The sequence below is a fragment of the Haemorhous mexicanus genome, chromosome 27 (genome assembly GCF_027477595.1).
Source record: "Haemorhous mexicanus isolate bHaeMex1 chromosome 27, bHaeMex1.pri, whole genome shotgun sequence".
NCBI classification, from domain to species: Eukaryota; Metazoa; Chordata; class Aves; order Passeriformes; family Fringillidae; genus Haemorhous; species Haemorhous mexicanus.
In genome coordinates, this window is record NC_082367.1 from 5,970,208 (window position 1) to 6,077,371 (window position 107,164).

The following is a 107,164-nucleotide window of genomic DNA, read 5'->3' on the forward strand; positions in this document are numbered from 1 at the left end:
GTCCAACCATCCATCCATCCTCCATCCATCCCTCCCTCCATCCATTCCTCATCCATCCATCCATCCATCCATCCATCCATCCCTCATCCATCCATCATCCATCCATCCATCCGTCCATCCCTCATCCATCCATCCATCCATCCATCCATCCATCCATCCATCCATCATCCATCCCTCCCTCCATCCATCCATCCCTCATCCATCCATCCATCATCTGTCCAACCATCCATCCATCCTCCCTCCATCCATCATCCATCCTCCATCCATCCATCCCTCATCCATCCATCCATCCATCCATCCATCCCTCATCCATCCATCCATCATCCATCCATCCAAATTTAGGAGTGGACACAGCACTTGGTGGCACCTTTGGACACCTCCAGATCCTGGAGGGGCTTGGGGACAGAGGTGTGAGCAGAGCAGGAGGAAGGTCCAGCCCTGGGCAGGGGTGGGATGGCAGCAGAGCAGCAAGGAGCTCCTGGGAGCAGCCCAGAGCCCTGCAGGGCTGTGAGGGGTGGCCCAGATCTGCCCCAGGAGGGGAGAGCCAGGCTGGGATGGGGGTCAGAGCCAGGATGGGGTGGGATGGGGGTCAGAGCCAGGATGGGATGGGATGGGGGTCAGAGCCAGGCTGGGGTGGGATTGGGGTCAGAGCCAGGATGGGGTGGGGGTCAGAGCCAGGATGGGGTGGGATGGGGGTCAGAGCCAGGCTTGGGTGGGATAGGGGTCAGAGCCAGGCTGGGGTGGGATGGGGGTCAGAACCAGGCTGGGGTGGGATTGGGGTCAGAGCCAGGCTGGGATTGGGGTCAGAGCCAGGCTGGGATGGGGGTCAGAGCCAGGCTGGGGTGGGATGGGGGTCAGAGCCAGGCTGGGGTGGGATTGGGGTCAGAGCCAGGCTGGGGTGGGATGGGGGTCAGAACCAGGCTGGGATGGGATGGGGGTCAGAGCCAGGATGGGGTGGGATGGGGGTCAGAGCCAGGCTGGGATGGGATGGGGGTCAGAACCAGGCTGGGATGGGATGGGGGTCAGAGCCAGGCTGGGGTGGGATTGGGGTCAGAGCCAGGCTGGGGTGGGGGTCAGAGCCAGGCTGGGATGGGGGTCAGAGCCAGGCTGAGGTGGGGGTCAGAGCCAGGCTGGGGTGGGATGGGGGTCAGAGCCAGGCTGGGGTGGGATTGGGGTCAGAGCCAGGCTGGGATTGGGGTCAGAGCCAGGATGGGGTGGGATGGGGGTCAGAGCCAGGATGGGATGGGATTGGGGTCAGAGCCAGGATGGGGTGGGATGGGGGTCAGAGCCAGGATGGGGTGGGATGGGGGTCAGAGCCAGGCTGGGATGGGATTGGGGTCAGAGCCAGGCTGGGGTGGGATTGGGGTCAGAGCCAGGCTGGGATGGGGGTCAGAGCCAGGCTGGGGTGGGATGGGGGTCAGAGCCAGGCTGGGGTGGGATTGGGGTCAGAGCCAGGCTGGGATGGGGGTCAGAGCCAGGCTGGGATGGGGGTCAGAGCCAGGCTGGGGTGGGATGGGGGTCAGAGCCAGGCTGGGGTGGGATGGGGGTCAGAGCCAGGCTGGGATGAGGGTCAGAGCCAGGCTGGGGTGGGATGGGGGTCAGAGCCAGGATGGGATTGGGGTCAGAGCCAGGCTGGGGTGGGATTGGGGTCAGAGCCAGGCTGGGATTGGGGTCAGAGCCAGGCTGGGATGGGGGTCAGAGCCAGGCCAGGCCGTTTCAGCCCCAGGGAGAAGCCCCAGGCCGGGTCACACCGCAGTCACACGGGCAGGGAGGGCAGGCAGGGCAGGGCAGGGGTCACAGCCGTGCCCTCTGCCTGACCCCAGACCCACGGGCACTGCCGTGACCAAGGTGCCAGCCCTGCCCCGGTGTCCCCCGGGCTTGGGCAGCTCTGGGACATTTCCCATCCAAGCAGGGCCAGGAGGTGCCCACGGGGCCGAAGCCACTTCCAGCCCCACGGAGGGAAAGGCTGAAATCCCCCAGGGCTCGGTTCGGCCCCGGAGCAGCAGGAAATTCTCTTCCCTTTTTGGGGTTAAAGCGTCGGAACCACCGGCACCGTCCAGCCGTGCCCCCCCCGGCTCAGCCGCCGCTCTCGAGCAAAAACAAACAACAATTTAGGGCAAAAAGGGGAATTTCTGTGTCTGGGCTGAGGTCTGGGAGTGGGCACGGTCCCAGCAGAGCTTCCTGCAGAAGCTGGGATGTCCCTGGTGGTGGCACTTCGAGGGGCACCTGCCAGGCAGGAGGGCAGGGCTGAACTTGGGCATCCCAGCAAGGTCAAAATCCCAAATTTTCCCCCAAAAAGGGGGGGAAAAGTGAGGCAGGAAGAAAATCCTGCCCCCCTTCCCTTGGCAGGGTGAGTTCAGAGACATCAGAGCTCAGCCCAGGAGGGCCAAAACCCCTCCCTCACACCCTGGAGAGAGCGGGGTTTGTGTAAAACACTGAAATAACCAGCCTGGATTGCAGGGAAAAGTGGGAATTGCACCTCGGACCAGGAATTTCTCACCCCACGCTCCTGCTTTAAGGGTCTGATCCATGGGGCTCATTGTCCTTTGCAATTTTAAAATCCACGTCAGAAAAATGGGAAAATTTTTGGTGTGTGCTCACAAAATAGCAGAAAAAATTATAATTAAAAATATATTAAATCCATTAAATAATAATATAGTAAAAATTATAATTAAATAATCATTATTATTATTTAATGATAATAATAAGTATTATAATCAGTATTTTTATTATTATTTAATGATAATGATAAGTATTATAATCAGTATTTTTAAAATTATTATTATTGTCATGGAATTATGGAAGGGATACCTTGAGTGACCCAGAGCCTTCCTCTTGTGCTTGAATATATAAATACACGCATGCATGGGCATATATATAAATATATTTATTTGAATTTTCTTTTATTTCTATTGAATTCTTACCTGCCCTTCACAGAGCATCTCACTCATCTCAATCGAGAAGATTCACATCTTTTTCCATCAAAAACCTTTAGCTTAAACCAGCTCATTTTTGACAAAAACAAAGCTTAAGCTGGAGCTTGGCTGAGATTCAGCTTTTTTTCCACAAAAACCTCATTTTTCCCATCCATTTCTTTCGCTTTTAAATACAAAGATTCCCCTCCATCCTTCGACTGAAAACTGGGGTTGGTTTTGTCTGTGAGGCGCCCAGGGGAAGGGCTGGGGGTCCCCAAAAAGGGCTGGGGGTCCCCCTGAAGGTCGGGGTGTCCCCTCTGGTTGGTGGCTCTGGGGTCACGCCCCACTTTTACCCTTCAGACCCCCAGGAGCAGCGCTGGGGACAGGGGGGACAGGTCTGTCCCCCAGCTCTTGTCCCTGTCTGTCCCCTCCCTGTCCTTGTCCCCTCCCTGTCACTCCTGTCTCCCCTGTCCCTCCTGTCCCCCCCTGTCCCTCCTGTCCCCTCTCTGTCACTCCTGTCCCCTCTCTGTCACTCCTGTCCCCTCTCTGTCCCTCCTGTCCCCTCTCTGTCACTCCTGTCCCCTCCCCGTCCCTCCTGTCCCCTCTCTGTCACTCCTGTCCCCCCCTGTCCCTCCTGTCCCCTCTCTGTCACTCCTGTCCCCTCTCTGTCACTCCTGTCCCCTCTCTGTCACTCCTGTCCCCTCTCTGTCACTCCTGTCCCTCCCTGTCATTTCTGTCCCCCCTGTCCCCCCCTCTCTCTGGAAGGTTCTGCCTCTCTCTTTCCTTTCTCACTGCGCGTTTTCTGAGCCTCGTTTCTATTTTTATTTTTAATTTTTTTCCCCCTTTTTTTCCGAGTTCTGGTGACACTTTCCCAGCAAGAGCTCGGCGGAAGCAGCGCTTGTCCCCAAGGCGGTGCTGGCAGGTGCCACCAGCCGGGGCTGGGCCACCAAACCCCGCCTTGGGCCAGGAAACCTCGGGGCAGCAGCGGGGAAAAATCCCCGGGGGGATTTGAATGTCGGGGGGTCGGGGAAGGGGAGGAAGAGGAGGGTGGGGAGAGGAGGAGGAGGGTGGGGAGAAGAAGAGGAGGATGGGGAGAGGAAGAGGAGCACGGAGAGAGGAAGAGGAGGATGAGGAGAGGAGGAGGAGGATGGGGAGAGGAAGAGGAGGGTGGGGAGAGGAGGAGGAGGATGGGGAGAGGAAGAGGAGGGTGGGGAGAGGAGGAGGAGGATGGGGAGAGGAGGAGAAGGATGGGGAGAGGAGGAGGAGGACAGGGAGAGGAAGAGGAGGACGGGGAGAGGAGGAGGAGGATGGGGAGAGGAAGAGGAGGCTGGGGAGAGGAGGAGGAGGCTGGGGAGGAAGCGCTGCTGGCCCCGGGCTCCGTTTAAAGGCGGAGCGTGGGAACCTCCTGCAGACGTGCGGTTTGTGTCCCCGGGCGCGGGGACTCGCTCGTGTCTGCGCTGCCGCCGGGTGAGTCACAGGCACGGCAAGGCGAGGGAGGAAAGAAAAAAAAAAAAAGAAACCAGACCAAAAAAAAAAAATTAAAAATAAAATAATTTTTTTTAAAAAAGTGCCTCACGCCAGCCCCCGCAGCGGGAGTTGGTGCTGCTGCCGCCCCGGCCCCGGATCTTTGCACAGGATAAAGCTCCAAAAATGGCTTTTTTTCTTCTTTTTTTTTTTTTTTTCTTTTTTTTCTCCTCTTCAAACGGAAAAAAAAGTCCCCTGTATGTAAAAAAAAAAACCCTCAAAGCAAGTCCAAAGCTCTTCCCCGCAATGGGCTCCCCTGGGGGGCTGCAGGGCACCTCTGCCCCCGAGGGGACCCTCCCCACCCCCACGGAGGGACCCTGCAGGGCCCAGTCCCTCCCAGTGACCCCGAGGGAGCAAAACTGTCCCTGACCCCATGGGCTGGACGGGGGGGAAGGCACATCCCGGCTGTCCAAAACCCTTTTTCCTTTTTCCTTCAGGATTCCCACATTTCCCTGCAGAGGGACCCAGCAGTGAGGGAAACTGAGGCACAGCCCGCAGGGTCCTCCCAGTCACCCCCCAGGCGGCCCTAAGGCTGAGGTGGAACCACTCAGGCTGTCGGGGTGGCGTTTTTGGGGTGAAAATGCCCATTTCTGGCTGCTCACACTTCCCTCCAGGGCTCCCACTGGAACTCTGAGAGATGGAAATGTTCAATTCTTGTCATTTGCCCTGAATCACCTGGAAGGGCCCCGTTTGCAGGTGACTCAAGCTGAGAGGGGGGAAAACCCAAAAGTTAATTCACATTCCACTCGTTTTTTGGGGACACCAGGGCAGGCTGGGCCCACAGGTGACAGTGGTGGTGGCTGTGGGTGACAGGGCCAGGGCAGCCAGCTCTGGAAGGAAAAATCCACCCCAAATCCAGCTTCTCCCAGTTCCTGAGCGATTTCGAGAACTGCGAGAGAGCCCGTCAAGGATCCAAACCTAAAAAGCAGATCAGAAAGGGAGAAAAAAATGTCAGCGAGGTTTGGGCTGGGAGGAAACGCTTCGTTTCAGGCGCCGACTTTTCTAAGGTTTCAGGGTAAAAGTCGCAGCTTGGGAGCGCTGAAATTCCTTGTCCCCAGCCGTCCCCGAAGCCTGGAGGGAAATGCAAAAATGCAAACTCTGCCCGCGGCCCTTGGGGCTGGAGCTGCGCATCCCGCCCGGCCGGGCCACCCCGGGGACCCTGGGGACAGCGAGCAGCGGGGACAGGGCTGGCGGCTCCGCTGGGAAGGACTCGAAACCCGGCGGGCCCGGCGCTGCCGAGCTCGGCAGGAACTCGGTGTCACCCCTGCGGTGTCACCCCTGCGGTGTCACCCCTGCGGTGTCACCGGCGGGGCTGCGTGTCCCTTATCAGTGCCCCAGATAAGAGATGTGACACCCGGCCGGGACACGGCCCCGGCCCCCTCGGGGTGCCCCGGGCTGGAGGCGCCTTTGCACCCCCCGAAACCCCCGGGGAGGGCTCAGCTCGGGTCCCGGGGCCCGGAGGGAGCCCAGAAGGGCCATTTCCCCCCAGAACTCGAGCAGACCGAGCCGCAGCGCGATCCCATCCCGTGCTGGATGCCGAGCTCCCGTTTGTCCCGCGGCGCTCCAGGCACTGCCCCGGCAGGGTCTGAGCCCTCCTGGGGGGGACATGGGGCTCCCAGGACCCCCACCCCACCTGCAGCGCTCCGGGGCTCCAACACAAGCCAAACAAAACCCCTTGGCACTGCCGGCCCCGCCGGGGGTTTCCTCTCGGGAGAGGATTTGGGTAAAATCGCCGAACTCGGAGCCCGGAGGGGCCAAGGGGTGGCAGCCGCAGCTTTTCCCGCATTTCCCAGGTGGACACGGAGCTGGAATCCCTTGGATGCAGCCCCAGGCCCCCGGAGCACTTGGAGACCCCCATGGCAGAGCCCCAAAACGCCGGTGTCCCCCAGCCCATCCCACTGCCAGGGAAACAGGCACGGGCAGGGAATCGCCCCAGGTCACCCCCGGCGTCACCTGCACCTGGGAAAGCACAAAAAGCTGGGGAAACACACCAAAAAGGGGGAAAGTGGGGCTGCTCCTGGAGAAAAGCAAACATTGAACAGCCCAAGAGGTCCCTCCAAAGCACAGGTGAAGCAGGAAAAGCCCCTTCAGAGCTGGGAAAGAGGGGATGGAATAATTTTGGAGCCCCAGACCCCCGGGCCCAGCAGGGGCTGCAGGGAGCCGTCCCCACGGAGCTTCCTCGGGGCTGGTTTTGCTTTAACCAAGCCCATCCCTCCGCTGCTCTGAGCTGTTTCTCTTCCTAAATCCTGCATTGCATCGAGAGTCTTTTAAAGCGTCTGCAGGGGAGGCCTGGCTGCGGTTTCAGGGCATTTTCTGTTTAACTTGCATTAAAGTGTAGCAGAGTTACAAGTGCATTAGCGGTCCTGCTCCCAAATTGCTGCTGTGACCTCTGCCCCCGGCCAATCCATCTTGCTGACACCCATTAAAATGAGCTCATGGTGCCGTTTTTATGGCCGGATTAAGTGGGGGATCTGCAGCCCGGGCGGTTGGGCGAGGGCGTCGCGCTGCTAATGATCCCTTCATTGATCTTTAATGATTTCCTACATTAGCACAAGCAGCATTAGCCCCGGCAGCTCCAGGACAGCCGCTGGGTGATTCACTGCGGCAAGCTGCGATCCCGCAGCTGCACCTTCCTCCTTTGTGCAGGAACGGGCAGAATTCCCGGAGAAATTCCATTCCCCGGGAAAGGACGGGCGGCTCTTCCCCCCCTCGGGGTTCCCACGCGGGGCTGGGACCTGCCCCAAAGCCGCCGGAGGAAATGCAGCGGCACCAGGGCTCGCCCAGCTGGGCTACAAACCCCTCCCCGAGGTGGCCAGCAGCGCAGGAAAGGCTCCAGGGTGTCCCCTGAGGATGTCACCTGAGGATGTCACCTGAGGATGTCCCCTGAGGGTGTCCCCTGAGGATGTCCCCTGAGGGTGTCCCCTGAGGATGTCCCCTGAGGATGTCCCCTGAGGATGTCACCTGAGGATGTCACCTGAGGATGTCCCCTGAGGATGTCCCCTGAGGGTGTCCCCTGAGGATGTCACCTGAGGATGTCCCCTGAGGATGTCCCCTGAGGATGTCCCCTGAGGATGTCACTGGTGCTGGAGAACAGGGTTACAGGGCACAGGGGGCTCAAGGGGACCTCGATGAGATGCCCTAAAGATGCTCCTGTTCCACCACCCCACAGAGGTGCTGGGGCCTCCTGCAGGCACCTGGGGCTTCCCTGTGGCTTCCCTGAGTGTCCTAAAAGCTCTGCTGCCACCAGGACCCCGAGGAGCCACCACAGCCCCGAGGAGCTCTGCCCTCACTGGGTGATCTCAGGGCCGACCAGGAGTCCCAGAAAAACTCTTTGTTCAAGCCCTGGGACAGAGGAGCTGCCTCACCAAACGAGGCTGCTCGGAGGAGGCCGGGTTAGAAGCCAAAAAAAGACAAACGGTGGCTCTGAAGAAATAAACAAATAAAGCAGGAGCTCGTTTGCATCCCTCAGCCCTCAGCCCGACCACAGAGGATATTCTGGGCTGACAGCACAGCCAGTGTCTGACACCTGGCCCCAAACACCCAAATCCTCCCCAAAATCTTGCCCAGGCTCGTCCCCACCCCGATGCCGTGGCACAGAGGGTGCAATGGATGATTTAATGATTATTTGGCCAGGTTTGCCCCGTGCCAGGCTGAGCTGCTGACCCAGGGCTGCTCTGGGTGAGGGGTTTCACTGCCACCCCAAAAAGAGCATCTGAGACCTCAACAGAGCTTCAGCTTCTGTGGCCCAGGCAGAGGGGGAAAGGAGGGGAAAGCCTCAGCTGTGCTAGGGAGAGCAGCCTCTGCTTACTTCATTTATTTAATTCATTTATTTTATTTTTCAGACTGATTTCTGTTCTTCTTTCAGGCCACCTCTTGTGGCAGGGTGACAGTGAGGCCTCGGGGAGAGAAAATGGATTTTCTCCAGAGCAGAAACAGAGTAAAAGGTAAGAAAACAAACAAACCTCCCTGAAAAAGAGCACGGGACAGGCTCAGTGGGAATTGGGCACTGCCAGCAGGAACAGAGCCCTGAACCCCAAAGAGCTCCCATGGAGAGCTGGGGGCAGGGCTGTGACCCCAGCTCCATGGGGTGCAGCTCCAGCCCCCCACGCAGACACCCCCTGTCCCTCCATGAGCCTCTTCCAACTGGGACACCCCTATGGATCCAAGGAAGGGGCTCCCAGAGCCCTGTGCCCTCCCAGCACGGAACCCGGGCGAGGATCTGGGCAGAGACCCAGCCCCGGGGGCTCCCATTTCCATCCCGCTGGGTTCCCAATCCCATCCTACGAGATTCCCATTCCCCGGGGCTCCCATTCCCATCCCACGGGGATCCCGTTCCCACCCCGGGCACCCCTCCCCGTGCCCCCGGCCGAGCGTGGGGCTTTGTCTCCCTCTAGTGCACGGAGCTCCGGAGCCTCCGGCCAGCGGCCGTGCCGGACAGGGCACCCCGGGCACGGCCGGACAGGGCACCCCGGGCACGGCCGGAGCCTGTGCCCAGCGGGCACCCCGGGCACGGCCGGAGCCTGTGCCCAGCGGGCAGCCCGGGCACGGCCGGAACCTGTGCCCAGCGGGCAGTGCCGGGCACGGCCAGAGCCTGTGCCCAGCGGGCAGTGCCGGGCACGGCTGGAGCCTGTGCCCAGCGGGCACCCCGGGCACGGCCAGAGCCTGTGCCCAGCGGGCAGCCCGGGCACGGCCGGAGCCTGTGCCCAGCGGGCAGTGCCGGGCACGGCCGGAGCCTGTGCCCGGCGGGCACCCCGGGCACGGCCGGAGCCTGTGCCCAGCGGGCACCCCGGGCACGGCCGGAGCCTGTGCCCAGCGGGCAGTGCCGGGCACGGCTGGAGCCTGTGCCCAGCGGGCACCCCGGGCACGGCCAGAGCCTGTGCCCAGCGGGCAGCCCGGGCACGGCCGGAGCCTGTGCCCAGCGGGCACCCCGGGCACGGCCGGAGCCTGTGCCCAGCGGGCAGTGCCGGGCACGGCCGGAGCCTGTGCCCAGCGGGCACCCCGGGCACGGCCGGAGCCTGTGCCCAGCGGCGCTCGCCCACCCCGGGCACGGCCGGAGCCTGTGCCCAGCGGGCACCCCGGGCACGGCCGGAGCCTGTGCCCAGCGGGCACCCCGGGCACGGCCGGAGCCTGTGCCCAGCGGGCACCCCGGGCACGGCCGGAGCCTGTGCCCAGCGGGCACCCCGGGCACGGCCGGAGCCTGTGCCCAGCGGGCAGTGCCGGGCACGGCCGGAGCCTGTGCCCAGCGGGCACCCCGGGCACGGCCGGAGCCTGTGCCCAGCGGCGCTCGCCCACCCCGCACCCGCCGGTCCCGCCGTGCCCCGGCCGCCTCCCAGCCCCCGTGCCCAGCCCCGCTCGCCCCTCCCGCAGCGTGCTCGGTGTCCTGGCTCGGTGTCCTGGCACAGGGAAGGGTGTCCGAGCAGAGTCTGGCGCCTCTGAGGGGGGCACAGCACCCCGGGAACCCCCCGGAGCAGCAGCCCCGGTTTGTCACCTGCGGCGCCACAACCCCTCCCTTCCACCCTGTCCCTGGCTCTCCTGTGTCCTTCACACCAAAATCCTGGCACGGGGACTGGTTATCCCTGCCTGGCCATCCCCAGCCCACTGAAATATCCATTATTCATCTAATTGTCCATGATTCATTTATTCGCTGGGAATTTGGAGGCAATCACGGGGGCACTCCTGGTCATCCTGCTATAAAAGCATTTTTGAGCCTCCTCCCTGCCAGCACGAAGTTGTCTCCCGGTTTAAAACCATTAAAGAGCCATTACAGGGCCGGGCTCTGCTGCCCTGCGCGGCTCCGGGAGCGCCCTCGGAGATGCTGAGCTCGCCAGGAACGAGCGGGGCTCGGTGAGGCTGCGCCACTGCCGGCTCCCCGCGGCCTCGGCCACACCAGATGAGCGCCTAAAAACGAGTGACAGCCCAGAAGGGCCAGGAGGAGCCGCCAGAGCTGGGCCAAAGGACAGTCCTGGCCAGCCCAGGACAGAGAGAGCCCGCCTGGCACTGCCCCAGCCGTGCTGCCACCCCCCTGGCAGAGCCCAGACCTGAGCCCCTGGGGACAGAGACAGCAGGGACAGGGTCCTGGCAGCCTCCCAGCCCCGGTGGCCCCTCGCTGGGGTGACACTCGTGTTCCCAGCAGTGCCACCCCAGAGGTGGCCTGTCCCCAGGGCCCCTCTGCTCCTGGCTGGAGGTGACGCCAGCCCCGGCCCCGCAGGTGTCACCACAGGGAGGGGGGCACAGCTGGCACTCCCTGGCAGGGACAGGGAGTTGGGAGCTGTGCGAGGGGAGCACTCGGGCTGGGGGAGCAGGAGCAGCTGCTGGGCTCCAGCTGGAGCTCCTGCAGCAGCGCCCTGCATTCCAGCAGGCACAGAAATGCTGCAGAGATGGATTTTGCATCCATCCTTGTGGCTCCTAGAATATCTTCATAAGCCACAATGTGCCCTTAATCCCACAACAAAATCAAGTCAAAGAGCAATTAATATTCTGATACCTGTGGCTGGCTGAAGTGATATAGAGCTGAAGATTTCTTTTTCCATTTCACTCCAACTGTGGTTTTGTTTTTTTCCAGCCATTCTCTGGTCAGTGGTTTTAGGGGCACCAAGGTTCACTTTTGTGGGTAACCTCCACTGTTAGCTGTTGATTTAATTAACTCAGGCTCCTCTGCCTCCTTGACCATACCAACCCCAGCAGGGCTGGAGAGCAAACGCAGGATTAAGGTCGGGGGTGGGCGGTTGGAGCTTAAGCTTTAAAATAAAAGCGCTGAGAAATTAAAAGTGACGACGCTGAAGGACTGGGCTCGGCCACTGCAGGGTGGGTTGGTTAATCCTAAACTCGATTAGGAACAAACTTTTGTTGCCTTGAACCGGGAGTTAATGGATGAGCTCAGCGCCCAAAAGTGCAGCCATGGGAATGCTGAGAGGGGCAGCACCCAAGGGCAGCTCTGGATGTTTTGCTGAGATTTCTGATTGCATCCCCAGCACAAAAACTGGCAATATTGGAATTTCTGGGCAGGTCAGGCAGGGAGACACCCCCAGAGCCCGGGGAAGGGACCTGCTGTCCCCAGGAGCTGCAGGTCCGAGCCCAGGTGGGGTTGGGAGAAGAAAATTCCGAGTCCTCCGTGTCAGGATCAGGGAGAAAACACCCAAAGCAGGATTTACCGACACAGCCCCTCCTCTGGACCCCAAAATAAACCCAGCCCCAGCCCCAGGGACCCCCGGAGCACCCAGGGGTGCTCCCTGAGGAGCTCTGACCTTCAGCAGCAGCCCCAGCCCCGGGTGAGCCATTGGCCCCGGCAGAGCCTGCCTTGTTTTTAGCAACCTCGTTGAAATTTAAATTGATTTGTTATTTATCCAACTGACAACAAAGAGAGAAGAAAACAGTCCTAACTCAGTGCGCTGGGGAGATTGAATTCCTGTATCACTGTCAGCTGCATTAACTGACTTCCTGGAGCTAAATTCAATTAGGGCAGCATTCCCTAGCATTAATAAATCAATACCGATGCCATTTTGATATATTTTGAACGTCTTTCATTATACATTTCAGGGCAGGGATTAGGGCTGAACTGGAAGTTAATGGGACGTGACAGGGCGGGTCGGCTTTGGGAGGCAGAGCCTGGCAGCTGTAATTGCTTTGTGCTGCAAAAGGTGAAACAAAAGAGCTGCTGAAGTTCCCTGTCGGGAATGGTCCCGGCCAGGAGCTCTTCCGAGGAGCTCGAGGCCGGCAGAAAATCTCTGGGATGGAAATAAAGGCATGGAGCCCCTCCCGCAGCAATTTGGGGAGGTTCACACCTCGCCTTTGTCCCTCCCTGGGGCTGCCCGAAGGGAAGGGCTCGAGGCATCCTCGGTATTGGAGAAGAGAAGGACCTGGGGAGATTCCCCCGCAGCCTTGCGGGCCTTGGAGGGCTTGTGAAAATCAGGGAGGGTGAATTTCCACCGGCAGAGAGTGACTGGACAAGGGGGGTGGTTATAAATGCACGGAGGAGAATTTGAGGTGGGACATTGGGAAGAAATTAATCTCTCAGGGAGGGGTGAAGCCCTGGCACTGGTGCCCAGAGCAGCTGGGGCTGCCCCTGGGTCCCTGGCAGTGCCCAAGGCCGGGCTGGAACACCATGGAAGGTGTCCCTGCCATGGCAGGGGTGGCACTGGATGGGCTTTAAGGTCCCTTCCCACCCAAACCCTTCTGGGATCCCAGAACTCTGTGACATCGGCATCTTTAACCCTAAACCCAAAATTCCCGCGGCTCAGCTGGGCCCTCCCCAGCTCCCCCGGGGCTGCCTCGGGCAGCATCCCTGGGTGAGAGGAGAATTCCTGCATCTCCTGGGGGCTGGCTCCTGCCAGGGCTGCCTGCAGGGAGGGCTCAGCGCTCAGGGCTTGCCACCCCTGCTGCCAGCCCTGCTGCCATCCATGATGCCATCCCCGTTGTCATCCATGTGCCATCCCTGCTGCCACCTCTGCTGCCATCCCTGCCGCCATCCCTGTGCCATCCCTGCCAGCCCTGATGCCAGCCCTGCTGCCATCCCTGCCGCCATCCCTGCTGCCATCACTGCTGCCATCCCTGCTGCCATCCTGATGCCATCCTGATGCCATCCTGATGCCATCCCTGCCGCCATCCCTGCTGCCATCCTGATGCCATCCCTGCCATCCCTGTTGCCATCCTGCTGCCATCCCTGCTGCCATCCTGATGCCATCCCTGTTGCCATCCCTGTGCCATCACTGCTGCCATCCATTGATGCCATCCCTGCAGCCATCCCCGCTGCCATCCCTGCTGCTATCCCTGCTGCCATCACTGCTGCCATCCTGATGCCATCCCTGCTGCCATCCCTGCTATCCCTGCTGCCATCCTGATGCCATCCCTGCTGCCATCCCTGCTGCCATCCCTGCTATCCCTGCTGCCATCCCTGTGCCATCCCTGCCATCCCTGCTGCCATCCTGCTGCCATCCCCATTGCCATCCATGTGCCATCCCTGCTGCCAGCCCTGCTGCCATCCCTGCTGCCATCCTGCTGCCATCCCTGCTGCCATCCCTGCTGCCATCCCTGCTGCCATCCCTATGCCATCCTTGCTGCCATCCTGCTGCCATCCCTGCTGCCATCCCTGCTGCCATCCCTGCTGCCATCCCTATGCCATCCTTGCTGCCATCCTGCTGCCACCCCGATGCCACCCGGCCATCAATCACTCACCCCCAGCCCTGCCAAGCACCAGTGAAGCCTTTCCCTCCCCCAGGGCAAGCCTGCCATAAAACAGCGCCTTGCAAAGCGCAGCCTGCGCCTCTTCAAGGCTTAAAAGCATCTGAACGGCCTGGAGGGACCATTCCTGCTGCACCTGGGGATGGATAAAGATGGAAAATAAAGATGGAAAATAATCGGGTATCGACAGTGCTCAGCTTGGAGGAATTAGCACGGCTCATTCAGCCCTCGGGGACAGGAATGGTGTGGGGCTCCTCTGGGCTTCGGTGCAGGAAAATGGAAAATGAAAAGTCTGAGGTGACTCCCGGCTCCGTTCCCAGTGAGATTGTCACTGTTGTGTCCCCAAAAAGCCTCTACAGGAGTCAGGGACACCCAGAGGAGGGCCCCGACCCTCCACAGAAATCCTTCCCCTCCCACCCAAAAACTTTCTCCTCCGAGCTTCAAAGCCCCAGAAAATCCCAGTTTTTCCTCTGCCAAGCAAGCCAGCCCCCCCAGTCACATTATCCCACCCATAAAATCAAAATATGCCATTAAGGGCCAGGCAGAGTCAGGAGTGCCCTTTGAAAACCAGGTGTTTCCACTTTCAGGGGCACCGGGAGCTGCCAGGGTGCAGCGTTTATGGAGATTTTCCATGCTTGACTTGGAAAAACCAAATAAATCCATGGAAGGAGCCCTGAGAGGGCAGGGCCAGTCCCATCCTCTTGCAATTCATTAGATCCTTCCTCCTCCCGGGGCAGGTGCTGATCAAGGCAAGGGGCAGGAGGTGGAAAAAGCCGCCCCATTTTTGATCAAAACTGATTAAATCCCGACAAAAAACAAGTGGCTCTTTTTCCAAGTGGCTTCCAAAGCCTTATAAAAAGGGTAATGATCCTATAAAGCTCAGCCTTGGGTGATTTGGGGGCAGCTCAGCTCAGGCCCCAAAATGCTGAGGGCCCCCAAAGGAGCTGTGCCCTAAAAGGCAGCGCTTGGCACCCTCAGGGGATGCTAAAAGCCAAATCAGGATTAATCCCAGCAGGGACCCGGGTGTGGGGCAGGATCAGCTCCTTTTTACAGGATCATGGGGTTTTTTGGCCTGGAAGGGACCTTCAAGCCCACCCAGACACCTCCCACCATCCCAGGCTGCTGCCAGCCCCATCCCATCCAGCCTTTCTCAGTTCTCCCACCAGGGCTGGGCTCCCCTGAGGGGCTGTGGCTCTGAGGAAATCCAAAGGGAGCCGACCTGGCCCCAGCTGTGGCTCTGCCAAACGAGGCCTGGCATCTTCTGCCCACTCCTGGGGGATCTGAGGGGGTTTATGGCCCCTGCAGGGCTGGAAACTCGGCTGTTGTGGGGTTTTTACTTCACTTGGCCACCGAGACCAAAGCAAACAAACCAATGTCCAATTAACCCCAGGCTCAGGGAGGATTTTCCACCTCGGCCACAGGCAGCAAACCCTCCTGGCTGTGATGGCAGCAGCTGGATCTGGGCAAAACACCCCCAAAATCAGAGCCAGGCACCTCCAGCTCTGCCTGCCAGGCTGCCCAGCGAGGGGAGCGGGTGCTGCTGTCCCTTTGTCCCCCCTCAAGGACCACCCAAGGGTGCACCCAGGGGTTTTCCTGGCTTTTCCAGCCTCCCTAAAGGACATCCCTCCCTTTCCCAGGCAGCCAAACCCCAGGAGAGAGCCAAATCCCCACCAGCAGCTCCAGGCAGCCTCCCCCCAGCACACAAAGAGGATTTATTCCCTCTCCAAATTCCACTTTAATTTCACATCCCCAGCAGCCCCAGCCCCTCCACCTGCCTCCCCCCCACATTCGTGCCAGGTGAGACCCCAAAGCCAACCACCCCCAGGGCTGGCTCCCCCCAACTTCCCCAGCTGAACCCACTCTGGGGGAGAAGGAGAAGAAGAATCAGGAATGGCTTTGCCCAGATGTGTTGCACAACCTTTAAAAAAGCAGAAGCCTCACTTGCAGAGAAACCTGAGCTGGGCAGCTCTGAGGAGCCCCAGACCTCTCTGCCCACAGCCCTGATGAGCAAGAGCTCATCAGAGGGGAGAAATCCTCTCTCCCCACGCCAGGGGTGGCTCCAGGTTGGCTCCCTGCTGCCACCAGCCCAGGGAGGGGACACAAACCCAGGCCTGGAGAGCTGGGAGAGCCCCACGTCTGCCCAAGAGAGGTTGGATTTCTCCCGGTTTTAATTAATCAAAGATGTAAAGCTCGTGGTAAAGAGAGCTGGGGTTGTTGGGCACAAAATCCCGGGTATGGAGGTGAAAATCGGCCAAATCTTCGATGACCCAACAGGGAGAGCACTAAAAGACTGAGAATTGGCCAATTCCAGAAATAGCCCGGCAGTTCCTGAATTACCTGGTGTTAATGGAGCTGCTGTGCTGCTGGCAGGACACCCAGAGCTGCCAGGGAATCGATGCAGGAGAGCTCTGCTGGCCTCTCCTCCAGGGCAGCCCTGCCAGGACAGCCGGGGTGGGGATCCCACACCAACCCCAGAGCCCAGCCCCACAGCCATCCCCTAGAACCAACCCAGCCCAGCCCCACAGCCATCCCCTAAAACCAACCCCAGAGCCCAGAACCAACCCAGCCCAGCCCCACAGCCATCCCCTAAAACCAACCCCAGAGCCCAGAACCAGCTGGACAGAGCAGGAACAACTCCCCCACCCACAACCCAGCCCAAACCCCTCGTTTTTCACCCCAAACAAAGCTCTCCCTCCCCTCCCTGCAGCGATTTGTCGATGCTCCCAACACCAGACTCATCTCAGGGCCCAGCCCCTCTCCCTTTCCCTCCTTGCCTTCTCTTCAGACGTGACCTTTTGATTTCTCGGGTAGAGTGTAAATTACATGTCGCCAGCATAAAATATTAAATCCAATTTATATTTAATTATTGATGTTATTATGTATTCCATAGTAATGGCAGCAGGAAAAAAAAGAAGATCTCCACCCCACCATTAAAGAGCTCGGTTGCATTAGCAGCTTCTTGAGGTTAAGATTTCTTCCTCCGCTCCTTCTTAACCGTAAGATTGATGGGGATGGGGGGATTTTGTAAATAGTCTTCCAGAAATATTTTATCTGATTATTGTACCTATAAAAGGGAGCCGGGAGGGGGAGAAGGGGCCTTTTTAAACCGCTGATAATTTGCTCAGCTAAAGGGCAAAGAGCTCCCCAGCAACCCCAGTGCAGGCCCCACAGGCAGAGAGGGGCCGTGGAAACCAGGCTGGGTTTAAGGAAAAAAAAAAAAGCTGGTGGGGAACCACAGTGGTTTTTCCAGCTGAGATTTAACCAGTCTGTTAAACTCCAGCGTGAGGTTTTCACTAAAATATTAATCAATTCTGCTTAGACTTGATTAAGGTAATTTTCTCCCCATTTATATTTAATGTGGGAGCCACCCAAGGTGTGCAGGGCTCGGTTGGGTTGGGTTTGTGGACACCCAGCACGGACCGGGGGCTCACCAGGGCCAAGCTCATCCCACCACCCCCAAGTGCCACGAGGAAAGCCCCAAATCACCTTCACCCCCGGCCACAGCAGCCCCAGGTTCACCAAAACACGGCAATAATTCCGTTTATTCCGCAGCGCCCGCGCCCCCACCAGCTCCTCGCTCGCCACAATAAAAACAGCATTAAAACCAGCATTATCCCCTGGCTTTAAAATTCAAATCAATAGAGCAAATGGAGAGAATCCGACTCAAGAAAAGTCAGGGGAACGAATCCATCTGGGGCTGCCGGGAGGCCGCTAAGTGCTGCGGTGTCACCCGCTGGGTGACAGCCTCTGGGAGCAGCCAGGTTTGGGGGCAAAGCCTCTGCAGCCCCCGGGGGCTCTCCCTGACCGAACAAAGAAATGGTCAATCCCAAAGAAATGGTCAATCCCAAAGAAATGCTGCCCTGATGGGGCTCAGCACACCCCGGAGCTGCTGGGCAGGAGGAGCTGAGCAGGGACACCCAAAGGCTCTGCAGGGCTCTCTCCTTCCCCGAGCTCTTGCTCTAAAAACCAAACAAATCCATTTAAATGTGCGTTTGGAACGGAGCCTTCTCACCTTTAATTTGGGTTGGAAAGGCCCCTCAGCAGCCTGGCCCAGAAACCTCCAGCCAGTCCAAGGGATCCCCCAGGGGCAGCCTTTCCTCTCCTGCAGCTCCAGGGCTGGGCAGGTACCCCCAGGTGAGCTCAGCTGCTGCTCACCCACCTGTGCAGACACCCCAGAACCTGCTGGGCCAGGGATGCAGAGCCTCCTGCCATCCTGCCCCGCTCCCAGCACCCCAAATTCCCCCTTTCTGCTGCTCTGCTTTTCCCAGGGCTCCGTCACAGGAGGATTTGGGGAGTTTTTGAGCCGTTTCAGCATCACAGCAGCTCCGAGGAGCAGCAGCAGCTTCCCCAGCTGGTGTTGGCAGCAGCTCGGGAGCAGGGCCAGCCCTTCCGAGCTCCTCCGTGCCTCCATCGCCGCTCCTCGCTCTTTCTCTTCTTCCCTTTTTGGTTTTTTTTTTTGGTTTTTTGTCCCCCCAGCGGCAGGACCGGCAAATCCTCCGTGCTCCACGGCCAGGTCCGGCACATCCAGAGCCGAGCCCCTCCCATCCTCATCCTCTCCCATCCCGCTCCGTCCTGGTGTTAATTAACGCAAATTGTCGCGCTAATTATCCCCTTCAATTACGGTCCGTGGGTGCCCAAACCATTTCCAGCAGAATTCTCATCCCGGACCCCCGATCCAGCAGCGATTCCCGAATCCCATTTGCTCACGGCCCCATCTCCACCTTTATTTAAAGGACATTTCTGTGGATAAATGACAGCGCAGCCCGTGGTGCTTCAGAAACACCCAAAAAACCCAGAAAGTGACAAATCCCCACACCAGGACCCCCCCACGGCCATCAGGAACAGCCTGGATCGTCTTTAATCCCATTTTTATCCCTGCAGCCCCCAATCCGGGCGGCACCAGCACATTCCGCAGGTGACAAAACCCTGCTCTGCTGCGGCCACGGGGCTGGTGGCTGCCGTGGGGACACGGGGGGACGGCCGAGGTGACAAAGCCCGGCCGCGGTGACAAATCCTGGCCACGGTGACAAAGACAAAGCCCGGCCGCGGTGACAGACGCTGGAAGAGCCACCGCGCCGAGCTGACGCCTCTCTGCCGAGGCACGCTTGGAATAAAACTGGAATAAAACTGGAATAAAACTCTGGAATCAGTGCCCCGGGGGGAACGCGGTGTCCCGGCGGGGTGGGGGACAGCGAGAGGCCGCTCCCTCCTTTGTGACACCCAGCGTGGGACGGAGCCCCACTTTTGGGGGGAGCAGAAATGTCCCAGCTCGGGGAGGAGGCGGAGGACAAATCCCTGGGCTGGGTTTGAAGGGAGGAGGCAAAGGGAGCGGGGCTGAGCACGCAGAGGGGTGAATCCCAAACCCCGCTCGCTGCATCCGAGCCCATCTGGGTGCGAGGCTCCAGGATGGAGCCGTTTCCCCCTCTCCGCCCCCCGGGCTAATTTTACCCGGTCTGGCCGGAGCTCGCAGCCCCTGGTTCTCGTTACCCCCCCGCCGCGCTCCAGGCACGCAGCATTTTTGCAAAGTTAACAGGGTAGCAGAAATATCCTTGTTTTGTTTTTTGCCTTTGGCCACTCCAAAGTCGCGCTTCCAAAGTTGGGAAAAAGTTACGAAGTAGCAAGAGGCGGGGGGGAAATAAAATAAAATAAAGTAAAATAAAGTTAAAAAAAAAAAAGAACGGCCCAACCCAAAGCCAAGCGACGGAGATTAGACAAAAGCATAAATAACCTCTGGGCTCTGGGGGGTTGATCGTGCTCCAGGGCGAAAGAAAGGAAAAACTCAAAATGTAAAAAACCTGCAGTTTGTGTATTTAAAAAAAACCAAAACCAACCAAAACAAGGAAAATGTGCCCAGGCAGTGACGCCAGCCCAGCCCTGCAGAGGGACCCGGCGGCTGCAGCTCCCCAGCCGGGGGTCCTGTCCCACAGCAGGGCCTGGTTTGGGGCAAAATCCGCAATTTCCTTCTTGGCACTGCTGGCACGGCCCCACCTGGGGCACGGGGATGAGCTCAGGGGGGCCAGAGGCATCCGGGAAAACAAGGGAGAGCAGGGAGGGCAAGGACAGGGGAGGGGCTGGCCCCGAAAGGGACAAATGGCCCGCTCAGAGCGGCTCGAATGGCCCAGGACGTGGCGGGAGCTGGTGACAGCTCCGAGCAGCACCAGGAGCTGTCCCGGCCCCTGCCGGGGCGTGAAGAAACACATCCAGGAGCCCCCGGGCTCGCAGCAGCCCCGAATTTCTGCATTTTCTGTGTTTCACAGCCCGAGGGCCGAGCGGGAAGCTGGAGCAGAGGGAAGAGGGACGCTCGAGGTTTGCAGCTCAGCCCTGCCCGGAGGGACAAACCAGGGATGGAAGGCAAAGCTCCGCGTCCCCTGGAGCCATCCCGGCCCCGGGGACAGCCCGAGGTCCCGGCCGGGAGGAAACGGCCCCAGCGGAGGGTGAGGAAGCGGCGGAGCCCTGGTGAACACATGGCCGCGGAGCGAAAGCCAAATGCAGAAGGAAGCAGAAGGTGACAGCGGAGATACCGTGACTAACGGGATCTTCCAGGGCTGCGGGGGAACCGGCGCTGCCTTGAGGCGGCCGGGGATGTGCTGGGAGCTCGGCGCGGCCCCTGATAGCATCAAATGGCACCCAGGTGGTTCCGAGGATGACAGATAAAGGCGGCGAGCAGGAACACGATTGCAGAAGTGACACCCGCGCCAGTTCTCGGCCGGGCCCGGTGGTTTCTCACCTCAGGTCCCAGAGCACATTCCCCAAACCCAGCCCTGGATGAGCATCCTCAAAGATTTCCTCACCCCGAGGCCGGCAGAGTGTTGGTGCAGGGGTGGGCAGCATCCCCGCACCTCTAAACTCCCCCATTCCCAAAAAATCCCCTCTCAGCCCTGCCCTCGGGTGCCTTTTCCCCACACCCAACCACCCAAACGCTTTTCCATCGGGGAATTATTGCCTTCGGTGCCTTTCCCAGCTGCCACAAAGGAGGGCAGAGCTCGAGGGGCTCCCAAAACAAAACACGAACTTCCCAAAATCCCCTGCCCGGCACCCGGGGGGAGCTCTGGCTGAGGGATGCTCCGGGCAGGAGCATCTCCCGTGGAGCAGGCTCAGAGCAGAGCTCGAATTCCCCCTGGAACTGAGATCCCGGGCAGGAGCAGCAGCCCCAGCTTGCTCGCAGCCCTTCTCCGCTCCTTTCACCAAAGTCTCACCATATTAAGCAGCTGAACTGCATCATCCGAGGAGTGTCAAATTGGTTTTAGATGGTTCTAATTATAACCAGGAAGTTTTAAAGTGTGTGGGTGGAAAGGAATGCAGCAGATTAATTTAATAGCAGTTACCACGGCACAATGGTGCTTCAATTAAGAGTTCTTTCTGACTGGGATTTGTTGGGTTTTGTTTCTTTTTTTTTTTTTTTCCTTTTCCCTGTTAATAATAAATGTCACAAATGAGAATAGACATATTACTTCATCAGATGCTTTGGCATATCTCTTCGCAGAGAGCCTTTTGTGCAGAAATGGTAGCTGAAAGGGTAATTTTATGGGGCTTAGCACTCACTTAACACTTTAGGAGCCAAAATCGGGCCTCAGCAGAAACCCAGGAAGCTGCACCTGTTTCCATGCCGGCACGATCCCGCTGCAGAGCCACAAAGAGCCCTCCCCGTGCCGGGAAATGGTGTGTGAGGCACGAACCCGGGGCGAGCATCCTGCTCCGGCGGCTGGGGAGCGCATGGCGAGCGGGATCTGCGCTCCCGGGAGCCTCCTTCTGCTTCCCCAGCCTGTGAACCCCGAGCCCGCCCAGCTGGGGGGTGGCCCGGGGGCACGGAGGGAGCAGGACAGGGAAGAGGCTCCGTCCCTTTGAACAGCGTGGGGGTTCCCTGTCCCAGGTGTCCGGACGGGAAGCGCCGCTCCCGCCCTGCCAAGACAGAGGGGCCGCGTGTGGGGCGGGCTCGGGGTGTCCCGAGGGGTCGGAGCCTTCCCGGGGCTGGGATGTGCCCCACGGATCCGCCACCGTGTCCCTGGAAAAGGGACAGCGCAGCCCTGTCCCTCCCCCGTGAGCCGCTCTCATTAACGCCCGGCGCTAATTACCTCAGGCCCGGAGCGCAGCCGGGCTCGCCGAGCCCCGATTCCCTCCCGGGCTCGTTTCCCTCCGCTGCTGGAAGAGTTCCCCGGCTGAGGGGAACCCGCCCGGCCCGAAATCGCCTTGGTCGGGGTTATTCAGTCAGGGTTTATTTGGTCGGGGTTTATTTGGTCGGGGTTATTTTTCCCTTTGAGAGGTTGATTCTGGTGGGTTTCGAGGGGGAGCCCGCTGGGATGGGGGCAACCCACGGAGAGCCCGAGGCAGGCTGGAAATAACCTGAAATTCTGCTTCAAAGATCCTGTCCTATGGATCCCCTGTACCCCACACATCCTGTCTGAGGGAGGGAGACAAAACCGCCGGGAAATGGCAGCAAAAAGAGCTTTAAAAAGCAAACCTGTGGCTGGGAGGGGCCAGGGGACACCCCGACACCTCCGGGCCCCAGGGACAGCCCCGCTGCTGGCACGGACACCCCGTGGAGCCCCAGAATTCCCAGCAGGGTACCCAGGAGAGGGGCACTGGGAGCACTGGGGGCACTGAGAGGAGCCCCCCCAGTCACTCAACCCCAGTTTGGGGGTGCGGCCCTGCTGCTCTACCAGCACCAGCTTCATTTTAATCCTTTAATGATGCCTGAGGTGTGTTTCCCACGCCAGGAACATCCCAAACTGCCCCGCTGTGGGACAAGGACACATCCCCGGGAGCCACCTCAGCGCCCCCTCCCCCAGTGCCCCCCCGGCCCTGCCCAAGGAGCCCGGGGGAGCTTCCCTGGCCACGGCCGAGTGCTGGAAAACAGCAAAGCCTGACCGATATTCCCCAAAATCCGGCTCTGTCTCGGTGATTTGTGTCCGCTGCGATATCGAACCGCTGCCTGGAGGGACTCGGGTACTTAAAAACCCCGCGCAGGAGGCAAACAGGGAGATTTATTATTTTACTTTTGTGGTTTTCAGATAGTTTATGACACCGGGCTAATAACTCCTGAACCAAAATCTTCATTGATCCGGGGGAAATGTGACGTTATCCTCCCTCCCTGAGCCCCCGGAGGGGCTGCTGCCCTCCAGGGATGGCTCCATCCTGGGGGGGCTCCCGTCGGGTGTCCCACAGCAGGGACAGGAGCAAATCCTGAGCACCCGGGGCACCCTCCCGGCTCTCCCGAGGCGCTGGGACTCCTTCCAGGATCACCGCGATTGTCCCTTCCCCTCCCCCAGCTCCCTCCAGCATCCTCCTCCCTCCCAACAGCACCAGCAGGACCCCAGGTCCACCTCCCCGCGTTGGGGACAGTTAATGAATTGTCACTTGTCGCACCGCCACGCCCGGCTCGCCATCCCTGCAGGTTTGGGGCGCTCCCCCATCCCAGCGGGGCGAGGCACAGCCGGGCTGGCACCTCCCCACGGGGGACATCGGCCGGGCTGTCCCCGAGGGGACACGGGCACAGGGAGGTGGCGCAGCCCCGGCTTCGTGCGATAAAACACAAAATCTGCTTCATTTCCCATGCACGGTAACGACCGAGCCGCTCTCAGCCAGGAAACCCCGCCAGGTTCCGGCTTTTAGGGGAGAAGATGAGACCGGGCGGGAGCAGCCGGGAGCCGCCCCCTCCGCAGGCTCGGAGAGGCTCCGAAAGGAGCAGCCCTGCCTGGGGAGGATGGGCTTTATCAGCCCGGGGGGCTGTGGATCCCAAACTGTGCCATCCTGCTCCCCCAGCCCACTGTGGATCCCAAACCATCCCATTCCCGCAGCCCACTGTGGGTCCCAAACCATCCCACCCCACTGTGCCCAGCCCACTGCCCCAATTCCAGCTCTGATCCTGGACTGGAGCACGGGCAGGGAGGGCTTGGGCAAGGCAGCTCCTCATGAGGGCACCAGGGACACCCAGCAGGGCCCCCCCTGTGATTCCAGGGAAAGCAGGGAGGATTTCCCCCTTTGCCCATCCCAGGGACACCCAGCAGGGCCCTCCCTGTGATTCCAGGGGAAGCAGGGAGGATTTCCCCCTTTGCCCATCCCAGGGACACCCAGCAGGGCCCCCCCTGTGATTCCAGGGAAAGCAGGGAGGATTTCCCCCTTTGCCCATCCCAGGGACACCCAGCAGGGCCCTCCCTGTGATTCCAGGGAAAGCAGGGAGGATTTCCCCCTTTGCCCATCCCAGGGACACCCAGCAGGACCCCCCCCTATGATTCCAGGGAAAGCAGGGAGGATTTCCCCCTTTGCCCATCCCAGGGACACCCAGCAGGGCCCCCCCTGTGATTCCAGGGAAAGCAGGGAGGATTTCCCCCTTTGCCCATCCCAGGGACACCCAGCAGGGCCCTCCCTGTGATTCCAGGGGAAGCAGGGAGGATTTCCCCCTTTGCCCATCCCAGGGACACCCAGCAGGGCCCTCCCTGTGATTCCAGGGAAAGCAGGGAGGATTTCCCCCTTTGCCCATCCCAGGGACACCCAGCAGGGCCCTCCCTGTGATTCCAGGGGAAGCAGGGAGGATTTCCCCCTTTGCCCATCCCAGGGACACCCAGCAGGGCCCTCCCTGTGATTCCAGGGAAAGCAGGGAGGATTTCCCATTTTCCCCCTGGCTCTCTGCTGGCATTAAAGACAAACCACTGCCATCATTTGAACTCGACGATCAGGACCTAATTCAATCCCACCCTGCTCATTGTTGGAGGGCTGAGCATTAGACTGAAACCCTAAGCCAGGCCTGCAGTCATTTGGCTGGGGAGGAATTGATTTTGGCCATCAGCACTTTCTCATTTTCGATGGAGTCCCCACATAACCAGGTTAATTTCTGTTAATCCCATTAGCCAGGTACTTCTGGCTCTCCAGCCCAATGATTTTGTGTCTGATCTGAAAGATTGTAATTGCAACCCAAGAGGACACAAACAGGAGCCTGTGATGGAGAGGAACCTGCCTGACACAGACCCAGCTTCTCTTCCCCCTAAAATCCAAACCCTCTCCAAATTTCCCCCTGGTTAATGACCAGGCACAATAAGATCTGTCCCTAATTAATTTCCCCACAGTTCAGATCCCCCATTTTGCTGGATAAATGTTATTATTACAACTTTGGTTGGGTCCTGTGCAAGTTCCAGGCCCAGTTTTCTTTTTCTTGGCTCAGGTCAGGGCTGGTGCTTACCAAGGGCTTCCCGGGGAGGCTGATCCCAGGATCCCCCCGGAGCCAGCCCCAGGGCTCCCAGCCCTGAGGGAACCCCTGGCACTGCCCCAGCGGAGATTTGCCCCAGGTCTGAGATCTCCAGCTGGGGGAAAAGGGGGTTCCAAAGGGGGAGAGTTTTGAACTAAAAGAGAGGAGTCCCCCCAGAACATCCAAGGTGTGGCAGGGTCCCCACCTGGCTGGGGACATCGGTGCCCTGTTGTCACTGCTAATGAGGGCTGGGAGCAGGATGAGCACACCTGCATTCCTGCCTGCATCCCTGCAAACCTGCATCCCTGTAACCCTGCACCTCTCCGTGCATCCCTGCAGCCCTGCAGCCCTCCCTGCAGCCCCGCAGCTCTCCCTGCAGCCCTCCCTGCAGCCCCGCAGCTCTCCCTGCAGCCCCGCCTGCATCCCCTGCTCGCCAGGGCTCCTTCCTTCCGCAGCCGCGGCGCTCGCAGCACGCCCGGGCCGGGGCAGCAGCTGCGGAGCACCCGGAGCTCGCTCGGGCAGGAAACGCCGGCGGCTCCCGCAGCTGCGGGGCTGAGCCAGGGCTCACACGCGAGGGACACGTGGCACGGGCTGGTGGCACCGGGGGACACGGGAGGGGACACCGGGAGGGGACAGCGGGGGGAAGGGCTGGGCTGGGCACCGGGGCAGGAGGGACCTGCGGGGACACGGGAGTGACCATCACAGTGTGGGGACACGGGAGTGACCATCACAGCCCAGGGACACGGGAGTGACCATCACAGTGTGTGGGGACACCAGTGTGACCCACTGTGGTGCAGGTCCAAGCTGTGGCACTTCAGGTCTGGATTGTGGCATTGCACACCCAAAATAGGGAACTGCACACCCAAACCATGGAACAGCGCACCCAAAATATGGAATTGCACACCCAAACTGTGGAATTGGAATTGAACTGCACACCCCAAATATGAAATTGCACACCCAAACCATGGAACTGCACACCCAAAACGTGGAATTGGAATTGCACACTCAAAACATGGAACTGCACACCCAAACCTTGGAATTACACACCCAAAATATGGAATTTCACCCCCAAACCATGGAATTTCACCCCCAAAATATGGAATTACACACCTAAACCACATCACTGCACACCCAAGCCCTCCATATCCCTGTCCCCTGGGCTGGGGGTCACAGCTCTGGGGTCCCAGGCTCTGTGGCCTCAGTCATTCTCTCACCATTATTTTCCCATTATTTTCCCAGGAACGTCCCAGGCCTCTCCTTTCCCCCTGCCCCAGCCCAGGAGCTGCAGCCTGAGGTCCCTGAGAAGGGCTCAGGGGCAGATAAGGGATGCTGCTCCCCAGCCCGGCCAGGACGTTCCCCTTCGAGAGGCCCAAATCCACCCGAGATGAGTCAGTTCCTCCGAGCTCCAGCCCCTGTTCTACATGGAACTGGAATTTTTCATTTCATTTCGGCCCTGCAGGGGAGGCAGAGCTGCAGGAGACAATGGAGGCAGCTCCGAGAAACACAAACACTCTAAAATCTAAAAATACATCCGCTGTCCGTGCCAGCCAGAGCAGCCCTGCCATCTAAACCCGCTCCTCGTCACCCCAGTCCCCTGTTCTGGGGTGGTTTTAATCCCTCAGCAGTGAAACTGAGGGGGCAGAGATGTTCTGGGGTGTTTTTAATCCCTCAGCAGAGGAGGAGAGTGAAACTGAGGGAGCAGAACAGTTCTGGGGTGTTTTTATTCCTTTGGCAGAGGAAGAAAGCAGAATTGAGGGAGCAGAGCAGTTCTGGGGTGTTTTTAATCCCAGGGAAGTGGAGCTGAGGGAACAGAGGACTTTTTTATCCCTTAGCAGAGGATGGGAGCGGAGCTGAGGGGCCCAGGCCGGCAGGGCCGCCCATGGCCGGGGCTGGGCAGCAGAGGAGAGCAGAGCTGAGGGGGCAGCGGTGTCCTGGGGTGTTTTTAATCCTTTATCAGTGGAGCTGAGGGGACAGAGCTGTTCTGGGTGGTTTTAATCCCTTATCGAAGGATGGGAGCGGAGCTGAGGGGCCCAGGCAGGCCGGGCCGCCCATGGCCGGGGCTGCGCCTCCCTCTGCCGGGCGGCCGCGGCTCCGCCGCCAACCCCGCTCCGCCTCGCAGCCCTCAGCCGAAGGCTCTGGGGCTGCTCTGCAAAGGAAACCGAACATCCCCACCCTCCTGCCTGCCCTGTGCGCACAGAAAGGCTTTACAGAGATGGTTCATCCCAACGCAGGACAAATTCATAATAAATCTCCATGTGAGGCTGCGAGAGCCCAGCCACGGAAATCTGGACTTTCTTCGCTCAGAAGTTGCAACAATTTATTTATTTATTTATTTATTTCCCCTGTAACGTTGCCCTGTTTTGGGTCTCCGGAGGGATTTTGCGGATTTTGGGAGAACTCCGGGATGCAGCGGCGGCAGCACCTCCCACCCGCTAGGGGGCGCCCGGCAGGACACGCCGGAAGCCGGAAGTGCCGGGAGAACCGGAAGCTGCGGAAGGCGGAAGTGGCGGCGGAGCGCGATGGCGGCGGCGGTGTCGGCCCTCAGCAGCCTGGGGGTGCCGGAGGCCGATGTTGGGGTGAGACAGGGGCGGGATCGGGCGGGACGGGGGTCCCGGCTCCTCCCGGGGCTCCTAGCTGACTGCGGCTCTTTGCAGAGCGAGGAGGAAGAGGAGGAGGAGGAGGCAGAGCCCGGCCCGTCCGCGGCGGCGGCGGCGGAGCAGAGGCGGGAGGAGCGGCTGCGCCGGTTCCGGGAGCTCCACATGAAGCGGGTACGGGAGACGGGACCAGAATCGGGCCCAAACACTGCCTGGCTGGCGCTGGGGGTCGGGCTGGACGATCTCCAGGGGTCCCTTCCAGCCCTGATTGCTCTGGGGTTGTTCGGGGTGGGTTTGTGCTCCCGGGGTTTGGGGTTGTTCAGTTTGGGATTGTGCCCCTCGGGGTTGTTCTGTCTCTCTCTGTGCTGGAGTTTTGCCCTGTTTGGTTCCAGTACGAGGCCTGCAAGCTGAACAGCCAGGAGGTGGTGGAGGAGGACAAGAGGCTGAAGCTGCCCCCGAACTGGGAAGCTAAAAAAGCTCGGCTGGAGTGGGAGCTGCAGGTGCAGGAGAAGAAGAAGGTAAAGAACTCCCCCAGAGCCCGGGGTGTGCAGGCACTCACAGGTGTCACCCCAAATCCGTGTGCTGATTAACTCCTGATTGTTGCAATCCCTGCCGGTCAGAAATGGATTTGTGAGGAATTCCAGCTGTGCAGAGCTGGGATTAGCTGGGCTGGGCTGTGCAGAGCTGGGATTAGCTGGGCTGGGCTGTGCAGAGCTGGGATTAGCTGGGCTGCTCTCCCAGGAGTGTGCAGCCCGGGGTGAGGACTACGAGCGGGTGAAGCTGCTGGAGGTCAGCGCCGAGGACGCCGAGAGGTGGGAGAGGAAGAAGAAGAAGAAGAACCCCGACCTGGGCTTCTCAGGTGATACTAAAAATTGTATAAAATATATTTTAAATGCTATAAAATACATAAAATAAAGCTATTTCTATATAAGATGACAGATTACACTGTATAAAGGGCAGGTAAAAGGGATGACAGATTGTTCTGTGGTCAGTAATAACTTGCGAAAGGCAATGCTATAAAAGATATTATTAAAAAAATGATGAAAAGTGGTGTAAAATATATAAAATAATGCTATAAAATACATTAAAATGCTATACAATTATAAAATAATGCTATAAAACATGTTAAATACTGCTGTAAAAGCCACTAAGTGCTGTCATTTCTAACCCAGACTACGCGGCGGCGCAGCTGCGCCAGTACCAGCGGCTGACCCGGCAGATCAAGCCCGACCTGGAGCAGTATGAGAAGCTCAAGGAGCAGCAGTGAGTCCTGCTGTCAGTCCCTGTGGCATCTCTGAGGGACCAGCACACCCTGAAGTCCCTCCTGCCCGTGCTGTAATCTCAGTGGCCCTGCTTCAGGAGGGGTGTGGGGTGATTAATGAGGTTCATTTCTCCCAGCTTGGCACTGCTGAGTTGGAGGAAATGTTTACCCAGTTGGGTCACGTTCCAGTGTGTAATCAGGCACTTCCTGGAGCAGGGTTTGGTGTTTTTAAGCTTGGTTTAAGGACTGAGGCTTGCCCAGATTTGGCATTTCTGGGGTTTTGTATCTTCCAGAGGCACCTGCTGGTCCCTCTGTTGGGTTTAATGTTGACATTTGTCATCTGAGACTGGGATTGCCACAGCTGAGCGAGGTGTGACAGTGGAACTCGGGCTAAAGCAGGGAAACCACGGGGACACAGTGGGACAGGACAAGGGGTGAGGGATTCAGAGTGAAAGAGGGGAGATTTAGGTTGGATATTGGGAAGAAACTCTTCCCTGTCAGGGTGGGGAGGCCCTGGCAGAGGTTTCCCAGAGCAGCTGTGGCTGCCCCTGGATCCCTGGCAGTGCCCAAGGCCAGGCTGGACAGGGCTGGGAGCAGTTTGGGATGGTGGGAGGTGCAGGGGTGGCACTGGCTGGGCTTCAAGGTGCCTGCTGGGATCCCCAGCAGTGCCAGGTGTGTAACTGTGCTCTCCCACAGCGGGGAGGCCCTGTACCCCACCTCGGACAGCCTCCTGCACGGCACCCACGTGCCCTCCAAGGAGGGCGTGGACAGGATGGTGGCAGACCTGGAGAAGCAGTGAGTACAGGGAGGGCACAGAGGGGAGGGCAGGGCTGGGGGTGCTGCAGGCCCAGGCTCAGCCCCTGCTGCCCCCCAGGATCGAGAAGAGGGAGAAGTACAGCCGGAGGCGGCCCTACAACGACGACGCCGACATCGACTACATCAACGAGAGGAACGCCAAGTTCAACCAGAAGGCAGAGAGGTTCTACGGGAAATACACAGCTGAGATCAAACAGAACCTGGAGAGGGGCACGGCCGTGTGAGCCTGCCTGGGTCCTGTGAGCTCAGCTCAAACAGAACCTGGAGAGGGGCACGGCCGTGTGAGCCTGCCTGGGTCCTGTGAGCTCAGCTCAAACAGAACCTGGAGAGGGGCACGGCCCTGGGAGCTGCCTGGCTCAGCTCAGAGCCTGGGCCCTGTGAGCTGCCTGGCCCAGCTCAGAGCCTGGGCCCTGTGAGCCTGCCTGGCTCAGCTCAGAGCCTGGGCCCTGTGAGCTGCCTGGCTCAGCTCAGAGCCTGGGCCCTGTGAGCTGCCTGGCTCAGCTCAGAGCCTGGGCCCTGCGAGCCTGCCTGACTCAGCTCAGAGCCTGGGCCCTGGGAGCTGCCTGGCTCAGCTCAGAGCCTGGGCCCTGCGAGCCTGCCTGGCTCAGCTCAGAGCCTGGGCCTTGGGAGCTGCCTGGCTCAGCTGACTCCTGGCTCCTCTGTTACTCTTTTCTATTTTAAATTGTATCAAAAGTCGAGTGTAGCTGTTGCTCTCCCAGCTCCGTGGTGTGTAGCGTGCTGAACAATTGGCAGGTTCAGCTGTAAAGAGCTTTGGCTGCAGGAGGAGCCAGGTTCTGCTTTCCGTGCTCTAAATAAACTCTTTGCTCTAATTTGGGAGTTGATTTCCTCAGTTTTTTTTGGCAGCAGGATGAAGAGCAGTGACATTCCCATGGAAAGGCAGCATTCCCTGTCCCTCAGGAATTCCAGGGTGGCATTCCCCCTGGCAGTGCAGCCACCCAGCCTCTCCCCCAGGGATGGGACAGAGACAGGATCCTCCCACCCATTCAAGGGTTAATTAAAGACACTTTCAGATAGCAGTAGTCTCAGTTTATTTTATTAATAATTTATTTGTACAAAAGCCAAGTTTAACCAGTTCTTCCCAGTCCATGCAAGAGCTCCTTGTCTTCCTGAACTCCCTTCTCCTGGAGCAGAGGTCTGGAACCCTCCTGCACCTTTCCCTGCCTGCCTCCCAGGGAGGCTGATCTTAAACCAAATAAACACAACCCTGTAGTAACTGGGGACATTTCTGTGGCAGGCAGCTAAAATCCTACACAATCCCCACTTCCAGGGGGAGCCAGGGAAGGAGGAGGCCTGGATCAAGGCAGGATCCACTTCTGGAATGATGCAACAGCTCTCCTGTGTTGCACCTCGTGAGAGGAGCTGGGGAGTGCAAGGGAAACCCAGAAATAACCACATGAACTCAGGCCTAACACCTGACACAGCCAGTGCAAAACTAAACTTTATTCACTTGAAGTAAACAGTTACACAAGGTAAATCCAGGTGTTCCAAGAACAGCTACTCAACTGTGGTTTAGAAAAAGTTACCCACCTGCGAGTTCTAGTCCAATAAAGCAATAGAAAATATTTACAAATATACACAAGATTCCCATCTGTGGCTTCTGGATCTGTGTGCTCTCTATCTGAAAGAGAAACCTAAGATTCCAAAAATTAAGACCTCAAAATAAATACTCAGTATTAACAAGTCTTCAAGCCCTCAGAAATCTCCCCCTCTCTGCAGAGGGTGCCAAGTGCTCAGTCTGACAGGGACTCCCCTCAGCGTGCCCGGAACAGGGAGCTTTTGGGCGAGAAGTTCAGGAATGTTTTCTTCTCCTCCTTCTTGACAGGAACCCACTGCCCATAGGGGCTTCCCTTCCTGTCATCCTCCCTGGGTGGAGAAACCACTGGCTCCTTAACCACAACATGGCTCACTGGCTTCTGCAGGGCAGGCTTGGCCATTGTGTTCTGGGGAAAAAAAAGACATTTCCTGTGAGAAAAGGTGCAAAAACCAAGGGGTTTATCTCTGCTGATCATATAAATAATGTAAACGTTTTCTCTCCAGCTCCTGGAACTCCTGATGCTTATACTGGGTATCAGTCATGTGCACTTAACAAAGGAGAAATCCCTGAATCTTGAGTTTGCATTACTAAAACATGTAACTTGAGACAAGCTGTGCTTTAAACTAGTTCTAGTTTTAAATTGCACAGGTTGAGGGTGAACACTTATTTCAATACACTGCTGAGGTGTGTTCAGGGTGTTCTACCAATTCCTGCAGGGAAATCACTACCAAGCATTAAGTTCCTTTTGTTATTGTTATTTGGGAAAAGCTGGGACTGCATCACTCACATTAGGGCTGAAGGAAATGCTCCTCTGGATGGTTGCTCTCTCCATGCCAGCCTTGGTCACGTCCTCAGCTGCACTCCCAGGTTGCTAAAGAAGAGCAGACACAGCTTAGGAGGGGATCCCTGACCCGGGGCACAGCACAGCTTTCTGTGGAGTGGTTCAGTATTTCAGCTAAAGTGGCTGCAAAGCTCCAGCACAGCAGTGCTGAGCCCAGAGTGCAGGCAGCACCTGCCCGAGGCAGCCGAGCCCATTCCGGGGGCAGTGGAGGCAGCTCCAGCCCCGTTCCAGCCCAGAGAGGACTCAGGGCCCCAGCACGAGCTCCACACCAGAGCAGGCACAGCGAGGGGCAGCAGCTCTGCACACCCATCCTCTGGAGAACAACAATAAACTTATCTGCAAGGGATGCAGGCCTCTTCTTCTGTACTCTCTCAACATCTGGAATATATTGCATATGTTTATGAAAGGGATGCCTGCAGCATTTGTGTCAAACCCTCAGCAAATTCACTTCCCTTTCCAAGAGCAGCACCTGAGCCAGGCAGCGGCTGCAGGTTTGTATTTACTGTGACTCAGGGGAACACACCACGACAGAACCAAACTAAAATTCACTTTAAGCTGCTCGAGTTTCTCCCTCCCTTCAATGCACAGCAGCTACAGCCCACAAAGTCCCTTAATTACCACCAGATTTTCTTCCTCATGTCTGGAACCATAGTCATGATTTCTATAAGACAGAAATAAAGTATGTAAAATGCATTGTGTGCTTGGGTATGGGATTTCTGGGAAACAGTTTGTTGCACATGAAAAACTTTTAACAGTTAAAAAAGGCACAAAGATTGAACCTTAAAAAAAAAAAAATAACCCCAGACTATTCACTAGGTTTGGCAAGAGACTGCTGGGTTTAGGTCAGAAAGGCATACACCAGTGGAATTCATGGGAATTATCCCATGAGGAGAACAAGTCCAAGGAACAAGTCTCCTCTCCTTCCCAAGCTGTCCCTACTGGACACTCAGGGGTCAACCACCTCCAAGAGGGCCTCTGTGCTTCCAGCTTAAGGCAAAGCCTCGAGGCTTCTGGAGAAGTTTTTGTTCAAGAGTTTGAGCTCATAAGCACAACCTCCACAGTTGGACTACAGCACAGCCATGCAGACAAGTCGAAGAGGTGTTTTACCTTTTCAGGGAGAACACTCCATACTTACCTCAGCTGACTCCGTGGCTTCCTCACGCTCCTGCTTCTCAGTTTTGATCTCCTTGGCAGGAGCAGAGATCTTCAGGCTGGCTGGCAGGACAATGTTGTCTGTTCCCAGAGCTTTGGCAGCATTGGCTTTTGCAATTTCCAGGAGTTCCCTCTTGTCTAGAGGAGGAAGGAATTTAGAAAGTGCTTTGTGTTACATTAAAATCCATGTGTACCTACTCAAGCCTAAAACCTGCAGGTTTTGCATCTATGCAATCATCAGCTGGCACTCATCCCATCACAGCCTGTCCCCTGTGCCATTTAACGTTCTGAGGAACAACTTCTATTACATCTGTACTGCAATTTTTAATTTTTAACGTGGCTTGTCCAACCACACTGAGGTTCCCCTCACTCGGGCTGTACAAACCAAGCAAGTGAAGGCCAGACAACCTGCCCGGCCCAAACAAACCCTCCCTGCCAGCTCTCCCCGGAGCCCTTCGTACCTTTCTCGCTGAGGTGCAGCGGGGAGCGGCTCCGCGAGCGGGAGCGGCTCCTCCAGCCCCGGTAGGCCTCGGGGTAGACGGTTCTCCCGAAGCCGTAGTAGCGCCGGCCGCGGGAGCGAGAGCGGCTGCGGGAGTAGGAGCGCCGGTAGCAGGCCCTGCCGCGGGACCAGGAGCGGGAGCGGCGCCGGCCGTAGCGGTGCCGGTAGCGCCGGGGCCGGTAGCGGCCGCGGTAGCGCCGGGAGCCGCGGGAGCGCGAGCGGCTGCGCGAGTAGGAGCGGGAGCGGCGCCGGGAGCGCCGGGAGCGGCGCCGCCGGGACCGGGAGCGCGAGCGGGAGCGGCTCCAGCTGCGCGAGGAGCGGCCGGAGGAGCTGCTGGAGCTGGAGCTGCACGAGGAGCGGCTGGAGGAGCGGCTGGAGCTGGAGCGGGCACAGCTCCGCCGGGAGCGCGCCGGGGAGTCCCTGTGCTCGGGAGAGCCCAGCCTCAGGTCGTCCATGTACTCCGCCATGTCGGCCGTCCGCCCCGCGCCGCCTTTCTGCGCGCTCTCAGCCGCTGCCTCGGGTTTGGCTGCTGCTCTGCAGTGCCCCGTCTCTGTTCCTGGGGGGAGAGGCAAGGTCAGCGTTAATGGGCACCAGGGCACTTCCTCAGCAACAACAAACACAGCGAGGCTAGGATAATTATACACCTCAACAATCCCAGCCATCTTCCCGGGGCAGCTGAGCTCTGCAGCTCCCTCTCCTGCACTCAGCCACAAAACTGAAACACGAGATTGTGTGGAAAAAGAAAGGCTTCAGTTTAAACCATGAGTGGTTGGTTCTGTGTGGAATTTTGGAAAGAAGTAAGTCTGTGTGGGTTTTAAGTGTAATTCTTTATGCAGTACCCTTTTTCCTTCAAAAAGGAGGAAAATCTTGATATTCTTGAGAAGAATTTTCAAGGCATTTCATCGCCCACTATGATACACCTATGATACAAAATAACCACTTGCCTGTAGCTCAGTACAAAGTGAGGAGTTTTCTGCTACAATTCCAGGCAGGTTTTTACTCCAACAAGCGGAAATGAAAGTATCTTCTAAGTATAAAGCAGCTAAGATCTTGCTTGCATCTTGTCATAGAACTCGTGGCACACAGCTCCGCACATCCCAGCAGTGCATGCAACAAGCTGCTGTTAAAAACGCTCTGTGCAAAGCCGGGCGATGATTCAGCGGCCGTGACTCGCACAGGACGCAGTACTTCTTATATTAATAATTAAAATGGCTGTCCCTGGAGTGGCAGCCATTTTATGGCTACAAAGGTTACTCCGGATAAGGATCTTATCACAAGACTTAAGCCCAGAGTTACGTAACCAGTTTACAGTTTAGGGAAGCTCGCTCTGACACGGAATTTCTATTTAGCGCTCGGTGCAAAGCGAGGTTAGCCAACAAATCCAACCCCCGCACTGAAATCTGTTTAAAACGTAACTTGCGGGAGAGCTGTCAGACGCACTTCTCTCGCTACTACTCCACGTAAAGTTTCACTATTTCACCTTTTCGCCAGGGCCAAGGTCACACTGCCAGGACGGTAATAAGAGAAATCCCCAAGTGCCGCCTGCCATCGCCACCCCCGTCCCGGCCCGTGTCCCGCCCGCTCCACGGGGGCTCACGGTGGGTCCGGACCCTCCGAGCCCTCCCGGTCCCTCACTCACCGCTGGGCGCTGCCGGGCACGCCCCGCGCTGGTTCCCCTGAGGCACCTGCGCGCTCCTGCAACAAAACAGATAAAAACCCATAAAAACCCACCCCTCGGCCCTCACCCCGCAGCGGCCACCGCGATCGGCCTCTCCCGCCTCCTCCCGCCCGGCCGTGCCCCGGCCCGCCGCCTCACCGGCTCCAGCCCGCCGGGCTGCCCCCGCACGGGTCCTGAGGGGAGAGCCCCGCTTCGTGAGTCACCCCCATAGCGCCGGGCCCGCTGCGCCAGCCGCGATCGGCGATAGAAACGCGATAGAAGAACGACAGAACCGCAACCAGGAGCCGCTGCCGCCACCGGTCAGCAACTGAGGGCGGCCCCAGAACCTTCCAGAACGTCCCTCCCGTTACGCAACCCGCGCGCTCGCGGCGCACGCGCCGGTCCCGCCCCGAGCGGCGGCCCCGCCCCGGCGCTCGGGACGCGCCCCGCCCCCCGCCGCCCCTGCGCGCGCGCTGCGCCTGCGCGCGGCCGCCGCCACCGCGTCCCGTGACGGTGCGCGGGGGATGCGCGGGGCGGGAACGCGCCGGGCCGGGGGCGCGCACGGTGCGGGGGATGAGCGGGGGATGCGCGGGGTGCAGGGACCGGGGTGCGGGGGATGCGCGGGGTGCGGGGGATGCAGGGACCGGGGTGCGGGGGATGCGCGGGGTGCGGGGGATGCAGGGACCGGGGTGCGGGGGATGCGCGGGGTGCGGGGGATGCAATGACCGGGATGCGGGGGTTGCGCGGGGTGCAGGGAGCGGGGTGCGGGGGATGCGCGGCGTGCAGGGACCGGGGTGCGGGGGATGCAGTGACCGGGCTGCGGGGGATGCGCGGGGTGCGGGAGCGGGGTGCGGTGTGCGGTGCATGCGGCGCGCAGGGTGCCCGGATCGGGGATGCCCCGGTGGGAGCCGCCGGTGGCGGTGCCCGGGGAGCGCCGGGCTCGGGCGGTGCCGCGGTTCCTGCGCGGACGGAGCTGCCGTTTCCTCCCGCAGTCGCTGAGCCATGTCCGGGTTCCTGGAGAGCCTGCGGTGCTCGGAGTGCGTGGACTGGGGCGAGAAGCGCAACACCATCGCCTCGGTGGCCGCGGGGGTGCTGGTACGGCCCCACCCTGCTCGGGACTTTGGGCTTCTTTTGGGTTTTCTGTCCTAAGACAAAAACCGGGAGCGGTTTGGGAGCCTCTCCTCCCGCGTTACAAGTGGAAGGATGGGAGGAAGCGGCCTCAAGTTGTGGCGGTGGGAGTTGAGGTTGGATAAAAGCGGAAATTTCTTCATGGAAGGGTGGTCAGGCAATGCTGGAGTCGCTGTCCATGGGAATGGTTAAAAAATACCTGGATGTGGCATTTGGGGACACGGTCTAGTGGTGACCATGGGTGGAATTGGCGATTTTCAAGGGCTGCTCCAGCCTTGGCAATTCCAGGGAAAGGAAGAGCAGGGATACATTGTCCCTGTGTGTGGCAGCAGAGTTACTGACAAAATCCCGCCTGGTTTCCTCCGTCCGTTTTTTGTTTAAATTTCAGTTTTACCCAGGAGGTAAATCCCTGGCTTTGCAGACAGCTGGATCCCAAACTAATGGTGACACAGTTTAGTCTGGGTTGGAGGCTGTCAGGCTGTTTAAATATCGATGTTTTTCTAGAGCCATCTCACAGGCTGAGGACAGGCTGTGTCTGTGTTTTAAACTCTGCATTTTAGGGTTTATCTGTATTTTAAGCTCTGTATTTTAAGATTTATCTGCATTTTAAGCTCTTTTTCCCCCAGTTCTTCACAGGCTGGTGGATCATCATCGATGCTGCTGTGAAATATCCTCAAGTGGAAGATTTCAACCATTCCTACCATGCCTGTGGGGTGATAGCCACCATTGCATTCCTGATGTGAGTGGGAAAAAGTTGTAAAATTTTAAATGTTTGATAGTAATAAAACGGTTATAAAAATAGCAATACAATTAGAGTGATAGGAATTTGGACAATCAGGGTTAAGACAATAAAAACAAAGAATTATGGATGGTCTGGGTGCCTTCCTGGGCAATTTAGCCCTGAAAGGATCCCCTCTACCAAAGGATTAACCCTTCAAGGCAGTAGCCTGGTGCATATTCAGGTATCTCATACATGATGCAGAAATTCTTTTCAAACAAAGGCTGGTCTCTGGTTATTGTCAACTTCCCCCCCTTAATCCTGCTGGCTCCTCAGAGATGGGAAGGAGGTGGAAGAAAGTTGGTCTTTTCTGATAAGGAGGCAATAATTCTTCTCTGTGCAAAGAATTTCTTGAATATCTCATCCCTTTCTTGAGCTAGTTAAAAAAGTATCTTACATTGCATGGTTTATATTTTAACATTATGTTATAACCCTACAATTATATTTAATTTATTTCAGCTAGTTTAAAAAGTATCTTACATTGCATAGTTTATATTTTAACATTATAACTTAAAATTATATTTATTTGAGCTAGTTTAAAAAGTATCTTGCACTGCACAGTTTCTATTTTAACATTATAACCCAAAATTATATTTACCACACTATTTAAAAAGAGTAATATAGCACTGCTAATTAATCCAACCTAACACATCCAGTAAATATCTGCCAAGAGCCACATGTCACTACAGGACATGAAATGACACGATGTGGACACGCTGCTCTTTCAAGGTAAAGAGAGTTTTTAATTTCTGACTCTAACATTTATAGATTTCCAAAAGTGACAGTGGATTGGAGGGTGACAGTGCCACCTCTCCAATGACACTGGGCAAATTAACATTTGATTTCTTCTCTGTAAAAGAATGCAAACCAATGAGTTCATTACAAGAATGCAAACATCGGAAGGCTCAGAAAATCTTAAAAAATCAGGGTGACAGCCATTTGAGGTGCACTTGTCACACAAGGCCCCACCCCAGCAGGGCAGTGAGAGTGAGAAGCAGACTTTTAATGGCACTTTTGTCCCCTTTTCCCCAGGATCAACGCCGTGTCCAACGGGCAGGTGCGGGGGGACAGCTACAGCGAGGGCTGCCTGGGCCAGACAGGTACCAGGGCTGGGGCTGCCCCTCCCTCTCCTGCTCTCTTTTCTACATAGAATATTCTGGTTTCTGAAACAGTGTTTTTGCCCAGGATTTTTTTCTGGGAAGCTGAGAAGCTTCAGAGAAAAATGAAAACAATAAGGATCTGATTTGTTTTTCTTGTGTTTTGTTGGAGATTGTTTTATTGGTTTCATGGAAATTGATTTTATTTATTGGCTAATCAGGGGCTAAGCTGTGTCAGACTCTGGAAGGAGAGTCACGAGGTTTTGTTAGTATCTTTTAGCTTTTTGTTTGTATTTTTTAAAATATTTTTTAGTATAGTTTTAGTATAGCATTTTTCAATATAGTATAGAAAATAATGTATAAAATTATTTTATAATAATTAGAAGTATATATAATTATATTATAATGATAATAATTACATATTAAAATTATAATAATTACATATTAAAATTATAATCATTATATATTATGTATAAATTATTTATTTATAATAATTTTATTTATTTATTAAATAATAAATTAGCTTTTTAGGAACATAGAATCAGATTTGTCATTCCCTCCAATGAGGGGGGTCTCAGAAAATACAACAGCTGGTCCCAGCTGTGCCAGGGGTTTGTGGGGCTGGGGTCCCAGCTGTGCCAGGGGTCTGTGGGGCTGGGGTCCCAGCTGTGCCAGGGGTTTGTGGGGCTGGGGTCCCAGCTGTGCCAGGGGTTTGTGGGGCTGGGGTCCCAGCTGTGCCAGGGGTTTGTGGGGCTGGGGTCCCAGCTGTGCCAGAGGTTTGTGGGGCTGGGGTCCCAGCTGTGCCAGGGGTTTCTGGGGGTCCCACAGACCCAGGACCTCCCCATCCCATTGCAGGGGCTCGCATCTGGCTCTTCATTGGCTTCATGATGGCCTTTGGGTCCCTCATTGCCTCCATGTGGATCCTCTTTGGGGGCTACGTGGTTAAAGGTAAGAGCTGAGCCTATTTTGGGGAGTTTAAGTGTCTAAAATCCACTGTTCTGGATTTTAGAACTGGTATTTAGAGGCCCAGATTGAGTATTTTGCCCTACACTCCACTCTCCCATGTTATCACTGATACTGGGATGGATGTGATCTATTTCTAAGTACAAACTTCCTCTGCAAACCCAGCTGGGAACTCCATGGAAATAATTAAACTGCTGCAGGTTTAAGGGAATAATTCCCTGGGTGAAGACTTATTCCCAGAATACAAATTACTGAGCTCCTGCAGATTGCTCCCAAAGCCTCTCTGCTAAATGACACGTCAGAAATGGGATAGGCTTGAAAATTACTTCAAAAAAAAAGTATGGGGATTTTTTTTTCTCTTAGAAAAACCAGTGGTGTACCCAGGAATAGCAGTGTTTTTCCAGAATGCATTCATCTTTTTTGGGTAAGACTGACCTCTTTTACTTGTTTACCATTTAATTTTAATGATAAACCTGAAAGTTGCTGTGATCTGGTTGGTGCTGAAGTCCTGTTTGGTAAGCAGCCCTGTGTGAATAACCTGGGATGTGCCTGCAGAGGAAGTGGAGTACCAAATCCCCCTTGAATCCTTGTGTTTTAACCAAGAGGAGTTGGATTTGTGGTGTCCCTTTGCTGTCCCCACAGGGGCCTGGTGTTCAAGTTTGGTCGCACAGAGGATCTGTGGCAGTGAACCCCCCTGGAGTGGCCTGGCCTTCAACTGCACCCCCAGAAGTTTTGTAAAACCATTTTGTAAACCTTCCATCGTGTCTGAAGAGGAATCAAGGAAAGCTGAAAGCACTAAATCCAGCTCTATTCTGGTTATTTTTTTTACTCTTGTACATCCACTTCAGTGTTGTGGTGTTTTTGAGAAATGTAAAATTGCTACAAACAACAGTGGAGTCACTTTTCTAAAATGATGTTTGTTACAAATGAAAGGAGAGTGGAATATGGATGTATTTAACCAGCTCTTTCTATGATGTTATTTACACTCCAAGACTTATTAAAAATGCATTTAAACAACCTTTTAACAGATATTTATTAAATATTTCCTATATCTGGGCAATATAACCATTTCTTCAATTTCAAAACTTGCTGCTCTGTGGCTTCTCTTGTGTCATTCAGAACTGTGGTGGTTTGGGATTTTTCTTTTCCCCCCATCCCTGAATATTTCCTTTATCCTGTGATAAAGAGGAAGTGTCTGGGCAGTAACAACTCACAGTTGTGTGTAGAAGGTTTGGGCAGCTGCTGCACTCCTGCTGGCTCTTTGGGAGCTGGGAACAAGGAAAACTGGCCCTTCCTCTGCAAGGCTGCATTCCTGGGGAGCTGCAGGGATCTGCTGATCCATCAGGGAGTGGATGAGGCCAGGGAGCCTCATCAAAGGGCTCAGCCTGTCACGAGCTCCCTCTCTCACTGCTCACAGGGTGCTGAAGGAAGGGAAACAGCCACGGTTCAGTTCTCACTCTTTATTAGGTAAGCACTGCTGGAAGGTTTTCTGTGTCAGCTATTTCTGGAAGAAACAAACACTGAGGACCACAATCCACTGGAAACCAGGGCTCACTGGCAGAGAATGCTGTGTGCCCAAAGTCCTGCACCCCAGAATGGGGGCACATCCCTGGGCTGTGCCCCCCAGACACTGCCCTGGGCTCTGTCTGTGTTTTACACTTGGCAGCAAACCCCAGGGGGTTCAGGAACACCACCCACACCTGAACTTTGGCCATCAGAGCCTCCCAACATCCAGATCTTTCCAGGAGTTCAGTCAGGCAGGATGCAGAGTTCTGGCCCTGCTCCAGCTCACTCATCCAGCCCTGGCTTGTCAAGGCCTTCAGCAGAATCAATTCAGCTCAAAAACTTGAGTGCTTTCCTAGATAAGAAGTGCTCCTTGAGAAATGACACTTTCAGATCCATCATTTTGCCTTGTAAACTCAAGAGCTAAAAATAGTTTAATGTTTCCAAGCATTTGGAGAGATAAGCCATGAATGCAGACAACTTTTTTGTACATATCTTCTAAAAATGATTTAAGGTAAGAACAACAAAGCAGAAAAGCTGCATGCACCTGAAGTTTACATCTGTGAATTCACACTCTATCTCTCAAGAATAACTGGAACAGTTTAGTTTATGAGTGTGCATTGGGGTGGCTTTTGTGGGCCTGAGAATTGGTATTTCAGTGCTCTCTGAACCCATCACAGCTGTTCAGTTTTTCTGGTGATAAAGAGGAAAATCTTATCTTGGTCCTGTCTGTCAGCTGGGATCCTCCACTCAAAATCCAACAGACAAGTGGGGAAACTGTGAACACAAACATTCTTGTATCAGAACATCAAATCATCACAGGAAAACCCCCCCAAACCAAGATAAAAGCTGATTAAAAGCTTATTTTCACCCATTTGTTATTCCTGTAATTCAGACACAGCCTCACATCGGCACCTAAGGCTGCCCAAGGACTGTTTGTGCATCAAAATGTGCTGGGGAAAGGAAAAACCCCTTTTTTCCCCATATTTTTAATTCAAATACCTGGAGTTCTTCATCAAGGTGCTAAATGAACTCCCCCACAGGGAATCTGAAATCATTTTTAAACTCACCTCCCAGTAAGACTGGTCATCAAAGTACTTGGAGACGTGCACAGCTTTCAGCAGTTTGATGTTTAAGATCAAACCTGTTGGTAAAAAGAGAGATCCAAAATAAACACCAGGGCAAGGGGAGGATTGTGTGTAACAAGAGTTTCTTGGCAACATTTATCCAAATGTAACAGATCAAAACACAAATTCAGACCTAAATCCTCCAGCAGAGCCCCCCTGACTCGAGCTGGCCTTAAATACCAAAAGAGGCTTGCCAGGATCAAGGCTTGGGATACTAAAAATGAATTACTTTAGGTAAAACCCCATTAAACAGCTGCTAGATTATGAAAATACATCAAAATGATGAGTTTCCTGCATGAGAAGGGCCTGTGTATCTAAACCAATCTGGTTTATCAGCACTGTTAGTTTGGGATCTCTGATGGGAATCTCTGGATTTTTGAACAATTGGGTAAACACTGAATGTTTGGTTATTTCTGCTGGATGATTTCTGAAGATCTATTCCTTCTTCATTACACCTAAAGTAATGCAAAGGTTTAAAGAAATTCAAACACTCCAAAACTCATTGTAGGGTGTGTTTCCCAGCAATTTTCACTGGCCATTTCTCTGTTGCTCCAGACAGAATTAGAGGCTGGGGAAAAGCAGCAGCTGCCACAAACCAGAGCATTCCACAGGAGCCACGTGAGGGCTGCTGCTCCCAAAGCAGCAAAAAGTCCCAAAATTCCCAAAATCTCTTGATCAAAGGGCTGCAGCTGGGCTGAGGCAGCTCCTGGTGTTATTGAAACTTTGCACATTTGCTCCAAATGGCCTAAAAAGTGACAAGCCCCAGACTGGGGCATCTTCTGTCAGTGAGACAACACCCAAAAGTGAAATGTTTTCATCTTCACACCTCTCCTGTCTGCAGGTTGAAGGCAGGTTAAAATAAACCTTGGTTAAAATAAAACTTCAGCACTGAAAGAATGGTGCTGCTGGGTTATTTCTGTGCAAAACAGCTCGGGCTGGGAGGAGCCCCTGGCACTCGTGTTCCCGTTTATCCCACAGGTGATCTACCCAGAGAAACTTGCTCCAAGGAAATAAAGGGATTCCTGGGATGTTCCAGTACTGACCTGTAACCAAACCTGTTATCAAGGCAGTGCTGATGGTCTGGCAGAAGGCACCAATATTAACAAAGGCATCATAACCCAGTCTGAAAAGCAAAAAAAGCATTTCACCTTTTATTTAGCATTACCACTGTGAATGAATCTGCATCTATCAGAATCTCTCATAGAAGCTGTAATTCTCAAACCTGCAGCTGCAGTGAGATGCTCTAGGAACATACCAGAAGCCTAATGCAGACTTCAGAAGATTTATTTTGTCCATTCTTTTGGTATTAAAACTTCTTTAAATGTTTCATTGAGAGCATGATGAGAAGTGTCAGGCCCTCATGCTGCACTTTCATTTCTCCCTCCCTTCTGAGCTCCCAAAACATCCCAAACCCTAAAGTGATTCTTGGAGGGAGGCACATGCCCAGTCTGCTCAACTCTCAAATTCCTTTTTACTGACTTTTTTTTCCCTTTGGACTTCAGGGCTTATCTTGTGTTACCTGATATAAAACAATGTGTCTGTGATGACATCAGGCTCTCTGGATGTCTGACAACCCTTCTCAGGGCACACTGCAGTGATGATTATTTATCTTCATTATTTTATACAAGAACTTATGTACCTGGATAATTCATTCCATTGTGTCTCAGTGCCCCTCTCTACAACTTTGAGAACAACAGCGGCCACAGCTCCAAGCACAGCAGGCAAACCAAAAGTGAAATGAACTCCAGAAGTATCCTGCAGCTTCAAGGCAGGATTAAAGCACCTCTGGGAAGAAGAAAAGGTTTAATTGACACCCAGAAACACAAGCTGGTAATTGCAGATCAGCTGTTGCAGACCTAGAGGATGAATTTGCTCTCAGGAGCTGCAATCCTGGGCTCTGCTCAAACCACCTCAGGTTTCCTAGCTTGGAAAAGAGGTTTCCCCTGGGGTATCCTGCTGACAGATTTACACAGCTTATCCAAGAAGCCTTTGGGGGGTTGAGCATTACCTGCACACAGTGAGATGCCAGGATGGAGATGACACTGCCCAGCAGCCCCAGAATCATGGCAATCCAAGGGTGCTTTATGAGCTCTGCTGTGTAACTGATGGTGACCCCTCCAGCCAGGACTGCACTGCGGATGTCAGCCTGCAACAGCAACAGGGGGGCAGGGACTTCTTACAAGGGCTTCTAGGGGTACAGCAAGGGGCAGTGCCTCCACACTGAAAGAGGGGAGGGGGAGATTCAATACTGGGAGGGAATCCTTCCCTGTGAGGGTGGGGAGGCCCCTGGAACCCTGGAAGTGTCCAAGGCCAGGCTGGACAGGGCTTGGAGCCACCTGGGACAGTGGGAGGTGTCCCTGCCATGGCAGGGGGTGGGATGAGGTGATCTTTGATGCCCCTTCCCACTCAAACCCCTCTGTGAGTCTGTGACTGTCAGGCCCTGGACAAGGTTTCAGTTAACAGCTGTTGTATTTCCAGTGTATTCTTGAGGGTACCAGAAAATCTCTTTGAACAGAAAAACCCCATGCAGGGTTTCCCCTCGTCCTTACCATTCTGAATTTGCCATCCTTGGAGGTCAGAGCAGACAACATGAAGGCAGCCACAGCACTCACTGTGAGGGCCAAGTAAGTGCTGAGCACTGTTTCCACTTTCTTGGACCCAGCCAGGATGGAGTTGAAGCTTGGCCAGAACACCCAGACAAACACAGTGCCTTGGGGACAAGGAAAGAGACCCTCAGGAGCTGCTCTGAAGCACAGGGAGCCCATCTGTGCCTGTCTCTGGAGGGCTCCAGCCCACAGTGTGCACTCACTGTAATTCCCAAGCCTTTCCCAAAGCAGAGCTGCTCTAAGGTCACTCCCAGAGAGGAGCTGTCAGTGACCACAGGCTTCCCTAGCAGGAATGAAACCAGGTTCTGCTCCTAATGGGCAGCGTTTGGGAAGCCCAGGCTCCCTGGAGCCAGTGCCCTGCCTGGCAGGATGCATCCCTCCTCACCTGCCCGGGGCAGCACTGCACACACCGAATTCCAGCCAGCAGAGGGACAGAGGGACAGAGGGACAGAGGGACAGAGGGACCTCGGAGCACCCCGGGCTGGCCCCACCCGGCCCTGTGGCCCTGGGCTGTGCACGGACTCCAACACAAACACAGGCCACAGCTCCTCTGGCAATCCCAGCTGCTGTGTTTTGTTTCCAGCCCGTTCCCATCACTGATGTTGTGTTCCCCACCCCCCAGAGGTACCAGGCCCTTGTGCAATCCACCTGACAGTGGCATTTGATGTGCTCCTGTCCAAGATCCCTAACAAGTGACACAGGCATTGTCACTAAGAGGCACAAATCCAGTTTCCAGCAGCCCTGGCAGACACTGATTTTGTACCAGCTTGTCTTGGCTCTCAGAAATCCAGTTTCCATTGCTAATATCCATGATTTCAGTGCAGCAAGGCACAGATAACCCTGCCTCAGACAGGAGAGGCCATTTCAGCAACTCTAAATGGTGGCACTGAGGACTCGTGACATGATTCATCCTATTCTCATTGATCAGGCAGTTAATCAGTCATAAATATAGATATAAAATCCTCTGCAGCATTCTTATGAGGATCTGCTCAGCTCTGGAAATAAACAGCAAACAAGAACTCCAGGGACACAAAAGAGCAGCATTTAAATTTTGTATTCCCTAAACTGGGCAAAGAGTGACTGAGAATGAGACTCTGTGGACCCCTGCAGGAAGCTCTGGGCTCAGCTGGTGGCAGTGGCACTACAGAAGTTGTGATTATAAAAACACCAAATTGCTTCCCTAAGAAAAGGGATGAAAGTCCCAGACACTGAGCCTGTGCAGCTCCTCTCTCGTGGGCCTGCCTGTATCACACTCCCCACCCTTCAGCAGGCTTTATCTTTTTATTTCCCTTACCAGCAGGGACTGCCCTTTTCTATCTCTGTGCACCACCTGGACCGACAGCCTGAGCTCTGCTGAAACACAAGTTATGAGCTCAGCTCTGGCTCACAGCCCCTCCCCAGCAAGCCAAGGGGACAACTTGGCCAGGAAAGGGAGTGGTGAACCTGGAGAAAGAACTGGCAACCTGGAGGAGACTTTATGCTGAGGTGGCAAAGCAAAGTGAGCCCCAGCTGTGGCAGGAGCAGCCTGTGGGCCAGGCAGGAAAGGGGCCACTGTCACAAACAGCAGCAGTTTCTGTGCTTGGCTGCATTCAAAGCTGCATTCTGCATTTAAACCCCAGCCCTGCCCATGTTCTCCCTGCAAAGCCTCATGCAGCTGGGACATTCCAGCCAGGACTCACCCAGCACTGAGAACAGCTCGGACCTTGGCGTGCTCCTGTTCTTGTCCAGCCCTGGGGGAGCCTCAGGGAAGCGGGAGGCGAGTGCCAGACCAAAGTAGGCTCCAAAGAGGAACACGTGCATCACAGAGAGGTGCTCTGGGACCTGCACCAACAGAACACTCACCATCTGTGGGCTGAGCCAGGCCACACAAAGCCTCTGCTACAGCTCCTGACAGAGCTGCTCCAAAGCTCCAGTGATGTTCCCCCCACGTATCTGCAAATCCCACCAGGGTACCTCCAGAAATTTCTTGTTGATCCATCTGCTCATGTAGAAGAAGATTAATTCCATCAGGGTCATCACAATTAACTGCACAGGATTGGCCTTGCCCAGGACAGCCCCAGTGGAGATGACCACAGCAGTCACGCTCACAAGAGCCCTTGCTAGACTGCAAGAAAGAAAGGAAAGAACAACAACTCAGTCTCAGGGTGACACCAGGGCCAATAAAAAGGAATCACACAGAGCAATGCACTTAAAAACCAAAAGCCCTCTAAAATGCCTGTGCCCATCCCTTCCAGGGCCCCACAAGGAGGCATTCACCTCCACAGGGAGCAATCAGCAGTTCTGCACTAGCCCAGCTCAAACATGAACTCACTACCTTTCCAAACCAACTTGACTTTGCTCTCCCCTAAGGAAAACTAAGAAATCTTCTGCCAGCACAGAGAACTGGACACCAAGAACAACGAGCAAGAAGTTGAACCCGGTGCTGCTAAAGCCATATCTTCTCAGAACCATCAGGAAGAAGCCAAATCCAAAAATCACCATGTGGTTGACATCTTGAAATTCTGCAGGACAGAAAAGAGCAAGACAGCAGTGAAATTATTAATGCAGCTTTCTGATTTAAAAAAAATAAATTAAAAAATTACAATTAACTAAGAAGCCTTCAGATAAAAATTTAAGTGCCACTATTGTTTAGAGCTTGTAAAGAATTCCAGAGCTTTCTTTCCAATGTATAATCAGAGAATAAATACCCTTAATGCTGAATTTATTTTTACATACTGATCTGAGTGGATCAGGATGTGTAAATGGATCAGGATGGGGGCTGAGAGGTGAAAACCCCAACAGAAAACTGACCCAAGTTACAATTTAGTCTTGGATCCCCACCACACCTGTGACATAAAGAAACTCCCAGCACTCCTGGCAAGTTCAAAGAGCAATAAAACCTTCTCACCACCAGACCCCGCTGTGCAGGGCACAAGAGGAGCAGGGATCCCCCCTCCTTCCCCAGCAGGGTGCCAGGCTTACCTGGGTAGGAGACGGATGAGAACCTGGCTGAGACACTGGAAAAGGATAAGGAGTAGTTGTAGTTGTCACTGACATCTGGGAAGCCAAAGAAAGAGCGGATGAGGAGCAGAGCCTGCAGCAGGAGGTTCAGCCCGGCCACGCTGCAGCGGAAGCCGCAGCGGATGCTGAGGGAGTCGGACTGGGAAGGCATCGTGCACTGGGCTACATGGAGAGCAGCACAGCAGAGACTCCTCTGCCTCCTCTGCCCTGTGGGACTGTCCCCGTGCCCTCACACCAGCAGCAGAAGAGCTGTGGGGGCCAGCAGTGAGAGCTCAGCCAGAGATAAAAAGGGCAAGAGGCGTGAGCAGGGAGCAGCTCCTTATCTGGGCTGTGGCAGGAGCCAAACGGAGTCCAGCTCACATGGGCTGAGCTCAGAGTGCCCGAGGACACGGCCAGAGCCAGAGCCAGGGCCACGGTCACAGCCAGAGCCAGAGCCAGGGCCACATCCAGGTCCTTTTTCTGAGAATCCTGTGAACCCATGGGCAATTCACACAGAACCAAACCTGGTGAACTTTTTCTCTAAACAGGGCAACAGCTCAAGCAGCAGTTTAGGAATTAATTTAGCTAGCACAACGAGCCTTTTTGCTACGTGTTAGTAAATCCCATCAGTGTTAACACCCAGGGAGAACACCCCAAAGGTGAGGAATTCACCCCTTCTCCCTCAGGATGGCACATTGGAAAGGTGATGCTCAGATTCACAGCTTATGTTTCCAAACAGCAACGAAAGGTTGGTGATGTATGACAGGGTGAAGAACAAAGTAACTTTTATCAGGGAAAAGTTCTTCCCCACGAGGGTGGTGAGGCCCTGGCACAGGTTCTGCTTCACCCCTGGCAGTGCCCACGGGCAGGTTGGACATTGGAGCTTGGAGCAGCCTGGGACAGTGGAAGGTGTCCCTGCCCATGGCAGGGGATGGAATGAGGTGATCTTCAAGGTCTCCTCTAGCCCAAACAAATCCGTGATGCTCCAATTCTAAAATATAACGCCACCACCAGGAAAACAGCGCCATGCCTTGGGCCAGCACCCTTCTGGGACAGTTCTAACGCCGTTTAGGGACCAGCACTCCTCACACTCAGCCCATCACTGCCCGAGCCTTGTTCTGGGCGATCCATCACCGCCGGCAGGCCCGTGGCACCGGCACCCTGTGCCCAGCCAGGCCCGGGAGGTGGTGGACTCCCTCAGGAGCGGCCATTGTTCCCCTCACGGCTCCCACAGATCACAGGAGCCTCAAGGCGTGGGCCGGGGGCTCCAGGGAGGCCCCAACCGCGGGCCCTGGGGTGGAGGCTCAGCCGGGCGGCTCTGGCTCGCCGCCGGGGCTCACGGCGGTGCCAGTCCCGGTGCCCGGCCGTGACTCGGCAGCCCCCGGTGGCGGCAGCACCGCCGCATCCGCCCGGCCCCGCCCCTCCCTGAATGCCCGCCCCCTCCCCACAGGCCGCCCTTAGGGACTGCACTCCCATTGGCCAAGCGCAGCTCCTCCTGGCCTGTGATTGGCTAATTCCCAGCACCGACCGTCTTTGGGCCGCGCGTCCTGTACTTCGATTGGTCCCATGGCTTGTCACTCAGCTATGCGCAATATTTATTGGCTGGCGCGGCCTGTCCGTCAGGCTGGGGGTTATTTTGCTCTCCGGTGAGCGGCATCGGAGGTCGCGCTGTGGGGGCGGCACCGGGCGTCACAAACTGTCACAGCCTGACTTGGCACCTGAGACGGGGTGTCCCCTTCCCCAACCGCCCATTTGCCAGCGAGGCTGTCAATCAAGTGGGAGAGGTGGCACCTCGGTGCTACGGTGACAGAGGAAATAGAGCCCTCCTTCTTCCGTTTCCGAGTGGATGGCTGAGCTGTCCTTTTATTTTTCTGTTTCTTCTCCATTGGGCAATTTTGCTGTCCGTCACCGCAAGGGGCGGGAACCAGCCCGTAGCACAGTAGGCGGGAGAAGACCAAAATCTGCATCCTAATTGGTCAAAATGCCATCAATCATAAATAACCCCCTCTGATTGGGTTGTAGGGCCGTCATTCACAGTGTTGGGCGTGCCACGCGACTGCACGAGGCGGGCTTAACTTTCTAGCACTGCGATTTGTCCATTCTATCGTCTGTCTGCCTTTTCCCGCTGCCGATTGGTCGGACATGCCGTCACTCACGTGGGATCAACCGTTTGATTGGTGATCGCCGGGGAGGCAGGGCGCTGCGCGGCGGCTGCGCGGGGGGACTCGGCGGGGAGGGACGGACCAGGAATTATTTTTATTTCTTTGTTTCCCGGGTTAAAAAAAAAGAAAAAAAAAGGGAAAAAAAGAAAATTAAACCCCCAAAAAAATCCCCGCGCTCGGGAACCCCCCGCGGGGGCGGATGGTGCTGCCGTGAGCGGGGCGGGCCGGGCCGGGCCGGGCCGGCGGGATGAAGCGGCGGAGCGCGGACTGCAGCAAACTGCGGCGGCCGCTCAAGCGGAACCGCATCACCGAGGGCATCTACGGCAGGTACCGAGCGGCCGCCGCGGCGCCGGGAGCGGGCGGTTCGCGGCCCCGGGCCCCCCGGCCGCCCCCCGGCCCTGTCACCGTCATGGCGCCCCGGCGCCCCTCAGGCGCTGCCCCGCCCCGGGCCCTCCGCGCCCCCGGGGCTCCGCGGGGCCGGGGGTGCTGCTGGCCAAGGTGCTGCCGGTGCTGCCCGGGGGGAACGGCCGGAGCCGGCCCTGGGGTGCGCGCCCAGCGCTGGGGCCTTCTCCCTGGGTCACCCCGGTGCCGGAGCTCCGAGCCTCGCCTGGGGAGGGTTTCCCGGCCGGGTCTCGCAGCTGGGCGCTGCCGGAGCTCCGAGCCTCGCCTGTGTCTCCCCGGGGAGGGTTTCCCGGCCGGGTCTCGCAGCTGGGCACTGCCGGAGCTCCGAGCTGCCGCTGCCGTCTCAGCTGGGTCTGCCCGGGGAGGCTTTCCCGGCTGGGCATTCCCAGGCTCCGGCTCGCACCCGCCGCCGTGCCGAGCAGCCCGGCTGCTCTCTCGGGGTCTCACAGAGTTGTTCTTGCCGTGCTGGTGGGGCTGCGGGGAAGCCGTGAGAGCCACGGGAGCAGGAGGCTGGTTGGGAGCAGGGATGTGCCGGGGTCACAGCAGGTGCCCGGCTCAGCCCTGACCCTGGCAGCGAGGAGCCAAGCAGCGCTGAAGGGAGCCGCACTTGGGATGAGCCTCATGCCGGCAGCGGGATGTGTTTTCCAGGGGCTCGCAGGGCTGGTTTGTGTCCCAGCACCGAGCCCATGTAAGGAGTGGTTCAGAGCTCTGCTCTCCCGAGTGTGGCAGGTTTTGTGGCGTGCGGTAATTGTGCCTTTCTCAGTCAGCAGGAGTGTGGGTCAGGAGAGGCTCGGGAGCTGGTGAGAGCTGTAGTAAATGTGCTGCTGTCCCATTTCTGTTTCTAGTTCAGTGGGGTTGATGAATGCAGTGCCTGGAAACCTGAGCGAGCTCATACAATTCAGATGTTAACTTTGCATGAGGGAGGCAGCTGCTGGGGATCTGTGACAGGAATAAAATTGTCCCAGTGTGCTGCTTATCCCACTTGTAGTGAATCTGTGAGAGTAGAGAGCTTTTGCTTTAGACTTTCAGGTTTTGGGAAAAGCCTGCCTGGAACGGTAAAGAAAAGCATCCCTTGTGTAGAAATTATTATTCAAGGTGAAGAATAATTCAAATATATAAGGAGTTGGTTATAACTGGATTTCAAAAGTCATTCCAAATGCTTTGCCTTTGAGGGGACTGGCGGGGAAGGTGGGGTGAGAGAAGGAGGGGAAGTCAGGGAAAGCTCAGAGGAGCTCCAGGAGCTGAGTGCGTGCAGCAGGGAGAGCTGCTGGAGTCTCTGAGCAGCTGAGGCACCTCTGCCTTTGCTTCTCCTGGGATGCTTTGGTTCAGGAATGGGATTTTTAGCCGTTGTTTTCACGTGGCATTTTGCTAAACAGAAACAATCAGTGTGCTCAGTGTTGCCATACAGAAAAGGAGGAATAGTGAGAAGGCTTTTCCCTTTGGGAATCTAAACAGAGGGGGGTTCTTCTATTCTACATGGATCTGGAATCTTTCTCCTTTTTTAAAATATTTTTTTTGTCTCCATAATTCAGTGGTCACATACAGGTAACTTCTCACAGAACTACAGTTGTCTAAATTCTTGTAATTAGTGCAGTTATTTATTCAGCTTATCTTAATTGTCCCCATCAGCTTACACAGACCCAGTAAATGCAGTTATCAGGAGGAAGCATCCTGGGTTTATGGGCAGAGCAGCCAGGCTGAGCAAACAGCAGCATTGGGATACTTAACTCTTTGTTTTGTTTGGTTTTTAAATTAAGCCTGATCTTAATTTAAGTCTCCTGTCCAGCCTGGCATGTGAGCAAGGCAGAGCTGTCACTGAGACACATGGGGTGGGTGGGAGCTGGGAAAAGGAGGAGTTGTGGAGCAGGGAAGGAAGGAATTGTCCTGCAGGGAAGCTCTGGTGGCAGAGTTCTTGCACGTGTAAAACTGAAGCAGATTATAAGAAGTGATAGAAGAACAGAACAGAGTTAGAAATATAAAATCCTGGGCTGCACTGAAAGGTGTGGATGATGTGTGAATGCTGATTTTTGCAGTGATTTATGCTCTTTAGAAGTATTGCAGAATCTGTGGAAAGAACTTTATTATAATTTAAAAGAACTGCTTTCAGCAGATCTCCAAACCCACCACAGTCATGGTAGGAATTGGAGGGTCTCTTATTTCCACAGCTTTACATTCCAAATTTTGCCTTCTCCCATGTAAAACAACGGCAACAAAGTGATTGAACATCTCCTACCTTTGGCAGTGTGCATGCATTAAACCCCTAATTGTTAATTAAAGTGTTCATTTCAGCTTGTCATCAGTTAAGCAATTAAAGTTTATTTGTTCCTGCCTGTTCCTAAGTCTTCCCAGTCCTCTTCTTTGATCTGGTTCAAACCTGGCTAAAACCCTCCAGCTGCCTTGCTGATATTGCTTGTTTTGGCTCTGCCTGGTCCCACTTTCCTAGCTGGGCAAGTCTCAAGATGAATTCCACACATCCCTGCTTTAAGTTGTGCTGTCACATCAGCTGATGGATGCTGTCTCATGGATTCCCTGACAATAGTCCTGAAATACTCCATGTTCCTTCAGAGCAGGGTTTTTTTAGCTGGGATGTAAATTGCCCTTTATGCCAGGCACTCCGTGGGCTGGCAGCCAAGTGGGTGCCTGGCAGGGGAGGCTGTCTCATCTCCAAGTGGCCCTGGTGGCACAGGACAGGATTCCTGGGTGCCACGACCCCATAAATACTCCTGGTTCCCTCTGCCACCCAAATCCTGACAGGACTGGCTGTCCAAAATGCATTCCAAGGAGTGCATTTTTGACAGCCAAATAAACTGGAAGGAAAACATCAGCACTACCTCCAGGAATGTGGCCTTTTTTAGGCTTTTCTTGAAAATCCATAATCATTCCTCCTGCTCATTTATTCTGGCTTTTTTTTTTTTTTACCAGCTTCCTATAGAGGGTAAAGCATTTTCTGGAGGTCTGGAACAAAGCAGCAGAGCTGCCTTTTATGACTTGAACTTCAGTGCAGGGCTCCAGTGTCATTTATCCTACATTCAGTGTGCTCTGCTGTGCCAGCCCCTCTGCCCTGGCTCTCACTCCCTGCAGCTGGAGGGGCTCCTGTGGCTGCATTTTGGGATTTGGGGTTTGCAGCTGGGTTCCCAGAGCTGGCAGTGCCTGCTGTCCCAGCCCCACAGTGCTGGGTGCTGACTGTGTGCCCCTGCCAGGGCTGCCATCCCTGCAGGGGTGTCCCTTTCCTCCTGCCCAGCTCAGGGCTGGGTACCCTCTGTGCCCTGCCAGGACACACAGTCAGGGCTCAGGGAGCTTTCCTGGGCTTCCTCACGTTTCTTTTCCTTTTCAAACCTGTAGCTGGCAGGTGTTTCACATGGTCAGTGCCAGCAGTGATGTTTTCTGCCTTTCAGACTGCCTTTCTGCCCACTGATAATAATCTTAGATATCTGTGTTTCTTTAGATAAAGCTTTGATATTTGCTGATCTCCACTCAGCATGCCTGCTGTTGTGGCTGCTGGCTAACCCTGAGGTGGGGGGGGGTCGTTGATTATTTGGTGATTCCACCCAAATGCTGAAATTCACCTTTTTAAAGCTCACCTGTGCCCTTGGCTCCCTGCCAGCCTCGGGATGCCTCCCACTCCATTGTCTTGGATGAGTCAGGCTGCCAAATGGAACGTGGCAGGATTGCCTTTCCAGCCTTTGGGCCTTGCTGATAACGGTGGGATGGAATTAAGGCTCAATCCACCCCCAGTTTGGGTTTGGGCTGCAAAATTGGGACTTTTTCTGGGGATTTTTGGCAGTGTATTTACCTTACAGCTGGCAGAGGATCTGCTTCTGCAGGGCAGTAAAAGGAGAACAAAGAACAAGAGAGGAAAAAAAAAGGGGTGGGGGGGGAAGGAAATGGCATCTGGCACTTGTAGGGGGAGGAAGAATAAGGAGGAAAATTATTTATTTGCAAATTCAAAGGGGGAGCAGAGGCACTGCAGGGTTATGAATAAATCTTTCTATTCAGTGTACATTAGCCATCAATTGACCTTTCAGAGAAATTGCAGCTCTGTAATCACTGCTCCTCCCTGCCCTGTGCCCTGCTCCTGGCATGGATGTGTCCATGATTCCCTTCTCCTTTATCACCCTCCAGGATTAGGGGCCATATGCTGTTTCATGGGGAAAGCCCTGTCCTTAAACCTCTGCCAGGGCACCCAGGGCAGGTTTTTTGACATGTGTCAGGAAATTGGATAACCCAGATTTTAGGTATTCATCTGCAAGAATCTTCCCTGTATTGGGATGCACCTCAGAATTCCAGCTGGCCTGATAGAATACACTTGAGCCTGTGCAATAAAAGGCTTTTCCAGGGGATTTCATTCCTGGGGATGTGTTTCAGCTGTGAGCTCACCCTGCTGGGCTGGGGCTGGCCTGAGCACAAACCTGGCTGTGCAGCACCTCAGGGGCAGCAGGATCTGAGGTTTGGGCTCCTTCCCTGCTGGGGCCAGCCCAAGGATTGAGGCTGTGAGAGTTTCCTGAGCTCCTGCAATTCTGAGTGGCTTTGGAGCCCTTCAGACAATGAGAAATAGGCTCTTTAATACTGTTGGCAAAACCTCCTTACAAGTGTTGCATTGTTCCAATTCCACTTTAGAAGGTGCTAAGTGTCAGCGGGGCCCTTGGATTGATATGAATTTAATATCAGAAATCACTTTAATGGCTGGGTTACAGAACTCCTGTTCAGCAAATGCTTTCACTTGGAGTGGCACTTGAGGGTTGAGCAGCATTAGTCCTGACAGCCCTCGTTTGCTGGGAAAAATGGGGTCTCCTCCTGCCTTCCAGTGGCAGGAAAATAAACAATAGCCACGAGAGTAACCCAGGAAAAGGCTCCACAGCACAACTCAACTGAGCAGGGAATTCCTGGCTGGGATGGTTTTATGGAATTCCTCAGGTCTGAGGAGCTGCACAGGTACAGTTCCAGAGCCTGGACCCAAATGTCACCTTTAGTGTCAGATATTCCCTGAATGCTTTCTACAGATTTCTGGTGAGGATCTGAGCTGTAAATAAACAGGGAAGGGCAGCCTGTGGAAGCATAATCCACCAGGGCAGTGTGAGCATTGAAGGGGTTCTGGTGGGTTTTGGTTGGCTGGGTTTTGGTGTGGGGTGTTTTGTTGGGCTGCAGGTTTTTTCTGTACTCCCATTGCAGTTTCATTCTTCTCTAAAGGAATTTGTGTCTGGGGCTGGGTCCCTCAGAACTGAAAACATCACTTCCTTAACTTTGCAAGTGTGTGCCATTAATTTTGTTTCCATTCCACTGAAGTGCTCCCTGGAGCCTTTTGCTGTATTTTTTCCCAGCCAGTTCAGTTGATAAGGGCACTCTCAGGCACCTGCCATTCACCTCTGACTCCCCAGAAATCCAGGAGTTTTCCCAGCCCTGTGGATTGTGCCTGAACTTGGGTGAGAATTGCACAAGTTCAGTTGTTTCCAAACCTCTGCTGGTACCCAGCTCTTTCCCTGGAAATCTGGGGTTTTGTCTCTTCCCCAAAGCTCTGAGCAAGTTCCTAAAAAAGCCCCGTGGCCCCGAGCAGGGCAGAAACTCGACCCTGCCTGGCACAAGGTGCCAACCCTTGGCACCTCCCACTGAACATTCCAGGGCAAAGTTCTGCTGGTTGTGCTGGCAGGGGGGCAGAGGAGGGAAAACAAGTCACTAAAAGGACAATTTTCCTTTGGTTTAAATGAGAAACAAATATTTCCCCCCCCACACCTTTTTTTTTGTTGTAACCCCATAGAGTGCAGCAGGGTATTGGGGAGCTGGAGTGACAGATCTGGGGGTGGTGGCTTTGGGGGAAAAAGGGGTTTTCCTTTTTTTTTGGAAGAATGGATTGGGCTGATGTCTCAAGTGTTACTTGGGTATGAGCTCAGAATGTTTTTAAGCCCTGTTGCCAAGAAGGATCATCAGTGGTTCAAAATGCAGGACTCAGAACATGGGAATGTGGCTCAGAAATAATTAAAAATAGAAGTTAGGCTGGTCTCAGGCCTCACGTGCTTCCATTTTTCTGGGGTTTTGTTTGTTTGTTTTTCAGGGATCCATTTGCCTTCATAGAAATGTTTTCAAACCTAACACTGATAACTCAGTATCCAAACAGCCTTTAAATTGCTGTAGGCTTAAAATACATCTCAGTTTATTGGTGTTGCAGTCTGTGTTAAATGAGGGAACATCTGCAGCCTGCTGAGGAGGGGAACACCGAAATTCCTGGGCACCAGGGGCAGGAGAGGACTGGAAAAGGAACATTCCAGCTGGGAGAAGTTACCTGTGGCAGGACTTCACTGTGTGGGAATGCACAGGGAGATGGGTGATGATGAGCAGTGACCCTGCTGATTATTGGGAAAAATAAATGCACTTCAGTGTTAGCTTCATTAGACCAGGCCTGCTGTAATGGGATAATAAAAAAACCTCAATTTATTTTATAAAATTATTTTGGCTGGCATTTCTTTCTGTGTAATTCAGTTGTCCTTACTTTTCATTCTGAATATTTTAATTAAAAAAAGAAAGAAAGTCAGTTTGCCTGTTGGAAATCCTGACCTGAAATTTCCTTTTTCTTTCCTCCAGCACCTTCCTGTACCTGAAGTTCCTGGTGGTGTGGGCCCTGGTGCTGCTGGCAGATTTTGTGCTGGAGTTCAGGTTTGAGTACCTGTGGCCCTTCTGGCTCTTCATCAGGAGTGTTTACGATTCCTTCCGATACCAGGGCTTGGTGAGTGCCACTGAATAGTCCATTTTCCACAGTGGCAGTGGCACTCAGCCTCCCCAGGGATATTCCATTTTCCACAGTGGCAGTGGCACTGCAGCTTCCCCAGGGATATCCCAGGGATATTCCATTTTCCACAGTGGCAGTGGCACTCAGCCTCCCCAGGGATATTCCATTTTCCACAGTGGCAGTGGCACTGAGCCTCCCCAGGGATATTCCATTTTCCACAGTGGCAGTGGCACTGCAGCCTCCCCAGGGATATTCCAGGGATATTCCATTTTCCACACTGACAGTGGCACTGCAGCCTCCCCAGGGATATCCCAGGGATATTCCATTTTCCACAGTGGCAGTGGCACTGCAGCCTCCCCAGGGATATTCCATTTTCCACAGTGGCAGTGGCACTGCAGCCTGCCCAGGGATATTCCAGGGATATTCCATTTTCCACACTGTCAGTGGCACTGCAGCCTCCCCAGGGATATTCCAGGGATATTCCATTTTCCACACTGACAGTGGCACTGCAGCCTGCCCAGGGATATTCCATTTTCCACACTGTCAGTGGCACTGCAGCCTCCCCAGGGATATTCCAGGGATATTCCATTTTCCACAGTGGCAGTGGCACTGCAGCCTCCCCAGGGATATTCCAGGGATATTCCATTTTCCACACTGTCAGTGGCACTGCAGCCTGCCCAGGGATATTCCATTTTCCACAGTGGCAGTGGCACTGCAGCCTGCCCAGGGATATTCCAGGGATATTCCATTTTCCACACTGTCAGTGGCACTGCAGCCTGCCCAGGGATATTCCAGGGATATTCCATTTTCCACACTGTCAGTGGCACTCAGCCTCCCCAGGGATATCCCAGGGATATTCCATTTTCCACACTGTCAGTGGCACTGCAGCCTCCCCAGGGATATTCCAGGGATATTCCATTTTCCACAGTGGCAGTGGCACTCAGCCTCCCCAGGGATATTCCAGGGATATTCCATTTTCCACACTGTCAGTGGCACTGCAGCCTCCCCAGGGATATTCCATTTTCCACACTGACAGTGGCACTGCAGCCTGCCCAGGGATATTCCAGGGATATTCCATTTTCCACACTGACAGTGGCACTGCAGCCTGCCCAGGGATATTCCAGGGATATTCCATTTTCCACACTGACAGTGGCACTGCAGCCCCCTCACAGCACCAGGGCTTCTCTCTGATGGATACTTTATCTGTGGCCAGTGGAAATGAAATAAAGATTTATCCAAATTTCACCACAGGGAAATTCTGTTTAAATTTCTGAGCCGGGTTTGAATTAATCAGAATTATATATAACCTCATATATGTGTAAACAGGCAAGACTTTCTGTATTATTTTAAAGAAAACCCTCTTACACAGACTTTTTAAATATTTATATATGTATATGTGTGTGTATAGATATATATATACACAGACATATGCTATGTATCTATATATATGGCTATAAAAATATATATAGCCATATAAAAATTTTTTATTCCTAGATTTATATGTAAATATATTTTAATGTGTTAAACATATTAGAATTAAACATGTGATATTAGAAATACTGGTGTGTGATAAATTATAGCTATTAGATATTTTATATAATATGTATTATAATGTATATAAAAAACTGTAGTTGGGTTGGAATAACCAAACCCTCTTCTTTTTTCCCCCTCCCTCCTTTCTTTCAGGCCTTCTCAGTATTTTTTGTGTGTGTAGCATTCACCTCCAACATCATCTGTCTGCTCTTCATCCCAATCCAGTGGCTGTTCTTTGCTGCCAGCACCTATGTGTGGGTACAGTATGTGTGGCACACAGGTGGGCATTGTTCTTTATTTACAACTTCCTGACTCATTTATCACTTCTTTATTTCCAGCTCTTCTCTATTGACAGCTCCCAGGGCTCCATGTGTATCTCACATCTTTTAGGAGCAAATCCCCTCTGCTGTTGCCTCACTTAATGGAGTTTTTTTTAGAGTTAAAAATTTGGGTTTGGTTTTTTGTTTTGCACTTGGGGTACATCTCCAGTCAGCAGGAACTGGAGGGGAATAAACAGGAATTGCAGAGCAGTTTAGAGAAAATTAAATTCCTGACTTTAAAACTCTCCTGCAGTGATTCAAAAATTGCAGAGCACTCAGGACAAGTTTGTGACAGTGTTCTGTTCCTCCACACTCAGTTGATGTGCTGATAATTTAGTTAATGATGTTCAAATATCAGTTATTTCAGTGCTCAGAGTTTAATTCTGTGTTAGCACAGCTGGATCCATTTTCTGAGCTGGTGATGCCAGAGGCTGCCCTGGCAGTTTGGGGCTTCCATGGAGAATTTTTATCCCCCTCTGCTGCCCTTTTCTCCCTGAGTTTGTTCTCACAAATCCCTGGGTTTGGATGCAGAAATGGAGCTGGGGGAGGCGGTTCAGTTCCTTCCTTCAATCAAAACATTTTAGGAATCAAATTTAATTTAAAGATTTTTAGGGGTAATTTTCACTCCCCAGATTGTTGGGATTTGGGCTTTGTGGAAGATTTTGTGTTAGCCTCGATCCCAGGGGTTTGCAGGGTGCTGTGATGATCCCTCCCTCAGCTCTGTGACACCTTAGTCACTGCTGATGGCAGCAGTGTGGGAGCTGATGGAAGGGGCTGTGAGCCACTGCTGCCCAGTCTCAAATACCTGCAGATCTGGGGCTGGTTTTGGAGCTGTGTTCATGTGTTAAAGCCTTATCTGAAGTTGTTCAGGGTTGATGCTTAGGAGGAAGAACCTGATGGGCCAGTTTTAGCTGTAGCTATTGAGCTGATTTAATATTTTAATTCATGGCACCCTCAGGAATTACTCATTTTCAGTGCTCATCCACGCTGATGGGAACTTGCTTTTTTCTCTTTTTTTTTGCTGAAAATCTTTAAGGTTTTTGTTTCCTCAGACCCCTGAAATGTTTTAAAAATAACTCCCAACTCCTTGCTGCCTGTGCTCTGTCCCTGAGTGCCTCTGTTTCCCTTCTCTCCACAGAAAGAGGTGTGTGCTTACCAACAGTATCACTGTGGATACTCTTTGTTTATATTGAAGCAGCCATTAGATTTAAAGATTTAAAAAACTTCCACGTGGACCTTTGTCGTCCCTTTGCAGCACACTGGTGAGTGCTTCTCTGTCCTTTCCCTCTTAACCTTGCTTTCAGCAGGAAAATGAATAATCAGGCCTTTTATTTGGGTTCAGGGCTTGGCTGCTCAGTTTTCCTCACAATTCTGCCGTGAAACATTCCATGAGAAATGTGTGTAAACAAGGCCCCAGTGCCACCTTTCTGTGCTGGGAGGAATTTGCAGTGTGGATATTTCCAACAATTCTTGAAAGCTCCCGTGGAACAGCAAAACCCACTTTATAAATCGGTTTCTGTGGAACTTGTTCATATATAAATATGTATGAATATGTGAATATATTTGATTAATTTGCTATCATGGCTATAGTTTGATTAATAATATTGCTTTGTTTTCCCTCCTTAGCATTGGCTACCCTGTTGTGACTTTGGGCTTTGGCTTTAAAAGTTACGTCAGCTACAAGATGCGGCTGAGGAAGCAGAAGGAGGTGCAGAAGGAGAATGAGTTCTACATGCAGCTCCTGCAGCAGGCTCTGCCCCCAGAGCAGCAGATGCTGCAAAGGCAAGAGAGGGAGGCAGAGGAAGGCAAGTTATCCCTTCATGTGTGCTCTGCTCTCTGCTGTTCCAAGGAAAAGCAAAGCCCAGCCGTGCTGGGGAGGAGCTGCTCCAGCCTGGCTCTGCTGGTGGGAGGGGGTGAGCTCAGAGGGGCAGGACTGGACTCACTTTGGAGGGGTTCATGTGGCAGGAGAAGGGAATTGGGGCCCCTCTGCTCAGCTCTTCATTAGCAGCTGCATCAGCAGCTCAGTCAGTGCTGTGTGTAGCTCTGGTGTTTATTCTTAAATCCCTCTCTCCTGCCTGGAATGAGGCAAAAAGCCCTAAAATAGGGGACTTGGGAGTCTCTTTTCTAGAGAGTCTGCAATCCTGATTGTTTCCTGCAGGAATGATGGATGTGTCCACAATGATTTTTTTCTTTCTGTGGCACGGTATTGATGGATTTAATGAACTAAGTTGGGTTTTTTTTCACTTTGGTGTTGCAGCAGCCAAAGGATTATCTGATATGGATTCCTCAATACTCCTGCAGCACAATGGAGGCATTCCAGCCAACAAAAAAATCTCTGCAACGTTGCCAGAGCTGGAATATCGAGAAAAAGGGAAAGAAAAGGACAAGGATGCAAAGAAACACAACCTTGGAATAAACAACAACATTTTGCAACCTGTAGACTCTAAAATACAAGAAATTGAATATATGGAAAACCATATCAATAGTAAAAGATTAAATAATGATCTTGTAGGAAGTACAGAAAACCTCTTAAAAGAGGACTCATGCACTGCCTCGTCCAAAAATTACAAAAATGTCAGTGGGGTTGTGAACTCCTCACCCCGCAGCCACAGTGCAACCAACGGGAGCATCCCCTCCTCATCCTCTAAAAATGAGAAAAAACAGAAATGTGCCAGCAAGAGCCCGAGCACACATAAGGACTTAATGGAAAACTGTATTCCTAATAACCAGCTAAGCAAACCAGATGCACTGGTAAGGTAAGTTGGGCCTGAGCCTTGTCTCACCCTCCCCTGGGCCATCAGGACTCGGGGGTCTCATTTGCTTTTTCTCAGGAAAATGTCATTTGTGATCATGTAGAGAAGCCAGGATTGGGCACTGGTGGGGCAGGATCTCCAGGAGATGTGTGGAGCTGTGTTCCTGGCTTCTGCTGGCAGCCTGGAGCAGGTTCCTTCATTTCTGGCTCAGGACCTGCTGCTCCCCTTGCTCACAGCTCTGTTGTGAGGCACCTGAAATACCCTGGTGGAAGGCAGGAGGAAAACCTGAGAAAATCAGCTCATCTGTCCTTGCCAGCTCTTGTGTGGAGCAGCCTTGCCTCTCCAGGGAGGTCACTGGGCTCTCTTGCTGCCTGAACAGGTGGTTTGGTTTTGTTTTTCCTGTGGAGTGTTTGGCTTTTGCTTTCATCTGCAGTTCCCAGTGTGCAGGCAGCGGGTGCAGAGAGGCAGTGCTGCTGTGGGGCTGAGCTCAGCTCTGCTCCCAGCCCTGGGATCTGGCAGCAGGGACGAGTCCCAGCTTTGCCCTGCTCCTGGAGTTAGAGGGACACAGACCTGGGAGGTGCAGTGGCTCACCCTGGGACAGAGGGGTTGTCATGTGCACCAGTGAGGAAAGGGGTGTGACTGTGCATGGAGAGATGGCTGGAACAAAAACTGTTCCACAGTTCTGCCCCTCTCCAGCACTTTCCACCTGGCTCATGTCTCTTATTCCTTATTCCACCAAATCAGTGCTGGCCACCTTAATTGGCAGATCAGGCTTGTTTTCCCTGCAGGTACCTTTGATAATTGGGCTTTTATCTCAGAGGATTTGTGCTGTGGGAACACAATGACTTCAATGGAAATATTATTTTCCCCTCTGATAATCACTGGACCCTGATTGACATACCCCTGCCAATTAACACCCTCACTAATTGATACCTAATGTCTGCAAGGACCCGTGTGGGGTGCAGGAAGCAGCCAGTCAGTGTGATCTGACAGGATGGATGGGCTGCACATGGCTCTGCCTGGCTGTTCCCAGCCTCAGCTGGCAGCCCTGCACTCTTCCTGAGCTTTGGTTGCTCCCTCTCTGAGGGACAGAAGGCTCAGCTCAGTTTGCTGCAGTTCCAAGCAGTGCTAAGCCCTGAGCAGAGGGAAGGGAAGGAATGAGCTGCCAGCCTGAGCATGTCTGCTGGGACAGGGACTGAGGGCTAAAGCTGCTGTGTTCAACAGTTTCCTGTCGAAATCCTTGTGTGGCAGCTCAGAGCAGGTGCTCACTAATGCCCAAGGTGAGTTTTGGATCACAGAAATGAATCTACAACAAAACAGATCCTGTCCTGAGGGAGCTGTAGCTCCTGGAACTCGCTGGGGAAGGACACAGAGCACAGCTGGACTCTGAAAGGGCCTTACTCTGCCCTGAGAGGGAATTGAACTCCTTCAGACAAGTGGTTGGGGATGTGGGGCTGTGGAGTGGGGCTGGTTTTGTCCCTGGAGCTGTTTTTGCCCTGATGTCCCTGTGCAGGCAGCCCAGCATCACCAAAGCCCAGCTGCTGCCTGGAATCATTCATGGAATCTTGTTTCTGCTCAGCCTGGCTGTGGAACTGCCACACCAGTGGGAGCATAAACTCACCTGACAAATTGGATGGGATGGATGCACTTAAATTTAAAAATTTATGGTGCTTTTTTATTTTAACCTTGTCAATTATCCCGTCCCTGGAGTTCCAGGCATTTGTTCATCATTTTTTCCACTTCCAGGAGTGTTTCTCATTCCTGTTATTAAACTTTCAGCCTGCATTGCTGCTGAAGCCTGGAAAGGGCTGGGTGAAGTCCTGCATTTGTTCAGGCTCAGCTCAGATCTGCTCAGCTTCCAAATAAAGCTGCTTGTTCTGCCTGGGAGTCCAGCAGGATGGCAGACCCGAGCTGCTTTCCTTTTGTGTCCACAGATGATGGCCCTGGGCTGAGTAACCAGGAGCAAATGTGAAATATTCCTTCTGCTGCTGGGGCTTGGGCTTAGCAGGGCTGGAGACAGTCAGGATCAGGAGGTTTTGGAGACCAGGAGCTTTCCAGGGTTGTTAACTCTGAAATATTTGGTGTGATCTATCTGAGGGTCCTGCTAGTTAAGGTTTATGTGTTTATTTTATACATGCTCTTATTTGAAGCCAAGCTTTTCTTTTTGTTGTGTCTGGTGCAATGTCAGGGCCTGAGTTTCGTGGAGAGGAACTTCCTGATGCCCTTCCCTGGGGATTGGTCCATTCTTGCTGGAGCTGAGGGGTCCCAGAGGCTCAGGAGCCTCTGGGGTTTTCTGAGACATCTCCTGAGGGTGCTGGGATCTTGTCAAGCCCTTCCTCCATCACTGAATCTGTGATCTGAGTGCTTCTTTCCCAGCTCCCTGGCCATGGGGCCGCTGGAGGGATCCATTTGGGATCAGCCTGGTGTCCCTTTGCACTCTGCTGATGTCAGGAGGGGCAGAGCAAATCCATCTCTTCTGCCATTTCCCTGTCATTTCTGAGGTGGAACAAGTCCAAGCTGAAATTGCTGCAGAATTATTTTTTGTTGTTTATTGCACATTACACTGCAAAACCCATGACCTGCCTCTGCCTTTCAGCACCCTTAAAAATCCCTGCACTGAAAGCACACAAAAACCTGGCAGTGCAGCTTGGCAGAAGTGTCTGTAAGCACAGAGGTCCTGCCTTTGGCACACGAGGTGATGAACAAGCTGTCTCATGTACTAATTATTCCCACAGATAACGAGGACATCTTCTGGCAGTTGGACTGGGAGAATTCTTGGTGAAGCAAAAGCTGCTCTGCCACAGCTTATTTCTCTTTTCCTAAAATGGTGTTACCTGCAGGGACAGACTGGGAGGGTTTAATAGGAATTTGTGGCCAATTTGGTGCTAATATTGTAAAATTGTAAAATTTGGTGACATCACTGATGGGCAGAGAGGGACTGGTGCCTCCTGCTGACCCCCTGCCTGGAGTGGCATTAAAGCAGCAGAAGGTTTCCTGAGGCAGCTGCAGGGGGGTGATGGCCAAGCTTTCCTGCCCCAGGAGGGCAAGCACAGAACAGAAAATCAGAATTGGGAATGTAAATGAGGAGTGTGGGAGCCAATCCCTCCTGCAGCCCCTTCCCAAGGCAGCAGAGAGCTCAGGAACAGAACATTTCCAGCCTTGGGAATGGCAGCTGCTGGGAGCAGCAGGGAGGGGAGGGTCCTGGCAGCAGAGAGAGGAGGGTCCCTGACTCTCTCTGGGGGTCCCTGGCTCTCTCTGGGGTCCCTGGCTCTCTCTGGGGTCCCTGGCTCTCTCTGGGGGTCCCTGGCTCTCTCTGGGGGTCCCCATCTCTCTCTGGGGTCCCTGGCTCTCTCTGGGGGTCCTGGCTCTCTCTGGGGTCCCTGGCTCTCTCTGGGGGTTCCCGTCTCTCTCTGGGGGTCCCTGGCTCTCTCTGGGGGTCCCTGGTCTCTCTCTGGGGTCCCTGGTCTCTCTCTGGGGTCCCTGGCTCTCTCTGGGGGTTCCCGTCTCTCTCTGGGGGTCCCTGGCTCTCTCTGGGGGTCCCTGGCTCTCTCTGGGGGTCCCCGGCTCTCTCTGGGGTCCCTGGTCTCTCTCTGGGGTCCCCATCTCTCTCTGGGGTCCCTGGTCTCTCTCTGGGGTCCCTGGCTCTCTCTGGGGGTTCCCGTCTCTCTCTGGGGGTCCCTGGCTCTCTCTGGGGGTCCCTGGCTCTCTCTGGGGGTCCCTGGCTCTCTCTGGGGTCCCTGGCTTTGTGGGATCCCTGGCTCTCTCTGGGGGTCCCTGGCTCTCTCTGGGTTCCCTGGCTCTCTCTGGGGGTCCCTGGCTCTCTCTGGGGGTCCCTGGCCCTCTCTGGGGGTCCCTGGCCCTCTCTGGGGTCCCTGTTCTCTCTGGGGGTCCGTGGCTCTCTCTGGGGGTCCCTGGCTCTCTCTGGGGGTCCGTGGCTCTCTCTGGGGGTCCCTGGCTCTCTCTGGGGGTCCGTGGCTCTCTCTGGGGGTCCGTGGCTCTCTCTGGGGTCCCTGGCCCTCTCTGGGGTCCCTGGCTCTCTCTGGGGGTCCCTGTTCTCTCTGGGGGTCCGTGGCTCTCTCTGGGGGTCCCTGGCCCTCTCTGGGGGTCCCTGGCTCTCTGGGAGTGCAAGCTGCTCCCAGGAGCTGCAGGCAGAGCCTGTCAGTCCCAGCAGGGGCACAGTGGCAGCTTCCCTGCAGGAGCTGCTGGTGCCAGGCAGAGCTGGGGATTTTGGAGAGCATCTCAGGGCCCTGTGGGTACTTTAAAATGATAATTTTTATGTAAACAGTGTTTTATTCGAGTGCAGTTGCCAGGTGATTATGGGATGGAGTAAACTGAGCACCCAGACATCAGTGCTGGGGAGCATTAAAGCTGAGCTGAGATGTCTTGAGGTTCATCCATCAATCTCCCCCAAGGCTTCTGGGAAAATGCTCCCTCTCCAAGGTGATCCCTGATGAATTCTCCCCACCAGGAGTGGCAGGAGGTGCTGCTCAGCAAAGGAAATGGGTAAATCTGCAGTCAGAGCAGTGACAAGCTGAAGGAATTGACCTGGCTTGTATAAACAGCAGAACATAATCTGCAACTAAAGCCTGGTTTAACAGCAGTTCTGTGTCACAGTGGGTGCTGCTGTGTGCAGCAGCAGGGAAAACATCTTCCAGAACTCGGGTTGCCTTTGCTCCCCCTCCTCTGAAAATCATTTTCTCCAAGAAGAGACTTAAGCAGCAAATGAAATGAGAGTAAGAATAACAGTGATGTGAAACCTGCTGGTTTAGGGGTCATTTATCACTGTGGCAGCAGTGCAGGCTGTTCCAGAGGGGAGGAGGCCTGCCCTGCTCCCTGCCCTGCTCCCTGCCCTGCTCCCTGCCCTGCTCCCTGCCCTGCTCCCTGCCTGCAGCAGGGATTCTTTATGCCTTGGCATTGGTTCAGCTTAGTGAGGTTTTATTCTGGATGGTTGTTAATGTCCTCGTGGGAGAGGTGACCTCTGGGACAGTGCAGGGAGCACCTCTGGGTCTGAGGGGTAGCTCCCTGCTTGTTTTCTCCTCCTTAATGAACTTGTGTCTGCCTAATTGGGGCAGCTCTGGGACAGAAACAGCCCAGGCAGGCTTTGCATGGTGGTGGATTGTGATCTTCCTCTGGTTTTAGGGACACAGGAGCCTGCAATTGCTCTGGAATTGGCAGAAAAGAGATGTTCTCTGCTCTGGTGTTTCAAGCTGCAGCAAAACCCTCAAAGTAATGAAAAGGGGTAATTAAAGCCTGTTGAAATCTTACTGTAAAACCTCATTCCAAACAAGCCCACTGATAAAGCAGTTTCCAGTGGTTCTGTGTGGCATTGACAGAGAGGAATTTCCTGTGTTGGTTTTTCTGGTCCCTTTGGGGTGATGTCTCCACCGTGGATGTTGCACCCTCCCTGAGCCCCAACCCCACAAATTGCACAGCCAGAGCAGGGAGGGCTGTGCCTGTGGCCTCACCTCTGCTGCAGGTCTGGAGGGCTGGCTCCTGTCTGCTCCCAGGATCCTGCAGCTTTCTTCCAGCCCACTCAGGTGCAGGAATGGCAGCAGCCAGATGGCTGCACAGCCCTGAGCTCACCTTGCCAAAAATACAAATGCAGCCTGGCCTGTGCCAGCAGCTGGGGGCTGCTCAGGGCTCCTTTCCCTGGAATACTCAATACCCAAAATAAATCTGGGGTGCCTGAGTTGGGCACAGCCTGAGCTACAGGTAGAAGCTGTTTACAGTTCTTATCTTCAGTCATCACTTCATTGTAGCCATGGATATTGAAGATGTTTCTGGGTCAGTGTAAAGTGGCATTCAGGTGCATTTCTCTATTGAAACAGCATTTTCCCACCTGTTCATGAAAACCTGGATTAAATCCAGCAGCTGTTGGCACAGCCCAGTCTGGTGGTGGTTCCTACAGCTTCTTACTCCCTTGAATGAAAACCTTTGCTCTCTCTAAAACAATGGGCTGCTGCTTTTTTGGCAGATGAAATGAAACTGATTTCTTTGCCCAGCAACTGCCCTGTCCATCATTTAACACTGCACAGGGTGGCACCACTCCCCCAAAGCCAGCTGCTGCTGTTCCCATTTTGGGGCTGAGGTTGGAATATTTGGTCAGGTTTGCAAATTCTTTCCCTCAGCAGAGCACCAAGTGATTTGTGCACTTCCCTTTGAGGGGGGTGTTTGCTTTGTGCTGTCACTACTTGCCTGTAAGTTGATTTTTTTTTGTTTTCTTGCTGTCTGAGGGTGCTTTTGACCATTTCTGGAGCACTGAAGGAGTTAATCTTCCCAGGAGGGCACTTCCATGGACCTGCAGAGGCAGCTGGGGCAGGAGGGGCTGAGGCTGGAGTGGGCTGAGGTGTCCCAGCCCAGCCCTGCTCCCCTGGGGCTGCTCCTGGCTCCTCATTCCCCCTCTCACCTCTCTGGGTGTCTGAGCTGTTCCAGACCCACCTCTCTGGATTTCCTCAGCCTCAGGGATCCCACACTTCCCCCCAGCAGTCAGTGGCACAGGATGTTCTCCCTGCTCATCTCTCAGTGCCTTGTAGGCTGAATTTCCCTGCCCTGAAGCCCAAAAAGGTTTCATTAAGAAATCAGAAGGCCCCAGCCATTCATCTGCACTGCTGGGTGTCACTAAGGGCAGCTCTTCTTGGCTTTTGTGCTTGCTGTCCTCATTTAATGTCCCACTGCCACCAATTCAGAATGGAAACCTAGGAAATAAAACCACCTTCATCTTCTTTATGGACACTTAAAAACTCTCAGATCAATAGCTGGCAGAGCAAAGGAGGGTTGTGTGAGAATGGCTGGGGTGTATTGCTTTCAGTAAGTGTGTGACAGAGTTTAAAAGGGTTGATTATTCACCTGTGATGTGTTTTTATTCTAAGGATCAATAACCTTATTTGTGGGGGAAGATGAAAGTGAGCTGAGTGCCTCTCCTCTGAAACGTGTGTTTTATTTAACAATATTTTAATTAATAAGATTACATGAATCTTCAAGAATTTTCCAAAGCTACAATTTCAAGTGTAGAGCAGATGGTCTCTGTTCAAGAGCAATTAAAACTAAATTTACTGACTCCTGAGCTGGGGCTGACTTAACACATCCTCTTACTCGGCATGCACATCATGTGCTGCAGGAAAACACCAACTCGGTGAGGTGACAATTCCCAGCTCAGCTCTGGCTGCCAAATCAAGCTCAGCATTTGTGGACAGGATGAAATCCCTGTGTGGGGGTCTGGCCTGCTCTGGAGCTTCTCAGACTGGAGGGGAAATGTGATTCCATGGGATTGGTTTGAGTGAATTCCCGTGGGAGGCTCTGAGGTGTGTGTGGAGTTAGAGCAAAGCTGATCATTTAGCAAGGACACAACCAGGAAATTGAGAGTTGGTTGTTTGGAGGCTGCAGCTTTGAGGGGCTGGCAGAGGGTGCAGGGTTTGTCCTGCTGCTTCTGTGCAGCGTGCCTGAGCCTTGGGGTGAGAGTGTCCTGAGGAATTGCCTTTGCCACTGTGAGAAACCAAGTCCACTCTTCAGGATTGTTAACAGCTTCATAAGGGATAAAAAGGGACAAATACCCAGCACTGGTGATGCTGGGGTAAAACAATATTCTCTAGGTACTGGTCCTTTCCAGGGGCACATACATATCCATGTTTTATACATGGGTCAGACATTCCTGTGAGTTGGGCTGTTCCAGGGATTTTCTTGCTTGGTTTGAACCTTTGGTCATTAGATCAATAGATTTTATTTCTTCTTGTTGTTTTTACACTCCCTGATCACAAAGAGTCAATAACTTCTTCCTCTAGGTGTTCTGGTTTTTGTCCCCATTACCTTGTCTTTCAGGTAAGATAGCCCACAAATGTGGGGGATCATTTAACTATTTTACACCATTCTCTGAGTTAGAGAATGAAAATGCCTCATGAAAGAGGTACTTTAGCATCCCACAGTCTGTATTTTAATACAGAATACAAATTATTCTTGTATTATTTAATACAGAACACAAATTCTGCTATTTGTCTAGAATACATTTATCACATTGGTGTTTCTGTGAGCTGTAGGGTGCATGCACAAACTGACAGGTTATACTCCACCAAAAGCAAGTGTAAATTGTACCACATCAAAGCACAGAAGCAGATAACAGATAAATGCAAAGCCAGTGTGTGATAGGTTTTTCTTTGAGCTAGGTTTTATGAGAACTTATTACACTGGAGACAGCCTGGCTACCTCAGTGGCATAAAATTACTAGGATGGGTTTTGAGGTAGGGTTGGAAACAGAAAAGTTTTGATAAAAGGCAAAATAACAAAGCTCTTTACAGAGAACACTTGAGTTAGGGTTGTTCTGGGTGAAATCCCCTACAAAAGCAATTACTTTTTCTGTTCTTTTTCTAGTGAGGTGCTATTGGCTTCTGTCTGGTTGGGCATCCTCAGGTTTGAGGTGAAGTCCCCAAGGTCCTATGAGGTGTCTTTTTACTAAATTGAGGAGAGAAACTTGTGGGCTTTTTTCCTTTTTAAGGAGACAAAGGATAATTTGGTCACTCCTGTGGCATTCACATTCTCTGGAAAGATTCCTTCGCCCAGGATTTTCTCTTGGGAAGCTGAAAGGCAGGGGGAGAGGCCTCAGAGAAAAGGAAAACAATTCTCACCTCATCTGCTTCTCCTGTCCTGTGCTCTGTGGATGTGTTTGGAGATTGTTTACCCACAGGTGATTGTTCCATTGGACTCTGGTGTGAGTTGGTTTGGCTCTTTGGCCAACTGGGGCCAAGCTGAGTCCCGAGTTTTCATTATTCTCTTTTAGCCTTCAGTAAGTATCCTTGCTGTATCCTTCAATATAATACAGTATAATAATAGTATTCTTTAATAGAATATGGCATAATGATAGTATTCTTTAATACAGTGTAATAAAGTGATAAATGAGCCTTGGGAACACGGAGTCCGCTGCATCCTCCTGCCTTGGTGGGGCTCCTTGTTTCCATCAGCAGGGAGCCCAGCCCCACGCAGTGCTGCTGTCCCTGTGCCCCCAGGTTGGAGCAGGACATCAAGAAGCTGAAGGCTGACCTGCAGGCCAGCAGGCAGGTGGAGCAGGAGCTGCGCAGCCAGGTGAGCTCGCTGAGCTCCGCCGAGCGCGGCGCGCGCGCCGAGACCGGCCAGCTGCGCCAGGAGAACGAGCTGCTGCAGAACAAGTACGTGGGCACTGCCCGGGCCACGGGCACCCCCTGCCACTGCACTGCGGGCATTCGGGCTGCCCAGGCAGGGGTGGGGGGTGGGAAGGGCAGCTTGTTATTAGGAATTGGAATTTGGACATTAGGGGGTGCTCAGGTAGGGATGTGGGGGTGGGAATGGCAGCTTGTTATTAGGAATTGTAATCTGGACATTAGGGGTGCCCAGGTAGAGATATGGGAGTAGGAATAACATTTGTTATTAAGAATTGTAATCTGGACATTAGGAGGTTCTCAGGTAGAGATATGGGAGTAGGAATAACAGTTTGTTAATAGGAATGGCAGTTCCTTAATAGGAATTGTAGTCTGGACATTAGGGGTGCCCAGGCAGGGATATGGGGGTGGGAATGGGAGTTTGTTATTAGGAATTGGAATCTGGACATTAGGGGGTGTCCAGGCAGGGATATGGGGGTGGGAATGGCAGTTTGTTATTAGGAATTGGAATCTGGACATTAGGGGGTGCCCAGGCAGGGATATGGGGGTGGGAATGGCAGTTCGTTATTAGGAATTGGAATCTGGACATTAGGGGGTGCTCAGGCAGGGATATGGAGGTGGGAATGGCAGTTTGTTGTTAGGAATAGCAGTTCATTAATAGGAATTGTAATCTGGACATTAGGGCTGCCCAGGTAGGGATATGGGGGTGGGAATGGCAGTTTGTTGTTAGGAATTGGAATCTGGACATTAGGGGTGCCCAGGGGGTGGGAATGGCAGTTTATTATTAGGAATTGTAATCTGGACATTATGGGGTGCTCAGGTAGAGATATGGGAGTAGGAATAACAGTTTGTTATTAGGAATAGCAGTTCATTATTAGGAATTGTAATCTGGACATTAGGGCTGCCCAGGCAGGGATGTGGGGGTGGGAATGGCAGCTTGTTATTAGGAATTGGAATCTGGACATTAGGGGTGCCCAGGGGGTGGGAATGGCAGTTTGTTATTAGGAATTGGAATCTGGACATTAGGGGGTGCTCAGGTAGGGATGTGGGGGTGGGAATGGCAATTTGTTATTAGGAATTGTAATCTGGAAATTAGGGGGTGCCCAGGTAGGGATATGGGGGTAGGAATGGCAGTTCCTTAATAGGAATTGTAATCTGGACATTAGGGGGTGCCCAGGGGGTGGGAATGGCAGTTTGTTATTAGGAATTGGAATCTGGACATTAGGGCTGCCCAGGCAGGGATATGGGGGTAGGAATGGCAGTTTGTTATTAGGAATAACAGTTTGTTATTAGGAATTGTAATCTGGAAGTTAAGGGGTTCTCAGGGATTTGGGAGTAGGAATAACAGTTTGTTATTAGGAATTGTTGTAATCTGGAAATTAAGGGGTGCTCAGGCAGGGATATGGGGGTGGGAATGGCAGTTTGTTATTAGGAATAACAGTTCATTATTAGGAATTGTAATCTGGAAATTAAGGGGTGCTCAGGGATATGGGAGCAGGAATGACAGTTTGATTTTTGTGTTAAATAATCCTAAAATGAGAGGCAAATCCAGGCAGATTTTAAGCTCACTCCCGTCCCTGTCCCCCTGCAGATTGCACAACGCTGTACAGATGAAACAAAAAGACAAACAAATGATCAGCCAGCTGGAGAAGAAGCTAAAGGCAGAGCAGGAGGCACGAACCTTTGTAGAAAAACAGTTAATGGAAGAAAAGAAGAGGAAGAAGTTGGAAGAAGCAACTGCAGCACGAGCTGTGGCCTTTGCTGCTGCCACCAGGTGCTCTGCCCTTGGGAGCCTTTGGGGTGGGAAGGAGGAGCCTGTGTTTGGTCTTTTATTTAAAAAAACAACAGCTTTATTTGCATTGAGAGGCTCATTTGTGTTAAAACAAGGCAGGACTGGGAGATGCCTTCCCTGCAGCTGAGCCTCAGTGCCTACATGGCATTTACACATGGGAAGGATGAGTGGGCTCTCAATTACCTGCTCTTCCTGCACTGTGCTCTCAGAGCTGTTGGGTCCTGCTCAAAGGAGCATCTCCCTTCACATGGGAGCTGGGAATCAAGGATTTGTGCAGTGACACTGGCCATAATTCTGGAATATTCCTGCTGGAAACCCATCCCAGTGGGGTTCTGCAGTCCCACAGCAGCACAAGTTGGGATCACTTTAACCTGCAGGGCTCCAGATGTCTAAAAGGAATTATTCCTGCTTTTCTGCCCTCCCCAGAAAGGAATGACTCTCTCATCAATTGGAGCATGGAGTATTTCATCAATATTCCCAATCTCCCAGCCCCTGAGGTGTGGCACTCTGTCACTGCCCTGCCGGGCGGGAATCGCTTGGCTGAGCACACCAAAGTTGGCTCCTTCTTTTCAAGGCTCAGTGTGTATTTTATTTTAATGGCTGGTGCTGCCAGCAGCTGAGGAGGGGCAGGCTGGCTGCTGTCTCTGGGGGCTGCTGTTCCCTCAGCTGCTGAGCTGTGCTGTGTCCCTGCAGAGGGGAGTGCACCGAGAGCCTGCGCGGCCGCATCCGCGAGCTGGAGGGCGAGTGCAAGAAGCTCAGCATCGACATCAAACTGAAGGAGGACCAGATCAGAGAGCTGGAAATCAAAGTGCAGGTAATGCACGGCCCCAGGGGCTCAGGGCAGCACCCAGGAGAGCTCCCAGCCCTCCCACATCCCTGCATCTGCAGCACAGCCATGCCCAGGCACTGCAGCTCCTGCAGCTCCTGCCCCGGGCTGGGCAGGGTGAGGCCAGCAGGGACCACAGGCTCCTTCCAGACCCTTCCATGGCTCCAGCAGGGACCACAGGCTCCTTCCAGACCTTTCCATGGCTCCAGCAGGGACCACAGGCTCCTTCCAGACCCTTCCATGGCTCCAGGAGGGACCACAGGCTCCTTCCAGACCCTTCCATGGCTCCAGCAGGGACCACAGGCTCCTTCCAGACCCTTCCATGGCTCCAGGAGGGACCACAGGCTCCTTCCAGACCTTTCCATGGCTCCAGGAGGGACCACAGGCTCCTTCCAGACCTTTCCATGGCTCCAGCAGGGACCACAGGCTCCTTCCAGACCTTTCCATGGCTCCAGGAGGGACCACAGGCTCCTTCCAGACCCTTCCATGGCTCCAGCAGGGCCAGAGGCTCCTTTCAAACCCTTCCATGGCTGCAGGAGGGCCAGAGCTCCTTCCAGACCTTTCCATGGCTCCAGGAGGGACCACAGGCTCCTTTCAAACCCTTCCATGGCTGCAGGAGGGCCAGAGCTCCTTCCAGACCTTTCCATGGCTCCAGCAGGGCCAGAGGCTCCATCCACACTATTCCATGGTTAAATGGGGATTTTTTCCCCCAAACCCACTGGTCTGTGTAGGCTGAGGGTAGAATCCCCTCAACAGCATTCTTCTCCTCATGCAGGGAGCCTGTGGCCACTCTCATTGTAATAAATCACAAATTTCACTAAAGGTTGCTGATTCAGGGCACTCTGGAGCACTGGCCAGGCTATTTTTTTTTTGGTGCCTGAATATTGAAAATACTTTGTGGCAGATGTGCAGCAGTCAGGGCTGGGTTTGTTACAGCTAAAGAGCTCAAATGTGTGCCCTTCTTCCTGTCCTAAAGATGTGCTCAGACTGACAATCTGCATGAAAATGGATTTTTAATGCCTCTTCAAAACCCACCTGGTGCTGCTGTGGACTTGTTTCCCATCACAGGTGCAGCCTCCTTGTCCCTGGATTTACCAAACCCTTGACAACAAGTGTGGCTTAGCCCTGGAGTGTTTGAGCGTGGCTTTCAGATAATTAAACCCAGCTCTAATTAAGCTTTTTAATTTTATGAGCATCTTCAAGCTGTTAGAGAAGCTTTTGGTTGCAGCCATTAATACTCCCCCCTTTGCACTGTTGTCCCTCCAGCTGAAGGTACAGAATGCTGTTGTATTTTTCCCCCAGGCACAGGCTGCCAGGATCATTGCTCCCTGGTTTTCCCTTTCCCTAATTTCTGGCACTGCAGCTCACTGAGGTTTGTGAGATCCAACCAATCCCTTTATTCAGCCACTTGGACTGGGGCTTAGGGAATCTTCTCCCACCTTTTTGTGCAGCAGGGGCTGCCCAGGGATGGAATCCTCATCCCTGGAATGTCCAAAACCACGGATGTGGCCCTTGGGGATGTGTTTCAGATGGATTGGATGCTCTCAGAGGCCTTTTCCAACATGAGCCTTTTCCTCAGGGAAGTGTTCCCACACCCAGCCTGCCCCAGCTGCCCCTTGGGAAGGGATTTGGGGTGGAGGGTTTTTTTTTGGGGTTTTTGGGTGGAGGGCTGGGGCCCAGAGCAAATGTGCTCCAGTCACAGCTTTAATCACCTGCAGGGTGGCCACGTGTAATCACTGCAGTAACCTTAATTAGCCAGCATTTTAATTAATGCCAGCCCAGGCTGGGGAAGGGGAAAGGCTCCTGGCTCTGCCTGCTCTGTGAACTCCCTCAGATGGCATTTTGGCATTTTTTGCTCCTCAGATGACATTCTTGCCCCCTAGGCTGACTATTTTTGCCCCCAAGGGTGACATTTTTGCCCCCAGGACAGGATGTTTTACCCCATAGGCTGACATTTTATTTGCCCCCAAATGACATTTTTTACCCCATAGGCTGACATTTTTTTTGCCCCTAGAATGACATTTTTTACCCCATAGGCTGACATTTTTTTTGCCCCTAGAATGACATTTTTTGCCCTTAGGCTGACATTTTTTTGCCCCCCAGGATGGCATTTTTTTGCCTCTAGGCTGACATTTTTGCCCCCTAGGATAACATTTGTGCCCCCCAGGCTGAGATTTCTGCCCCCCTAGGCTGACATTCATCCCCCAGGATGGCATTTCTGCCCCCCTAGGCTGAGACTCGTGCCCCCAGGCTGGCATTTCTGCCCCCCCAGGTTGAGATTTCTGCCCCCCAGGCTGAGATTCGTGCTCTGTAGGCTGGCATTTCTGCCCCCCAGGCTGAGACTCGTGCCCCCAGGCTGGCATTTCTGCCCCTCTAGGCTGACATTCATGTCCCCAGGCTGAGGTCATGCCCCCCAGACTGAGATCGTGCCCCCAGGCTGAGATTTCTGCCCCCCAGGCTGAGATCATGCCCCCCCAGGCTGGCATTCATGCCCCCCAGGCTGAGGTCATGCCCCCCAGGCTGAGGTCATGCCCCCAGGCTGGCATTTCTGCCCCCAGGCTGGCATTTCTGATCCTCAGGCTGGCATTCATGCCCCCAGGTTGACATTCATGCCCCCAGCCTGGCATTTCTGCCCCCCAGACTGAGATCGTGCCCCCAGGCTGCCATTTCTGCCCCCCCAGGCTGAGGTCATGCCCCCCAGGCTGGCATTCATGCCCCCCAGGCTGAGGTCATGCCCCCCCAGGCTGGCATTTCTGCCCCCCAGGCTGAGATTTGTGCCCCCAGGCTGGCATTTCTGCCCCTCTAGGCTGACATTCATGTCCCCAGGCTGAGGTCATGCCCGCCCAGGCTGGCATTCATGCCCCCCAGGCTGAGGTCATGCCCCCCCAGGCTGAGGTCATGCCCCCCCAGGCTGAGGTCATGCCCCCCAGGCTGAGATCATGCCCGCCCAGGCTGGCATTCATGCCCCCCAGGCTGAGATCATGCCCCCCAGGCTGAGATCATGCCCCCCCAGGCTGAGGTCATGCCCCCCAGGCTGAGATCATGCCCCCCCAGGCTGGCATTTCTGCCCCCCCAGGCTGAGGTCATGCCCCCCCAGGCTGGCATTCATGCCCCCCCGGGCTGCCATTTCTGCCCCCCCCAGGCTGAGATCGTGCCCCCAGGCTGCCATTTCTGCCCCCCCAGGCTGAGATCGTGCCCCCCAGGCTGAGGTCATGCCCCCCAGGCTGGCACTGCCCCGTGTGACCCTGCTTGTCCCTGCAGGAGCTGAGGAAGTACAAGGAGAACGAGAAGGACACCGAGGTGCTCATGTCGGCGCTCTCGGCCATGCAGGACAAGACCCAGCACCTGGAGAACAGCCTGAGTGCAGAGACCAGGATCAAGCTGGACCTCTTCTCTGCCCTGGGGGATGCCAAAAGGCAGCTGGAGATTGCCCAAGGTACCTGGGGGCTTCCCTTCCACCCACTCCTGGGGTTCCTCAGAGGGAACTGGGCATTTCCAGCTTTGGGAGTGAGGAGCTGGAGCCATCTGAGCTCACCTTCCCAGCCCATCGTGATGATGGACATTAAAATCGGTGTTTCAATTAATTCCTGATGGTTTTCTGCATTTTATAAAGCATTGCAAGGAGCTGGAGATCTTTTGAAGCTCTGCAAAGACTCTCTCTTTAAAAGAGAAATTCAGTTTAGCCTGTTATTAAGCTGCTCTCTTGCCATCCTAATAATAATATTTTATTACTCCTCAAGTAAATAAAACTTAAATTTGAGGAGAATCCAACCTGTTTTAACCCTGAGCAGGTGAGGGGAGTGTGGGCACTGCTGGTGATGCCACCAGAGGGAGCAGAAAACCAACATAAAACCCAGCCCAGGCTTTGTGCAGCTGTGCAAACCACGGAGCCACCCTCAATAACTCTGCTTTTAATTTCCCTGTTTGATTGCAGGAATATTTAATTAGAGGGAGAAATTGTTTTGTTTTGTCTCAGCAGAGGGTTTTTTCATCACCTGGCTGCAGGGATTGCTGTGGTGGTGGTGTGAAAGCTCAGAGAGGAATGAGGGGAGTGGGACAGTTTGGAAAATTCACAGCTTTTATGACCAAATATTTGGGCTTTGTGAGGAGTTTGGAGAAGGGGAATGGAAAAAGGCAGAAAAAATGGCAGAAAAATGAGATTAAACAGAATTAATCTTGAGGGGTGGTGCAGCTGTGAATCCAAATAATGCAGAATTATAATGGGGGAGGGCTGAGATAATCAAAACCTGAGCACAGATCAGGGGGTGATCTCAGGAGGGTGATCTCAGGGCAGGCTCTGAGCTGCTGGGTGCTGATCTCAGGAGTGTCAGCCTGGGGAGGGGAAGCTCTGAGCTCCTGGGTGCTGATCTCAGGGCAGGCTCTGAGCTCCTGGGTGCTGATTTCAGGGCTCCTGGGTGCTGATTTCAGGGCTCCTGGGTGCTGATTTCAGGGCTCCTGGGTGCTGATTTCAGGGCTCTCAGGCAGGGCTGGCAGGCTCTGAGCTGCACAGAGGGTGATTTCAGGACTCTCAGGCTCTGAGCTCTGCTGAGTGCTGATCTCAGGGCTCCTGGGTGCTGATTTCAGGACTCTCACGCTCTGAGCTCCTGGGTGCTGATTTCAGGCTGGCAGGCTCTGAGCTCTGCTGAGTGCTGATTTCAGGGCAGGCTCTGAGCTCCTGGGTGCTGATTTCAGGGCTCCTGGGTGCTGATTTCAGGGCTCTGAGGCTCTGAGCTCTGCTGAGTGCTGATTTCAGGGCAGGCTCTGAGCTCCTGGGTGCTGATTTCAGGGCTCTGAGGCTCTGAGCTGCTGGGTGCTGATTTCAGGGCTCCTGGGTGCTGATTTCAGGGCTCCTGGGTGCTGATTTCAGGGCTCCTGGGTGCTGATTTCAGGGCTCTCAGGCTCTGAGCTGCACAGGGGGTGATTTCAGGGCTGGCAGGCTCTGAGCTCCTGGGTGCTGATTTCAGGGCTCTGAGGCTCTGAGCTCTGCTGAGTGCTGATTTCAGGGCAGGCTCTGAGCTCCTGGGTGCTGATTTCAGGACTCTTGGGTGCTGATTTCAGGACTCCTGGGTGCTGATTTCAGGGCTCTGAGGCTCTGAGCTCTGCTGAGTGCTGTGCTTTGCCTTTCGCAGGGCAGATCCTGCAGAAGGATCAGGAGATCAAGGACCTCAAGCAGAAGATTGCAGAGGTGATGGCAGTGATGCCCAGCATCACCTACACTGCAGCCACCAGCACTCTGAGCCCCGTGTCCCCACATTATTCTTCCAAATTTGTGGAGCCCAGCCCCTCTGGACTCGACCCCAACGCCTCTGTGTACCAGCCCCTGAAGAAATGAGGGAATGCCACGGTTCTCTGTGCCCCCAGGGGTCTCTTGCAGTCGAGATGAAATTGTTTCGTGTGGGACTGTGTTTGTTGTCATTTCCAGCAGGAGAAAAGAGCATTGACTAGAACTGCCCATCGGTTTTTCTTGTAAATTTTTAGGAAACCTCACAGAACTTTGCCATTTGTTTTCCTCGGCCAACGCATTAAAAACAATTCTTGGTTTTCAAGTAGCCAATTTTGCCTTTTTATGTACTCTTGCATGGTTTCCTCTTGAAAAAACAAAACCAAACCACAGGCCTTTGCTTGGTTTTGAACCCTTTCTCCTCAGTTTTTTATTTCCTGATCAGATTGGATTTGGGATTCACCCAGTGAGGAAAACCCCTCAGTTTTCCCGTGGAAGGGTTAAACAGCCCAACAAAGCTTTGATTTATTGATGTGTTCAATACAAACACGTGGATGTTGCAGAAGATAATTTGATTTCCCCCCCTCAAAGGACCAAACAAATTCCAGGGGCGTTGTTTAAGGAAGGAATAAAGAATAGCTGCTGATGTGATGGTGGTTGTGGTGTGAAATATTTCTCTCCCCCTTGGTGTTTTTTCAGTCATGGAGAATTGCTAAACAGTCTTGCTCACAGTGCCTTGGGAAAAGACATTTCAAGAGGAAACTTGATGGTTCAAACTGGTTTTTTTTGTCCCCTTCACTGTCATCCAGCTTCTGCTCATGGCAGAGCCTGCTGCAGGCTGCTGCTGCTGCTCTGGCTGCTGCTCAGGTTCCATGCTCTGATTGATTTCCCCCCTCAGCACCTGCCCTGGCCTCGGAGTTCTGCCCTGGGAGAGCGAAGGTGGAGCTGTGCTGTGGTCTGTACACGAGACACTGTCAAGCTGCCCAATAAAAGCTGCAGTTCTGGGGTTTTTCATTGGATTCAGCTCTCATTTACACTTGCTCTCCCCTTCTGGCTGAGTGCTCCCAGCCCTGCTGCCCCTCCCTGGGGGGGTTATTCAGGGGGTTTCAAGGAAACCCTCAAATGGAACACAAATTCAAAATGTGAGTGTGGGGTTTTTATTGAGGAGGTTTCAAGGAAACATTCAAATTTAGCACAAATTCAAAATGTGAGTGTGGGGTTTTATGGAGGGGGTTTCAAGGAAACCTTCAAATTTAGCACAAATTCAAAATGTGAGTGTGGGGTTTTATTAAGGAGTTTTCAAGGAAACCCTCAAATTGCACCACACAAATTAAAAATGTGAATTTGGGGTTTTTATTAAGGAGTTTTCAAGGAAACCTTCACATTTAGCACAAATTCAAAATGTGAGTGTGGGGTTTTTATTGAGACATTTTCAAGGAAACTCAGAAATTGCACCAAACCCTCAAATTGAACACAAATTAAAAATGTGAGTTTGGGGTCCTTATTGAGAAGTTTTCAAGGAAACCTTCAAATTTAACTCATTAAAAATGTGGTTTTGGGGTTCCTATTGAGGAGTTTTCAAGGAAACCTTCAAATTGCACTAAACACTCAAATTTAACACAAAAAATGTTTATTTGGGATTTTTATTAAGGAGTTTTCAAGGAAACTTCAAATTGCACAAATTAAAAATGTGAGTTTGGGGTTCTTATTGAGGAGTTTTCAAGGAAACCCTCAAACTGCACCAAACCCTCAAATTTAACACAAATTAAAACTGTGAGTTTGCATCCATAGCAAGGGTTTTTAAAATTTATTTTATTTTTATTTATCTTAGTTTAAATGTAATTTTAAGTATATTTTAATTTAATTTTATTTTTATTTTACTTTTTAAATTTTTACTTTAATATTTTTTATCATTATTATTATTATTATTTACCATTATTTGATAGGATGAGGTCCTGCCACTCCCGTGGCCAGGAGCTGCTCCCAACATTTTATTTTGAGGACCTTTGTGTGCAGCAGCTGCATTTTCTGCACTCAGACCCCAAAACCTCCTTCAATAGCACGATCTGGCTTTGGGAGAAAATCCAAGGAAATTCCTTCTGTCCTGTCCCCAGCAGCCACGAGAGGGCCCAGGAGCCTCGGGTGAGCCTGGAACAAACCCTGAGCTTTTCCCCTGGAAAAATCCCTTTTTTCCTAAATTTCACTCTGAATGGGAGGGACTCCATCACTTTGGGGTTCCTGGGCTCCCAGCACCAGCCCCCCCGATATAATTATTATTATATTATTTTAATTATTTTATTTTAATTCTTTTTGGATTCTCAGCACCAGCCCCCCCCCTGATACTGGGGGTTTTAATTATTTTATTTCTTTTTTTTAATTATTCTTTTAATTATTTTATTTTCATTAATTTTGGATTCTCAGCACCACTCACAAGATTTTATTCTCATTCCTTTCTATCCCTTTCAAGCCTTCTGATGAAATATTTTCTTCTTGTAGTACAGTTTTAATATATCATTTTCTTTTAATATAATATATTTCATAAAATAATCAATCAGCTTCTGAGACACGGAGTGAAGATTCTCCTCTCCTCCCTGCTCCTGGGACCCCTGAGAGCAGCAGCACACCGGGCATGTCCCAGCAGCCAGAGCTCCCCCAGTCCCAGGCTGGGCTGAGGAGATGATCAGGATTAAGCAGGCTGCTCTGAGATGTTTACAATTATTATTAGCTGCCAAATCTGCCCGGGCAGAGCAGCCCAGGCCCTGCCCATCTGCTGCTGCTCCTGCCTGCGCCTCAGATCCGTGTTCTGGCTGGGAGTGACACCAGCAGCAGCAAAATCTGCCCCTGGGGATGCAGGGCTGGGAAAGGGACAAAAATCAGCTGGGAGGGAGGGAGGGAGGGAGGGAAATCCCATCCCAACTGCAGGAGCACGGCAGGGCAGCCCAGCTGGGGAAGGAAGGCAGCCCCAGGGGTTCTGGCTGGCATCGAGGGGTGCTGGCACCCCAGGGGCAGCTCGTGGCTCTCACAGGGGTCAGGAGAACCCCCCTGGCACCCCGGAAAGTCCCTGTGCCCCAGCCTGGCAGGGAAACCTTGCCAGGGCTGCCCCAGCAGCACAGGAGGGCAGGGCAGGGGTGGGGAAGGTGCAGCAGCTCCCGAGGGGATGGGAGCGGGCTGAAACCTTCTGGAATCCACAAACCCCGAGAGATGGGGCTTGCAGGGTCTCCCCAAGAAAGCTCAGCTCTTTATTTTAACATTTCCCTGCCTGCTGGGGCTGCCCGGGCTCCTGCCCTGCCCCGGGGCTGCCCTGGCTGTGAGCAGAGTGTGACACGGGGGAAGGAAATCAGGATTTGTGCCCAGCTTGGACAGGCTGGGACAGGAGATGCCCTGGGCACTCCAGCACGGGGGTTTCTCCCCCCCTTTTTTGGGATGCATTAAAAGTGTGGGTGCTCCAGTTATTTCCTCTCCCAGCTGATGTTTTACCCGGCTGTATTTTTATCTTTGCTGCATTATATAACGAGCTGTGCTGGTGTCAGTCTGGGAGCTCCAGCACTGCCAGTAAAACTAATCCAGTTTACCACAGGCCTGCATTCCTCGTGATAAAGAGCAGAATTAACCCAAATAAGTGACTGAACTCCTGGTCCCTCTCTTCTGACCCTGGGAGAAGAAGTTCCAGCCAGCACAGAACTGTCCAGCCAGCTTTCCCTCATCCTTGGAGTGTGCCAGGGGAGTTTGCAGCCTGGGCTGTGACTCTGTGACTCCCTGGGAGCTTTGGGAGCAGCTGCAGGAGGAACGAGCCTCTCTCAGGGCTGAGCTCCCCTTTCCCAGACTGTTCCCCTTTCCTTTGGGGTTTAACCTCCTCATTATTATCCTTTAATTTGGGAAAGCCTGCGCGGGCTTTAATCTTCCATCCAAGGATGTTCAGAGGAGCTGGTGACACGTTGGTGACACCGGGGTGACTGCTCAGACAGGATATCCCGATATGCCACCCCAGCCCGGGGGCACCAAACCCCTCCTGGGGCAAACCCCCCTTTTTGGGGTCACCTGGGCAGAGGGGGTTCCTTACCCTCACTTTGAGTGGGGAAGGGGGGGATCCCTGAGGAGCTGCACCCCACAGGCGTGTGGAGGAGGGATCCGGGGGAGGATCCGTGGGGAGAAGCAGCTCCTGATTTTGGGGGGCACCCACAGCCCCCGGGTGTGGCCGGGTCACGCTGTCCCCGCAGTGCTGTCAGAGCCGGGGGACCCCGAGGAACTTTTGGGTCCCCGCGGAGCTTTGGGGACCCTCCACAGCTTTAGGGTCCCTGCGGAGCTTTGGGAACTCTGCCGAGTTCTGGGGACCCTGCTGGGCTTTTGGGTGTCCCGAGGAGCTTTGGGGACCCCGCACAGTTTTGGGGACCCCTCACAGCTTCGGGGACCCCGCAGCGCTCCGGGGCGCGGGGCGGGCATGGGCGTGGCACAGGGCGTGGTGCGCTGACGTCACTCTCATTTGCATGGCCCCGCCCCCGGACGCGGTCAGCGCTGGCGCCGCAGGAAAAGTTTGCGGCGGGGCCGGGCCGGGATGGACGCGCTCAAGTCCGCGGGCCGGGCCCTGCTGAGGAGCCCCAGCGTGCACAAACCGTCCTGGGCCGGCGGGCGGCACAAGAGTGAGAGCCGAGCCCCGCTCCCTGCCCCTGCCCCGGCCGAGCCCCGCTCCCTGCCCCGGGCCCCGCTCCCTGCCCCGCACCCCGCACTCCGCGTCCCGCCCGGGCCCCGCTCCCTCCCTGCCCCTTCCCCTCTGTCCCCTGTCCCCTCTCTCCCGGCCCCCCGCGCTCTCTCCGCCTTCGCTTTCGTTCTCTCGGGGCTCTTCTCTCACTTTCAGCCCCACTTTTTGCCGCGCCGTTTGCTCCGCCCCGCTGCGCTCCGCGTTCCTGCGTCCCTTCCCCGGGAGCGCCGGGGCTGGCTGGGGGTGTCCCCCTGTCCCCGTGTCCCCCTGTCCCCGTGTCCCCCTGTCCCCGTGTCCCCCCGTCCCCCAGCCCGGGACAGGGGCCGGAGCCCGGCGGGCACGCTGTGACCTCGTCCCGCTCACACGATCGATGGCTCCGTGGCCAGCGGCCACCGGGCCCTGCCGGGGGGGCCACCGGGCCCGGGGGGGACACCCCGCACCCCCCGGTGACACCGAACCTGTGGCTGTCGCTGATCCCGTGGGACCGACCCGGCCCGCGTTACCCCGGGACCGGGGTTGGGCAGCGGGGGGACACGAACGGGCTGGCCTGGGGACACCTGGGGGGGCTGTGTGACACCTGAGGGGGGACAAAGCCCTCCCCCAGCCCGAGCTGCCCGTCCCAGGTGGCTCCTGGGTGGAATTCCAGGCTTAGGAGCCCCCACCCGACTTTCACCTTGGCCCCACACCCATCCTGTGTTTAGAACCCTCCTCCCCCCAGCCCTTCAGGGAGCGGTTCCGTGCTGGCTTCCAGGGGAGAGCAGAGCCCTCTCCTCCCGGGGGGCTCCTCGGGGCTGGGGGTGATCACTCACCTCACCTGGGTCCCTGCAGCTGCCCGGGCTCAGCACAAATCCCATCTTATCCTCCTTGTGCAGGTGGAGCTTTGCAGGGTCAGGGCACGGGGTGGCTCCCAGTTAAACTGGTGCCTCCTCGAGGGTTTCTTGTGGCTCATGGAAAACGTTTTGGGGTTTGTTTTGCTGCCTGGGAGAGCTGCAGGGGAGGCTCCCAGGTGAGCACCTGGTGGCTGAAGTGCTGCTGCCTCCCCTCCCAGCCGGGTGTGCCCCATCTCCTGCAGGAGCTGAAGCCTCGGGGGTGCTGCTGTGAGTTTGTGACTCCAGAGCCTTCCCTGTGTCCCCAGAGCTGCCTGAGAACTGGACAGACACGAGGGAGACGCTGCTGGAGGGGATGCTCTTCAGCCTCAAGTACCTGGGCATGACCCTGGTGGAGCAGCCCAAGGGAGAGGAGCTCTCTGCAGCCGCTGTCAAAAGGATCGTGGCCACCGTGAGTGTCCCCAGGTGTCCCCAGGTGGCCCTTGGGGGGTCCCACAGGGAGGAGTTTCAGAGCTGTAGCTGGGGGGAGCCAGGATTTGCAGCTCCATGGGGTTGGGATTGCAGCTCCAGGGGAAATTGGGATTCCATCTCCAGGGGAAGTTGGGATTTGCAGCTCCATGGGAAGTTGGGGTTGCAGCTCCATCCCCTCCAGGGGTGTGGGTGGCACTGCAGACCCTTCCAGGCACTGGAAGCCCCTGGGCCAGCCCAGGCTGTGGGATGGGGCACTCTGGGCAAGGCTGGTGTGTGCTGAGCTCTGGCTCCTGTGATAAGCCCGGGTGTGAGGGGGCTCTGACCTGCTGCAGTCAGCCTGCCCCGGGGCTGGGTCAGGGCAGGGACAGGGTTTGGAGTGTGGCCAGGGCTGTTCTGGGCTTTCCTTCCAGGATTTGGGGGGCAGAGAGGCGAAGGGAGCAGGACAGCTTGCTGCAGGTCCCACCGTGACCTCAGAGGGGTGCATTTCCTGAATCCCCCAATTCCCAGCACATTCCCAGCCTTCCCCCAGTTCCCAGCCCTCCTCCAGCTCGGAGCCTCCCAGCTCACCAGGCTCTGGGTGAAATGAAGGCTCCTGTAAGGCCCTGTAAAAGGGGGGCAGAGCCCTGGCCGTGCCCTAAAGCTCAGTGGGGTGGGCAGTGCTGGATCCTGTGCTGAGCTGCACCAGGGAATTGCAGAGCCCTTCCCCCCTGCCCCGATGGATGGGGAGTGCAGCCCTTAAATAAAGCCCTGGGCTGGGGCAGGACTGCTCTGGGCAGGGCTTTGGGGTTCCCAAGGGACGTGGAATCCCCCAGGGAGAGGGGCTGAGGGTTCCAGCCTGGCTCTAGCTGGATGTGAGCTGCAGGCTGAAAGCACCAGGCCAGTAAAGGAGAGCCAGTGCCTGCTGAAATCTGGGTGGAAGCTGATGTCCTGTCCCTTTGCCACCGGAGTGGGGCTTGGGAGCCCACGTGTGCCAGGCCCATCCTGCCCCTGTGGCCCTGGGGACAGCCCTGTGGAGGTGCTGGCAGTGCCTGAGCACCCTGCTGAGGTGTGTCCCTGCCTGCTGAGCGCCAGCACAAACCTGCTGCAGGGAGGGGAGGGAAGGGTTAACCAGTGCTGTGCCCTCCTGGCAGCAGAGGCAGCCCTGGTGAGAGCAGGGTGCATCCCCAGGCTGCTCTCACACCTCTGGGGGTGCCAGGGTTCAAAGCCTGGGGCTTCCCCTCCCTCTCTCCCTCCCCAAGGCAAAGGCAAGTGGGAAGAAGCTGCAGAAGGTGACCCTGAAAGTGTCACCCCGGGGGATTGTGCTCAGGGACAGCAGGACCAACGAGCTCATCGAGAACATCTCCATTTACAGGTGGGTGCTGGGGCTCTGCTGTGCCCCAGGGCTGCTGCTCAGCCCCCCTGGCTGCTGCACAGCTGTGGGGAGGCTCAGGGAGGAGGCTGAGCCTCCCTCCCACATCCCCTGAGCTCGGGGAGCATCCTGAGCATCTGCTGCTGCACAGCCCAGCCCATCCTGGGCACCCCTGCATCCCCTCCTGCCCCTGCCCTGAGCCTGAAGATGAAATGCCAGGCTGGGAAGCTCCTGGCATTTCCTTTCTCCTTCCTCACCCTGCAAGGAAAACCTTCTGAGCCTCTCTCCTGAAGGCAGGGCACTGTGAGGTGCTGCTCTGGAATCTTCCCCTTCTCCCTTTTCCCTTCTCTCCTTGTGGTGCCCATGGATCCCACCCACCCAGCCACCCTTGTCCCCCTGCCCAGCCCAGCCTGTGCCCCCCCTGCTGCAGCCCCAGGAGGCTCTGGAGGCTGTCCCAGAGCCCAGCCCGGGGTGTTGGGTGTTTTCCAGGATCTCCTACTGCACAGCAGACAAGGCCCACGACAAAGTGTTTGCCTACATAGCCCAGAGCCAGCAGAGTGAGAGCCTGGAGTGCCACGCCTTCCTGTGCCCCAAGAGGAAAATGGTCAGTGCAGGGAGGAGGAGGAGGAGGAAGAGGGGCTGGGAGGAGGGCTCAGCACGGCTCCTGCTGCTGCCAGCAGCTCATCCCAGCTGGAGTGGGCTGGCTCTGGGAGAGTCTGGGCTGGGCTCAGAGCACAGACCTGGATCTGGGAGAGTCTGGGCCAGGCTCAGAGCACAGACCCAGCTCTGGGCCAGGCTCAGAGCACAGACCCAGCTCTGGGAGAGTCTGGGCCGGGCTCAGAGCCCTCCTGGGATCCTTCCCTGCTCACTCAGTGCTCCAGGAGGGGAAGGGACCTGGAGACCAGAGAGAGGAGAGGGGCAAGGAGAGCCCTGGGGTCTGTGGTGAGGCCAGAGCTGGCACTGAGCCCCCTCCCCGTGCCAGGAAGGGGCTGTGGGGCAGAGGAGGGGCAGCTCAGACCCCTCTGCCCCCAGCAGTCCTCCCCTGGTGGCCCTTGCACGGGCACAGGATGTCCCAGCTCCCCCCTAGGGCCATTCCCACCCCAGCCTGGTCCCCAGCAGCATCCCCCAGCCTGGAGCTGGGCCACCACAGCTCTGTTCATATTCCCTGCCTCTCCCAGCTCCTTCTTTTCCCTTGGAGGGAATAATGGGAGCTACAAGTTGTCTCTCCTGGGCTCCCATCCTGGCATGGCTGAGATGAGCCTCGCTCTGCAAATTAAAATTTAAATCTTCCTGCTGCTAAAGGAATTATCTCAGTGCATCCCCCTCCAAGTAAAGTTCTCCAAAGCCTTTTGTGGCAAAAACTGGGAATAATTTCCTTTTTCCTGCCCTGTAAAATGCAGGAACATCCTGCTGCTGAGGTGACCCCTGCTCCCAGGCTGCAGCCAGCCCTCCCCAGGGCAGGGGCTCTGGGTGCACCACAGCTCCCAGGCACAGCCATATCATTAGTCCATATTTTTAGTTCCTGGGTGATTCTCAACAGTAGCTGGGTCTATTAAACTTGATTCAGATGTGACAGCTTAAATTGTAAACAGCTGTGAGGAGTTCCATTCTTGATTACCATCTTTAAGGGGTTTTTGCCATGCAGCATTTGCACTCCCCCCGAGGATGTGAAGAGCTCAGCCCTGCTGCCAGCCTGGACTGGCACTGCTGCCCCTGGGGTGCCCCTGGGGTGCCCCTGGGGTGCCCCTGCCTGCCCTTGGGGTGTGTGCCCTGCCTGTGTCCCCCCCTGTCCCTGGGGGCTGCCAGGGCTTCAGAAATCTCAGTGACTGATCTCAGAGATTGAGCTCAGTGATTGATTTCATTGATCTCAGAGGTTTCAGTGATTGATCTCAGTGGTATAATTGATTTCAGAGATCTCAGAGATTGATCTCAGTAATTTCAGTGGTTTCAGTGATTGAGCTCAGTGATCTCAGTGATCTCAGTCATTTCAGTGATTGAACTCAGTGATTGATTTCATTGATCTCAGAAATCTCAGTGATTGATCTCAGAGATTGAGCTCAGTGATTGATTTCATTGATCTCAGAGGTTTCAGTGATTGATCTCAGTGGTATAATTGATTTCAGAGATCTCAGAGATTGATCTCAGTAATTTCAGTGGTTTCAGTGATTGAGCTCAGTGATCTCAGTGATCTCAGTCATTTCAGTGATTGAACTCAGTGATTGATTTCATTGATCTCAGAAATCTCAGTGATTGATCTCAGAGATTGAGCTCAGTGATTGATTTCATTGATCTCAGAGGTTTCAGTGATTGATCTCAGTGGTATAATTGATCTCAGTAATTTCAGAGTTCTCAGTGATTGATCTCAGTGGTATAATTGATATCAGAGATCTCAGAGATTGATCTCAGTAATTTCAGTGATCTCAGAGGTCTCAGTGATTGATCTCCTTGATTTCAGTAATTTCAGTGATCTCAGTCATTTCAGTGATTGATCTCAGAGATTGATCTCAGTGATTGATTTCATTGATTTCAGAGGTTTCAGTGATTGATCTCAGTGGTATAATTGATTTCAGAGATCTCAGTGATTGATCTCAGTGGTTTCAGTGATCTCAGTGATGTCATTGATCTCAGTAATTTCAGAGATTTCAGTGATTGATCTCATTGATCTCAGTAATTTCAGTGATTGATCTCATTGATATCAGTAATTTCAGTGATTGATCTCATTGATGTCAGTAATTTCACTGCTCTCAGTGGTTTCATTGATTTCAGAGGTGTCAGTGATTGACCTCAGTGATATAATTGATCTCAGTAATTTCACTGATCTCAGCAATCTCATTGATTTCAGTAATTTCAGTGATCTCAGTGATCTCAGAGGTGTCAGTGATTGATCTCAGTGCTCTCACTGATATCAGTAATTTCAGTGCTCTCATTGATCTCAGTAATTTCAGTGATCTCAGAGGTGTCAGTGATTGACCTCAGTGATATAATTGATATCAGTAATTTCAGTGCTCTCAGTAATTTCAGTGATCTCAGTGATCTCAGAGGTGTCAGTGATTGATCTCAGTGCTCTCAGAGGTGTGTCCTGCTGTCTGTCCCCAGGCCCAGGCTGTCACCCTGACCGTGGCCCAGGCCTTCAGGCTGGCCTTTGAGTTCTGGCAGGCAGCCAAGGAAGGTGAGTTGGTTCCCCTGCCCTGCTCCCCCCAGGTGTTCCCCTGCCCTCCTCCCACATTTCCAGGTGTCTCTGGGCTCTGCTCCTGGGTGGGATTTGCAGGCAAGCCCAGCAAGGGCAGAGAGGGGAATCTTGACTCCGTGTTTCAGAAGGCTGATTGGTGATTTTGTGATATAAATGATATGAAAAGAAAATGCTGTACTAAAGAAGGAGAAAGGAGACATCAGAGGGCTGGAAAAGAATGAGAATAAAATCTCATGACAGCCACAGCTGGCTGGGATTGGCCTTTAATTAAAAACAATTCTCCTGCTGGGTAAACAGTTCTCCAGCTCACATTCCAGAGGAGCCAAACGGGAGAGGCTGAAGTGTCCCAGCAGAAGAAATCCTGGCAAAGGCATTTTTCAGGGAATCTGGCAGTGACCCTCCTGCCCTGCAGGGCCTGGGGTGCCTCAGAGCCCCTGGGCTTTCTGCTGTCACCTTCCCTGAGGTGGCTGGAGCAGCCCAGGTGGCCTGGCTGTCCCTGTCCCTGTCCCTCCTCCCTGCAGCCTTGCAGGCAGTGATGGCATCTCCCCTTCTGCAGAGAAGGAGAAGAGGGAAAGGTCCATCCTGGCAGCAGAAGGGACCAGCAGCCCCAGCTCAGGAGCTCCTGCCCACCCTGTCACAGGTGAGTGAGCCACCTGAGCAGAGCCTGGGGGTGGGGGACTGTCCCCGAGGGGTGGGGGATTGTCCCTGAGGGATGGGGATTGTCCCTGAACAGGGCAGGGAACAGCTAGAAGGATGGTGAGATGTCCCTGAAGGGTGGGGGACTGTCCCTGAGGGATGGGAATTGGCCCTGAACAGCACAGGGATGTCCCTGGGGGAATTGGGGATGTCCCTGGGGGAATTGGGGATGTCCCTGGGGGATTGGGGATGTCCCTGAGCAGGGAAGGGGACTGTCCCTGGGGGGTTGGGGAGGTCCCTGGGGGATTGGGGATGTCCCTGGGGGATTGGGGATGTCCCTGGGGGATTGGGGATGTCCCTGAGCAGGGAAGGGGACTGTCCCTGGGGGGTTGGGGAGGTCCCTGGGGGATTGGGGATGTCCCTGGGGGATTGGGGATGTCCCTGGGGGATTGGGGATGTCCCTGAGCAGGGAAGGGGACTGTCCCTGGGGGGTTGGGGAGGTCCCTGGGGGATTGGGGATGTCCCTGGGGGATTGGGGATGTCCCTGGGGGATTGGGGATGTCCCTGAGCAGGGAAGGGGACTGTCCCTGGGGGACTGGGGATGTCCCTGGGGGATTGGGGAGGTCCCTGGGGGATTGGGGATGTCCCTGAGCAGGGAAGGGGACTGTCCCTGGGGGACTGGGGATGTCCCTGAGCAGGGAAGGGGACTGTCCCTGGGGGATTGGGGATGTCCCTGGGGGATTGGGGATGTCCCTGGGGGATTGGGGATGTCCCCTCACAGTTCAGGGCCTGGCTCTGAAGAGCAGGGCAGGGAGAAGTGGGACAAAAGGCTCATCCCTGCCCATGCTGGCCACGAGATAAGAGGATTTGGCACAGAGAGAAACAGCCCTGAGCTGGGCTCCCTTCCAGGCTGGCACCTCCTGCCTGGCCTGGGAGGGCTCAGGGCTGCAGGGATCTCCTCTCCCAAGGGTGGCACCTTGGGCTCAGCCCAGCCTGGGGCTGCCAGGGCTCTGGGGCTGAGCTCCAGCCAGAGCTGGGCTGCTCCTGCCCCAGCCCAGGGCAGGCTTTGCCCTCAGTCCATAAAACACTCTGTGGGTGAGCTGAGGGTGCTGCCCAGGGCTGCTCTGGCCCGGGGCTCACCCTGAGCAGCAGTGGGCACCAGGAGCCTTCCCAGAGCTCCTCAGTGGGGTGGGTGCAGCTCCTCAGCTCAGATTTGGGGCCATCCTGCAGGAGTTGGATCAGGGGAGAGATTCCTGCAGGGAGCTTTGGCTGTGCCTGTTCTCTCCCCTCACTCCCCCCCTGCTCTGCCCACAGCAGCAGCCCTGGGGAACCTGCTGGACCTGGAGGAGCCTGGCAGGGCCCCCCTGGGCAGCAGCACCGAGAGCCCAGGGCTGGACAACAGCAGCTTTGGGCCCAGCCCCTCGGTGAACAACAATGTGGAGTGGGTAAGGGACAGCTGGGGGGCCCAAACTGGGCCAGACTGGGAGCTCTGGGGGCCTGGGCTGCTCAGGGAGGGGCCACAGCCCAGAGGGATCCAGGGATAAATGGACAGGGTGGCAGAGGCAGGGAATGGGGCATTCCAGGGGTCTGCCACTCAGCTGGCACCACCCCAGGGCTCTGCTCGGGGCAGGAACCAGAGCCAGCTCAGAGCTGATGGCTGGTCCTGGTTTCCCTGCTGGGGGAGCTGGGCTGGGCTCTGGGAGCTCCTCAGTGCCTGGTGAATGGGTGTGGGATTGATCCCTGGGTCTCAGAGGGAGGGAGGGCCCCTGCAGCCCTGGGGCTGCCTCCATCAGGGCTCCACCATCCCATCAGGGCTCCACCATCCCATCTGGGAGAGGCTGGGGCTAGCTGGGGTCTTGGGAGGGAATTCCTGGCTGGGAGGGTGGGCAGGCCCTGGCACAGGTGCCCAGGGAGCTGGGGCTGGTCCCTGGCAGTGCCCCAGGCCAGGCTGGAAGGTGTCCAGGGGTGGGAATGGGATGGATTTAAGGGATTTCCTTCCCCCCAAACCCTTCCATGGCTCCCTGACCCCCAGGCAGGCTGGGGCTGAGCCCTGGAGCCCCTCTTGCCCCTCTCTGGATTTTGGGGAGCTGCAGGGGAAATGCCTTTGCCTGGAGCCTGAGGATCAGCCCCGAGGCTGAATCAAATCCTGGAGGCTCCTCAGCAATCTCCAGTCCCTCCCTGCTTGCAGACTCTTCATACCTCACTTATTCATTGCATTAGGTCTGTGGGTGCATGGCAGGATTTGGGAGCAGCTCTGGCTGGGCAGGGCCCTCACAGAGCATGGAAAAGCTTCCTCCCTGTGCTTGCCTGGGAAAACCTGGGAGCAGGGCACACACAGAGGGTCCCAGAGCTGCTTCTGCTGTCCCTGCTGTGCCAGTGCAGAGCTGCTCCCCTGACCCTGACCCTGACCCTGAGCAGCCCCAGGGGCTCCTGAGCTGTGCCAGGCCCCTCCTGGCAGCAGGACAGGCAGGGCTGGGAGGGTCAGGGGGGATTTCCAGCCCTGTGCTGCCCTCCTGGATGGGGCTGGGGCAGGCTCAGCCCTTTTTGGGGTGCAGGGGGGATTTCCAGCCCTGTGCTACCCTCCTGGATGGGGCTGGGGCAGGCTCAGCCCTTTTTGGGGTGCAGGGAAGGGCCAAGCCCGGCAGCACTGGAGCTCACCTTTCCCCTGCAGAGGAGGCAGAGTGCAGAGGAGGTGGCTGAGGCACTCTGGAGCCAATAGACAGAGATATTAGACAGAGATATTTCTGTGTCTGAGTGCAGAGCCTGGTCTCTAAACACACTTTTGTGCAGTTCTCTTAGCAACTACTTGTCTCTCTTTTGATCTCTTCACAAAGGAGATGGATGATGGTCTGGACGAGGCGTTCTCAAGGTAATTCTCAGATTCTCATCCCTCCCTGGAGTTCAGCAGGGGAGCAGCCCCAGAGCCTGGCTGTTAATAATGGCTGTTAATAATGGCTGTTAGTTAATAATGCTCCTTAATCTCACCAGGGCTCTGACCCGACCTGGCCCCACCAGTGCCTCAGCTGGTGATGGAAGGCCAGGCTGTAGGGCTGCCTGAGCAGCCAAACATTTGCAGAACCTTTTCAGGGTGGAGAGAGGCTGTGTGTGATGGGCAGTTTAATTCCCCAAGCAGTTCCCGGGTCTGCTCCCACTTGCTGAGGCTTTTCCAGGCTGCTGGTCCCAGCTTCTGGCCCTGGGGGCTTTGCTCTTCCTCAGCCCCCAGGTTGAGGCTGTGTGGCCATCACTTCATGGGGTTCATTCCCCTTGCCACTCCAAATTAAAGGCTGCCCTGCCCTGAGCACTCCAGCAAAGCCAAACCAGCCCTTTTCCTCTCAGGTGGCTTTTCCTGCCTGTCCTGGCAGGGCTGCTGTGGTTTTATGTGGGTCCCATCTTCCTCCTCCTCCTCCTCCTCCTGCCCCTGGGGCCGGGGAGGTGCTGGAGGAGGGAGTGAGTCAGGAGAAGGGTTTGCAGCAGTTCCTGCTCAGCCCTTGGGGTCCTGTCTGGCTCCCAGGGATGATTTACAGCTTCCCCTTCCCCAGCAGCCTCGTGGCAGGCTGGGGCTGATAACCAGGACATAAATCAGCCCCGTGTCTCCTGTCCCTGCCCCCTGCTGCAGCAGCTGGGGTTGGGTTCTGCTCCCTGCTGAGCTCCCCCTGCAGCCTCCCCAGGCCCTTCCTGCCCCAGCAGCACCACTGCAGGTGTCTCTGCTTCCCTGAGAGCTGGGGCTGCCTCCAGGCTGGCTTTGGCCTTGTGCCCCCCAGGATGGAGCCCCCAGTGCCTGAGGGAACCCCCAGCCTTGGTGCTGCAGGGGTGCCTGAATCCCACAACACCCAAAGGGGCTGCTGGGCTGTGGGAGACATCTGGGTGAGAGGCTGTCCCAGCTGCTCTGGGGCTGTGACACATCAGCAGAGCTGAGTCACTGCAGGGCTGGCACAGAGGGCACCCCTGCCCTGTCCAGCTGCAGGGCAGGGAGAGGGCAGCAGCAGGGCTGCAGCACACCCCAGGGGCTGGAGTGCTCCGGGCCAGCTCCCCTGATGGCTTCTCCCCTTCCTGAGGGTCTCCATTCCATGGGAGGTGCTGGAACAGGGGGCTGCAGCAGGAGGGGAACCTCTGCTCCGTGCTCTGCTCCCTTTGTTTTTCGCTGTGCTTTACTTTGTACATTACTCTGTCTTTATTTTACTCTGTGCTTTACTCTGTGCTTTACTCTGTGCATTACTCTGTGCATTACTCTGTGCATTACTCTGTGCATTACTCTGTGCATTACTCTGTGCTTTACTCTGTGCTTTACTCTGTGCTTTACTCTGTGCTTTACTCTGTGCTTTACTCTGTGAATTACTCTCTGTATGTTTTACTCTGTGCTTTCCTCTGTGTTTGTTTTACTCTGTGCTTTACTCTGTTTTTCTCTGTGCGTTACTCTGTGTTTATTTTTCTCTGTGCTTTACTCTGTGTTTATTTTTCTCTGTGCTTTACTCTGTGCATATTTCACTCAGTGTTTTACTCTGTGTTTTCCTCTGTGCATATTTCACTCAGTGTTTTACTCTGTGTTTTCCTCTGTGTTTATTTTACTCTGTGCATTACTCTGTGCAATACTCTGTATTTATTTTACTCAGTGCATTACTCTGTGCATATTTCCCTCAGTGCTTTATTCTGTGCATATTTCACTCAATGCATTACTCTGTGCATTACTCTGTATTTATTTTACCCTGTGCATTACTCAGTGCATGTTTCCCTCAGTGCTTTACTCTGTGTTTATTTTACTCTGTGCATTACACTACGCATTACTCTGTGTTTATTTTACTCTGTGCATTACTCTGTGTTTATTTTACTCTGTGCTTTACTCTGTGCATATTTCACTCAGTGCATTACTCTGTGCATTACTCTGCATTTATTTTACCCTGTGCATTACTCTGTGTTTATTTTACCCTGTGCATTCCTCTGTGCACGTTCCCCTCAGTGCTTTACTCTGTGTTTATTTTACTCTGTGCATTACTCTTTGCATTACTCTGTGTTTATTTTACTCTGTGCATTACACTATGCATTACTCTGTGTTTATTTTACCCTGTGCACGTTCCCCTCAGTGCTTTACTCTGTGTTTATTTTACTCTGTGCATTACTCTGTGCTTTACTCTGTGCTTTACTCTGTGCTTTACTCTGTGAATTACTGTCTGTATGTTTTACTCTGTGCTTTCCTCTGTGTTTGTTTTACTCTGTGCTTTACTCTGTTTTTCTCTGTGCATTACTCTGTGTTTATTTTTCTCTGTGCATTCCTCTGTGCATATTTCACTCAGTGTTTTACTCTGTGTTTTCCTCTGTGTTTATTTTACTCTGTGCATTACTCTGTGCAATACTCTGTATTTATTTTACTCTGTGCATTACTCTGTGCTTTACTCTGTGTTTATTTTACTCCGTGCTTTACTCTGTGCACGTTTCCCTCAGTGCATTACTCTGTGCATATTTCCCTCAGTGCTTTATTCTGTGCATATTTCACTCAATGCATTACTCTGTGCATTACTCTGTATTTATTTTACCCTGTGCATTACTCAGTGCATGTTTCCCTCAGTGCTTTACTCTGTGCATATTTCACTCAGTGCATTACTCTGTGCATTACTCTGCATTTATTTTACCCTGTGCATTACTCTGTGTTTATTTTACCCTGTGCATTCCTCTGTGCATGTTCCCCTCAGTGCTTTACTCTGTGTTTATTTTACCCTGTGCATTACTCTGTGTTTATTTTACTCTGTGCATTACTCTGTGCATTACTCTGTGTTTATTTTACTCTGTGCAATACTCTGTGCATTACTCTGTGTTTATTTTACTCTGTGCATTACTCTGTGTTTATTTTACTCTGTGCTTTACTCTGTGCATATTTCACTCAGTGCATTACTCTGTGCATTACTCTGCATTTATTTTACCCTGTGCATTACTCTGTGTTTATTTTACTCTGTGCATTACTCTGTGTTTATTTTACTCTGTGCTTTACTCTGTGTACGTTTCCCTCAGTGCTTTACTCTGTGTTTATTTTACTCTGTGCATTACCCTGTGTTTATTTTACTCTGTGCATTACTCTGTGCATTACCCTGTGTTTATTTTACCCTGTGCATTACTCTGTGTTTATTTTACTCTGTGCATTACTCTGTGCATTACTCTGTGTTTATTTTACTCTGTGCATTACTCTGTGTTTATTTTACTCTGTGCATTACTCTGTGCATTACTCTGTGTTTATTTTACTCTGTGCATTACTCTGTGTTTATTTTACTCTGTGCTTTACTCTGTGTACGTTTCCCTCAGTGCTTTACTCTGTGTTTATTTTACTCTGTGCATTACCCTGTGTTTATTTTACTCTGTGCATTACTCTGTGCATTACCCTGTGTTTATTTTACCCTGTGCATTACTCTGTGTTTATTTTACTCTGTGCATTACTCTGTGCATTACTCTGTGTTTATTTTACCCTGTGCACGCTCCCCTCAGTGCTTTACCCTGTGTCCCTGTGTGTGCCCCAGGCTGGCCCAGTCCAGGACCAACCCTCAGGATCTGGACACGGGGCTGTCGGCGCAGGAGCTGCAGAGTGCACAGGCTCTGTCCCCCGTGCACTGGAGCCAGCTGGAGCCCAGCCCAGCTGAGCAGGACGATCTCTTCATGTTCTGAGGGCAGAGAAGACCCCTCGGAGCCCTGCCTGGATGCTGCTGGGAGCAGGGAGCTGCCCAGGGCTCCTCACAGCTCCCAGGGTGCTGCAGCCCAGTTCAGACCAAAGCTTCAGACACCTGATGTGGATTTTTGTACCTTGCTTTCACCTAAACCACAGGATGCTCTGGGACATCTTTGTTCAAAGTTTACAAGTGTTCCTGGGAGGTGTGGAGAGCACCTGCAGGGCCTGTCGCTCCTGCAGGCACCACCAGAGCCCCCTGGAGCATCCCCCAGGCCAGGCTGGAGGCAGGCACAGCTCTGTGTCACTGACCCAGCCAGCCTGGAACAGCACAGCACCTGCCTGGCCTGGGAGGGGATCTGCAGCAGCTGCTGAGGCTGAAATCCAGGAGGGAGCAGAGCTGGTGCTTTGTGCAGTGTCTGTGGCACCCTCACAGCTGTCACTCACTCTGTGGCTCCCAGCTCCTTTCTAACCCAAAGACTTTTTTAACTCAAAGAAGTTTTGCACTTTAAAACTCGAACTGAAAGCAGTGGTCCGGATTGTCAAGGTAAGCAGTGCCTGGCAGCTCTCCTCAGAAGCTATTCACCCAAAAAGAGCCACCCTGGCAGTGCTGCAGCTCTGACCCTCACCTCTGATGGCACTGCAGGTCCCAAAGCCCCAAAGTAGCTTTAAAAGCAAAACCACCAGGGAGGAAGGGTTGGTTTGCTGATTTCTGCTGGAAAGGGCAGCTTGGGAGGACCAGCAGGACCACAGATCCACGTTCCCAGCTTGGCCCAGCAGCTGTGCCTGGCCAGGACCTGCTCCTGCCCCAAAGCCAGGTGGCTGTTGCCCCGTGCATGGGATGGGGTCAGGCAGGAGCAATACCTGGCTGCCCAGTGGTGCTCCCACCCTTCTCCCTGACAGCTCCCAGGGGGCTCAGGAAGCTCCATCTTCCCCTGGGACTGAAAAGCAGCCATGGAGGTACAACTTGTGCTAACTAAAGGCTGGGTTTAACCATCCTAAACAGTCTGACTGACACTCGCAGTGTTCGTGGCCTTATGTGAAGTGTACTAATCTGTTTTATAGATTTGGAACTTGGGTTTGAAGCACTAATTCATTCCCCAGATAGCTCTTTAGAACTCCCTTAGAACTGCTCACAGAAAGGAGAAAACCCCTCAGTCAGCTCTAAGGCTTCATTAGGAAGCAGCTGAGTGGCTCTGCCTTAGATTTATTTTCCCCCCCAAGTGTGAGTGTGAGGAGGTGTTGAGGACTCGTGGAGCTGACTCAGCAGGTCTCTGATGGAACCTGTGCTCTGTGGGCTCTGCAGAGTGGGCTTAGAGCAGTTCCACATCCTGGAAGGGCTGTGCCCAGGAGTGCCTCACTCCTGTGTGCAGCACCAGCTCCTGGCCTGGGGGAACCAGCAGGGCTGCTGCAGGCACAGGGCTCAGCCAGGGAGCTGTGCCCGAGCCCAGCAGGGGCCCTGGGAGCCCAGGGAGCTCTGCTCTGCCAGGAGCCTGGGATGGAGTGAGAGGGACACATCCTGCTCTGCCAGGAGCCTGGGATGGAGTGAGAGGGACACATCCTGCTCTGCCAGGAGCCTGGGATGGAGTGAGAGGGACACATCCTGCTCTGCCAGGAGCCTGGGATGGAGTGAGGGACACATCCTGCTCTGCCACGAGCTTGGGATGTGTGAGGGACACATCCTGCTCTGCCAGGAGCCTGGGATGGAGTGAGAGGGACACATCCTGCTCTGCCAGGAGCCTGGGATGGAGTGAGGGACACATCCTGCTCTGCCAGGAGCCTGGGATGGAGTGAGAGGGACACATCCTGCTCTGCCAGGAGCCTGGGATGGAGTGAGAGGGACACATCCTGCTCTGCCAGGAGCCTGGGATGGACTGAGGGACACATCCTGCTCTGCCAGGGGCCTGGGATGGAGTGAGAGGGACACATCCTGCTCTGCCAGGAGCCTGGGATGGAGTGAGAGGGACACATCCTGCTCTGCCAGGAGCCTGGGATGGAGTGAGGGACACATCCTGCTCTGCCAGGAGCCTGGGATGGAGTGAGGGACACATCCTGCTCTGCCAGGAGCCTGGGATGGAGTGAGAGGGACACATCCTGCTCTGCCAGGAGCCTGGGATGGAGTGAGGGACACATCCTGCTCTGCCAGGAGCCTGGGATGGAGTGAGGGACGCATCCTGCTCTGCCAGGAGCCTGGGATGGAGTGTGAGCATTCCCCTGAGCACTGACCTCTCTCCTTTCCTGGAGCAGCAGATCCTGACATTCACAACACTATCTATGTGTGTCCAGAGTGGTTTTTTTTTGTTTGTTTGTTTGTTTGGGGTTTTTTTAAGAAAACCTGATGCTGTAAAGAATAAAAACTGCCATTTTTTGGAGGCTCTGTGCTGGGTGACTTTATTTCCCCTGTGGTTCCTGTGGTAGCTTTTGTGTCTGGGTGGTGCCTGGGTTCTGCCTGGCCCTGGTGCATGGCAGGATGTGGTCAGAAAGGTCCTGGGGGCTGATTCCAAGGGGGCTCAGCTGGACTCTGCCCCCAGGGGCTGCTGTGGGACTGGAGGTGGCACAGAGGGACACAGGACCTGTCCCTGTGTGGCTGCTTTGGCCTCCAGGTGAGGCTGTGAGGAGGGGGGGAAAGAGTGAGGTGGAAGCTTCAGGCTCACCTGCACACGAAGAGCAACATCAAACCCCAAATCTCACTGGCAGTTTCTGAGTCACAAACTGCTTTTCTCTTCAGCTGAGTTTGTGCAGCTGGTGGTGGCTAAAGAGAGCCCAGCACAGCCCTGTGTGCTCGGCCCTGCTGCCCACACCTTGCCTGGGAGGCACCTGGAGAATGAAATCAGCCCCTCTGGGGTGCTGACACACAGAGCTGTTCCCTCAGCAGAGCCACCTCCCCTGCCGTGGTGCTGGCAGAAATAAACCCACCCGGAGCTCCTTTCCAGCTGGATCTGCCTGTTCCAGGCTGAGCTGTCCCAGCTGATGAGGGCTGAGCCCTCGTGCAGAACTGATGGCCCTGCTGAGGAACACACTGCTCCCTCAGCTCTGATGTGACCTCTTTTTAGCTGCCACTTTGGGAACTTCCAGCATCCATTCCCCGTTTTTAGCTGCCAGTTAAGGAACTTCCAGCATCCTTTCCCTTCTCCTGCGAGGGAGGGCAGGAGGAATTCACTGCTGAATTCACTGCTGAGAGGTGGCACACGCCAGTGTCACTGCCCTGCTCCCAGGGTGACATCCCAGTGTCAAATCCCAGTTCCCAGTGTCCCATGCCCAATCCCAGTGTCCCATCCCCTCTCCCAGTGTCACATCCCAGTTCCCAGTGTCACATCCCCACTCCCAGTGTCACATCCCAGTGTCCCATTCCCAATCCCAGTGTCCCATCCCCTCTCCAGTGTCCCATTCCCAATCCCAGTGTCCCATCCCCTCTCCCAGTGTCACATCCCAGTTCCCAGTGTCACATCCCCACTCCCAGTGTCACATCCCAGTGTCCCATTCCCTCTCCCAGTGTCCCATCCCCTCTCCCAGTGTCACATCCCAGTTCCCAGTGTCACATCCTCACTCCCAGTGTTGTATCCCAGTGTCCCATTCCCTCTCCCAGTGTCACATCCTCACTCCCAGTGTCCCATCCTCATTCCCAGTGTCATATCCCAGTGTCCCATTCCCAATCCCAGTGTCCCATTCCCTCTCCCAGTGTCCCATCCCCTCTCCCAGTGTCACATCCCAGTTCCCAGTGTCACATCCTCACTCCCAGTGTTGTATCCCAGTGTCCCATCCCCTCTCCCAGTGTCCCATCCTCACTCCCAGTGTCACATCCTCATTCCCAGTGTCATATCCCAGTGTCCCATTCCCAATCCCAGTGTCCCATCTCCTCTCCCAGTGTCCCATCCTCACTCCCAGTGTCACATCCCAATGTCCCATCCCCTCTCCCAGTGTCCCATCCTCACTCCCAGTGTCACACCCAGTGTCCCATCCCCTCTCCCAGTGTCCCATCCCCACTCCCAGTGTCACACCCAGTGTCCCATCCCCTCTCCCAGTGTCCCATCCTCACTCCCAGTGTCACATCCCAGTGTCCCATCCCCTCTCCCAGCTGTCACCAAGCCCTGCCTCGATCACAGCCACGAGCCCCAGGTCTAATTAATGGAATAAATGAGTAAAGACTGAAATCTGCTCCCAGTGCCAATTTTATCACTTCTCCAGCGCTGTCACAGCCCTGGTGAAACTGACAGCAAGGAATCAAACAGTTGCGTCTCTGGCATTTTTTATTACTTTTAATGTGCTTTTTTTTTCTGGTGACTTACTGGAAATTTAAATTATAATGGTATGCTTCACTTAAAGAAAGTATCCATAGCAACAGGAACATCTAAATTATTGCAGGCTGATCACTTCCCTGCTGGAGTCACATCTCACTCCTTTCACAGGCACTCCCAGAGGTGCAGCATTTTAATAGACCTTTTTTTTTTTAAACCTTTTTTTTGCAAATAAACAAGAGAATACAAAGCACTTTCTCCATCAGTGCAATACCTACAGAGATCCAAAGTGAGCAAGTGCCAGCTCCCTTTGCTACCCAGACAGGAGGGGCTCCAGCCTTGCTCTTGAGTCAGACTTTCTCCTCTGAGTCAGGGGTTATTCCCTGTCAAACTGGGGGATTTCTGTCCACTGCAGCTGCTGGGAATTCTCTTGGACCAGGAGAAAGCAGCACGGGAAGATTGTTCCCAGAAAATCTGACTGTGACAATCCCTTCGCCCAGGATTTTTCTCCTGGGAGGCTGAGAAGCCTCAGAGAAAAAGGAAAACAATAATTATCTGACTTACCCCTCCTGTGCTGTGCTGCTTTGGAATGTGTTTGGGGATTGTTTACCCACAGGTGATTGTTTCATTGGTTTCATGTGAGTTGGTTTGACTTAATGACCAGTCAGGGCCAGGCTGTGTCAGGACTCTGGAGAGAGTCACGAGTTTTCATTATTATCTTTTCAGCCTTCTGTCTGTATCCTTTAGTACAGTTTAGTTTAGTATTCTTTAGTATAATATAGCCACTTAAATAATAAATTAACCTTCTGAGAACATGAGTCAGGTTCATCATTCCTGCCTTCATGGGGGCACCCTGCAAATACAACAGAAGGTCACTGAGCCTGCAGCATCAGAACATCCTTGTCTGATTCTCAGCTGGGTTTATGGGTTTATTTCTGTTCTATTCCTTCCAAATTCCTGCTTGCCAGGACAAAGGGGAATGGGTGAAAGCTCAAAGAAAGGGGGATTAGATGAAATATGAGGGAGAAACCCCTCAGCCCCAGGGTCCCTGGCAGTGCCCAGGCCAGGCTGGAGCACCCTGGGACAGTGGGAGGTGTCCCTGCCCACCCAGGGCTGGGAATGAGAAGATTTTTAAGGTCCCTTCCCACCCCAACCATTCCATGAGCCCCAGAAAAAAACAACTTCAGCAGCTGCTTGACATTTGAAAGGCGATGGGGGAGAGAACTCCCAGGTGTTTTGCTCCCACCATCGCTGAATTTGGGCTGGAGCAGTCCCAGCTTTCCACTCCTAAAAAATTCCCTCACTTTAAGCCCGAGTGCTGCACGCTCTGAGTGCCACACGTGAGAAACAAACTGGCTGGGAGAAACAGAAATGCTGTTTTTTCTATTCCAATCTCAATTATAGGAATCAAATGCGTCATGTGGATCAATAGTAGGTTGAGATTGCTCAGCCAGAAAGAGTTCAGATATAAAAAGCTGCAGCTGAGAGGCTTCCTGTAAGCTCATGCTTTATTGCAAGTGAAATGGTGACAGGGAGCAGGGCCTGCAGTGTCCCCTGGACAGCTCAGGGGGAGAGCAGAGCTTTCCTCAGTGTCCTGTGTGTAGGAGCAGCATCCTGAGCCCAGGCAGATCTGATCCTGCCCAGGAGCAGCAGGGATCTGCCTTTGATGTCCTTTGGTTCCCCCTGCCCTGTGGAGCACTGCCAGGTCATCGTGTCCTGCAGTTCCTGCAGCCCTGTCTGCAGAGAACCTGCAAACTGCAGGGCAGGGAGGCAGCCTGGAGATCCATGAAATATTTCTAATCACTCAAACCTGCCTAGGACAAGAGCTGGTGTGCAGGGAAGTGGCTGTGGCTCGGCCAGCCCAAAGGACAATGTTAAAAAGGCAGGAAAAGGTGTCAGAATTCTTTGGGTGATGGGGTTTGTTTGTGAGGGAGGCTGGAGGAGGCTCCATGCCCATGGAAAAGGAGGGGCTGCAGCTTTTGGGGTGATCAGGGTGACAGCAGGGAGCAGTGACAGGAGCCAGGGGCATCTTCTGCCAGCGCCTCTCAGACCAACTTGGCTTCAGGTGTGAGTTAAAAACAGAGCACAGAAGGTGGGTGGTGGAAGAGGGATGAGAATGATGCAAAAAATCTGCTGGACCTGCAGATCCAGCTCAGGTTTGGGAATCTCAGCTCCTGTGAAATCACCTGCTCATAAAGGGCCTGGAACAGGAACCTGTAATTGGGTGGTTGGTGCAGGAGCCAGAGGATGATCCAGCTGACTCTGGCAGAGCTTTATTGGAGCTCTGGTCCAGCTGGAGTCAGGGATTTTTACTGAGCATGGATCACCAGGAGCTCCCAGCCCTGCCCTGCAGAGCCAGGCACAGAGCTGGGGCTGGCACTGGCTCAGCTCCCTCCCAGCTCAGGTCTCCCTGGCCACAGCTCCCCCAAATCCACCTTCCCACCCCTCAGAGGAGCCAAATAAATGCCAAAGCCACGGCTGCAGGCTCTGGGGAGGATCTGTCTTCTGTGGTGTGTTTGTGGGATGGGGCTGTGCTGGGAATTTGCTTCTTGAGTGGGGCCAGGTTTGATCCTTGGCATTTATGCCTGAGGCTTTGATGGATCCTGAGACCCATCAAATGAGAGTTTAGGGGGCAGTGGCTTGGCCAAATGCGATGGTGTGTGGAAAGAGCCAGTGCTGGGCAGGCAGGAGCTTTGCTTTCAGGGGATGTCAGAGGCTGGACTTTGTTTTTTCATGCTGGTTAAACACGGTGACCCAGCCGGCAGCTGGTGGTGTATATCAAGATTAAATTGGGGAAGGTCTGGCAGAATCTGGGTCACCTGTTCCTCTGTGGTCTCCCGTTTATATTTCGAGCTGGGCTGACTCACGTCTGCGGAATGCCATGGGAGAAGTGGGAGCGCTCCTGGTGCAGTAATTCACGGGCAGGAACGGTGGAGCTCTGACAGGAGAGGCTCGGCCGCCACACCGGCTGTGCATCACCTCGCTTCCCCTGCCCTCGGAGCTCCGCTTTTCCATCTGCCGGGAGCGGAGCGAGGGCTCTGAGCCCGAGCAGCCCCGGCCGGAGCGGCTCCGGGCAGGGAGAGCTCCGTGCCCCGAAAGCCCCAGGGAGGGAGAGCTCTGTGCCCCATCTGAAAACCCCGGGCAGGATAGAGCTCTGTGCTCCATCTGAGAGCCCCGGGCAGGATAGAGCTCCGTGCCCCGAGAGCCCCGGGCAGGGAGAGCTCCGTGCCCCGGGCAGAGAGAGCTCCGTGCCCCGAGAGCCCCGGGCAGGGAGAGCTCCGTGCCCAGGGCAGGGAGAGCTCCGTGCCCCGGGCAGAGAGAGCTCTGTGCCCCGAGAGCCCAGGGCAGGGAGAGCTCCGTGCCCAGGGCAGGGAGAGCTCCGTGCCCCGGGCAGAGAGAGCTCTGTGCCCCGAGAGCCCAGGGCAGGGAGAGCTCCGTGCCCCGAGAGCCCCGGGCAGGGAGAGCTCTGAGCCCCGGGCAGGGAGAGCTCTGTGCCCCGAGAGCCCCGGGCAGGGGGAGCTCCGTGCCCCGAGAGCCCCGGGCAGGGGGAGCTCCGTGCCCCGAGAGCCCCGGGCAGGGGGAGCTCCGTGCCCCGGGCAGAGAGAGCTCTGTGCCCTGAGAGCCCCGGGCAGGGGGAGCTCCGTGCTCCATCTGAGAGCCCCGAGCAGGGGGAGCTCCGTGCTCCAGCCGAGAGCTCTGTGCTCCAGCCGAGAGCTCTGTGCTCCGACAGCCCCGCTGTGTCACAGGACGTGTTTTGCCTGAGGATGCCACACGAACGTGGGACAGCAGACTGGCACAATGACAACAACTCAGTGCTGGCCTCCCCAGGCTGGGTTTAAATATAGAGCAGACAGTGATTCATCCCAGCCAGGCTGGGAGTGACCTGTTCCTCAGGTTGGGACAGATGAACTTCACCCTCAAGGTGACTGGAAAGTTCTTTTGGGCTGCAGAGAGCCCTCTCCTTGTCTCAGGGCTTGCCAGGGAGCTGCTGCACTTCAGCAGAAGCAGCTGAAGGGGATTTGGGCACCCAGGGAGAATCTGGGCTCGTTTTGCTTTCGCCAAGTTCCTCCCTGATTTATCTTCAGGTCTGGTTTGCCTGAGCTGCATTTCCTGCCAGGTGAAGTCTTTGGCTGAAAATTATTCTTAGACCTTTCCCACTTGGGATCTTCTTTCTGAAGGCATCTAAAATGGGCTGGTGCTCCACATTCACAGGAGCAAATTCACAGCATTCCTCTGGCCCTCTCCTTATTCGAGCAGGGCAAAATGGAGCACGGGAGTTCTGATGATGCTGATTTTAATGAAAAACCAGGGGAAAAAGCTGCAGCCTGCTCCACTAGTCACCTGGTGTTACAGGGAGAAATAAAATGGGAATGTTCCTGCTCTCTCCTCCATGCACCTTATGTTGTGTTTCTGCTTTTGTGCTGTTTTTCAGCGTCTTTGATATTTTCCCTGGCACACAGGAGGTAAGACTGCTGAGATGCAGACCTTTACCATAATTAAGCAAGATTCCTCCTCTTGTGAGTGCTTGTTCCTACACAATTTTGGGGTCAGGGACTCAGATTGGGTTGTTATCTCAGATGTGAATGGCTTTTCCCCCCCTCTTCTAGGATGGAACACGAGTCTGGCTGAGGTGGTGGGGTTTACATCGTGCAAATGTCTCCCTCCTGCCTGCAGAGAGCTGTTGGAATTCTCAGCAAGGCTCCTGTGCATCCCTAAGTGTGACTCTTAATTCAGATAATTAATATCTTGTATGTAGGAATGTAGAGTGAAAAGCAAAGCAGGCAGAGCTGCAGATCAGTGTGTGATGGTGCCCCTGAACTCAGAGCTCTGGGGGACCACACACCCCATTTTCTGTGGTCTGGATGTGGCTGCAGCTCTTCTGTAGCTTTAGGTGAGGCAGCTGCTTTCTCTGCACTGTGCATTCACTGCTGACTGGCACAGAGGGGCTCAGAACCCCTTTTTTTGCAGGTTTAACTCCCTGAAATTCTCTACACGAAATCAGGGCAAGCCCCACTGCCAGCTTCTCCATTTCTGTAACTTCCAGCCTGGAAAAGTCCTCCTTGGCAACACAAGAGATGCTGAGGGGATCATCTGGAGGAGGAGGAGAGAGATGTTCTTTGGAGCAGCCTGTCTTCACCTCTATCCTTTCCCTCCCTTGCCTCTCCATCAGTTCTCCCTCAGCTCCTGCGGGTCGGTGCCCCAGGCTGTGCTGGCTGAATTCCCTGCACAGGTGACGCTGCCCTGGCCAGATTCCCATCACAATTCAGCCTTTCTGGTGTTTGTTGGAACCATTCCTCCCCAAAGAACCCCGGCAGCCCCTCAGCCCGTGCTTTAACGTGCCAGGCAGTGCTGCCCCTCACTCCCTGCAGCACTGCAATCCATGCCCAGGGAGCAGGTAACGAGCTGCCTTAATTAGCCGGGCTCCTCCGCAGCCTCCTGCCCTCTGCTCGTGTTCCTAAAGCCTCCAAGCAATCGATACCACACAGATTCTCCTGTCCTGAGTCATTACAGGTCAGCAGGGCCTGTTTTGCTCACTCTCCCCACTGCAGAGACGAGCCCTGCTCTGAGTTCAGGGCTGGTGTTTGCAGAACGCCTCAGCCAGGTTGAAATGTCTGGGTTTGCCCTGATCTGATCCCAAGCAGATAAACCAGGGGCAGCTGCAGGGAAGGAACACCAGGGGAGGAACAGCAGCCTTGGAAGCTTCATCCTCCCCCAAACCCTCCCTGCTGAACCAGGTGAGGCAGAGCCAGGTGAGGACAGCCAGGATCCATCCCCTCATCCCCCAAACCCTCCCTGCTGAACCAGGTGAGGCAGAGCCAGATGAGGACAGCCAGGATCCATCCCCTCATTCCCCAAACCCTCTCTGCTGCACCACAGGTGAGACAGAGCCAGGTGAGGACAGCCAGGATCCATCCCCTCATCCCCCAAATCCTCTCTGCTGCACCACAGGTGAGGCAGAGCCAGGTGAGAACAGCCAGGATTCATCCCCTCATCCCCCAGGTGAGGCAGAGCAGGGTGGGAGCAGCCAGGATCCATCCCCCCAGGTGAGGCAGGGCAGGGTGAGAGCAGCCAGGATCCATCCCCCCAGGTGAGGCAGGGCAGGGTGGGAGCAGCCAGGATCCATCCCCCCAGGTGAGGCAGGGCAGGGTGGGAGCAGCCAGGCCCCACCCCAGCGGCAGGAGCTCTGTTCCCAGCAGGATGCCGAGCTCGGGCTGCAGAGCTGAGGCACAGATCGGGCTGTGCAGTGTCACAGCTGCTCCAGGGAGACAGCTCCTTGTTCTGTCAGCCGAGCTTGTTCCCCGGGAGGGAGGGAGGGAGGGGATCCCTTCCCGTCACGGCTGGCAGCCCCAGCAGGGTTTGTTGTCACTGCCTTCACTTTGTAGTAGCTATCAGCAGAGATTCTGTGTCTGCTCTACACGCTGGGGCTGCCCTGTTCTGGGGACATGCTCAGATCTACGATCCCTTCCCACCACAGGGGAGCAAGGCTGCCTTCTTGGCTTGGTTTCCTTTCCCCCCCCCCATTTCCTTTTTCCCCTCCTTCCTTCCTTTCCCCTCTCCACATTTTTCCCTCGCTGTTGGGTTGGTTTCCTTTCCCTCCCTCCCTTTTCCCTCTTTTCCCCCCCTTCCTGGCTCTGCCCCTGAGCCTCTCTCCCTCTGCCTGCTCCATCCTTTCAGGGCTGTGATGCCCAAAAATCCCTGGCTGGAGCAATCCTGGGAGCCAGAGAGGCTTTCTGGATCCGTGTTCCAGCCCTGGGATTCACCCCACAGCCAGCACCAGAGATGTTTTCTGCTCTGGGAGAGGAATGAACATCGAGGCTCTCTAAAGCACAGTCTGGAGGCTCGAGTGCAATAACTGGGCCAAACTCCTTTGCCCTGGGTGTTATCACTCACTCTGTAGTTTGTTTCCTCACAGAAAGG

General features: G+C 54.4%; 6 protein-coding genes across 13 annotated transcripts; 4 read left to right on the top strand and 2 right to left on the bottom strand.

Moving 5' to 3' along the window:
• The first annotated feature begins 27,227 nt into the window (after nucleotides 1-27,227).
• SYF2 (SYF2 pre-mRNA splicing factor) lies at nucleotides 27,228-29,714 on the top strand. Its single transcript, XM_059868937.1, has 7 exons — nucleotides 27,228-27,371; nucleotides 27,450-27,563; nucleotides 27,782-27,907; nucleotides 28,131-28,248; nucleotides 28,562-28,652; nucleotides 29,347-29,445; nucleotides 29,525-29,714. The coding sequence occupies exons 1-7, from the start codon at nucleotides 27,315-27,317 to the stop codon at nucleotides 29,688-29,690; spliced, it is 771 nt and encodes a 256-aa protein (XP_059724920.1). The 5' UTR covers nucleotides 27,228-27,314; the 3' UTR covers nucleotides 29,691-29,714.
• Nucleotides 29,715-30,907: 1,193 nt separating this feature from the next.
• Nucleotides 30,908-35,503, bottom strand: RSRP1 (arginine and serine rich protein 1). 2 transcript variants are annotated; one of them, XM_059868936.1, is made up of 6 exons: nucleotides 35,330-35,503; nucleotides 35,153-35,208; nucleotides 33,476-34,069; nucleotides 32,998-33,152; nucleotides 31,809-31,892; nucleotides 30,908-31,427 (listed from the first exon to the last, which is right to left on the bottom strand). In XM_059868936.1, exons 1-6 carry the CDS (start codon nucleotides 35,398-35,400, stop codon nucleotides 31,239-31,241), a joined length of 1,149 nt encoding a protein of 382 aa, XP_059724919.1. In that variant the 5' UTR covers nucleotides 35,401-35,503; the 3' UTR covers nucleotides 30,908-31,238. The 2 variants fall into 2 exon arrangements, with proteins under 2 accessions (XP_059724919.1, XP_059724918.1); XM_059868935.1 differs by lacking the exon at nucleotides 30,908-31,427 and having other exon boundaries at nucleotides 31,809-32,240; nucleotides 35,330-35,485.
• A 111-nt stretch (nucleotides 35,504-35,614) lies between these two features.
• On the top strand, nucleotides 35,615-40,153 carry TMEM50A (transmembrane protein 50A). 4 transcript variants are annotated; one of them, XM_059868683.1, is made up of 7 exons: nucleotides 35,615-35,683; nucleotides 36,163-36,265; nucleotides 36,910-37,037; nucleotides 38,109-38,176; nucleotides 39,029-39,121; nucleotides 39,500-39,560; nucleotides 39,779-40,153. In XM_059868683.1, the coding sequence occupies exons 2-7, from the start codon at nucleotides 36,173-36,175 to the stop codon at nucleotides 39,822-39,824; spliced, it is 489 nt and encodes a 162-aa protein (XP_059724666.1). In that variant the 5' UTR covers nucleotides 35,615-35,683; nucleotides 36,163-36,172; the 3' UTR covers nucleotides 39,825-40,153. The 4 variants fall into 4 exon arrangements, with proteins under 4 accessions (XP_059724666.1, XP_059724668.1, XP_059724667.1 ...); XM_059868685.1 differs by having other exon boundaries at nucleotides 36,925-37,037; XM_059868684.1 differs by having other exon boundaries at nucleotides 35,649-35,734.
• On the bottom strand, nucleotides 39,778-49,190 carry RHCE (Rh blood group CcEe antigens). Of its 2 annotated transcripts, XM_059868682.1 has the most exons (11): nucleotides 48,880-49,190; nucleotides 47,334-47,408; nucleotides 46,687-46,873; nucleotides 46,326-46,476; nucleotides 46,052-46,193; nucleotides 44,316-44,476; nucleotides 43,775-43,912; nucleotides 43,406-43,551; nucleotides 42,810-42,889; nucleotides 41,710-41,783; nucleotides 39,778-41,416 (listed from the first exon to the last, which is right to left on the bottom strand). In XM_059868682.1, exons 1-11 carry the CDS (start codon nucleotides 48,917-48,919, stop codon nucleotides 41,390-41,392), a joined length of 1,221 nt encoding a protein of 406 aa, XP_059724665.1. In that variant the 5' UTR covers nucleotides 48,920-49,190; the 3' UTR covers nucleotides 39,778-41,389. The 2 variants fall into 2 exon arrangements, with proteins under 2 accessions (XP_059724665.1, XP_059724664.1); XM_059868681.1 differs by lacking the exon at nucleotides 48,880-49,190 and having other exon boundaries at nucleotides 47,334-48,713.
• A 347-nt stretch (nucleotides 49,191-49,537) lies between these two features.
• MACO1 (macoilin 1) lies at nucleotides 49,538-78,851 on the top strand. Its single transcript, XM_059868451.1, has 11 exons — nucleotides 49,538-49,840; nucleotides 56,489-56,630; nucleotides 58,320-58,446; nucleotides 59,625-59,748; nucleotides 60,113-60,291; nucleotides 60,744-61,242; nucleotides 70,233-70,391; nucleotides 71,953-72,135; nucleotides 72,847-72,967; nucleotides 76,241-76,415; nucleotides 78,109-78,851. Exons 1-11 carry the CDS (start codon nucleotides 49,761-49,763, stop codon nucleotides 78,309-78,311), a joined length of 1,992 nt encoding a protein of 663 aa, XP_059724434.1. The 5' UTR covers nucleotides 49,538-49,760; the 3' UTR covers nucleotides 78,312-78,851.
• A 3,829-nt stretch (nucleotides 78,852-82,680) lies between these two features.
• LDLRAP1 (low density lipoprotein receptor adaptor protein 1) lies at nucleotides 82,681-98,383 on the top strand. Of its 3 annotated transcripts, none has more exons than XM_059868661.1 (9): nucleotides 82,681-82,837; nucleotides 84,032-84,174; nucleotides 85,433-85,545; nucleotides 86,032-86,146; nucleotides 88,639-88,711; nucleotides 89,289-89,372; nucleotides 90,683-90,813; nucleotides 92,203-92,237; nucleotides 95,869-98,383. In XM_059868661.1, exons 1-9 carry the CDS (start codon nucleotides 82,753-82,755, stop codon nucleotides 96,011-96,013), a joined length of 924 nt encoding a protein of 307 aa, XP_059724644.1. In that variant the 5' UTR covers nucleotides 82,681-82,752; the 3' UTR covers nucleotides 96,014-98,383. The 3 variants fall into 3 exon arrangements, with proteins under 3 accessions (XP_059724644.1, XP_059724645.1, XP_059724646.1); XM_059868662.1 differs by having other exon boundaries at nucleotides 90,686-90,813; XM_059868663.1 differs by lacking the exon at nucleotides 82,681-82,837 and adding an exon at nucleotides 83,386-83,902.
• Nucleotides 98,384-107,164: the final 8,781 nt, after the last annotated feature.

Coding starts and splice junctions, on each gene's coding strand:
- RSRP1 (XM_059868936.1), bottom strand. CDS start 35,400: ATGGGGGTGACTCACGAAGCGGGGCTCTCCCCTCAGGACCCGTGCGGG. Junction 35,209..35,329: donor AGCCCGGCGGGCTGGAGCCG/GTGAGGCGGCGG, acceptor GTTTTGTTGCAG/GAGCGCGCAGGTGCCTCAGG. Junction 33,153..33,475: donor GCTGCACCTCAGCGAGAAAG/GTACGAAGGGCT, acceptor TTCCTCCTCTAG/ACAAGAGGGAACTCCTGGAA.
- SYF2 (XM_059868937.1), top strand. CDS start 27,315: ATGGCGGCGGCGGTGTCGGCCCTCAGCAGCCTGGGGGTGCCGGAGGCC. Junction 27,372..27,449: donor TGCCGGAGGCCGATGTTGGG/GTGAGACAGGGG, acceptor GGCTCTTTGCAG/AGCGAGGAGGAAGAGGAGGA. Junction 28,653..29,346: donor GAGAAGCTCAAGGAGCAGCA/GTGAGTCCTGCT, acceptor GCTCTCCCACAG/CGGGGAGGCCCTGTACCCCA.
- TMEM50A (XM_059868683.1), top strand. CDS start 36,173: ATGTCCGGGTTCCTGGAGAGCCTGCGGTGCTCGGAGTGCGTGGACTGG. Junction 37,038..38,108: donor GCCACCATTGCATTCCTGAT/GTGAGTGGGAAA, acceptor CCTTTTCCCCAG/GATCAACGCCGTGTCCAACG. Junction 39,561..39,778: donor AATGCATTCATCTTTTTTGG/GTAAGACTGACC, acceptor CTGTCCCCACAG/GGGCCTGGTGTTCAAGTTTG.
- MACO1 (XM_059868451.1), top strand. CDS start 49,761: ATGAAGCGGCGGAGCGCGGACTGCAGCAAACTGCGGCGGCCGCTCAAG. Junction 59,749..60,112: donor CGTCCCTTTGCAGCACACTG/GTGAGTGCTTCT, acceptor TTCCCTCCTTAG/CATTGGCTACCCTGTTGTGA. Junction 72,968..76,240: donor AGCTGGAAATCAAAGTGCAG/GTAATGCACGGC, acceptor TTGTCCCTGCAG/GAGCTGAGGAAGTACAAGGA.
- LDLRAP1 (XM_059868661.1), top strand. CDS start 82,753: ATGGACGCGCTCAAGTCCGCGGGCCGGGCCCTGCTGAGGAGCCCCAGC. Junction 84,175..85,432: donor TCAAAAGGATCGTGGCCACC/GTGAGTGTCCCC, acceptor TCCCTCCCCAAG/GCAAAGGCAAGTGGGAAGAA. Junction 88,712..89,288: donor CTGGCAGGCAGCCAAGGAAG/GTGAGTTGGTTC, acceptor CCCCTTCTGCAG/AGAAGGAGAAGAGGGAAAGG.
- RHCE (XM_059868681.1), bottom strand. CDS start 47,523: ATGCCTTCCCAGTCCGACTCCCTCAGCATCCGCTGCGGCTTCCGCTGC. Junction 46,874..47,333: donor CTCATCCGTCTCCTACCCAG/GTAAGCCTGGCA, acceptor TCTGTCCTGCAG/AATTTCAAGATGTCAACCAC. Junction 41,417..41,709: donor ATGACCAGTCTTACTGGGAG/GTGAGTTTAAAA, acceptor TTGTGTTCACAG/TTTCCCCACTTGTCTGTTGG.